Source organism: Mustelus asterias, unplaced genomic scaffold (genome assembly GCF_964213995.1).
Source record: "Mustelus asterias unplaced genomic scaffold, sMusAst1.hap1.1 HAP1_SCAFFOLD_77, whole genome shotgun sequence".
Classification (NCBI taxonomy): domain Eukaryota; kingdom Metazoa; phylum Chordata; class Chondrichthyes; order Carcharhiniformes; family Triakidae; genus Mustelus; species Mustelus asterias.
In genome coordinates this window covers 671,265-785,432 of record NW_027590136.1, presented here as the reverse complement: position 1 = coordinate 785,432, position 114,168 = coordinate 671,265, and the positions used below count along the sequence as shown (strand labels likewise).

Genomic DNA, 114,168 nt, shown 5'->3' with positions numbered 1-114,168 from the left:
CAGATTCTCTATCTCATTCCTGTACTCTGTCTTGTCATTGTTTGAGATCTATCCCACTACGGTGGTGTCATCATCAAACTTGAAAATTGAATTGGAGGGGAATTTCTCCGCACAGTCATAGGTGTATCAGGAGTATAGTAGGGGGCTGAGAACACAGCCTTGTGGGGCACCAGTGTTGAAGATGATCGTGGAGTAGGTGCTGTTGCCTATCCTTACTGATTGTGGTCTATGAGTTAGGAAGTTCAGGATCCAGTCGGAGAAGGAGGTGCCGAGGCCCAGGCCACGGAGTTTGGAGATGAGTTTCGTGGGAATAATAGTGTTGAAGGCTGAGCTGTAGTCAATAAATAGGAGTCTGACATAGGTGTCCTTGTTATCTAGGTGTCCCGGGATTGAGTGTAGGGCCAGGGAAATGGCATCTGCTGTGGACCTGTTGCGGTGGTAGGCAAACTGTAGTGGATCCAGGTAGTCCGGGAGGCTGGAATTGATTTGTGCCATGACTAACCTTTCGAAGCACTTGATAATGATGGATGTCAGAGCCACCGGCCGATAGTCATTAAGGCATGCTGCTTGATTTTTCTTAAGTACCGGGATTATGGTCATCTTCTTGAAGCAGATGGGGACCTCAGATTCTTGTAAAGAGAGGTTGAAGATGTCTGTGAATACCTCTGCCAGCTAATCCATGCAGGATCTGAGTGCATTTCCGGGTACCCCACCTGGGTCAGTTGCTTTCCGTGGGTTGACCTTCAAGAAAGCTGCTCTGACATCTGAAGTGGTGACCCCCAGATACAGGTTCATCCAGGGCTTCCAGGGTGGAGGGCATGCTCTCGCTGACCACTTTCTCAAAACGGACGTAGAATGCATTGATCTCATCAGGGAGGGGTGCGTTGGAGCCGGCAATTTTACATGCCTTCATCTTGTAGCCTGTTATGTCTTGCAGACCTTGCCATAATTGGGGTCGGTGTGGCTAGCCTGGGACTCTAACTTGGTCTGGTATTGTCTTTTCACATCTTTGATGGATCTCCTTCGATCGTATCTGGCTTTCTTGTGTAGGTCAGTGTCCACCTTCCACCTTCTTCTGTCGGGAAAAAGATATAAAATCTTGAAGTCACATACCAACCGACTCAAGAACAGCTTCTTCTCTGCTGCCATCAGATTTTTGAATGGACTTACCTCGCACTAAGTTGATCTTTCTCTACACCCTAGCTATGACTGTAACACTACATTCTGCACTATCTCCTTTCCTTCTGCATGAATGTTATGCTTTGTCTGTATAGCGCGCAAGAAACAATACTTTTCACTGTATATATTTGACAATAAATCCAATCAAATCAAAACAAATTTGGATGTGAATGTACAATGCATGGTTAGTAAGTTTGTGGATGATACTAAGTTAGGAGTATTATTGATAGCGAAGATGTACAATGTCAATGGCACCTGCTAGGTATTGTGCAATACATCTAATCCTATCAGATTCGAGCAGCAAGGATTAGGGCCAAGGGAATATTGGACTGCAGAGTTACAATAACATGAGATTTTGTTTCTCCTTGTAAACTGTCTTAGAATTTCCTTCAATAACGAGACGATCACTATTTCCTTCAACAACTAGATGATCAATATGAGAGGATGAGCATTTCTGTAATTACAAAAGGAAAATTAGTGGCTGCAATTATCCTGAGATATTCTGCATTGTCTACTATCTCCAAATGGGCCTGATAACATAGGGTGGGAACGGAATGTTCAATGTTAGTGTTTGTTGTTGTTTCTGTGCTGAATGTAAGATTCTGTTTCAGAGAAGAAGGTAGAATATTGGATGGTCAAGACTGCTCGTTGTCCTTGGAGGGTCATTTTTCCCGAAATTTCTTGAACTTTGTGGCTTTATCCCGAATATTAGACAGATGGGTGAGCGTTGTCCGCCCCAAAGGACAGTAAGTGTCCCGTGTGTATATTTGTGTGTGAGTAAGTGTATCCATGAGTGTATGTGTGTATCGTGGAGTATATCTGCATATATCCTGTGTGCATGTACCTGTTGATATACGTGGGTTCCTGTGCATTGAGAAGATGTCCGTTTGTGTGTGACTGCGGGAGAGAGTGTGTGGGCCTCTGTGTTTAGCTGTGTGCTGCTTTTCATTAACTGTACTACAAGCCTTCCTCTCCAAACAAACAATGTGGTTCCTGAGAATTCCATGGAGTGATTTGAATGATGCAATTCGGAGATTCTCCATCCAGGGTGAAACCACAGGCTGCCCGTGTGCTGTGTAAAACTTGACATAGTAAGAAGTTTAACAACACCAGGTTAAAGTCCAACAGGTTTATTTGGTAGCAAAAGCCACACAAGCTTTCGGAGCTCTAACACTTGACATTGCAGAGGTGCTATTTCTCCCAGAATAACCTGGTGTCTGCTGCTTTCCAGATCCCTTCCTTTCCGCTCATCTGTTTGAAGCCACAAACAGAAAGGTCCAGTTTTCTCCTGGAGTTTGACACAAAGCAGCTTTCACAATGATGCAGAGTTTCAGCCAATGAGAGAGATCCGGGCTCAGCCCCGCCTCTCATTCACTCTGATTGGTTGGAGGACCAGCCGCTCCCGCTCGGTCCTCCAGCCCCGCCCCTCATTCACTCCGATTGGTTGGAGGACCAGCCATTCCCGCTCGGTCCTCCAGCACCGCCCCCTCTTCCTATTGGCCCGGAACAGCCGTCAATCAGTCCCCGGGCATTGTGATCTGGAGCATGCGCATTGTCATTGCTGTCCTTGGCGCTTGTTTGTCCCGGAGAAGCGGAGTCAGCGTTAGGCGGTGGCTGGGAGGATTTGGAAACACTTTGTGGATCCGCAAACCCTTCAGAATCATTGTCAGCTCCCTGGTTTGCAGCTGCGGGGCTTCTCCCTCCCTCCCTCCCTCCCGGGAACAGGCCCAGGTTAACGGCCCCATCCTGGCTCAGCCACTGGAGGATGGTTCACATCAGAGGATGGGGAAGGGGGACAGTAAATAAGAGGTTACACTTTGGCCTCAAATCAATGAGGACTCTGATCTCTGGGAAGGAAGGAAACCCTGGGAGGTGGGCGGGGAGGATTCACAAACACCCGCTGGAGGCCCCAACACCCCCAATAAGACCCATTGGTTTTATTGTCAGTCTGCAGACAGGAGCTGGAGAACTGAACCCAGACAGAGGAGAGGGAGGGAGAAAACTGGGAGTGGAGGAAAGAAATGGTGAGATGGGTTTGGATTTCAGCCCAGGGAGGAGGGAGAGTGTGTGGGACGGGGATTTACTGATTTGGGGGAACAAGAAAGGAAAAAATGCTCCAGAGAAACTAGAATTGTCTGTTCAGAGTTTGTATCGTGTTCTGACAGTGATGACTTTTCTAAACTGTTTTTACAGGATATTGGAAGTGAAAGATTGGCAGACAGAAAACTCAAACCGGACATCACATCTGACAAAGTCATTCAGTTCCTTCGGAGCTGAATATCATTGGTCTTTGAATATAGAAAGAGAAATATTTGTCTGTTCTGCCTGTGGGCAAATAAATTAAACATCAGTATGACCAGAAAAGCATCGAGACAAACACACACCCGAGTGAGAGTGTTCCAGTGAACTGAATGTGGAAAGAGCTTTAACCAGTTACACAGCCTGAAAAAACATCACAGTTCACAGCAGGGTGAAACTACGTGTATGTTGTGTGTGTGGATGTGGCTTGAACTGATCATCCAACCTGGAGAAGCACAAGGACACCAGCACCATGGAGAAACCGTGGAAATGAGTGGATTGTGGGAAGGGATTCGGTTTCCCATCACAACTGGAAGTTCATCGGCGCAGTCACACTGGGGAGAGACCGTTCACCTGCTCTGTTTGTGGGAAGGGATTCACCCATTCATACAACCTTCTGACTCACCGACGGGTTCACACTGGGGAGAGGCTGTTCACTTGCCCTGTGTGTGGGAAGGGATTCACTCGCTCATCCCACATTGTGACACACCAACTTGTTCACACAGATGAGAGAATGTTTACATGTTCTGACTGTGAGAAGAGTTTTAAATGCAAAAAAGATCTGCTGACGCACCAACGTATTCACACTGGGGAGAGACCATTCACCTGCTCTGTGTGTGGGAAAGGATTCATTCAGTCATCCCACCTGCAGACACATCAACTTGTTCACTCTGATAACAAACTTTTTAATTGTTCCCACTGTGTGAAGAGCTTTAAAAACAAAAAGGATCTGCTGATGCACCAATATACTCACACTGGGGAGAGGCCATTCACCTGCTGTGTGTGCGGGAAGGGATTCAGCCGTCCATCTGCCCTATTGAACCACCAGAGAATTCACACTGGGGAGAGGCCTTCACCTGCTCAGACTGTGGGAAGGGATTCATTAATTCATCTAACCTTCTGATACACCAGCAGCTCCATACAGGGGATCGACCGTTCACCTGCTCTGAATGTGGGAAGGGATTCACCCGTTCATACAACCTTCTGACACACCAGCAGGTTCACAGTGAGGAGAGGCCATTCACTTGCTCCGTGTGTGGGAAGGGATTCACTCGTTCATCCAACCTATTGAATCACCAGCGAGTTCACACTGGGGAGAGGCCGTTCACCTGCTCCATGTGTGGGAAGGGATTCAGTCAGTCATCCAACCTGCTGACACACCAGAGAGTTCACAGTGGGGAGAGGCCATTTACCTGCTCTGTCGTTGGGAAGGGATTTTCTCATTTATCTTATCTTCTGCAACACCAGCGAGTTTACACTGGGGAGAGGCCGTTCACCTGTAATGTCTGTGGAAAGGGATTTATTCAGTCATCCCACCTGCTAACACACCGGCGAGTTCACAAGGGACTGCAAGGTTTGGATTCTACACTTATTGATGCTGTTAATCATATCCAGGTCTGAATCATGTTCAGTCTGACTTTTTTCTTCTGTTGAGGTTTGATATTCTGAATAAATGTGAAATAGACATTTGATTGAATCATTGTTGTAGATTTTTGTCTTTTCCATTTGAGTGTTTAACGTCACCAGGCTGGAGCTCAGAAAGGGCAATCTGAGGGAGGATCATACAGTAGGAACAGAACTTCATTCTTGACCCAGTCCTTCAGGATCTCGCTGAGAGGGACAAACAGCACTTTGGTCTTTTTCGTCACTTTTCACTGACAGCAAAGTCCCCATGTGGGTGAATCCTGAGGTGTGTAAAAAATGTGTCCCAGTCGTTCTTTTCCATGGTTCAGAGCTCCTAGACACGGAACAGAAGCTCCTTTACAACTGTGTTTAGAGTCAGGAAGAACAATGGTGAATGCTGGAAACGTGCTGTCAAAGATTGGTGTAAAACTGGGATCTATTCCTGACTGAGAGTGAAACGGCAGGTTTAGGTTTCTAAGCTAAAAATGAAAAAAAGTCTAAAACATTTTAATGCGTGTGTGTGTCAGTCCTGGTTTATTGAACAGAAACTGGCTTCAAATAAATTGGTTGAAGTCTGCATTAAAGGAGGAGCTGGAGACGTTCAAAGGAGCCTGTTAACTGCTGGGACAATGAGACAACAATTTGATTCCCAGATAGAGAAGGAGCTGCAGTGTGTGTCCAAGAATTCTCAGTTTTGTTGATGTGTGCTTCCCATACACTATCCTTTGAAATAAACCTCACTCCTATCAGCCTTTAACCATTATAAACAGAACAGAGAGAAGCTGAGCAGCATCAGAGCCCTGACTGACCATTTAAGAATGAGTGATGTGTTCAGCTGAAGTTTCCTGTTGGCAGTTTTCTGGGTGATCTCCTTATTTTGATCATTCTCAGTGACCCCTGGGTGTGAACCTGCTCTCCTCTCTTTCAGACATTCACTCACTAACATCTCTTCTCTCTCAGAAACTCAATCGCTCAACATCTCTCATCTCTCTCACACTCACTGAATTGTCTCTCTCTCTCTCCAGGCATTCACTCACACCTTACCTTCCACCTCTCTTACACTCTAACCTCACTCCTCTCTCACATTCACTTAATCTCTCTCCTCTCAGAAACTGTCTTCGTCACTTAATGTCTCTCTATCTTTCTTTCAAACACTCACTCATTTAACCTTCCTATTTCAGATAATGCTTAAACTTATTCATTGTTTTCTCTCTCTCATTACCTCTCTCTGAAAAAGCACAAACACACTTCATCTCTCTTCGCTGTCTGAGAAAACATCTAATTGATGGAGATTCAATCCTCTCTGTTTCTCTCTCCCACTTCCTCTGACAGGCCCTGACTCACTTTAAATCTCCTCTTTTCTAATAACCCTCTTTGGGAAAACTCATTTGTTCTCTAATTCCTCCTCACTTCTCCCAGTGATGACCCTCAGTCCATCTCCCAATTCAGTGAATGTGTTAAAAATCCATAATAATCTCCTTTCTTTATTGTTTAAAATAGGAACGGAGGTGAATGTAATGCTGAGACCGGCAGCAATCTGTGTGGTTGTTCTTGATGCTGTCAGAGTGAGTTCACCCTCACAGACAGGAAGACTGTTCATGGTGATAACATCAAACTGACACCGGCTGTTTCATTCTCAGGTAACACAACTTCCTGTTTCTCTGCTGCCAGTTCCAAACCTCACATCTCACTTCTGAGCAGAAAATAAATCCAGGGACAACAATCTGTTGAGAACATCTGTCAATGCGGCCTGTATCTGTCCACAGAGTCAGGGCAGAGTCACACAGATCACATTGTGGTGACATTTACAAATGAGTCAGTTATTTCTGTTCAGAGTTTCCATTTGCAGATATAACCAGCTGTGTCTGTGGATCAGTTACTGAATCATAGAAACCCTCCAGTGCAGAAAGAGGCCATTCGGCCCATCGAGTCTGTACCGACCACAATCCCACCCAGGCCCTACCCCCATATCCCTACATATATTTACCCGCTAATCCCTCTAACCTACACATCTCAGAACACTAAGCGGCAATTTTAGCATGGCCAATCAGCCTAACCCACACATCTTTGGACTGTGGGAGGAAACCGGAGCACCCGGAGGAAACCCATGCAGACATGAGGAGAATGTGCAAACTCCACACAGACAGTGACCCGAGCCGGGAATCGAACCCAAGTCCCTGGAGCTGTAAAGCAGCAGTGCTAACCACTGTGCTTCCGTGCCGCCCACTGAGTTCCCTCTGCTCTGCCGTGGAGATGCCGACTCTGCTCCCCATAGCTGGGAACTGATAGCCTGCTCCCCTAAATTCTATATCATTCTCTCTGTATTACTTGTTTCCTCTGTTTCTCAGCTTTTATCTTTGACCGCCTCATCTTTCTGCTTTTTAAAATCTTTCTCAATTTTTCTCTTAGTCTTTCTGTCTCTCCCTCTGTAAGTCTCTCAGGCTCTGTGTGTTCCTATTTGGTCAAGATGTTCAAAATCATGAAGAGTTTCTGATTGATTATAGAAGGAATGACAGGGAGAAAAGCAGAAAAACCCGGCAGGTCCGGCGGCATCTGTTCAGAGAGTTAACATTTTGAGTCCATATAATTCTTCAGGGCAGGAAAAACATGGGTTATCCATCTTAGATCAGGGAATGTGATGGGGAGATTTAATAGAGGTGTTTAAAATGACAAATGATTTATGATAGTGTCAATGGAGAGAAATTATCTCCCAGGAGCAGGAGGGTCTGTCGATGGAGAGAATCGATTTCCTCGGTGCAGGAGGGTCTGTAAGCAGAGGATACAGAGATTTAATATAATTGACAACGGAACTGGAGGGGGTGATAAGGAGAATTTTTTACACAATAACTTGATATGATCTGGAATGCACAAACTGACAGGTGCCAGAAGCAGGTTTAATAGTAACTTTCAAAGGGAATTGGATAAATACTTGCAGAAGGTAAATTGGCAGAGTTATGGTGAATGGGATTAATTGGACAGTTCACTCATCTTGGTGACATTCTGAATGTTTCTCTCCTGAGGTTTTAATATTTGATCTTTTCAGTCACAATGTATCTCAAACAGAAGATTTAAACATTGGGTTTGATGAGCTGTCCGATCTGTTTCCTGTGTGTAACTTGAGAACTGCAGATAGCCATCAGAAGGAACTGATTATTTTCAGTTCCTCGAACAGATACACCTCAGATATCAGAAATCCCTGGAGTTCCCCATGTCCTCATTATTCTCGCCTCGAGTATAACAGCTCTCAGTCCGGCCGAGTCAGTCACATGTCTCTGTCGTGATGTTTCCACTTCTATTTTATCACTCACCTCCCAATGACACACTGACATAGACACCTTAAAATATCATTGCTCCTTTACAGCTTGTCCTCCTATCATAATCAAATGTTTGTTGGGTGTCGTCTCCCTTAATGCCAGATTACCTGCAGTTAAAATGACCTCAGAGACACTGGAACCGACCTTTGTGATTGTTATTATACTAGATTCCAATCAGCCCCAGGAGCTGCAGTTGTAAAATACAGCAGAATTGGAATAACAGACAGGTTATTGTCTGATACTGACAGTGGCAGAGTAACACACACTGGAATCTAAATACATTATATCAATAGACCACGACTCACTCACACCATCAAATAAAGCCTAAACTTTGGTTATGGTGCACTAGATACTGACTGTATTACCATTACATTGGATCAAATGCTGTGTTCACTAACATACTGCAACGTGACTCTTATTATTTGAACAAACATTGTATTTGTTACACTCAGAGTAAGTCAGTGCTTTGCTGTGTTGTCTCTGTGCTCCATCCCCACTCTGATTGTATTGGAGCCTGTGTGTGTCATTGTTACACTCAGAGTAAGTCAGTGCTTTGCTGTGTTGTCTCTGTGCTCCATCCCCACTCTGATTGTATTGGAGCCTGTGTGTGTCATTGTTACACTGAGAGTAAGTCAGTGCTTTGCTGTGTTGTCTCTGTGCTCCATCCCCACTCTGATTGTATTGGAGCCTGTGTGTGTCATTGTTACACTGAGAGTAAGTCAGTGCTTTGCTGTGTTGTCTCTGTGCTCCATCCCCACTCTGATTGTATTGGAGCCTGTGTGTGTCATTGTTACACTGAGAGTAAGTCAGTGCTTTGCTGTGTTGTCTCTGTGCTCCATCCCCACTCTGATTGTATTGGAGCCTGTGTGTGTCATTGTTACACTCAGACTCTGTCACTGTGATTATTGGACAAGCAGCAAGTTACCGTCACAATGTCTGGCCGATTGACGGCAGCGCGGACCAATGGGAAGAGGGGGCGGGGCTGGAGGACCCATCTGGAGTAGTCGGTCCTCCAACCAATAGGAGCCAAAGAGGGGCGGGGCCAGCTTTGACTCGAGCACGCGCAGTGTGAGTAATGGCGATGGAAAGCGGATGTTTTCGGCTCGGAAATCTGTTCGAGGTGATTGGCGGTACGGAGAGAGCAATGGATCGCCCAGGTGGGTGGAAACGCTGCGTAAGCATGTTGTGTAAGCCGCAAACCGCGGAAGAGAGCTTCCCGGACCCAGTTTGGACCGAGCGGGGCTGCAGCTCCTCATGTTCGTCCCGGGTTAACGTTCGCCATCTTTATTAGGGGCAATATGCAGCAGTGCGCACGTGCGGCCGCCATGTTTGTCGAGGGCAATATTGTCAATGAGTGGGAGAGGCTTGTTCCCCAGTGTTCAGAATGGAGACAACTTGTCCATCAAACTGCATCAACCCTTTGAGTCCCAATGTCTTATTGATGAGGCAGAGCGGTGACAGAGAAGGAAAAAGGGAAATAAAAACAGTAAATGCTGGAAAATCTCAGCAGATCTGACAGCATCTGTGGAGAGAGAATAGAACCAACGTTTTGAGACTGGATGACCCATAGTCAGAGCTTGTACAGGTGTAAACAGAGCATGTAAACTTTGACACCTCCATGTACTCTTGTACACCTCTATCAATCTACTTTGCTCCAAGGAGAACAACCCCAAGTTATCCAGCCTAACATTGTAACTATAATTCCTCATCTCTGGAACCATTTTGATAAATCTCCTCTGCACCCTGTCAAGGAGCCTCACATCCTCCATAATGTGTGGTGATCACTGGTTTGCACAGACCCAGGTATTCTTACAATTACTTACAATTGCACAGTGACATCACCCCCACTCCCCGGGGATTTCCTCAACTGGGAGATTTTTCTCTGATGCCAATGCTTCTGATATCTTTCCAGCTGCAGGCTCCAGCAGGAGATTTTAATATTAAAATCAGTTAAATTGTTTCAGAGGTGAGTGTTTGTGACCATTCACAGGGGCGGGTTTGCGTCATAAACCAGCTGCTCGCCTCCATGCTGTGGTACCGGCTGGTCCCTTTGACCCCTCCCCCTGGCTTTGTCGCCGATATCCAGAGTACCCTCCTGCGGTTCTTCTGGGACAATCGACTGCACTGGGTCCCTGCTGCGGTTCTGCATCTCCCGCTTGAGGAGGGCGGACAAGGTCTGGTGTGCCTCCGCACTCAGATAGCGACCTTCCGCCTCCAGGCTCTGCCGAGGTACCTTTACGTTGAGCCCCCTCCACAATGGTGTGCCATGGCGACGTATTTCTTCCGCCAGTGGCACGGCCTGAATTATAACGTGCAGCTCCTGCATATCGAATTGGGGCATGCTTCGACCGCCCTGCAGGAGTTGCCCGTCTTTTACCAGGACCTCCTCACTGTCTGGAACACGGTCGCCTCATGACGCAGCTCCCCCCCGTCAGGAGTAGCGGCTCTCGTGCGAGAGCCGCTGCTCAGGAATCCGCTCCTCCAGCCGTATAACTTCAGGTGGCTGGCGGAGAGGAGGGCTGTGGACGCCAGGGTGACCAGAATCGGGGATGTGCTCGATGGCGGAGGAGCGGGCTGGATGAGTCCCCGCGTGCTGGCTGAGCGCGTGGGGACGACCATCCGGCGCGCGGCCAAAGCCATCCTAGACCTTAGGACGGTCGTGCTCGGCCCCGAAACTGCACGCAAACTTGAGACGGCGCAGGCGTGCGGTGGGATCCCGCCCGAGCCTTCCCCTGTTCGGGCGGAATTCCGCATTGGCCCAAAACCTCAGCCCCCCCCCCCCCCCCCTGGGTGAGGTGCCCCACATCCTGAGCCGCCTCGCGGAAATGTCCTCCGTGCCTTTTTCTACCGCGCGGAGGCGTTTCCTGTGCGGGCTGCTGCTGCACACCTTCCACTACTGCCTCCTCGCCTGTCGCCTTGATACACCTTGGCGGGCCTTGTTGCCGCCGGGCGGCGGAGGTCCCTGCTGGAGGTCCCTCTACGGAGGGATCTCCCCCAGTTACGACGGGGACCTGGGGTGGAGGGTGATGCATGCAGCAGTTCCGCACAACCGTAGGATTCACTGGTTCACGGGCTCCGAAGACTGCCCTTTCTGTGGCCTTGTGGAGTCCTTGGATCATGTCTATATTTTGTGTCTTAGGCTGCACTCCCTTTTTGTTTTCTTAAAGAACCTTTTATTGATGTTTTGTTTGCACTTCAGTCCCACGCTCCTGATATACGGACACCCGGTGCGGAGAGGGGATGGTCGGGATGGCGACCTCCTCGTGAACCTGCTCCTGGGGGCCTGGCAAAACGCGCCATTTACCGGTCCAGGCAGCGGGCGATCGAGGGGGCCGTCCATCCTGACTGTCTTCCCCTCTACCGCGGCTACGTTCGCGGCCGGGTGTCCCTGGAGAGGAAGCATGCGGTGTCCACGGGCGCGGTTGACGCCTTCCGTGCCCATTGGGCACCGCAAGGGTTGGGGTGCGTTATTGACCCTGATAATCACATTATGATTTGATGTTTTTAAGTTTCCTTTGTACTTTGATTTTTGTTCGGGCTGTTCCCCCCCTCCTTTTGGGGAGCTGCCCCTTTTACTTTGTCCTGATTTAACTTGAGTTTGTTTGTTTGGTTTGCCCTTAAAAGAGGCCAACATCTGTGAGTAAAACACTTTCTTTTGTCCCCCTTTCCATTTCTTTTCTCATTCTGGGATTCAATTTATAACTTCCAGTTCACCACTCGCTGCCTAAATAAAAGTTCTCCTCACATTCTTCATGAATCTGTAACCAGGTAATGCAGTGTATTACACACATCATCAGGCTGCTCATTTATATCCAAATATAAAACTTTCACGTGGCTGTGAGATGGAAGATTTTCAGCTCTCTGTGTCCAGGAAAGGATGATGTGGAGATGCCAGCGTTGGACTGGGGTAAACACAGTAAGAAGTCTCACAACACCAGGTTAAAGTCCTACAAGTTTATTTGGTAGCAAACACCACTAGCTTTCGAAGCGCTGCTCCTTCGTCAGGTGAGTGGAAGTTGTGTTCACAAACAGGGCATACAGAGACACAAACTCAATTTACAAAATAAATATTTACATGAACCCCCACGACTTGCCTGGGCTTGCAAAATCTCACTAACTGTCCTGGCTGGAGACAATACACATCTCTTTAACCTATGCTTCACCCTCTCTCCACTCACATTGTCTGCTCCTTTAAGACTTGATTACCTGTAAAGACTCGCATTCCAACCATTATCTTGTAAATTGAGTTTGTGTCTCTGTGCCCTGTTTGTGAACACAACTCCCACTCACCTTTGTGCCTCACTCACCTGATGAAGGAGCAGCGCTCCGAAAGCTCGTGGCGTTTGCTACCAAATAAACCTGTTGGATTTTAACCTGGTGTTATGAGACTTCTTACTGTCCAGGAAAAGAAGCAGTGAGCATGGATCTGTCAATCATGTCAATTATATATTTTCAGTCATTCATCTCGTGCTTATTAGAGTCATTGGTCTTTGGATTTGTCTTCCACAGGGATCAGTGGAAGCTGAGGGTTATTGAAGATATTCGAGGATGAGTTAGACAGATTTTACATTGATAAAGGAGTCAAGCATTATGGAGAACAGGTGGGAAAATGGAGTGAAAGTTAAGATGAGAAGGGATTTCCTCACTCAAGGATGTGGTGAAATGTTTGAATTCTGCACTCCAGAGGACTGTGGAGCCTCAGCCATCAAGTATTTTCAAGAGAGAGATTGATAACTTTTGAGGCATTGAGCAACCTGGGGGATAGTGCGAGAAATAGTGCTGAGGTAGATCAGCTAATTCTCAATCGATGGGCTGAATGGCCAACTGCAGCTCCTGTTTCTTATGATTTGTGTGTGGTGGACAGGAAGCAGTGAGCATGGATCTGTCAATCAGTCTCAATCAGAACCTTCAGGAGAATTGGGAGGGTGAATATTAGATACAGCAGAGTGAGAATGGAGGGAGAGTGTGTGGGATGGAGATTTATAGCTTTTGAGGAATGAGAGAGGAAAGAATGTTCCATCGAAACTAGATTTGTCTGTTCTGAATTTCTATCCTGTACTGACACTGATGACTTTTGTAAACTCGTTTTACAGGACATTGAAAGAGGAATCACAGGCTGAGATCCCAAACGTCACGTCTGGATCTGACAGAGTCGTATTCCTTGGGAGCTGAATATCATCGGCCTTTGAATCCAGAAGGAGAAATGTTTGTCCAGTCTGTCAATTTGAAAAAATTTCAAACATCAGTGTGAAAAACACCAACACACTGCCACACTCAAGTGAGTGTGTTCCAATGCACTGACTAAAGAGCTTTAACCAGTTACACAGCCTGAATAAATATCACACCATTCACAGCAGGGAGCGACCGTAGTCGTGTTCTGTGTGTGGACAAGGCTTCAACTGATTGTCCACCCAAGAGAGAGGCAAGGACACCTGCACCATGGAGAAACCATGGAAATGTGCGGACTGTGGGAAGAGATACAAAGTCCCATCTCCGCTAGAAGCTCATCGGCGCAGCCACACTGGGGAGAGGCCATTCACCTGCTCTCAGTGTGGGAAGGGATTCACTCTATTATCCATCCTGCAGAAACACCAGCGAGTTCACACTGGAGAGAGGCCATTCACCTGCTCTCAGTGTGGGGAGGGATTCACTCAGCTATCCAGCCTGCGGACACACGAGCGAGTTCACACTGGGGAGAGGCTGTTCACTTGCTCTCAGTGTGGGAAGGGATTTTCTCGGTTATTCTGCCTGCGGACACACCAGCGAGTTCACACTGGGGAGAGGCCGTTCACTTGCTCTCAGTGTGGGAAGGGATTCAGTCGATTATCCCACCTGCAGACACACCAGCGAGTTCACACTGGGGAGAGGCCGTTCACCTGCTCTCAGTGTGGGAAGCGGTTCAGTGATTCATCCAGCCAGCAGAGACACCAACGAGTTCACACTGGGGAGAAACCGTTCACTTGCTCTGTGTGTGGAAAGGGATTCTCTCGGTTATCCAGCCTGCAGACACATCAGGGAATTCACACTGGGGAGAGGCCGTTCAGCTGCTCTGTGTGTGAGAAGAGATTCAGTCTTTCATCCCAGCTGTTGAGACACCAGCGAATTCACGAGTGATTCCAGGTGTTGGATTCTGCTGTTATTGTTTCTGCTCTCAATTACATCCAGGACTGTATTTTGTTCATTCTCACAGTTGGTCAATGGGGAGGGTCGGAGGGTTTCTTTCTGCTGGACTGGCCGGTCTCATGACTTTGCCTCCAGTGGGCTGATGCTCTTTGAGCCTTGTTGCGAATACCTGGTTTCAGATTTCACAAGGATCACAGAGTGACAGGGTGTGAGGAAGTTCAGAGATATTTAGTCAGCATTTCTGTTTGAAATCTCCCAAATGCCCATCCAATTTCCTTTGTAATTGTTTATTGTCTCCACTTCCTCCACCCTCGTAGGCAGCGAGTTCCAGGTCATTACCATTCGCTGCATCAAAATATTCTTCCTCACATCCCCCCCTGCATCTCTGACCCAAAACCATAAATCCGTGACCCCCTCATCCTTGTCCCACCAGCTAATGGGAACAGCTTTTCTTTGTCCACCTTATCTAAACCTGTCAGAATCTTGTCCACCTCTATCAAATCTCCCCTCAACCTCCTTTGCTCCATGGGGAACAACCCCAGCCTGACATCGACAATAAAGAACAAACTAACAGAATATGTTAATACCTGAAATCAAATGGGAATGTTTAATTTCTGTTTTAAAGATATTGTGAATATATTGTCCTGGACAATAAAGGAATTGGAATAGCTCACCTTGGGTGCAGTTAATGAAATATATCACCTGGGAACCCACTTACATTCTAGTGAAAGTGTGGAATGTGTAGCTGGAAATCCCTCCCTCACAGCACTGTGGGTGTACTCACATCTCAGGCATTGTAGCAGTTCAGGAAGGCAGTGTTGGGGTTGACCACGGCCGAGGCAGCTACATACAGCCACATATTCTGTTATAATTGAAGGACAGCAGATTGAATGTGAGGCATTATGGGACTGGACTATCTTGACCACATTCCTGTGACTGCTCAGTTTCTGCAATCACGGACCATTAAAGCTGCTTAGCAGGGTCCTGACAGAGGATCTGGGGAGAATATTTACTCAGAATGAGTGAGAATTAAACTTATTCCAGGACCGGCTGGTGTTCAGTGTCCGAGATACCTGAATCCACAAAGAGGGGTCTGACCAATCAACAAACAGTGATAGGTCGTTGGTTAAGAAGTTAAGAAGCATTTTCAGGCATTGTTTAAATTGTTTTATCACAAATTTGTGATGAGAACTGTGAGGGACTTGTGACCTGATAGTCACTGAAGTGACGGTATACTCCAAATAGCACTGGACTGAAAACCAGACCTCTGAGAATAGATTTTAATGAATGGTTATAATCCTACCCAAGCATGGCCAGTGAAAAATCAGAGCTCGAGTGATCAAGAATAATAATGTGATAAGGTGCGAAGGAATAAGATCTCACCGTGTAAAAATCAATTTGGGATGACATTTGTATCACATAGGAGTCAATGAATGGAATACATTGGGTATTGCGTATCCCCGAACCTGGCCTGATTGAACACATGAATGGGCTATTGAAACAATAAATCAAGCTTCTGACCAGTGACCACACACTCAAAGAGTGGCACAGGCCTTATATAATTTGAATCATAGCCACAAAAAGGAGGGGTATCACCGTGACACAGTGGTTAGCACTGCTGCCTCACAGCACCAGGGACCTGGATTTGACTCCTGGCTTGTGTCACTGTTTGTGTGGAGTTTGCACATTCAAAGAACAAAGAACAGTACAGCACAGGAAACAGGCCCTTCGGCCCTCCAAGCCTGTGCCGCTCCTTGGTCCAACTAGACCAATCGTTTGTATCCCTCCATTCCCAGGCTGCTCATGTGACTATCCAGGTAAGTCTTAAACGATGTCAGCGTGCCTGCCTCCACCACCCTACTTGGCAGCGCATTCCAGGCCCCCACCACCCTCTGTGTAAAAAACGTCCCTCTGATGTCTGAGTTATACTTCGCCCCTCTCAGCTTGAGCCCGTGACCCCTCGTGATCGTCACCTCCGACCTGGGAAAAAGCTTCCCACTGTTCACCCTATCTATACCCTTCATAATCTTGTATACCTCTATTAGATCTCCCCTCATTCTCCGTCTTTCCAAGGAGAACAACCCCAGTCTACCCAATCTCTCCTCATAGCTAAGACCCTCCATACCAGGCAACATCCTGGTAAACCTTCTCTGCACTCTCTCCAATGCCTCCACGTCCTTCTGGTAGTGCGGCGACCAGAACTGGACGCAGTACTCCAAATGCGGCCTAACCAGCGTTCTATACAGCTGCATCATCAGACTCCAGCTTTTATACTCTATACCCCGTCCTATAAAGGCAAGCATACCATATGCCTTCTTCACCACCTTCTCCACCTGTGTTGCCACCTTCAAGGATTTGTGGACTTGCACACCTAGGTCCCTCTGTGTTTCTATACTCCTGATGACTCTGCCATTTATTGCATAACTCCTCCCTACATTATTTCTTCCAAAATGCATCACTTCGCATTTATCCGGATTAAATTCCATCTGCCACCTCTCCGCCCAATTTTCCAGCCTATCTATATCCTGCTGTATTGCCCGACAATGCTCTTCGCTATCCGCAATTCCAGCCATCTTTGTGTCATCCGCAAACTTGCTGATTACACCAGTTACACCTTCTTCCAAATCATTTATATATATCACAAATAGCAGAGGTCCCAGTACAGAGCCCTGCGGAACACCACTGGTCACAGACCTCCAGCCGGAAAAAGACCCTTCGACCACTACCCTCTGTCTCCTATGGCCAAGCCAGTTCTCCACCCATCGAGCCACTTCTCCTTGTATCCCATGAGCCTTAACCTTCTTAACCAACCTGCCATGTGGGACTTTGTCAAATGCCTTACTGAAATCCATATAGACGACATCCACGGCCCTTCCTTCATCAACCGTTTTTGTCACTTCCTCAAAAAACTCCACCAAATTTGTAAGGCACGACCTCCCTCTTACAAAACCATGCTGTCTGTCACTAATGAGATTGTTCCGTTCTAAATGCACATACATCCTGTCTCTAAGAATCCTCTCCAACAACTTCCCTACCACGGACGTCAAGCTCACCGGCCTATAATTTCCTGGGTTATCCCTGCTACCCTTCTTAAACAACGGGACCACATTCGCTATCCTCCAATCCTCAGGGACCTCACCCGTGTCCAAAGAAGCGACAAAGATTTCCGTCAGAGGCCCAGCAATTTCCTCTCTCGTCTCCTTGAGCAGTCGAGGATAGATGCCATCAGGCCCTGGGGCTTTGTCAGTTTTAATGTTCCCTAAAAAACCTAACACTTCCTCTCTCGTAATGGAGATTTTCTCTAACGGGTCAACACCTCCCTCCGAGACACTCCCGGTTAACACGCCCCTCTCCTTCGTGAATACCGATGCAAAGTATTCATTTAGGATCTCCCCTATTCCCTTGGGTTCTAAGCATAATTCCCCTCCTTTGTCCCCGAGAGGTCCGATTTTCTCCCTGACAACTCTTTTGTTCCTAACGTATGAATAGAATGCCTTAGGATTCTCCCCGTGCCTGCGTGGGTTTCGTCCAAGTGCTCCGGTTTCCTTCCACACTCCAAAGATGCGGGTTAGGTTGATTGGCCGTGATAAATTGCCCTTCAGTGTCAGGGTGTTATAGGTTATGGGATCCGGAGAGCAGAATTTGCATCCTTTCCTTGTTATGCTGCCACTTTGCCTGATCAATTAAACATCTGGCTCTGTGTAAACCAGGGTCAGATTACCTGGGGCAGAGGTTTGATGGACAAGTTGGCTCCATTCTGAACAATGGGGAACAAGCTCCTCCCACTCATTGACACCTTTGCCCCTTACAAAGATGGCGGACGGCATGAGCCCTGCTGCTCATTGTCCCCAATAAAGATGGCGGTCGTTAACCCGAGCCGAATACTGGACTTTGCAGCCCCTCTCGGCGCGAAACATAAAATCCTTTTTTGGGGTTGGGCCTGAACAACATGTTTACAAAAACTCTTCACCCACCCGCCAGATCCACTGTTCCCACGTTTCGCAATTTTCCTTTTACCGTTTGTGGATTCGATGAAAAACCGTCCGTCCGTCGCCATTACTGCGCTACTGCGCATGTTTAAGATCCCGCCCCTCATTCACTCCGATTGGTTGGAGGACCAGCCGCTCCCGCTCGGTCCTCTAGCCCCGCCCTCTTTCCCTATTGGTATGGAGCTGCCGTCAATCAGTCCCCGGGCATTGTGACGCTGAGCATGCGCAGTGCGGTTCATGTCCCAGGGACAGGCGCTTGTTTGTCTGATCTTCAGGCGGGAAGGAGGCGGATAAGCGGAGGCAGCGTTAGGGACAGTGGGTGGGAGGGGAGGCTCCACACACCCAGTGGAGGCTTCAACACCCTGTGGTGGACCTCAGTTGTGCCTTTGTCCTATATGGACCACCGTTGTGTGTGCTTGTCATACCTGGACACATCCCCTTCCAGTTTGGGTCCTCCCCTCAGCACCTCGTATAAAGGTGGCTGTCTCCTCCCCCTTGTTCAGTCCAGGTCGGTTATTTGTTGGGATCTGCTCCTGGTTCTGTTGTGAATAAAAGCCTACACTTATATTGGCATATCGGTAGTCTTTCGCCTTATTGATAGCGCATCACACCCCCAATAAGGAACTAGCGGCACCGCCTCAACACCCAACACAATGGCAGCTGCAGCGCTTTCTCCCGGGGCCAGGACCCAGTGGACAAATGTGGTTTCAGGAAGGAAATGCAGCAATGGGTTTGTGAATGAGAATCATCTTTAACTCACTTTACTGACCCTGGAGCAGGAGGAGAGAATGGGGGGAATTTCTATCCTGCACTCACACTGATGGATTTTGGAACTTCCTTTTACAGGGAGTTCAAAGGGGAGGATTTACACACAGAAAACTGAAATCTAACAAGACATCAAGATCTGAGAGAGTCACTTGATCAATCAGAACCTGGATATTACAGACCCTTGAGTGGAACCATTCAGCTCTGTGTCATTCCTATTCTCCATTGGGGTGCACTACACCAGTGATCCAGAGGACCAGAATAATGTTCCGGGGATAATGGTTAAAAACATACCAGGATAGCTGGTGGAATTTAAATTCAGTAAATAATCCGGAATTCAATACTAGTCTCCGTATTGGTAACTGTGAAGCCATTGTGATGAGTTGAGGGAAAGTGCGTGGAATTGGAATTTGCAGCTTTGGGAAACAAGAGAGAAATAAGTATTCCCCACGAACTAGAATTATCTGTTCTGAATTGGACTGACCTGTATGAACTGGATTTACAGAGTTACAAGTAGAGGATCGACAGACAGGAAACTCAAATCAAGCATCACTTCAAGATCTGACAATGACTCAATTCACCAGGATCTGAATACCATCGGCTTCTGAATGTGGGAGGAGAAATGTTTGTGTGTTCTGTCTGTGGGGGAAAAAATCAAACATCAGCGTAACTGGAAAAGCACCAAGCTGCCCCCGCCACACACACACACACACACACACACACACACACACACAGTGTTCCAGCGCAGGGACTGTGGGAAAGAATTCAATTACCCATTGTGTGGAAATCCATCGACGCACTCACACTGGGGAAAGACTGTTCACCTGCACCATGTGTGGGATGGGATTTTCTCATTTATCCAATCTGTAGACACCAGCGTCATCACACTGATGTGAGATCTTTAAATTTTATAACTATGAGAATAGCTTTGAAAGCAACAATATTCTGCAGGAACACCAGCGCACTCATGCTGGAGTGAAGCCATTCATTTGCCCTATGTGTGGGAAGAGATTCATTCATTAACCAGTGAGTTCTCATTGGTGAGAGACCATTCGTGTGCCCTGTACATGGGAAAGGGTGTACTCACTCATCTCATGTTTAAAGTTTATCTATTAGTCACAAGTAAGGCTTACATTAACATGCAATGGTGTTACTGTGAAATCTGAGACACCAGCTAGATCACGGGTGACTGTAGGAAAGGATTTGCAGACAGGAAATTATCTGCTGATTTTACAGTCACTTAATTCATCAGGACTTGAATTTGAATGTGGAAGGAGAGATGTTTGTTCTGTCTGTTGGAAAAGATTTCGAACATCAGTGTGACTGGAAAAGTACTGAGACACACACACACACCTGAGTGAGAATGTTCCAGTGAACTGACTGTGGAAAGAGTTTTAACCACTTACACAGCCTGAAAAAACATCACATCATTCGCAGCGAGGAGAAACCATACACGTGTTCTGTGTGTGGATGAGGCTTCAACTGATTATCCAACCTGGAGAGACACAAGGACACCTGCACCATGGAGAAACAGTTGAAATGTGGGGACTGTGGAAAGGGATTCAGTTACCCTTCTGAACTGGAAACTCATCAACGCAGTCACACTGGGGAGAGGCCGTTCACGTGTTCTGAATGTGGGAAAGGATTCACTCGACTAACCCACCTCACTGCACACCAACTTGTTCACACTGACATGAGACCTTTTAAATGTTCTGACTGTGAGAAGAGTTTTAAAACCAAATACAATCTTTTGACACACCATCGAGTTCACACTGGGGAGAGATGGTTCGCCTGTGCTGAGTGCGGGAAGGGATTCACTCAGTTATCCAGCCTGCAGGCACACCGGCGAATTCACACTGGAGAGAAACCATTCATGTGCACTGAGTGTGGGAAGAGATTCACTCAGTTATCCCACCTTCTGACTCACCGGCAAGTTCACACTGGAGAGAAACCATTCACCTGTCCTGAGTGCGGGACAGCATTCGCTCAGTTATGCAAAATGTTGGATCACCAGCGAGTTCACACTGGGGAGAGACCATTCACCTGCTCTGTGTGTGGGAAGGGATTCACTCAGTCATCCACCTTGCTAAGACACAAGCGCATTCACACTGGTGTGAGACCATTCACCTGCTCCGAGTGTGGGAAGGGATTCACCCAGTCTGCCCAACTCACTTCACACCAACGTGTTCACTCTGACACGAGACCTTTTAAATGTTCAGACTGTGAGAAGAGCTTCAAAGGCAAAATGGATCTGCTGATTCACCAGCGAGTTCACACTGGAGAGAGACCGTTTATCTGCTGTGTGTGTGGGAAGCGATTCACTCAGCATTCCCTCCGGCTGAAACACCAGCACAGTCACACCAGGGAGACATTATTCATCTGCTCAGTGTGTGGGAAAAGATTCACCCGTGCGAACACCCTGCAGAAACACCAGCGAGTTCACAAATGATTACAGGAGTTGGTTTCTGCTGTTATTGCTGCTGTTAATCACAAGACTGAACCATGCTCATTCTGACAGTTAGAGTTTGTTTCGGTTGAAGTTAATAATCCTTGTAACTGCACTGGAGTTTAAGATTCTGGATATAGATTATATCAACTTTGTGTCAATCACACATGTTTGCGTCCTTGATTTCTCGAGGGTAAGAGGAGACTGATTGATGTCCTGTTACCGACTGTTCCATTGTTGGGTCTTTTCTGATATGTTTTGGAAGATCTGGCAAACGAAAGAGTAAGGAATGAGAGAAAGGTAAGAATTTTGGAAATGATAAACAGACTGTGACAGGAAGATAATGAAAGAGCAAATTATAGATTACATCAGTAGATGTGGTTCGACGCTACAAAAATATTAAAGGGACAAAACTAAAGGCTCTGCATCTAAACACACGTAGCTTTTGAAACACAACTGATGAACTGACAGCAACACAAATATAAGGAAAGAATTATCAGTTGATAACCATTAGAGAGACATAGAGTGGGGCCTGAATTTGTTTCTATTCATTCATGGGATGTAGGTGTCACTGGCTCATCCAGCATTTATTGCCCACCACTGATTGTCCTTGAGAAGTCAGTGGTGAGCTTAATATGTGTCTGTGACATTTAGGAGGGACAGGAGTCTGGGAAAAGGTGGAAGGGTGTCTCTGTTGATTATTGGCAGTATTAGCACATTCGAGAGGGATGACCTAAGTTCAGGAAACCAGGATGTTTGGAGTGGTTTGGTTTGAGATGGGGAAATGGTAAAGGCAAAATTCACTTGTGGGAGTGATGGACAGGCTTTCAAATTGTAACGACAAGGTAGGACAGAGTACAAAGGAAAAGGTAATGGGAGCTTGTGGTAAAGATACAGCAATAATCAAGAGGGATTTTAATCTACTGATAAACTGGGAAAGGCAGATGGACAAAGGTCATGTAGATGAGGAGTTCATAGAATGTTTTGGGGATAGTTTCTGGGAAGAGTACGTTTGAAAGCAGGCTTCACTCGCACTGGTATTATACAACAAGACGGGATTAATTGATGACTTCACAGTGAAAGCATCTCTAAGTATCAGCGATCTTAATATACATTGCTGGCTATGGGCCAAGTGCTGGTAGATGTGATTAGATGGGTGTTCAGGTGTTTCTCGTGTATTGGTGCAGACTCGATGGGCCGAAGGGCCTCTTCTGCACTCTATGATTCTATGAATGTATTGGAAAAGAGGTAATGCTGCTTAAAGAGTTAAAGGTCTGTTTCAAGAACCATCTTGTGTTTACAAGTTGAGCTCTATTCGTGGAGATACTGAGTGCCCCTGGGGCAGGATTTTGGGAAGTTACTGTTAGTTCAGGAACCTCAGGAACATTCATACTTTTACCTGGGGTGATCCCCCAATTGAGGTGGTGAAACTTCCTCATGTATTTCACAGGTAAATCTTTTTCTTTTCAATAAACATTGCTTTATTTGCCATTTCAGAGTCCTGTCTTGCCTGATGGGAAACTCTCTTTTGAACTGAAGTGTTTTAGAGTCAATCTGGAACTGAGTAATTAGGCTCAAGCAACCAAGTTAAACTGAATCTAAATTTTAATTGTCTGCCCGTTTAAGATTGACAGAGAATCTCGAGATGATGCAAGAAAGATTCACAAGAATGATACCAGAACTGAGAGTGCTTTTAAGTTAATGGAGAGACGAAACAGGTTGGGAATGTTTTCGTAGAATCATAGAATCCCTACAGTGCAGAAGGAGGCCCATTGAGTCTGCGCCGACTCTCTGACAATGCATCTACCTCATGCCCTATCCCCATAACTTCATGTATTCACCCTGCTAATCCCCCTAATCTACACATTTTTGGACACTAAGGGGCAATTCACCATGGCCAATTCAACTAACCTACACATCTTTGGACTGTGGGAGGAAATTAGAGACCTGGAGGAAACCCACACAGAGAAGGGGCAAACATGCATATCCCACGCTCACCCAAGGCCTGGGGTTCCTGGTGCTGTGAGGCAGCAATGCTAGCCACTGTCCCACCATGCCACCCTATTCTCTGGAAAAGCCAAGGCTGAGTGCTGACCTGATAGAGATTATGAATGGATATGGCAGGATTGAAGTTATCAAGTAATCAAGTACAGGATACAAAATCAGAACTGAAAATTCTGGTTATCATTAGGCATGTTTGTCCCATTCAAACTCTAAATCTCTGTCCTCTCACACCCACCTTCCTCCCCATTGATTGTTCCACGAATTCATCCTTTTCTCCTCCTGCTTTCTTTTTCAATTCCCTGCTGCAATTAGACTTTTGAATGGACCTAACATATCTTAAATTAATCTTTCTCAACACCCTAGCTATGACTGTAGCACTACATTCTGCACCTTCTCCTTTCCTTCTCCCCATGTACTCTATGAACGATATGTTTTGTCTTTATAATGTGCAAGAAACAATACTTTTCATTGTATCCCAATACATGTGACAATAATAAATCAAATCAACTCTTCTCCACTTTATGTGCTAACTCTCGGTTTCAATTTCAGACTACCTCTTGCCCTCCTTAGTATCTCACCCCAATTTCAGACTACCTCTTGCCCTCCCTCGTGTCTCACCCCAAAATTTCAATCTTTATGCCTGAAGGCGAACTGTTTTGCTAATGGGGCATCAATATATAATCTAGTGACTACCCACATGTGCTTTCTTTCTGGGTGCAGTCACTCCCACCTCCACCTTTCATCCCAGTCCCAGGAGTTTGGAGACTGGGCTCCAGAGGAGTAATGGCGGCCGCATCCCCCACAATGCCTCGCGTTGGGGAAATCGCTCAATAGCCCGGGCTCGAATCTGCGCATGTCCAAGGGAAAGGGGAATCTGCGCATGTGCGGAAATGTTTGGGAACCCTGCTGAGGTGTTGACCAATGGAAATTCTTGGAAGACCGGAAGGACTCTGGTCCTCCAGCCAATCAGAGCGCGGTCTTTGTGACAATGCAGGTTGAGCTTCAGACGGACTCAAACTTCCTCCAAAGAGGCCAACATCTGTGAGTAAAACACTTTCCTTTCTCCCCTTTCCATTTCTTTTCTCATTCTGGGGGAAATTGGGGACTTGCAGCAACTGAAGGGTAAGGAAGTGAATCCAGGGAGGCTGCAGACTCTGGAAAGGTTGGCCCAGGTCTCTCGCTCTCTCTGAAAGACATTGACATCCTTTGCTCCCTCAGCTGACACATTTATTTGTCTGGCTAAAAGGATGGTCTCGTTCCTAATGTTCACAATTAAAGGGCTGGTTTCTTCAGGAGATAGTTGACATTTAAGTGGAATATAGTAAGGTTTGGCATGTTTGGATATGTTTGGTGTAATCTGGTGTAAATTTATGATTCTTTGTTGGACAGTAATTTTATATAGGTCAGTGTTATGTCTAGTTTTGTTGTTAGGTACATATTAGATATATTATTTATGGTTCTGTGATAAATTTCATTTATTGTTATTTCAAATTTGTAATATAGCACTGTGGTGACATACCTTTCCAGTCATTGATCCATTACAGCACAGAAGATGTTCATTTGAGTCCGTGCTGACTCTCTGTAGAGCAATCCAGCCAGTCCCATTCTCCCGCTGTACCCTTGTATCTCTGCAAGATTATTTCCTTCAGTTGTCCATCCAGTTGAGTTTGAAATCTTGGATCATCTCTAATTCCAGCATTCTCATAAGCAGCGAGTTTGTGTTTGTGAACACTCAGTACCTCAATGAAGTTCTTACTGACATGGTCATGAATCTCTGAGCAAGTAATACAGCAGTGTTTATTCAACACATGTTTTCCTCCAGAATCTGTACCTATGGGTTGGGTTTGTATTGAGTCTAGCAGTCTGCATCAAGGTTTTCAGGTCTCCAGGTCAGGAAGCAGTGAGTAGGGGTCGGCCACTCAGCATCAATCAGCACCTTCAGGAGAATTGTGAGGGTGAATATTAGATACAGCCCAGTGAGAGTAGAGGGAATATGTGAGATTGAGGTTTACAACTTTTGGTGAACAAAATAGGAATGAATGTTCAACTGAAACTAGAATCGTGTGTTCTGAATTTCTCTGCTGTACTGACAGTGCTGACTTTTCTAAATTCCTTTTACAGGTTTTGAGAAGGAGAAGATTTGCGATAGAAATCTGAAACCAAACGTCACACCGAGACCTGACACTTTCACTCGATTCAAAAGGACCTGAATATCATCGCTCTTTCAGTCTCGAATTGAGTTGAAGTATGTACAGATGGAGGGCGTTGATTGGATCATTATATGAGTGTGTATGAAAAAAGCGTGTATAAAGAAATGGTGTTCTGTCTGCGTCAAATGGTTTAAATATGTGACTGGAAAAGCATCGAGACACACAGATCTGAGTGAGAGTGTACCAGCAAACTGACTGTGGAAAGACCATTAACCAATTACACACGCTGAAAGAGATATCACACCATTCAGAGTGAGGAGAAACCATACTCGCTTTGTGTGTGTGGACAAGGCTTCAATTGATCATCAAACCTGGAGAGACACAAGGACACCTGCACCATGGAGAAACCGTGGAAATGTGGAGATTGTGGGAAGGGATTCAGAGCCCCATCTCAACTGGAAATTCACCGACACATCCACACTGGGAAAAGACCTTTTACCTGCTTTGAGTGTGGGAATAGATTCACTCAGTCATCACACCTGCAGACACACAAGCGAGTTCATAGTGGGGAGAGGCCATTCACCTGCACTGAGTGTGGGAAGAGATTCAAGGATTCATCTACCCTGCGGACACATCAGCGAGTTCACACCAGGGAGAGACCGTTCACCTGTGCTGAGTGTGGGAAGGGATTCACTCAGTTATCCAACTTGCTGACACACCAGCGAATCCACACTGGAGAGAGACCATTCATCTGCTCTGAGTGTGGGAAAGCATTCACTGAGTCATCCTGTCTGCTGACACATCAACGCAGTCACACCAGGAAGAGGCTGTTCACCTGCGCTGAGTGTGGGAAGGGATTCACACGGTCACCGCATCTGCTGACACACCAGCGAGTTCACACTGGGGAGAGGCCATTCACTTGCTCTGTGTGTGGGAAGAGATTCACTCAGTCATCCAACCTGCTGACACACCAGCGAGTTCACAGCAGGAAGAACCCATTCACCTGCTCCAAGAGAAGGATTCATTGAGTCATCCAGTCTGCTAAAACACCAATGTGGTCGCACTGGGGAAAGACCTTTGATGTGTTTTGTTTATGAGAAGAGATTCACTGATTCATCCAACAAAGAACAAAGAACAAAGAACAATACAGCACAGGAACAGGCCCTTCGGCCCTCCAAGCCCGCGCCGCTCCCCGGTCCAGGATTGAATCCTGAATCCAGGATCCCCGCCCAATTTTCCAGCCTATCTACATACCAATATCCTATCCACTGAGCTGTCCCTCACAGCTACGATGCTTTGTTCATTACAACCTATTAACTCACCCCCACCCCCCTATTCCAGACCATGTGATCCCCAGGGAGAGGCGAAAACCCAGAGTGAAACACCAGCAAGTCCACATTGAGGAGAGGCCATTCCCCTGCCCTGAGTTTAGGGAAGGTCATCAGTCATCCAACTTGCTGACACACCAACAAGTTCACACCGATTAGAGACCTTTTCTTTTTAATCACAGAATTCCTACAGTGCAGAAGGAGGTGACTCGGCCCATTGAGTCTGCACCGACCACAATCCCACTCAGGCCCCACTCCAGTAAACCTACACATTTACCCTGCTAATCCCCCTGACGCTACGGGGCAATTTAGCATGGACAATCAGCCTAACCCGGAAATCTTTAGAAGGTGGGAGGAAACCGGAGCACCCGGAGGAAACCCACACAGACACGAGGAGAACATGCAAACTCCACACAGTCACCCGAGGCTGGAATTGAACCCGGATTCCTGCCCTGACTATGGGTGTTAATTGAATCAATTGAGTTTCAGAATGTACAGATGGAGGGCTTTGATCAAATAATTATATGAGTGTGTTTGAAGAAAGTATGTATAAAGAGTTGGGAGTTAAATGTATTCCAAGTAAAGATTGGTTCCAGTTTCTTCCTTCACCATAAGGCTGTCAGGATTATAACATGGTAACAGAGAATGTTTGTCCAATGGTGAAGTTTGGAAACTGGAGGAAAGTATATTTCAGACAGAAGTTTACAAACCCAGTAGCTTTTGTGTGAGATGAAAGGCAGTGGGAATTGTCAGGGTCTGATTACCCGCCGATGTTCTCGGAGCCTGAACCATACGACCAGTGGAAGAATGAAGTGGAGATGTGGACATGGGTTACATCCCTAACAATGAGAAAACAAGGTCTGGCCTTGGCACTGTCACTGCCTAATGAAAGGAAAATTGGCAGCAAAACATTTTCTGAGCTGGAAATCCACTGGTCGTATACTGATCAAGGCTTGGATCTTTTACTCGGTTTCATTGATGAGATTTACAAGAAAGATGATCTGATGGGTGCCTATGAAGCATAGTCAGACTTTGTCAAGTTTTGAATGAAGGTGTAAGTATATTTAGCAGATCTAGATATCACAAAAAAGACAGGATTGGAAAAGCACTAATAGGTGAATGAATCTCAGGAATGACGGGGGAACAGTTACCATGAAATTCCCCTGGTCATCACAGTCCGGCACCTGTTCGGGTCAATGACCTAAACAGCACGTCTATCAGAACGTGGGAGGAAACCGGAGCACCCGGAGGAAACCCACGCAGACATGGGGAGAACATGCAAATTCCACAGAGACAGTGACCCAAGCCAGTAATCGAACCCGGGTCCCTGGCGCTGTGAGGCAACAGTGCTAACCAGTGTGCTCCCCTTCCGTCCCAGAGATAAAGACAGCAACCAGTCTTAAAGCTATGCAAACAATTTTCTTATCCTTGTTAAAGATTTAAAATCGCGCAAAAAGATGCAGGGGAGTTGATGAAGAGTATCTGAGGCTCATCGAACAGACTAATGCAAAGTGTGCAATGTGTGAAAAGTATTGAAGGATGCTGTCACATCCGATTGTAAAGCTGCCCTTGGCACATGACTTTAACAAGGTACTTCCGTGGATCTAAAGGTATGAGACAAAGACAGAAATATTTCCATTCTACACATGATCGACATGGTGACCCAATTTAGTCTTTCTCCAATAATACATGGCAAGGACAAAAGGGTGATTCTAGACCAAGTCATGGAGAAGTGGACAGGGACTGGACCTGGGGCACCAGCTAAGTTTCTGACTGATAATGGAGGGGAATTTGTTAATGATGAGTTTGGAGACGTGTGTGAAAACATGAACATTCTGGTCATGAACACGGCAGCTGAAAGTCCTTTCAGTGATGGACTCTGTGAAAGGAATCACACGGTGATCGATGAAATGCTGCAGAAAATCTTAGCTGATCAGCCAAACTGCAAGTTGATAACTGCATGGATGATTCATGTAAATAATTCACTTCAGATGGTTGGATGGTCATGCCAATTGGTCTATGGGAGAAATCCCAAATTATCCTCTGTGCCGGGCGATCGCCCTCCTGCTTTAGAAGGGACGACAATTAGTATAAATTTTATTCATATTATCAGATTGTTTCACTAAAGTAAGTGCCCGAGCTCAGAAATTATTGTGGATCCTAGAACAGCGGTGTCTTATAATGTAATACTTTGTACATTTTGTTTCTTTGATTCATTGTGAAATATGTTGCTGTGTATTGTTATGATCCTAATCAGGATTGTTAATGTTTAAAGAGAAACTCAAATACCCAGTGATTCACAAAGAATTGCACCACAAGATTCCACATTTTTAAACATAAGAACTAGGAGCAGGAGTCGGCCATCTGGCCCCTCAAGCCTGCTCCGCCATTCAATAAGATCATAGCTGATCTGATAGTGGGTTCACAAGAACAAAATTTATAAAACAAAATATTAAAAGCCAGCACTATGAACATAGCATAAGTCTTTCAATTATCAGATTATTTCATGAAGAGAATATTAACAACTTATTGTGGTTCTGAGGAGAGGGGTGTCTTTATATGTAATGCTTTGTACAAAAGGAGGAAAGTCACATTTTTTCTTCTTTGATTTGCTCTGAAACATTGTTTGTGTGAATGTTTTGCGATCCCGGTCAGGACAATTAACGTTTAAAGAAAATTGTGAACACCCAGTGATTAACTAAAAGAATTACATGAAAAGATTTAACATTTTTAAACAAAAACAAACTTTACTGTATGTATAAAACAAAATAAAATGTAAGAATACAGCACTACAAACTGAATACTGTAGTCAATAAAAACTTATGGTATAAACCTGTTTTTTAACCTCACCCCAAAAGTTTCTTTATACTTAATGATATCTTGAAAGTTCAATTCTGTTCCTGGGACTCTCAAAGGGATGTCAAAGCTCTGCAGAATTCACTTTAATTTTCCTCACTTTTCCAGCTATTCTCCAGGCTCCAAGATTTTATGGAGGCTCTTTCCATTAGCTTTTGGCTAAACAATTCTCCAACTTTCCTTTGAGACCTCAAAACTGTGGACTCCTCAGTCCAACCGTGGGCTTCACTGCCTTCTTTACAGAGTGATTTAAACATTGGCAGCACCCCTGGTTCCTAATGACCCAGTGGCTTCTGGTCCCACAGCTGGTTCACAGCTCCTGGTCCCATAGCTGACGGCCTCCAAGCTAACTGCAGACTGCTTGCTTTCTGTGAGAAACACCCAGAATTCCAAGCAGGGCTCACTTATCCCCGTGCTAACACATCTGTTGGGACGTCTGTTAGATATTTAGCTTCAAAGCTAAACCTTTTTTTCCTGAGGTCTGCATGAAGAATTCCAATCTGTAACAAAGACAGGGCAATAATTGTCAGACCCAAAGTCTCCAGGTCTCCGGCTAAAAGAGCCCAGCTGCCCTTTTACACTTCTTACCCTTCGAGTTTTGACATCTTAAACCAACATTGGCCACGTCTTGTGAATGTGAATCCCCTTCGGGTGTTTCTGTCAGATTCTCAGTGCGGGTTTTCCATTTACCTTAAATTTTTAAAAGAGCAATTGTTGAACTAATTCATACTTCTAAAACCTAGGAATTATGAAATTAGATCTTTGCAACACCTTCCCCATGAAGAAATGAAAATGTATCATCCTCGTATTATCCCATTTGAAAGATTACAATGTAGACTCGAAAGATTGGCTCTTCTCTCTCCCGATAGATGCTGTCAGACCTGCTGAGATTTTCCAGCATTTTGTGTTTTTGTTTCAGATTCCAGCATCCGCAGTATTTTGCTTTCGACAACATGCTGTATATTTAAATAGTTGTGATCTTATCAAATGGTGAAGCAGGCTCAAAGAGCCAAATGGCCAACTCCTGTTCCAAATTCTAATGTTTAATTACCCTATAACCTGCAATAGACATAATAATCCCTCCATTGTCCACTTCACATTCACAAGTCCAGCTTGGTAACAGCACACTGCTGGGTTCCATGTCCAGGAATCTCAGTCCACTGAAGATGGAAATTACTGCTTGCAGTGTTTTCTGAAAGTTTTCTTCTTCCAATAATTATTGTGCAAAGTTCCTCCTGCAAGAGGAGAGTCTTCATTGCTGTTCATTTGTGAATTTTCAAGTTCTATTTTGAAAACAGTCTGTTCAGAGTGCATGTTTTGAACTTGATTTTCTTCCATGTTTGCAGTTCCATCATTGTTTAAATCCAGAGACAATATTCCACTCAATTCCACATTGAAACTGTCTTCTTCTTGCTCTGTTGTAGCTGCAGCTTCATTTTTAATTTCATTTCCCAGAATCTCACATTCTGGATTCTCTTTTGGAGAGAGCAAGGTCAAAATGGCTTCTTTTTGTGTCAACAACTCTTTCCTTCATTGGACAAAATCTTCTTCAGCCAAACTGTTGTTAAAATGCATTTTATGTTCAAGCAAAAATGTTGACCATTCCCATCTGGAGACTATGTGATCTCGGGCTTCAGAAACTGAGGAATTGAGAACAAAAGCAGGTAGGTTATGCTGATAGTTTCTAAAGCTCTGGGTGAGGCCACAACAGAACACTGAGCCCAGTTCTGGTCACCACACATTTGGAAGGACGTGAGGGTCCTTGAGAGAGTGCAGAGGAGATTTACCGGGATGGTTCCAGGAATGAGGAATTTTATCCACAAGGCTAGGCTGAAGAAGCTGGGGTTGTTCTCTTTCGAGAAAAGGAGATGGAGGGGAGATTTGCTCGAGGTGTAAAAAATTAAAATAGGATTAAATAATGTGAGAAGGTAAAGTGATGTGAGTAAGGTAATGTGAGAAGGTGGGGCGGCACGATGGCACAGTGGTTAGCACTGCTGCTTCACAGCTCCAGGGACCTGGGTTCGATTCCCGGCTTGGGTGACTGTCTGTGTGGAGTTTGCACATTCTCCTCGTGTCTGCATGGGTTTCCTCCGGGTGCTCCAGTTTCCTCCCACAGTCCAAAGATGCTAAAATTGTCCCTTAGTGTCCTGAGATGTGTAGGTTAGAAGATTAGCAGGTAAATATGTAGGGATATGGGGGTACGGCCTGGGTGGGATTGTGGTCGGTGCAGACTCGATGGACCAAATGGCCTCTTTCTGCACTGTAGGGTTTCTATGATTCTATGATAAAGCTGTTCCCATTAGCTGATGGTGCAAGGATAAGGATGCGAGAGATCCAGGGGGATGTGAGAAAGGGATGTTTTATGCAATGAGTGGGAATGAGCTGGAACTCACTGCCTGTGAGGGTGGTGGAAGCAGAGACAATGAACGATTTAACAAGGAAAATGGACGGACACTTGCGGGAAATAGAACTGAAAGGATAAAGGGATAGAACCGGGCAATGGGACTGACCGGTTTACCCCATGAGAATAATCCCGGAACTGAGAGCATTTAACCCTCTGAAAATGCCGGTGTTACTTTTCTCTGGAAAACTGAAGACTGACGGAAGTCTTCAAGATTATGAAGGGGTTCAATGATCCAGTACGGATTTAACGAGAAACACCTTTACCAGCGAGTGGTGAGAATGTGGAACTCACCACCACAGCGAGTGGTTGAGGTGAACAGCATGAATACATTGAAGGGGAAGCTCGATACATACATGAGGGAGAGAGGAATAGAAGGATATGCTGATGGGGGGAGATGAAGAGGGGTGGGTGGAGGCTCATGTGGAGCATAAATACTGACACAGACCAATTGAGCCGACTGGCCTGGCCCTGTGCTGTAGACTCAATGGAACAGAGACAAACGTATTTATTTTAGATCTACTTGAAGGAGAAATAGGATTTACTATCCAGGATCAAATAAATGTCCTTCATCAGCTTGTGTGGATCATTTGTGGAAATGTGCTCTCCCAGCCCACTGGAAGCAAAGTTGTAAGAAAGACCAATCCAGCAGAGCTGGACCTTCTGATCCAGGATCTTCTGATCCTCCCACTTCACCAACTGTCAGAATGAACATGGTTCAGTCCTGGGTGTGATTAACAGCAGCAATAACAGCAGAATCCAACCCGTGTCATCACTTGTGAACTCGCTGGTGGTTGCGCAGGTAGGTTGACCGACTGAATCTCTTCCCACACTCAGAGCAGGTGAATGTCCTCTCCGCAGTGTGAAGACGCTGGTGTATCTGCAGGCTGGATGAATCAATGAATGCTTTCCCACACTCAGAGCAGGTGGGTGGCCACTCCCCAGTGTGAATCCGCTGGTGTGCCTTCAGGAAGGATGACCGACTGAATCCCTTTCCACACTCGGAGCAGGTAAACGGCCTCTCTTTGGTGTGAACTCGTTGGTGTATCCGCAGGCTTGATGAGTCAATGAATGCCTTCCCACACTCAGTACAGGTGAACGGTCTCTCCCCAGTGTGAACGCGTTGGTGTATCCGCAGGTTGGAGGAGTGAGAGAATCCCTTTCCACAATCAGAGCAGGTGAACGGCCTCTCCCCGGTGTGAACTCGCTGGTGTGCCTGCAAGTGAGATAACCGACTGAATCCCATCTCACACTCAGAGCAGGTGAACGGCCTCTCCCCAGTGTGACTGCGTCGATGAATTTCCAGCTGAGACGGGGATTTGAATCCCTTCCCACAATCCCCACATTTCCACGGTTTCTCCATGGTGCGGGTGTCCCTGTCTCCAGGTTTGCTGTTCAGCCGAGGTGGCCACACAAAGCGTCTGTACAATCTCTTCCTGGTGTAAATGGTGATGGTCTTTCAAACTATGTAACTGTCACTGGAACAGTCTCACCCAGATGTTTGTGTCTTGCTGCTTTTCCAGTCACACTGATGTTTAAAACTTTCTGAAGCAAACAGAACAGAAAGACATTTCTCCTTCTAGATTCAAAGGCTAATGATATTCAGATCCTGATAATCGAGTGACTCTGTCAATTCTTCACTTGATGTTTGATTTGAATTTTGTGTCTGCAAATCCTCCCCCTTTGAAGGTCCTGTAAAAGAGGTTATAAATTTCATCACTGTCAGTTAAGGATAGAATCTACAATTGGCAGTTGTTAATTTCTATCTTGTTCCCCGAAAGCTGTAAATAACTGTCCCACACTCTCCCTGCATTACCTGGAGTATTGTGTGGAGCTTTTGTCTCCTTACTAAAGGAAGGATACACTTGCAATAGAGGGAGTGGAGCAAGGGTTCATTCGACAAATCCCTGGAAGGGTGGAAGTTTCCTCGGAGGAGACTGGGCCTCTATTCTCTCAAAGTTTCGAAGAATGAGGGCTGATCTTCTATAACTCAACTGAGTTGAGGAGGAACTTCTTCACACAAAGGTTGTGAATCTGTGTAATTCCCTGCCCAGTGAAGCAGTTGAGGCTACCTCATTGAATGTTTTTAAGGCAAGGATAGATACATTTTTGAACAGTAAAGGAATTAAGGGTTATGGGGAGCGGGCGGGTAAGTGGAGCTGAGTCCACAAAAAAATCAGCCATGATCTTATTGAATGGCGGAGCAGGCTCGAGGGGCCTGATGGCCTACTCCTGCTCCTAGTTCTGATGTTCTTATAATAACTCTAGATGTATCAATGTTGTTATGATCCTCATGGTCACCTTATAATAAGCAAATTCCCACAAATCACAATGGAATAAACTGAAAGATAATGTTTCATTTAAAAAAAAATTTACTTTAAAAATTAATCTAAAATTAACATCACTGATCATGCATTAAGAAACAGTATTTGAATAGACAGGATAAATTACACTTTAAAAAGCTCAGACAATAAAAACAGGTTCCACAAAATCACAAACATTTTCCCCCTCAGTATATTTAGCTCTAATTCCAGTTCCAGAGAATTTCTCTGTCTCTGTATTTCCCAGAGGGAGAAAGAAAGTGTTTTCCTCACAGATGTTGTCCAGAGGATGAAGTTTGAGTCTGTGTGTGAAGTTTGAGTCTGTGGTGAAGTTTGAGTCTGTGGTGAAGTTTGAGTCTGTGTGTGAAGTTTGAGTCTGTGGTGAAGTTGGAGTCTGTGGTGAAGTTTGAGTCTGTGGTGAAGTTTGAGTCTGTGTGTGAAGTTTGAGTCTGTGTGTGAAGTTTGAGTCTGTGGTGAAGTTTGAGTCTGTGTGTGAAGTTTGAGTCTGTGTGAAGTTTGAGTCTGTGGTGAAGTTTGAGTCTGTGTGTGAAGTTTGAGACTGTGAAGTTTGAGTCTGTGGTGAAGTTTGAGTCTGTGGTGAAGTTTGAGTCTGTGTGTGAAGTTTGAGTCTGTGTGTGAAGTTTGAGTCTGTGGTGAAGTTTGAGTGTGTGTGTGAAGTTTGAGTCTGTGGTGAAGTTGGAGTCTGTGGTGAAGTTTGAGTCTGTGGTGAAGTTTGAGTCTGTGGTGAAGTTTGAGTCTGTGGTGAAGTTTGAGTCTGTGGTGAAGTTTGAGTCTGTGGTGAAGTTTGAGTCTGTGGTGAAGCTACAAACAGAAGCTGTTCTGTTTCAAATCAAACTGCGGGACTTGGAAGAAAATGATGGGAAGAGATTTTGCAAAGTCCCCTCCCCCACTCCCTCAGCTGGCAGCCCAGCACGCAGGCGCAGAGAGAGCTGCTGAGCCGAGCTGTCCGGAGCAGGCGCAGAGAGCGCTGCTGAGCCGAGCTGTCCGGAGCAGGCGCAGAGAGCGCTGCTGAGCCGAGCTGTCCGGAGCAGGCGCAGAGAGCGCTGCTGAGCCGAGCTGTCCGGAGCAGGCGCAGAGAGCGCTGCTGAGCCGAGCTGTCCGGAGCAGGCGCAGAGAGCGCTACTGAGCCGAGCTGTCCGGAGCAGGCGCAGTGCGGCTGCCGCCAGCGTTCGCTCTCGATCTCTTTTTGGAGCCGCACAGAGAGAGGGGGGAGGGGGAGATCACCGAGCGGCTTCTCGCTCTGGCCGGAACCGCCAGCCGGTTGCCTGGAAACCGTGGCTGGAGGAGGGGGAGGGGAACAATGGGTGGAGGCGGGACTCCCGGGTCCGCGAGCCGGGCCTGCGCCATGGAACCCCAACACGTCACTGCGGAGCCGAGTAATTCCTATTGGCTGATTCAGGCAGCGCTCCATTGTGACGTCTCAATGCGGAAGTTGGCCACTGAGCTTCAGATTAAAGCTTCCACTTCGATTTGAAAAGACTTCGGCCATCAGTGAGTGGAAAAGCAGCAACACACTGCCACACCCGAGTGAGTGTGTTCCAGTGCACTGACCAGCTTTAACCAGTTACACAGCCTGAATAAATATCACACCATTCACAGCAGGGAGAGACGGTACCCGTGTTGTGTGTGTGGACAAGGCTTCAACTGATTGGCCACCCAAGGGAGAGGCAAGGACACCTGCACCATGGAGAAACCATGGAAATGTGCGGACTGTGGGAAGAGATACAGAGCCCCCTCTCTGCTAGATGCTCATCGGCGCAGCCACACTGGGGAGAGGCCATTCATCTGCTCTCAGTGTGGGGAGGGATTCGCTCTGTTGCCCAGCCTGCAGTCACACAAGCGAGTTCACACCGGAGAGAGACCGTTCACCTGCTCTCAGTGTGGAAAGGGATTCACTGTGTTATCCACTTTGCAGAGACACCAGCGAATTCACACTGGGGAGAGGCCGTTCACCTGCTCTCGGTGTAGGAAGGGATTCAACCAGTTATCCAATCTATGGACACACATGCGAATTCATACTGGGGAGAGGCCATTCATCTGCTCTCGTTGTGGGAAGAGATTCACTCGGTCATCCGACCTGCGGACACATCAGCACGTTCACACCGGGGAGAGGCCATTCACCTGCTCTCAGTGTGGGAAGGGATTTACTCGTTCATCCGACCTGCAGAGACACCAGCGAGTTCACACTGGGGAGAGGCCATTCACCTGCTCTCAGTGTGGGAAGGGATTCACTCGGTCATCTGACCTGCAGACACACCAGCGAGTTCACACTGGGGAGAGGCCATTCACCTGCTCTCAGTGTGGGAAGAGATTCACTCGGTCATCCGAGCTGCGGACACACCAGCGAGTTCACACTGGGGAGAGGCCATTTACTTGCTCTCAGTGTGGGAAGGGTTTCAGTCAGTTATCCACCCAGCAGAAACACCAGCGAGTTCACACTGGAGAGAGGCCGTTCACCTGCTCTCAGTGTGGGAAGAGATTCACTCAGTCATCCCACCTGCGGAGACACCAGCGAGTTCATACTGGGGAGAGGCCATTTACTTGCTCTCAGTGTGGGAAGGGTTTCAGTCAGTTGTCCAACCTGCAGAGACACCAGCAAATTCACATGGGGAGAGACCATTCACCTGCTCTCAGTGTGGGAAGGAATTCACTCAGTTATCCCACCTGTTGAGAGACATCAGTGAAGTTATACTGGGGAGAAACTGTCCACCTTCTCAGTGTATAAAAAGTGTTCAGAATTTCATCACAGCTACTGAGGCACCAAGAAGTTCACAGGGGTTGGATTCTGCTGTTATTGTTTCTGCTCTCAATTACATCCAGGACTGCATTTTGTTCATTCTCACAGTTAGTCAATGGGGAGGGTCGGAGGGTTTCTTTCTGCTGGACTGGCCGGTCTCACAACTTTGCCTCCAGTGAGCTGATGTTCTTTGAGTCTTGTTGCGAATACCTTGTTTTAAATTTCACAAGGATCACAGAGTGACAGGGTTTGAGGAAGTTCAGAGATATTTAGTCAGCATTTCTGTTTGAAACTCCCCCAGATGCCCATCCAATTTCCTTTGTAATTGTTTATTGTCTCCACTTCCTCCATCCTCGTCGGCAGCGAGTTCCAGGTCATTACCATTCGCTGCATCAAAATATTCTTCCTCACATCCCTCCCTACATCTCTGACCTGAAACTTTAAATCTGTGTCCCCCTCGTCCATGTCCCATCAGCTAATGGGAACAGCTGTTCTTTGTCCACCTTATCTGCACCTGTCAGAATCTTGTCCACCTCTATCAAATCTCCCCTCAACCTCCTTTGCTCCAAGAGGAACAACCCCAGCCTGACATTGACAATAAAGAACAAACTAACAGAATATGTTAAGACCTGAAACCAAATGGGAATGTTTAATTCCTGTTTTAAAGATATTGTGAATATATTGTCCTGGACAATAAAGGAATTGGAATAACTCACCTTGTGAGTGGTTGAATGGAATATATCAATCTGGTATCCACCTACAGTCCAGTGAAAGTCTGGAATGTGTAGCTGGAAATCCCTCCCTAACAGCACTGTGGGTGTACTTACTCCTCAGGCACTGTAGCAGTTCAGGAAGGCACCCTTGGGGTTGACCACGGCCGAGGCAGCTACATACAGCCACATATTCTGTTATAATTGAAGGACAGCAGATTGAATGTGAGGCATTCTGGGACTGGACTATCTTGACCACATTCCTGTGACTGCTCAGTTTCTGCAATCACAGACCATTAAAGCTGCTTAGCAGGGCCCCAACAGAGGAGCTGGTGAGAATATTTACTCAGAATGACTTAGAATTAAACTGGGGCGGCATGTGGCACAGTGGTTAGCACTGCTGCCTCACAGCGCCAGGGACCCGAGTTCAATTCCCAGCTTGGGCCACTGTCTGTGTGGAGTTTGCACATTCTCCCCATGTCTGTGTAGGTTTCCTCCGGGTGCTCCGGTTTCCTTCCACACTCCAAAGAAGTGCAGGTTAGGTGGATTGGCCATGCTAAATTGCCCCTTCGTGTCAGGGGGACTAGCTGGGGTAAATGCATGGGGTAATGGGGATAGGGTCGGTGGGATTGTGGTTGGTGCATACTTGATGGGCCGAATGGCCTCCTTCTGCACTGTAGAGATTCTATGAGATTATTGCAGGACCGGCTGGTGTTCAGCAGCTGAGATCCCGGAATCTGTGAAAAAGGGGTCTGACTAATGAACAAACGGGGGTAGGAAGCTGACTAAGAGGTGAAGAAGCGTTTTCAGGCATGTTTAAATTATTTTATCATAAATTTGTGATAAGAACTGTGAGGGACTTGTGACCTGATAGTCGGTGAAGTGACGGTACACTCCAAGTAGCACTGGACTGAAAAGCAGATCTCTGAGAGTAGATTCTAATGGTTCTAATCCTACCCAAGCATGGCCAGTGAAAAATCAGAGCTCAAGTGGGGACTGGACAGGTCTCTTCCTGCCATTTGGAAACTAAGAACAAGAAACTTATCGATTAAACTGATTAGAGAATAGAGCCAATCTTTCGAGTCTGGATGACACTTCATAAGAGCTCTTATAAAGGGACATCCAGACTCGAAACATTGACTCTATTCTCTCTCCACAGATACTGTCAGACCTGCGGAGATTTTCCAGCATTTTCTGTTTTCTTTCAGATTCCAGTATCCGCAGTATTTCACTTTTATGATAAAATGATTCGTTCTGATTGGAATCCCTGCAAAACAGAGGGAGTGGTGGCAAAGGGAGAAAAAGGATAAGGATGATAAAGTCTGGGTTCTGATTCTCGAGCTGATGTAGAGTAAACAGAATGAGTGAATCAGTTTATAAAGAACAAAAGTTACCCATCCCTATCAAAAACTGATCAAATTAAGTAGGTTGAGGAATAGAACAAAAAAATTAATGGATGAAATTTAAAATGATTTGTTTTGTTTTAAACTTGTGTAAAGTGATGTAATTGTGTGCCAAGTTTTTGCTGCTCACTCCCCACCCCTTTAGGTTCTGTAGAAAAGTTAACTCTTTCAGCAGACAGTTAATTTGTTTTTAAATCACCCGGAAACTCGTGTCTATTTTAGTTTATAATTGAAGATTTATGGGAATGGGCTAAGATGGTCTTTTTAACATTTTTAAAGTATAAAAAAGTGGTCTTGAGAAGGCAATTTGGTCGAGAAAGGTGGAGGGAGAGATGTTTACAGAGAGGTGTGGAGAGCTGTTGGTTTTACAAGTTATCAATGTTTTTGGAGTGGTCACTTCATGTCCTGGTCTGAGAGGGATGGAGAGAAGTCTGTTCAATTGTTAAAGTTAAACTTTCTCTATTCACTGTTAATCGACACTCCGTTTTTTATCTTTCTGACTTGTTAAATTTTTAATGATTAATAAACTTTCTGAATTCACCATTTAAAGTATTCTTTCTTGCCATATGGTTAAGACACTGGAACCTGGTGTGATTTACGATTAGGGAGGTTATTGTAAACAAGAGAACCCTCATAAATCTTAGTTCAAATAAATCAAAGTTCTGACAAATGGAATGTTATCCTTTATTATTCCGGACAAATGTGAGGTAATGCATTTTGGAAGGTCTAATACAGATAGGAAATACACAGAAAATAGCAGAACCCTTAAGATAGGCAAAGGGATCTGGGTTTACAGCTACACAGGTCACTGAAAGTGGCAATGCAGGTGGAGAAGGTAGTCAAGAAGGCATATGGCATGCGTGCCTTCATCGGCCGGGGTATTGAGTTTTAAAGTTGGCAAGTCATGTTTCAGCTTTATAGAAGCTTAGTTAGAATAGAGTGTTCAATTCTGGTCGCCATACCACCAGAAGGATGTGGAGGCTTTGGAGAGGATACAGAAAGGATTTACCAGGATGTTGCCTGGTATGGAGGGCATTAGCTATGAGGAGTGGTTGGAGCAACTTAATTTGTTCTCACTGGCGACGGAGGTTGAGGGGAGACCTGATAGAAGTCTCCAAGATTATGAGGGCATGGACAGAGCTTATCATAGAATCCCTACAGTGCAGAAAGAGGCCATTTGGCCCATCGAGTCTGCACCAACCACAATCCCACCCAGGCCCTACCCCCTTATCCCTACATATTTACCCACTAATCCCTCTAACCTACGCATCTCAGAACTCTAAGGGGCAATTTTTAGCATGGCCAATCAACCTAACCCGCACATCTTTGGACTGTGGGAGGAAACCGGAGCACCCGGAGGAAACCCACGCAGACACGAGGAGAACGTGCAAACTCCACACAGACAGTGACCCAAACCGGGAGTCGAACCCAGATCCCTGGAGCTGTGAAGCAGCAGTGCTAACCACTGTGCTACCGTGCCACCCTAAGAGCGGATAGTCAGAAGCTTTTTCCCAGGGTGGAATAGTCAATTACCAGGGGGCATAGGTTTAAGATGCGAGGTGGAAGATTTAAAGGAGATGTACAAGGCACATTTTTTACAGAGAGAATAGTGAGTGCCTGGAACTCGTTGTCGGGGGAGGTAGTGGAAGCGGATACGGTAGTGACTTTTAAGGGGCGTCTTGACAAGGACATGATTAGGATGGGAATAGAGGGATATGGTCTCCGGAAGGGTTGGGGTTTTTAGTTAAGTCGGGCAGCATGGTCGGTGCAGGCTTGGAGGGCCGAAGGGCCTGTTCCTGTGCTGTAATTCTCTTTGTTCTTTGTTCTATTATGAGAGAAATTGAACATAGAAGTAAAGATGTTCTGCTTCAGTTATACAGGGCGTTGCTGAAACTGCATCTTGAACACTGGGTGCAGCTTTGTCTCCTATTTAAGAAATGATACAAATGCATTGAAAGTGGTTCAGAGGAGGTTTAATCGATTGCTTCCCAATTCTTGACCCTCACAGGATAAATTTTGTCCGATTTTTCTTGTCTTCATCTCTGACAAAGAGTCATCCTGACTCAAGATGTTGTCACTATTCTCTCTTTACAGATGCTGTCAGACTTGCTGAGATTTTCCAGCATTTTCTGTTTTTGTTTCAGATTCCAAAAACTGCAGAACATCAGTCATTAGGAAGTGATACCACACGTCCTTTTATTACAAAGAAGCAGACACACAAATGACCTTGTGCTGCCTTGTTTTCTCAGTGGAAAAGCTTTGAACTTACTACAGCAGCAGAGAAAAGCAATGAAGAAAAGGATGTTGCTGCAAGTGACTGAGATCCTGGATTAACTCAGTTAGGAGTTAATGGGAAGTGATGTCAGCAAGGTGACCCGGGCAGCACGGTGGCACAGTGGTTCGCACTGCTGCCACACAGTGCCAGGAACCCGGGTTCAATTCCAACCTCAGGTGACTGTGTGTGTGGAGTTTGCACATTCTCCCCGTGTCTGCGTGGGTTTTCTTCAGGTGCTCCGGTTTCCTCTCACACTCCAAAGACGTGCAGGTTAGATTGAATGGCTGTGTTAAATTGCCTCTTAGTGTCAGGGGAATTAGTTGGGTAAATACGTGGGGTTGCGGGGATAGGTCCTGGGTGGGATTGTGGTCAGTGCAGACTCGATGGGCCAAATGGCCTCCTTCTGCACTGTAGGGATTCTACGAGTTAATAGGAAGTGACATCAGCAAGATGACCAATATCCTTCAGGGACCAATCAAACATTGATCATGCACCATTTAATGAATCAGGGATTGATCATGTGCTGCTGAGGCCAATCAGAACCACAGCAGACGAGCGACAAAGCTGAATGAGCGAATACCGCACAGAGATAGTTGTGAGCGAGGGTTAATGAGCGACAATTTTCCGGAGCTCGGTGCGCAACACAACACAACATGAAGTAAGAAGATAGACTTTGGTCAACAGAACAGCCGACAGCCACAGTCAACCAGAAGCCGAGAGCTGGTGTTCCAGAGTGAGTGGACTGATCCACTGTGTTTAAATATTGTGATTTTATACTTATTACAATTCATAAATTCTGTGACAACATTCTTGTACCTGGAACAGTCTGTAACTAGTCAGGAGCTGCAGATTCCTTTCACAACTTATTCCAATGGGTAACTGACCTGACTGTTACAATTGAGATTGGAGCCAAACCCAGATCTTACAATAGGATAGAATTTCACATTCTGTTTGAAGGGGAGAAATGTGGGTCTAAGACCAGTGTTTTAAATCTAAATAAATGGTCTGAAAGCAGAGCTGGCTCAGCCATACAAAATAAGGGAAATTATATTTTTTCATCTTTGATTTGTTTTGAAATATTTTCTGTGAATATCGTTATAATTCTGGTTGGGGCCGTTAATGTTTAAAGAAAAATTCAAATAGCCAGTGATTAACTGGAAGAATAATGTCACAAGAATCTATGCATTTAAACAAAAACATACTTTATATACAAAGGAAAATTAAAAGCCAACACTACAAAAACATACTTTATATACAAAGGAAAATTAAAAACCAACACTACAAACTGAACACTGTAGGTTAAAAAGACTTATGTTAGAAACACAGTTCTACTTTTTAACTTCTACCCAAAATTTCCCTGATACTTAATATCTTGAAGGTTCATTCACTTCTGTTCCTGTGAACATATGGAAGGTACGTCAAAGCTCACCAGAATTCACTTTAATCCTCCTCAGTGTTCCAGCGATTCTCCAAGCTTTTATGAGGTCCTTCCATTAGCTTCCCACTAAACAACTCTTCAACTTTCTTCTATGATCTCAAAACTGTGGACTCCTCAATCAAAGCCTGAGCTTCACTGTCTTCTTGCTGAGGGATTTAAACATGAGGAACAGCACTGGTTCCTCATGGCCCTCCAGGCTTCCAGTCCCACAGCTGGTTCACAGCTCCTCATCCCACAGCTGGTTCACAGCTCCTGGTCCCACAGCTGACAGCTTCCAGGATAACTGCAGACTGCCTGCTTTCTGTGAAAGGTCAAAGCCTTTCTCTTTTCTCCTTCCCATTTAACTAAGGGTCTGTGGAATATTCCATTCAGGGGGAGGTGGTGGGACAGTGGGAATGTCTCTGGCCGAGTAATGCAGAGAGCCAGCAAAGGATCTGGGGACAGGCAGCTGGTGGGATTTGAATTCAGTGGATCAATCTGGAATTATATAAAGTTAGTCTCCGAAACGGTGACCATGAAACTGTCATGGATTGTTGTAAAAACCCATCCGGTTCACCCTATTAATATCCCTTATTAGGGAAGGAGATCTGCCATCCTTACCCGATCTGGCCTACATGTGAATCCAGACCCACACAGCGATGTGGGTGTCTCTTAACTGTCCCTCTGAGATGGCTGAGCAAGTCACTCCGTTCAGGGGCAATTAGGAGATGAGCAACGTGTGCTGGGGCTTTGCCAGCAGTGTCCACATCCCAGGAAAGAATAAAGAATATTCCACGGAAAGTGATGGGTGATTTGAAATGAATTGAAAGTAGGTCAGGAGGTGCTCGTATCGTCCAGAGCTGCTTTTCAATGGATCCTCCTGTTTAAAATAAAAACACATCAGTGTGTCCCTTTCCCAGACACAGTTGACCTTGGAATATCACAATGCTGTTTTTAAACATTCCTTTGATAAAGAATCAGTCAGTTAGAATTGTGAAACAGACAGAAATTAAATGTTCCCTTTTTACCTGGGATCCTCCTGTGCCTGGCACCGGTGTCCTGAACAAGGTTATTAACATTCTCTGTGTTAAAGGTTCCTCCTGGTTCTTGCTGTCTGTTGTGTCCTTTGTCACAGTCGGTACCAGGACATTTCTATTGAAAGGTTGTTAAGAAATTCCAGTGAATTCCAGCCCCTTGTGTAACGTTCCATTTGGTGTGTGTCAGATTCAGAGATGTCCACGTGTGTGTGAAAAGGGTTCTGGGTAAGGGTTTTAACCCTTCTTTCCCCGTTAGTAACAATGAGCCCTTTATTCAATTCTAAAGTATAAAGTCCTCATTAGATATCAATTCTACCTGTTATCTACATTTCACCAACCAGTCTATATTTTCATCACAGGACTGCAGTGGGAGCACCGTCAACATCTTACTGACTTGATTGATTTTATCGAGGAGGTGACGAAGGTGCTCGATGAGGGTAGAGCAGTGGATGTTGTGTACATGGATTTTAGTGAGGCTTTCAACAAGGTCCCTCATGGTCGGCTCATCCAGAAGATTAAGATGCATGGGATTCACGGTGACTTGTCCGCTTGGATTCAGAATTGACTTGCCCATAGAAGTCAGGGAGTCGTGGTGGAAGGTTGTTTTTCTGGCTGAAGGTCCGTGACGAGTGGTATTCTGCAGGGATCTGTACTGGGATCTCTGTTGTTCATGATATATATAAATGCCTGGATGAAAATGTGGATGGGTGCGTTAGTAAGTTTGCAGATGACACAAAGCGAGGTGGAGTTGTAGATAGTGTAGAAGGTTGTCAAAAGATACAGCAGGATATAGATCAGCTACAGATATGGGCAAAGAAATGGCTGATGAAGTTTAGTCTGGGCAAGTGTGAGGTGCTGCACTTTGGGATATTAAATGTTAAGGATAAGTATACAGTTAATGGCAGACCCGTGAACAGCATTGAAGTACAGACGGATCTTGGGGTTCAAGTCCATAGCTCCCTGAATTTGGACACAAGTAGACAGGGTTGTAAAGAAGGCATATGGCATGCTTGCCTTTATTGAATACAAGAGTCAGGATGATATGTTGCAGCTTTATAAAACTTCAGTTAGGCCTCACTTAGAATATTGCATTCAATTCTGGTTGCCCTCTTACAGAAAGGATGCTGAGGCTTTGAAGAAGGTACAGAAGGGGTTTTCCAGGATGTTGCCTGGATTAGAGAATATAAGCTATGACAAACGAGGGTTGTTATCTCTGGAGCAGCAGAGGGTGAGGGGAGACCTGATAGAAATCTATAAAATTATGAGAGACATTGATAGAGCTGACAGTCAGAATCTTTTTCCCAGAGTTGATATGTCTAATACCAGGGGACACGCACTGATGGTGAGAGGGGGAAAGTTCAAAGGAGATGTGAGAGGTACGCTTTTTTACACAGAGAGTGGTCGGTGTCTAGGACGCACTGCCAGGGTTGGCGCTGGAGGCAGATACGATAGGGGTGTTTAAGGGGGTTTTAGATAAGCACATGAATATGTAAGGAATAGAGGAATATGGACCAAGGGCAGGCAGAAAGGAATAGTTTAATTTGGCATCATGTTCGACACAACTACTCCCACAGTCAGAACATTTAAAGGGTTTCTCGCTGTTGTGAGTGCTTTTGTGCTTCAGCAGGTTGGTTGAAGCAGTGAATTCCTTCCCACACACAGAGCAGGTGAACAGCCTCTCCCCAGTGTGAACTCGCTGGTGTATTCGCAGGTTGGATGATGTTCTAAATCTCTTTGAGCAGTAAGAGAAGCTGAATGGTCTCTCCTCGGTGTGAATGTGCTGGTCGGTCACCAGTTCACCAGAGATTTTGAAACCACTTCCACAGTCAGATCATTTAAAGCGTCTCGCCTTGGTGTGAGTCACTTTGTGTCTGAGCAGGTTTGATGACAGAGTGAATCCCTTCCCACACTCAGAGCAGGCGAATGGTCTCTCCCCAGTGTGAACTCGCTGGTGTCTCTGCAGGTGGGATGACGTTCTAAACCTCTTTGTGCAGTGAGAGCAGCTGAACGGTCTCTCCTCAGTGTGAAAGCGCTGGTGGATCATCAGATCCTGAGATCTTTTAAATCCATTCCCGCAGTCGGAGCACTTAAAGCATCTCTCATTGGTGTGAGTGACTTTGTGTGTCAGCAGGGTGGATAAATGAGCGAATCCCTTCCCACATACAGTACAGGTAAATGGCCTCTCCCCAGTGTGAACTCGCTGGTGTCTCTGCAGTTTGGCTGACAACCTAAACCTCTTTGTGCAGTGAGAGCAGCTGAATGGTCTCTCCTCAATGTGAATGCGCTGATGGGACACCAGTTTCTGAGAGGTTTTGAATCCACTCCCACAGTCAGAGCATTTAAAGGGTCTCTCCTGGGTATGAGTGACTTTGTGTGTCAGCAGGTGGGATGATTGAGTGAATCCCTTCCCACACTGAGAGCAGGTGAATGGCCTCTCCCCAGTGTGAACCCGCTGGTGCGTCCGCAGGGTGGATAACCGAGTGAATCCCTTCCCACACACAGAGCAGATGAACGGCCTCTCCCCGGTGTGAACTCGCTGGTGCATCTGCAGGGTGGTTAACCGAGTGAATCCCTTCCCACACACAGAGCAGCTGAACGGTTTCTCCCCAGTGTGAATGCGTCGATGAATTTCCAGCTCAGATGGGGATCTGAATCCCTTTCCACAGTCCCCACATTTGCACGGTTTTTCCATGATGCGGGTGTCCTTGTGACTCTCCAGGTTAAACAATCAGTTAAATCTCACACAGAACACGGGTACAGTCTCTCCCGCTGTGAATGCTGTGATGTATTTTCAGGCAGTGTAACTGGTTAAAGCTCTTTCCACACTCACTGCACTGGAACACTCTCACTCGAGAGTGTGCTTCCGTACAAAACCCGCGCTCTGATTGGCTGGAGGACCAGAGTCCTTCCGGTCCTCCAACTTGTCCCATTGGTTAAAACCGCAACATGAAGGTCAGGGGGTCACGCCCCCACACATGCGCAGTTTCCCCTCTCCCTTAGACATGCGCAGTCCAGGGTCCTGAGAGGCGAGAACGGAGCAGCTGGCCGCTCAGTGACGGAGCCGTCAGCCGGTTGCCTGGAAACCTTGGTTCGAGGACATGCTGGGGGAGGGGGAGCAATGGGTGGGGCCTTTCGTGCCTGCGCACTGGAACCCGGAGACCGTGCGGTGTCACTTCTGCCCCGAAATGCTGCGTTACGTGGAGTATGGAGCATGCGCGTGGGATGTCATGGATGTCCCGGCGCATGCGCATGTGCACTGAAAGAGCGCCAATTTTAAACCTCTGGTCGAAGGTCTGAAAGCTGCAGGCGGGGAAGCGCTGCGCTGGAATTGCGCCAAAACGTCAAAGAGTCATAGTCATAGAGTCACAGAGTTTACAGCATGGAAACAGGCCCTTCGGCCCAACTTGTCCATGTTGCCCTTTTTTTTAAAACCCCTAAGCTAATCCCAATTGCCTGCATCCCTGTATACCCATCGTACCCATGTAACTATCTAAATGCTTTTTAAAAGATAGAATTGTACCCGCCTCTACTACTACCTCTGGCAGCTTGTTCCAGACACTCACCACCCTCTGTGTGAACAAATTGCTCCTCTGGACACTTTTGTATCTCTCCCCTCTCACCTTAAACCTATGCCCTCTAGTTTTAGACTCCCCTACCTTTGGGAAAAGATATTGACTATCTACCTTGTGTATGTCCCTCATTATTTTATAGACCTCTATCAGGTGACCCCTCAGCCTCCTACGCTCCAGAGAAAAAAGTCCCAGTCTATCCAGCCTCTCCTTATAACTCAATCCATCAAGTCCTATCAATCCATCAATAGATAGTCAATATCTTTTCCCAAAGGTGGGGGAGTCTAAAACTAGAGGGCATAGGTGAGAAGGGAGAGATACAAAAGTGTTCAGAGGGCAATTTTTTCACACAGAGGGTGGTGAGTCTCTGGAACAAGCTGCCAGAGGTAGTAGTAGAGGCGGGTACAATTTTGTCTTTTAAAAAGCATTTAGACAGTTACGTGGGTAAGATGGGTATAAAGGGATATGGGTCAAACACGGGCAATTGGGATTAGCTCACGTGTTTAAAAAAAGGGCGCCACGAACAAGTTGGGTCGAAGGGCCTGTTTCCATGCTGTAAGCCTCTATGACCTCCAGCACTCGCGCTGTTGTTCGGTGAGTTTTTGCCCTTATTTATTTGCAGTTTTATTTTTTAGTCCAGCTATAGTGCGTAGAGGCAGCAGACATCCTTTGGGTTGTTTTTTTTGTACATGTTTCAGAAAGTTGTTTAACATATAAGTAACGCACAGAAAGTGAAATAAATGATTTTTAAAATTATTTTTACAACTTTGTCATGCGAAACTATTGCATTGAAAATGTTCGTTCATATGTAACAAAGTGGATGTCAGTGTCTGGAATGAATTTGCAGCATTTGGATTTTGCAAAACATTTTAAGCAGCTTTTAACCCTATGTTAAGATTCTCCCTGATGCAATGTTGATCCTTGTGTAACCCGGCTACTTCAAAGGCTTCAAGAAATTGTATCCCTTAAATTACATATGCAAGTCTCCTGTAATGTTTATCCCAATTTCACGTTGATCCTTATGCAACTTCGTTAGTTCAAATGCTTTAGGAAAGTATCAAGTAAGATGACATATGCAAGTCTCAAAGAACAGTACAGCACAGGAACAGGCCCTTCGGCCCTCCAAGCCTGCGCCGATCACTTTTACCTATCTAAACCAACCGCTGAAATTCCCCTATTCCCCATTTGTTCATATGCCTATCAACATGAGCCTTCAATGTGGCTAACGTATCTGCCTCAACCACTTCCCTTGGCAATGCATCCCAGGCCCCCACCACCCTCTGTGTAAAAAAAACTTCGCCTGCACATCTCCATTGAACCATTCCCCCATTATCTTGAACTTGTGCCCCCCTGTAATTATCAGCTTCCAACTGTTCACCCTATCTATACTTCTCATCATTTTATAAACTTCTATTAGGTCACCCTCAGCCTCCGTCTTTCCAGGGAGAACAATCCCAGTTTATTCAATCACTCCTCATAGATAATACCCTCCATACCATACCTTCTTTTCTCATTCTGGGGGAAATTGGGGACTTGCAGCAACTGAAGGGAAAGGAAGTGAATCCAGTCTGTATATTCCACACATTGTTAGTCCAGTCAGATAGACATATATCTGTCTGGTAGCCTGCATGGAGATTTCCAGCTCTCTGTGTCCAGGACAGGCGATTCCCTTCTTTTTGAGGTCTGCCCTTTTGATCTATCCCTCATTTAATTTAATTTGGTTTACTTGTTTTGCTAAAAAGATTAACAGAATGTTTATTTGTCCCTCAGTTGATTTGATTTAGTTTAATTGTTTTACCGAAAAGATTGACAGGAAGCAGTGAACATGGATCTGTCAATCAGCCTCAATCAGCATCTTCAGGAGAATTGGGAGGGTGAATATTAGATACAGCAGAGTGAGAATGGAGGGAGAGTGTGTGGGATGGAGATTCACAGCTTTTGTGGAATGAGAGGGGAAAGAATGTTCCATAGAAACTAGAATGATCTGTTCTGAATTTCTATCTTGTACTGAGTGATGACTTTTGTAAACTTCTTTTACAGGATATCAGGAGATGAGGATTTACAGACAGAAATCTCATTCCAAATGCCCCGTCCTCACTCAATTCATCGGGATCTGATTATCATTGGCCTTTGAATCCAGAAGAAGAAATGTTTCTCTGTACCGTCTGCTTCAGAAAGTTTTAAACATCAATGTGAGTGGCAAATCACCGAGACACACACATACTCGAATGAGAGTGTTCCAGTGCACTGACTGTGGAAAGAGCTTTAACTAGTTCCACAGCCTGAAAAAAATTACAGTATTCACAGCGGGAGAGACTCTACTCGTGTTCTGTGTGTGGATGAGGTCTCAACTTTGAATCAAAACAATTCTGTGATTTCTTTTATTCATTTGTGGGACATGGGCGTCGCTGGCTGGCCAGCATTTCTTACCCATCCCTAGTTGAGTCAGAAGGTTTTTGTTTTAGTTTAGTTCGGGCACCATGATCGGTACATCATCGAGTACATATGGGAGAAGGAAAGCAGAGGGATTCAGTGTAGAAGTATTGAACAATCTGGAATCAGTGCTTATAAGAACATAAGAACTAGGAGCAGGAGTAGGCCATCTGGCCCCTCGAGCCTGCTCCACCATTCAATAAGATCATGGCTGATCTTTTTGTGGACTCAGCCCCACTTACCCGCCCGCTCACCATAACCCTTAATTCCTTTACTGTTCAAAAATGTATCTATCTTTGCCTTAAAAACATTCAATGAGGTATTTATTTTGTTTGAGACTCTCCCACTCGTGAAAATATCTCACCATCTACCCTGTCAAGCCCCCTCAGGATCTTATATGTTTCAATAACCCCTTTGTCTTCAAAACTTCAAGGAACACAGACCTTGACAATTTACTCCCTCTTGATAGGACAACCCTCCCATCCAGGAATTAGCCTGGTGAGTCTCCTTTGGACTATGTCCAATGTTACTATATCCTTGTTTAGGGAAGGGGATGAAAACTGTATGCATTATCCCGGGTGAGGCATCACCAACACACTATACAGTTGCAACAAAACCTCCCTGTTTTTAAACTCCAACCCCTTTGCAATAAAAGCCAAAATGCCATTTTCCTTCTTACCTCATGTGGGACCTGCCTGCTAGCTTTTTGTGATTCATGCACAAGAACACCAAGATCCCTCTGTACTTCACTCACCGGCAGCCTCTCTCTATTTAGATAATCTCCCTGTTGATTCCTCCTACTGAAATACATGACCTCATACTTCCCCACTTTAAACTCCATTTGCCATGTTTTGAAGACAGAGGGGTGACTTTATTGCATCTTCCCCAACTCTTGACTCATCTTTCCCAGGCCCTATCCCTGTAGCCCCACATTTTTACCCCACTAATCCACCTAATCTACATCTATAGGGACACAAAGGGGCAATTTAGCATGGCCAATCAATCTAACCCACACATCTTTGGACTGTGGGAAGAATCTGGAGCACTCAGAAATCCACACAGACATGGAGAGAATGCGCATACTCCACACAGACTGTCACCCAAGGCTGGGATTGAACCCGGGTCCCTGGCACTGTGAAGCAGCAGTGCTAACCACTGTGCTGCCGTGGCGCCCTTTTTAAATAAACTACAAGTACAGATTTCTCTCGATTTACCCTCCTTCTTACATCCTCAAACAATTCAAGCAAATTTGTCAAACATAATTTATCTTTCATAGAACCATGTTGATGAGGTTTGATTATATTCAGCTTTCCTAAATGATTAGCTATTTGCTCTTTGATTATTGACTCCAGCGTCTTGCCAATAATAGATGTTAAATTAACTGGCCTATAGTTCCCTGCCTTCTGCCTTTCTCCCTTTTTGACCAAGGTCGTCACATTGGCTGATTGCCAATCTTCTGATACTCTCCCGGAATTGAACAAGTTATGAAAAATTTCAACAAAATTCTCCACTATCTCTTCAGCAACCTCCATTAAAAGCCTAGCGTGCAGTTCATTGGGTCCTGGTGACTTGTCTGCCCTTTACCACTGAAGGGAAAGGAAGTGAGTCCAGTCTGTACATTCCACACATTGTTAGTCCAGTCAGATAGACATATATCTGTCTGGCCGCCTGCATGGAGATTTCCAGCTCTCTGTGTCCAGGACAGGAAGCAGTGAGCATGGATCTGTCAATCTGCCTCAATCAGCACCTTCAGGAGAATTGGGAGGGTGAATATTAGATACAGCAGAGTGAGAATGGAGGGAGAGTGGATATTGACAGCTTTTGGGGAATGAGAGAAAAGAATGTTCCACAGAAACTTGAATTGTCTGTTCTGAATTTCTATCCTGTACTGACACTGATGACTTTTGTAAATTCCTTTTACAGAATATCAGAAGGTGAGAATTTACAGACAGAAATCTCAAACCAAATGTCACATCAACATCTGACAGAGTCACTCAATTCATTGGGACCTCAATATCACTGACCTTTGAATCTAGAAGGAGAAATGTTTTTCTGTTCTGTCAGCCTCTGAAGATTTTAAGCATGTGTGTGACTGGAAATGCACTGAGATACACACACCCGAGTGAGAGTGTTCCAGTGCACTGAGTGTGGAAAGAGCTTTAACCAGTTACACAGCTTGAAAATACATCGCAGCATTCACAGCGGGGAGAGACTGCACCCATGGTCTGTGTGAGATTTAACTGATTGTTTAAACTACAGATTCACAAGGACCTGAACTATGGAGAAACCGTGGAAATGTGGGGGCTGTGGGAAGGGATTCATGTGCCCATCTCGGCTGGAAATTCATCGACGCAGTCACACTGGGGAGAGGCCGTTCACCTGCTGTGTGTGTGGGAAGGGATTCAGTCAGTCATCCACCCTGCAGACACACCAGCGAGTTCACACTGGGGAGAGGCCATTCACCTGCCCTCAGTGTGAGAAGGGATTCACTAACTCATCCAGCCTGCAGACACACCAGCGAGTTCACACTGGGGAGAGAGCATTCACCTGCTCTGTGTGTGGGAAGGGATTCAGAGTTTCATCCCAGCTGCTGAGACACCAGCAAATTCACGAGTGATTCCATGGGTTGGATTCTGCTGTTATTGTTTCTGCTCTCAATTACATCCAGGACTGCATTTTGTTCATTCTCACAGTTGGTCAATGCGGAGGGGTGAGGGTTTCTGCGGGACTGGCCGGTCTCACGATTTTGCCTCCAGTGGCTGGTGCGAGGAAGTTCAGAGATATTTAGTCAGCATTTCTGTTTGAAAACCCCCTAAATGCCCATCCAATTTCCTTTGTAATTGTTTATTGTCTCCACTTCCTCCACCCTTGTAGGCAGCGAGTTCCAGGTCATTACCATTCACAGCATCAAAATATTCTTCCTCACATTGCCCCCCCCCCCCCCTCCCTCCCCCCCCCCCCCCCCTCCCTCCCCCCCCCCCCCCCCCCCTCCCTCCCCCCCCCCCCCCCCCCTCCCCTCCCCCCCCCCCCATCCCCATCCCACATATCTGAACCAAAATCTGCACCCTCCTCGTCCTTGTCCCATCAGCTAATGGGAACAGCTTTTCTTTGTCCACCTTATCTAAATCTGTCAGAATCTTGCCCACCTCTATCAAATCTCCCCTCAGCCTCCTTTGCTCCAAGGGGAACAACCTCAGCCTGACATTGACAATAAAGAACAAACTAACAGAGTATGTTAATACCTGAAATTAAATGGGAATGTTTAATTTCTGTTTTAAAGATATTGTGAATATATTGTCCTGGACAATAAAGAAATTGCAATAACTCACCTTGGGTGTGGTTGAATGGAATGTATCAATCTGGTATCCACCTACAGTTAGTGAAAGTTTGGAATGTGTAGCTGGAAATCCCTCCCTAACAGCACTGTGGGTGTGCCTACACCTGAGGCATTGTAGCAGTTCAGGAAGGCAGTGTTGGGGTTGACCGTGGCCGAAGCAGCTACATACAGCCACATATTCTGTTATAATTGAAGGACTGCAGATTGAATGTGAGGCATTATGGGACTGGACTATCTTGACCACATTCCTGTGACTGCTCAGTTTCTGCAATCATGAACCATTAAAGCTGCTCAGCAGGGCCCCGACACAGGACCTGGTGAGAATATTTACTCAGAATGAGTTAGAATTAAACTTATTCCAGGACCAGCTGGTGTTCAGCGGCTGAGATACTTGAATCTGTAAAAAGGGGGTCTGACCAATCAACAAACGATGATAGGTAGTTAGTTCAAAGCGTTCTCAGGCATTATTTGAATTATTTTATCATATATTTATGACCTGATAGTCGGTGAAGTGACGGTATACTCCAAGTAGCACTGGATTGAAAAGCGGACCTCTGAGAGTAGATTCTAATAAGAACATAAGAAATAGGAGCAGGAGTAGGCCATCTAGCCCCTCGAGCCTGCCCCGCCATTCAATAAGATCATGGCTGATCTGACGTGGATCAGTACCACTTACCCGCCTGATCCCCATAACCCTTAATTCCCTTACCGATCAGGAATCCATCCATCCGCGCTTTAAACATATTCAGCGAGGTAGCCTCCACCACCTCAGTGGGCAGAGAATTCCAGAGATTCACCACCCTCTGGGAGAAGAAGTTCCTCCTCAACTCTGTCTTAAACCGACCCCCCTTTATTTTGAGGCTGTGTCCTCTAGTTTTAACTTCCTTACTAAGTGGAAAGAATCTCTCCGCCTCCACCCTATCCAGCCCCCGCATTATCTTATAAATCTCCATAAGATCTCCCCTCATCCTTCTAAACTCCAACGAGTACAAACCCAATCTCCTCAGCCTCTCCTCATAATCCAAACCCCTCATCTCCGGTATCAACCTGGTGAACCTTCTCTGCACTCCCTCCAATGCCAATATATCCTTCCTCATATAAGGGGACCAATACTGCACACAGTATTCCAGCTGCGGCCTCACCAATGCCCTGTACAGGTGCATCAAGACATCCCTGCTTTTATATTCTATCCCCTTCGCAATATAGGCCAACATCCCATTTGCCTTCTTGATCACCTGTTGTACCTGCAGACTGGGCTTTTGCGTCTCATGCACAAGGACCCCCAGGTCCCTTTGCACGGTAGCATGTTTTAATTTGTTTCCATTGAGATAGTAATCCCATTTGTTATTATTTCCTCCAAAGTGTATAACCTCGCATTTCTCAACGTTATACTCCATTTGCCATATCCTCGCCCACTCACTCAGCCTGTCCAAATCTCTCTGCAGATCTTCTCCGTCCTCCACACGATTCACTTTTCCACTTATCTTTGTGTCGTCTGCAAACTTCGTTACCCTACACTCCGTCCCCTCCTCCAGATCATCTATATAAATGGTAAACAGTTGCGGCCCGAGTACCGATCCCTGCGGCACGCCACTAGTTACCTTCCTCCAACCGGAAAAACACCCATTTATTCCGACTCTTTGCTTCCTGTCGGATAGCCAGTCCCCAATCCACTTTAACACACTACCCCCAACTCCGTGTGCCCTAATCTTCTTCAGTAGCCTTTTATGGGGCACCTTATCAAACGCCTTTTGGAAATCCAAAAACACCGCATCCACCGGTTCTCCTCCATCAACCGCCCTAGTCACATCTTCATAAAAATCCAACATGTTCGTCAAGCACGACTTTCCCCTCATGAATCCATGCTGCGTCTGATTGATCGAACCATTTCTATCCAGATGCCCTGCTATCTCCTTTTTAATAATGGATTCCAGCATTTTCCCTACTACAGACGTTAAGCTGACCGGCCTATAGTTACCCGCCTTTTGTCTCCTTCCTTTTTTAAACAGCGGCGTAACATTAGCCGTTTTCCAATCAACCGGCACTACCCCAGAATGCAACGAGTTTTGATAAATAATCACTAACGCATCCACTATTACCTCTGACATTTCTTTCAATACCCTGGGATGCATTCCATCCGGACCCGGGGACTTATCCACCTTCAGTCCCATTAGTCTACCCAGCACTGCCTCTCTGGTAACATTAATTGTATTAAGTATTTCTCCTGCTGCCAACCCTCTATCGTTAATATTTGGCAAACTATTTGTGTCCTCCACCGTGAAGACCGACACAAAAAACTTATTTAAAGACTCAGCCATATCCTCATTTCCCACTATTAACTCCCCCTTCTCGTCCTCCAAGGGTCCAACATTCACTCTAGCCACTCTATTCCTTTTTATATATTTATAAAAACTTTTACTATCATTTTTTATATTAATTGCTAGCCTAGCTTCATAGTCTATCCTTCCTTTCTTTATCGCTTGCTTAGTCTCTCTTTGTTGTTTCTTAAACTTTTCCCAATCACTTGTTTCTCCACTATTTTTGGCCACTCTGTACGCAGCTGTTTTTATTTTAATACTCTCCTTTATTTCCTTCGTTATCCACGGCTGGTTCTCCCTTTTCTTACAATCCTTGTTTTTTGCTGGAATATATTTTTGCTGAGAACTGAAAAGGATCTCCTTAAAAATCCTCCACTGTTCCTCAGCTATCCTACCTGCCAGCCTGCTCTCCCAGTCTACCTTAGCCAATTCATCCCTCATCCTATCATATTTCCCTCTGTTCAAACAGAGGACACTGGTTTGGGACCAAACTTTCTCCTCTTCCATCTGAATCAGAAATTCGACCATATTGTGGTCACTAGACCCAAGAGGGTCCTTCACAATAAGATCCTTAATTCTACCTACCTCGTTACACAATACCAGATCCAAAATAGCTAATGGTTATAATCTTACCCAAGCATGGCCAGTGAAAAACCTGAGTTCGAGTGGGGACCGGACAGGTCTCTTACCTGCCATTTGGAAACTAAATCTAAGAAACTTATCAATACAATGATAAGAGAATAGAGCCAATGTTTTGAGTCTGGATTACACTTCAGAAGTGCTCTTATGAAGGGTCATCCAGACTCGAAGCATTGGTCTATTCTCTCTCCACAGATGCTGTCAGACCTGCTGAGACTTTCCAGCATTTTCTGTTTTTGTTTCAGATTCCAGCATCCGCAGTATTTTACTTTTATGATAAAATGATTAGTTCTGATTGGAATCCCCACGACCCTCCCGCAAAACAGAGGGAGTGGTGGCAGAAGGAGAAAAAGGATAAGGATGATAAAGTCTAGGTTCTGATTCTCATGTAGAACTAACAAAACGAGTGAATCAGTTTATAAAGAACAGAAGTTACCCATCCCTAACAAAAACTGATCAAATTAAAATTATTCGGTTGAGGAAGAAAACAAAAAGAATAATAGATGAAGTTTAAAATTAAGATTGTTTTGTTGTTAGAGATTTTTTAAATTATGTAAAGTGACGTAATTGTGTGCCAAGTTTTTTCTGCTCACTCCCCACCCCTTTAGGTTCTGTAGAAAAGTTAACCCTTTCAGCAGACAGTTCATTTGTTTTTAAATTGCCCGGAAACTTATGTCTATTTTGCTTTATAATTGAGGATTTATGGGAACCAGTTAAATGTGGAAATTTTAAGCATAGCCACCAAGACCATATTTGCTTGCGGTGTGACCCCGAGTCAGGAACAGTTTCAGAGTCAACAACCTGTTACTGAGAACATGGCAGAGGATCATGCTGCTGTGGATGTTCACCAGGAAATGGTTCCTGTGTTTCCAGCTTTGCCAGTTGACTCTGCTGTGGGAGTGGAAGAGGAATGTTCATGTCCAGATTCTCAAACTACCTCTTCACCTCCCATTCCAGAAACACCATTACCAGATTCACCAGTGGTATTGTACAGGTCGCAATGAAACCACAAAGCTCCTGACAGACTTCCGTATTGTTAAAGACATTACTTTGTTGTATTTCTGTCCTGATGGGGGATTAAAATTTAAGGGGAGGAGGAGTGTTACAGAGTGTTCTTCTCAACCTTCTGAGCACGTGCGGGCTTTCAGTCTGCAAGTCCAGGCTGGTTCCAATGCTCCTGTTTCCTTTTGTTTGCCAATGATTTTTAAACTTTGTTATTTTTTTATATAAAGAACATTCTGCTTTTAACAATGCATTTGACTCCCTTGTTTGTGGAGTGAAGTTCCCACAATTGTAAAGCAGGAGATTAGTTAAATGGACAGCCTGAATTGAGAGACAATTAAAGAATAAATGATTCATTAATACAGATGTTAGGCTGGAAATGTAAATTTGAACACAACAGTTTATAACGTTTGGAATTATAAACATACTATGAATGGTTAAAATGCTGTGGAGATTATAAAATGTTCCCTTCTGAGGCCAACAGAATAGAAAAAAAACAGATAACAAGACTTGTTAGCGTGGCGCTGTGTCACAGTGGTTAGCACTGCTGCCTCACAGCGCCAGGGACCTGGGTTCGATTCCCAGCTTGGGTGACTATGTGGAGTCTGCACATTCTCCCCGTGTCTGCGTGGGTTTCCTCCGGGTGCTCCTGTTTGTTCCCACAGTCCAAAAGACGTGCAAGTTAGGTGGATTGACTATGCTAAATTCTCTGTGTACCTGAACAGATGCCGGAGTGTTGCGATGAGGGGGATTTTCCCAGTAACTTCATTGCAGTGTTAATGTCAGCCTACCTGTGACATTAATAAATAAACTTTAAAACATTGTTAACATTGACTGGAGGGAATGAATTAGCTCCTGTTCAAGATGTCTCAACATTGAATGGTTGATGTTAACCAATTATTGGTCGACACTCAGGCTACCCCAAGCTAACAGATATCGTTTGAGAGAAAGGATAGTCTTAAATTTCAGACAATGTGTGCAATTAGCTAAAAAGCAAACCAGTTTCATTATTGACAAGTTATAGACCAATTGGCTAATTACCAACAATTGGCTGAGCTGGGCTTTCTACATTCTGAAAGTATAAAAAAGGGGATTCAAGAAACCAATTTGGCAAAAGTTTTTAAAAGTTCAAAGTTTTTTAAAGTTTATTTATTAGTGTCACACATTCACACTGCAATGAAGTTACTCTGAAAATCCCCCAGTCACCACACTCTGGCGCCTGTTCGGGTAAACTGAGGGAGAATTTAGCATGCTCAATGTACCTAACCAGCAAGTCCTTCGGTCTGTGGGAGAAAACCCACACAGACAGGGGGAGAATATGCAGACTCTGCATAGACAGTGACCCAAGGCGGGACTCAAACCCGGGTCTCTGGCGCTGTGAGGCAGCAGTGCGAACCACTGTGTCCTACAGAGAGGTGTTGGGAGCTGTTGATTTTACAAGTTGTCCGTGTTCTCAGAGCCACCACTTCATGTCCTTGTCTGAGAGGGATGGAGAGAAGTTAAAGTTAAGCTTTCTCCTTTACTGTTGATTGATACTTTGCTTTTTTAAATCTTTCTGACTTGTTACATTTTTAATGGTGAATAAACTTTCTGAATTCACCATTTAAAGTGTTCTTTCTTGCCATATGGTTAAGTCACTGGAACCTGGGTGAGTTATGATTAGGGAGGTTGTTGTAAACAAGTGAACCCCATAAATCTTAGTTCAAACAAATCAAAATTCTTACATATGGAATGCAATCCTTTATTCTGAGAGAAATTGAACAGAGAAGTAAAGATGTTCTGCTTCAGTTATACAGGGCGTTGCTGAAACTGCATCTTGAATAGTGGCTGCAGTTTTTGTCTCCTATTAAACAAAGGATTGTAGAATCCCTACAGTACAGACAGAGGCCGTTCTGTCCATCGAGTCTGTACCAAACACCATCCCATCCAGGCCCTATTCCCATAACCACATGCATTTACTCCAGCCAGTCCGCCTGGCACTAAGGGTCAATTTAGCACAGCCAATCAACCTAACCCACACATCTTTGGACTGTGGGAGGAAACCGGAGCACCCGGAGGAAACCCACGCAGACACGGGGAGAATGTGCAAACTCCACACAGACAGTGACCCGGGCTGGAATTGAACCTGGGTCCCTGGCGTTGTGAGGCAGCAGTGCTAACCACTGTGCTGCCGTGCTGTCCCATTTTATAAATACCATGGAAGCAGTTCAGAGGAGATTTACCAGATTGATTCCCAATCCAGTAGTGTGAAATATTAACACTGTTTCTCTCTCCATAAATGTTGCCAGACCTAATGCATTTTTCCAGTCCTTTCTGTATTTATTTCAGATCTACCTGTGGTGGTAGGAAAACACTATTTACTATCCAGGATAAATAAATGTCCTTCATCAGCTTTTGTGGATCATTTCAGTGGAAATGTGCTCTCCCAGGCTCAAAGAGCATCAGCCCACTGGAAGCAAAGTCGTGAGACCGGCCAGTCCAGCAGAAAGAAGCCCTCTGACCCTCCCACTTCACCAACTGTCAGAATGAACATGGTTCAGTCCTGGATGTGATTAATAGCAGCATCCAACCCCTGTCATCACTTGTGAACTCGCTGGTGTCTCCGCAGGCTGGATGACTGAGTGAATCCCTTCCCACACACACAGCAGATGAACGGTCTCGCCCCAGTGTGAACTCGCTGGTGCTCCCGCAGGCTGGATGAAGTTCTAAATCTCTTTGTGCAGTGAGAGCAGCTGAACGGTCTCTCCTCAGTGTGAATGCGCTGGTGGATAACCAGATCCCGAGAGCTTTTGAAACCACTGCCACAGTCAGAGCATTTAAAGGGTCTCTCCTGGGCATGAGTGAGATTGTGACTCAGCAGGCTGGATGAATGAGTGAATCCCTTCCCACACACAGAGCAGGTGAACGGTCTCTCCCTGGTGTGAATTCGCTGGTGCTCCCGCAGGTGGGATGATGTTCTAAATCTCTTTGTGCAGTGAGAGCAGCTGAACGGTCTCTCCCCAGTGTGAATCCGCTGGTGGATCATCAGTTCCCGAGAGCTTTTGAAACCACTTCCACAGTCAGAGCATTTAAAGGGTTTCTCATTGCTGTGAGTGACTTTGTGTTTCGACAGGTTGGATAACTGCATAAATCCTTTCCCACACACCAAGCAGGTGAATGGTCTCTCTCCAGTGTGAACGCGCTGGTGTCTCTGCAGATCGGGTAAATGAGCGAATCCGTTCCCACACTCAAAGCAGATGAATGCTCTTTCTCCAGTGTGAACCAACCGATGTCGCTGCAGATGATATAACCGAGTGAATCTCTTACCACACACAGAACAGGTGTACAGCTTCTCTCCAGTGTGAATACGTCGATGAATTTGCAGCTCAGAGGGGGTTTTGCAACCCTTCCCACAGTCCCCACATTTCCACGGTTTCTCCATGTTGCAGGTGTCCTTGTGTTGCTCCAGGTTTGACCATCAGTTGAAGTCTCACACAGAACAAGATTATAGTGCCCTGCTGTTATGGTGCAATATTTTTTCAGGCTGTGTAACTGGGAGGCTCTTTCCACAGTCAATGCATGGGAAAATCTCAGTTGATTTTGTGTGTGTGTCAGTCCTGTTCCAGTCACACTGATGTTTAAAGACTGCTGAAGCCGATAGAACAGAGAAACATTTCTCCTTCTGGATTCAAAGACCGAAGATATTCAGGTCCCGATGAATTGAGTGACTCTGTCAGATGTTGATGTGATGTTTGGTTTGAGATTTCTGTCTGTAAAATCCTCAACTTCTGATGTCCTGTAAAAGGAGTTTACAAAGGTTATCACTGTCAGTACAGGATAGAAATTCAGAACAGACAATTCTAGTTTCTATGGAACATTATTTCCTCTCTCATTCCCCAAGAGCTGTGAATCTCCATCCCACACACTCTCCCTCCATTCTCACTCTGCTGTATCTAATATTCACCCTCTGATTGAGGCTGATTGATAGATCCATGCTCACTGCTTCCTGTCCTGGACAGAGAGAGCTGGAAATCTCCATGCAGGCGGCCAGACAGATATATGTCTATCTGACTGGACTAACAATGTGTGGAACATACCGACTGGATTCACTTCATTCCCTTCAGTTGCTGCATGTCCCCAATTTCCCCCAGAATGAGAAAAGAAATGTAATGGGGGAGAAAAGAAAAAGTGTTTTACTCACAGATGTTGGCCTTTTTTAAGGTCAAATCAAATAAACAAACTCAAGTTAAATCAGGACAAAGTAAAAGGGGTATCTCCCCAAAAGGAGGGGGAGCAGCCCGAACAAAAATCAAAGTACAAAGGAAACTTAAAAACATCAAATCATAATGTGATTATTAGGGTCGATAACACACCCCAACCCCTGCAGTGCCCAGCGGGGGCGGAAGGCGTCAACCGCACCCATGGACATCGCATGTTCCCTCTCCAGGGACACCTGGCCGCGAACATAGCCACAGTAGAGGGGCAGACAGTCAGGGTGGACGGCCCCCTCGATCGCCTGCTGCCTGGACCAATAAATGGCGCGCTTTGCCAGGCCCAGGAGCAGGTTCACGAGGAGGTCACCATCCCGACCCGCCCCTCTCTGCGAGGGTTTCCTCCGGGTGCTCCAGTTTCCTCCCACAGTCCAAAGATGTGCGGGTTAGGTTGATTGGCTATGCTAAAAAAATTGCCCCTTAGTGTCCTGGGATGCGTCGATTAGAGGGATTAGCGGGTAAAATATGTAGAGATATGGGGGTAGGGCCTGGGTGGGATTGTGGTCGGTGCAGACTCGATGGGCCGAATGGCCTCTTTCTGTGCTGTAGGGTTTCTATGGTTCTATTGTCCCTCTGAAGACAGAGGTTCTGAACCAGCCCCTGAAACCACGCCCATTGTGACCCGCCACCGACAGCAGCGCATGCGCTCTCCTTCCCCGCTGAAACAAGATGGCGGCCGATAACCGGGGCCTGTTCCCGGGATAAAAGCCTGGGAACTGTAAACCCAGGACCTGCAGGGTCTTATTCGGGCCGTGCGGCCTACAGCGGATGTTTGTAAAGCCATAGCTCCCTCCCTACCCCGACTCCATTTCTCCCGCAGCCCCACCAACTCACCCGCTGAAAAAAGCATCTCCCGCATTCATAGGGCTCTGGGCAAAGTGACACTGCGCATGCTCCAGATATAGAACCGCACCTGCGCAATAGGCTCCTGTGGAATGAATAGGACACTTTCACACCCGCAGGGGCACCTGGGAATTAATGGCGTCATTGTCAATCAAAGACAATAATAGAAAATTATCTTGTGCAATTAAGTTCAATTAATTTTTAAAAATGCATTCCTCGGAATTTGTGCGCTGCCATTCCCTATTTCTAAAATTGATTTAAACCAGTGCTCTCCTGTGGGAATAACCCGAGTTTTTTAAACTTTTCCCACTGGTTTCCTCCCCTCTGCTCTCCTGAAGGTGCTCATGCTGGTTGGGTAAATCCCACAGAGACTGGTTTCTTTCACTTTCTTTCTCCTGATGCTGAATATTCTGTTTCATGGAATGATACATCACAGATGGAAACCATTTGGCACATCCTGCCCAGTCGGGCTGTCTTTAAGATCTGTCCAATTAATCCCACAGCCCTGCTGGCAGAGTGAGAACAACATCTATTTATACTGCAGCAATGCAGGAGGTGAATGGAAAATGTTTTCCAGTTGCATACCTCTCAGACACACTCACCCCTCGAAAGATAAATTGGCCTGTGTACTAAGAACAAAGAAAATTACAGCACAGGAACAGGCCCTTCGGCCCTCCAAGCCTGCACCGACCATACTGCCCGACTGAACTGAAACCCCCAACTCTTCCGGGGATCATATCCCTCTATTCCCATCCTAGTCATGTACTTGTCAAATTGCCTCTTAAAAGTCACTACCGTATCCGCTTCCACTACCTCTCCCGGCAACGCGTTCCGGGCACCCACTACTCTGTGTAAAAAAACTTGCCTCGTACATCTCCTTTAAACATTGCCCTCACACCTTCAACCTATGCCCCCTAATAATTGATTCTTCCACCCTGGGAAAAAGCTTCTGACTATCCACTCTGTCCATGCCTCTCATAATCTTGTAGATTTCCATCAGGTCTCCCCTCAACCTCCATCGCTCCAGTGAGAAGAAAACAAGTTTCTCCAACCTCTCCTCATAGCTAATGCCCTCCATACCAGGCAACATCCTGGTAAATCTTTTTTCTACCCTCTCCAAAGCCTCCATATCTTTCTGGTAGTGTGGCGACCAGAATTGAACACTAGATTCCAAGTGCGGCCTACCTATGGTTCTATATAGCTGCAACATGACTTGCCAATTTTTAAACTCAATGCCCCAGCCAATGAAGGTAAGCATGCCATATGCCTCCTTGACGACCTTCTCCACCTGCATTGCCACTTTCAGTAATCTGTGTACCTGTACACCCAGATCCCTTTGCCTATCAATATTGTTAAAGGTTCTGCCATTTACTATATATTTCCTATCTGTATTCGACCTTCCAAACTGCATTACCTCACATTTGTCCGGATTAAACTCTATCTGCCATCTCTCCACCCAAGTCTCCAACTGGTCTATGTCCTGCTGTATCCGCTGATGGTCCTCATCGCTATCCGCAAATCCACCAACCTTTGTGTCATCCGCAAACTTACCTATCAATCCAGTTACATTTTCCTCCAAATCATTTATATATATTATATATATCCTGTGTGAATTCGCTGTTGTGTCCAAAGACTGGATGGCCCAGCAAAATCCTTCCCACACAAGGAGCAGGTGAACAATCTCTCCCCAGTGTGAACTCGCTGATGTGCACTGAGGTTGGATGAACATGAGAACCCCTTTCCACAGGTGGAGCAGCTGAACGGCCTCTCCTCAGTGTGAATTTGCTGGTGTAACAGCAGGTGGGATGAGATAGTGAATCCTTTCCCAAACACAGAACAGGTGAATGGCCTCTCTCCAGTGTGACTGTGTTTATGGTTTTCCAGCAAGTACAGATAATTGAATCCTTTATCACAATCATCACATTTCCATGGTTTCTCCATTTTCCCAGCCCCAATGTGACCGTGCCGCTGGGTTTCCAACCGGGATGGATAATTGAATCCTTTACCACAATCCTCACATTTCCACGGTTTGTCCATGGTGCTGGTGTCCTTCTGTCTCTCCAGGTTGGATGATTAGTTGAAGCCTCATCCACATACAGACCATGGTGTGATGTTTTTCAGGCTATGTAACTGGTTAAAGCTCTATCCACAGTCAGTTCACTGGAGCACTCTCACTTGGGTGTATGTGTGTGTCTCAGTTCTTTTTCTGTCACATTGAATTTCGAAATTTTCTTCCACTGACAAAACAGGGAACGATTTATCCCTCCACTGTCAAAAGCAATCATATTCAGGTCATGATGAATCGAATGGTTCTGTCAGACTTTGATGTGAAGTTTAGTTTGAGTTTCCTGTCTGTGAATCTTCCTCTTCTAGTTCCCTGCACAAAGAGTTTTTAAAAACTGCTTCAGAACAGACAATTTCAGTTTCCACGAAACATTTCTCTGTCTCATTTATCTTGAGCTGTGATCCCCATCCCACACACTCTCTCTTGTCCCTGAGCTGAAACCAAACTCATTGCCCCATCTCCACTCTGAGCCCAGCTCCCTCTCCCTCCAGCTGGATTCAGTCCTCCAGACCATGTACAGACTGAGAGTACAATCAAGGAGTCAATTATTTTCCTTCCAAGTCAGGGGCCGTGCAGCCCCACTGACTCTGTTGTTACCACAATGGGCACACGTGCTCTGCTCACCAATGAAACACCACAATGACCATTAACATCAGCCTGTTCCTTGGAAAAGCTCCATTTTATTTGTGCCACAACAGCAGTGGAATTACCTCCTGCACAGACACAAAGGTATCATCAGTCACAGAAAATAATTGCAGCTGGTGTCTCAAACCTCATTTTACCATTTGCTCCCAGACATTCTCAATTCAATTTTGAAATGCAAACTGAAATCTGGCATTCTGTGGTAAATTAAACACATTTTAATGGTCATTTTCAGAATGACTATTTCCGAGAATTAATTCCCAAGTCAGTAAATTAAAATTCTCATCAGCAATGTCAGCGGCACAGTGGTTAGCACTGCTGCCTCAGCTCCAGGGACCTGGGTTTGATTCCCAACTTGGGTCACTGTCTGTGTGGAGTCTGCCCGTTCTCCCCATGTCTGCGTGGGTTTACTCCAGACGCTCCGGTTTCCTCCCATCGTCCAAAGGTATGCCAGTTAGGTGCATTGGCTATGCTAAATTGCCCCTTAGTGTCCTGGGATGAGTAGGTTCGAGGGATTAGCAGGTTACATATGTGGGGTTATGGGAATAGGGCTTAGGTGGGAATGTTGTCGGTGCAGACTCAATGGGCCGAATAACCTCCTTCAGCACTGTAGGGATTCTATGAAATACTTTGGGAGAATTGCTATTTCAATGGGCATTTTCACAAATGCGATAAAATGATTTTTCAAAACAAATTAATATTTTAATGATTAATAAATAAAAAGTATTTCATAAAACAACCACCCAGTGTGGGGTTCAGGAATCTAACTCAGGGTTTCTGAGCTCCAGGAACCACGAACTGAACCAGCCGGGAATTGTCTCCACAAAACTTCCCCAACTCCCTCCCGGGAAAAAGCTGCAAACCCGGGAGCTGCAGCTTTTTACTGGGGGTGTTGGAGCCTCCAGCGGGTGTTTGTGAATCCTCCCCGCCCACCTCCCAGGGTTTCCTTCCTTCCTTCCCAGAGATCAGAGTCCTCATTGATTTGAGGCCAAAGTGTAACATCTTATTTATTGTCCCCCTCCCCCATCCTCTGATGTGAACCATCCTCCAGTGGCTGAGCCAGGATGGGGCCGTTAACCTGGGCCTGTTCCCGGGAGGGAGGGAGGGAGAAGCCCCGCAGCTGCAAACCAGGGAGCTGACAATGATTCTGAAGGGTTTGCGGATCCACAAAGTGTTTCCAAATCCTCCCAGCCACCGCCTAACGCTGACTCCGCTTCTCCGGGACAAACAAGCGCCAAGGACAGCAATGACACTGCGCATGCTCCACATCACAATGCCCGGGGACTGATTGACGGCAGCTCCGGACCAATAGGAAGAGGGGGGGGGGCTGGGAGACCGAGCGGGAGCGGCTGGTCCTCCAACCAATCGGAGTGAATGAGGGGCGGTACCTGAAGCATGCGCAGTGCGGGGAATGGCGACAGACGGTTAAGAAAATTGAACAACATCAACTATCTCCCTCTGTTCAGACCCGGGAATGAAGCCCAGCAGGACCCGAGAATGAAGCCCAGCAGGACCCGAGAATGAAGCCCAGCAGGACCCGGGAATGAAGCCCAGCAGGACCCGGGAATGAAGCCCAGCAGGACCCGAGAATGAAGCCCAGCAGGACCCGGGAATGAAGCCCAGCAGGACCCGGGAATGAAGCCCAGCAGGACCCGAGAATGGAGCCCAGCAGGACCCGAGAATGAAGCCCAGCAGGACCCGAGGACTCATCAGCCCACAGCTCCAACAGTTTGCTGAGGACCACTTCCCTGGGAATTGTGCTTTTTCAGAGTTCATCCCACACTTCTGTTTTCTGATTTCCAGCTGTTTCTGAGTTTTAACTGTATCCTCTATTGTGAACACCGAGGCAAAATACTTGTTCAATTCATCTCCCAGCTCCTTATTTTTCATCATCAATTCCTGGACTCACTTTCTATTAGACAGTTAAGAAATGAGGTGGAGCAAGTGACTGAAGTGTCAGTCAGGGAGCACTATTGGGAGCACCAATAGTTTCAAAATAGTTCTGGAAACAGATAGGACAGGTCCACAGGTCAAGGCCCTAAACTGGAGCAGGGCCACTTTTGTGGGCATGAGGCAGGATTGAGCAGATGTCGATGAGGTGAGTTTGTTTGAAGGGAAAGGAATGACTGGCAAATGGGAGGTTTTAAAAGTGTGATATCAAGAATCCAGGGGCAGTATATTCCTGTTAAGATGCAGGGAAAGAATGGTAAATTTAAGGATCTCTGGCAGACAAGGGACATTGAGGCTCTGGTCAGGTAAAAGAAGGAAGCAGACATTGGGTTTAGGCAATCGGGGACAAGTGAATCACTCTGACTATAAAAAGTGTAAGAAAATACTGAGGAGGGAAATGAGGAGGACAAAAAGAGGGTCTGATATGGATCTGGCAGGTAAGATTAAAGAAAATTCCAAGAGTTTCTATAGCTATATTAAGAGTAAAAGGGTGGCTAGAGAGAGAATAGATCCCCTTAAAAATCAGTATGGCCATCTGTGTGTGGAGCCACAGGAGATGGGTGAGATTTTTAATGAATACTTCTCCTCTGTGTTTACCAAGGAGAACACCATGGGTGCGAAAGAAATAAGGGAAACAAGTGGTGATGTCTTGGGCACACGCATGTTACTTGGGAGGAGGTATCTGCAGCCTTATAAAATCAAATTACTGCGGATGCTGGAATCTGAAACCAAGAGAGAAAATGCTGGAAAATCTCAGCAGGTCTGGCAGCATCTGTAAGGAGAGAAAAAAGCTGATGTTTCTTGTCTCGATGACCCTTTGTCAAAGCTCTGAAACATCAGTTCTTTTCTCTCCATACAGATGCTGCCAGACCTGCTGAGAATGGGGAGAGAGTGTGTGGGATGGAGATTTCCAGCTTTTGGGGAATGAGAGAGGAAAGAATGTTCCATAGAAATTGTCTGTTCTGAATTTCTATCCTGTACTGACACTGATGACTTTTGTAAACTCATTTTACAGGATATTGAAAGAGGAATCACAGGCCGAAATCTCAAACGTCACGTCTAGACGTGACAGAGTCATATTCCTTGGGACTTCAATATCATCGGACTTTGAATCCAGAAGGAGAAATGATTGTCCAGTCTGTCAATTTGAAAAGATTTGAAATGTCAGTGTGAGTGAAAAAGCATCGACACACTGCCACACTCGAGTGAGAGTGTTCCAATGCACTGACTAAAGAGCTTTAACCAGTTACACAGTCTGAACAAATATCACAACATTCACAGCGGGTAGAGACTGTAATCTTGTTCTGTGTGTGGACGAAGTTTCAACTAATTGTCCACCCAAGAGAGAGGCAAAGACACCTGCACCATGGAGAAACCATGGAAATGTGCGGACTGTGGGAAGGGATACAGAGCCCCATGTCTGCTGGAAGCTCATCGGCGCAGCCACACTGGGGAGAAGGTGTTCATCTGCTCTCGGTGTGAGAAGGGATTTAATCAGTTCTCCAGCTTACGGATTCACCAACGAGTTCACACTGGGGAGAGACCATTCACCTGCTCTCAATGTGGGAAGGGATTCACTCAGTCATCCCACCTGCAGTCACACCAGCGAGTTCACACTGGGGAGAGGCCGTTCACCTGCTCTCAGTGTGGGAAGGGATTCACTCGGTCATCCAGCCTGCAGACACACCAGCGAGTTCACACTGGAGAGAGGCCGTTCACCTGCTCTCAGTGTGGGAAGGGATTCACTCAGTTATCAAGCCTGCAGACACACCAGCGAGTTTACACTGGGGAGAGGCCATACACCTGCCCTCAGTGTGGGAAGGGATTCACTCAGTTATCCACCCTGCGGGCACACCAGCGAATTCACACTGGGGAGAGGCCGTTCACTTGCTCTCAGTGTGGGAAGGGATTCACTCAGCCATCCGAGCTGCAGGCACACCAGCGAGTTCACACTGGAGAGAGGCCATACACCTGCTCTCAGTGTGGGAAGGGTTTCAGCGTTTCATCCCGGCTGCTGAGACACCAGCAAGTTCACAAGTGATTCCAGGGGTTGGATTCTGCTGTTGTTGTTTCTGCTCTCAGTTGCATCCAGGATTGCATTTTGTTCATTCTCACAGTTGGTCAATGGGGAGGGTCAGAGGGTTTCTTTGTGCTGGACTGGCTGGTCTCAGCCTCCAGTGGGCTGATGCTCTTTGAGTCTTTTTGCAAATACCTGGTTTCAAATGTCACAAGGATCACAGAGTGACAGGGTGTTAGGAAGTTTAGAGATATTTAGTCAGAAGAAAACAGAGGTTGGCAGTGCAAAGGTACATTTCTGAATGGAGGGCTGTGACAAGTGACATTCCTCAGCGATCAGTGCTGGGACTTTTGCTGTTTGTAACATATATATAAATGATTTGGAGGAAAATGTAACTGGTTTGATTGGTAAGTTTGTGGACGACACAAAGATTGGTGGAATTGTGGATAGCGATGGGGACCGGCAGAGGATACAGCAGGATATAGATCAGTTGGAGACTTGGGCGGAGAGATGGCAGATGGAGTTTAATTCAGACAAATGTGAGGTAATGCATTTTGGAAGGTCTAATACAGATGGGAAATATACAGTTATCGGCAGAACCCTTAAGAGTATTCATAGGCAGAGGGATCTGGGTGTACAGGTACACAGGTCCATTGAAAGTGGCAATGAAGATGGAGAAGATAATCAAGAAGGCATACGGCATGCTTGCCTTCATCGGCCGGGGCATTGAGTTTAAAAATTGGCAAGTCAGGTTGCAGCTTTATGGAACCTTAGTTAGGCCGCACTTGGAATCTCGTGTTCAATTCCGGTCACCACACTACCAGAAGGATGTGGAGGCTTTGGAGAGGGTACGGAAAATATTTATCAGGATGTTGCCTGGTGTGGAGGGCATTAGCTATGAGGAGAGGTTGGAGAAACTTGGTTTGTTCTCACTGGAGTGACGGAGGTTGAGGGGGGGTGACCTGATAGAAGTCTACAAGATTATGAGGGGCATGGACAGAGTGGATAATCAGAAGCTTTTTCCCAGGGTGGAAAAGTCAATTATGAGGGGCATAGGTTTAAGGTGCGAGGGGCAAGGTTTAAAGGAGATGTACAAGGCAGGTTTTTTTACGCAGAGGGTGGTGGGTGCCTGGAACTCGTTGCCGGGGAAGGTAGTGGAAGCAGATACGATAGTGACTTTTAAGATGTGTCTTGACAAATATATGAATAGCATAGGAATAGAGGGATATGGTCCCCGGAAAGGTCGGGGTTTTAGTTCAGACGGGCAGCATGGTTGCTACAGGCTTGGAGGGCCAAAGGGCTTGTTTCTGTGCTGTAATTTTCTTTGTTCTTCGTTCTGTTTGGAACATCCCAAATGCCCATCCAATTTCCTTTTTAATTGTTTATTGTCTCCACTTCCTCCACCCTCGTAGGCAGCGAGTTTCAGGTCATTACCATTCGCTGCATCAGAATATTCTTCCTCACATCTATCCCCCCCCACCCCCTCCCACCCCCACTCCTCCCCTTGCATCTCTGACCCAAAACAAGAAATCTGTGACCCCCCTCGTCCTTGTCCCGTCAGCTAATGGGAACAGCTTTTCTTTGTCCACTTTATCTAAACCTGTCAGAATCTTGTCCACCTCTATCAAATCTTCCCTCAACTTCCTTTGCTCCAAGGAAAACAACCCCAGCCTGACATCGACAATAAAGAACAAACTAACAGAATATGTTCCCCTTTTCCATTTCTTTTCTCATTCTGGGGGAAATTGGGGACTTGCAGCAACTGAAGGGAAAGGAAGTGAATCCAGTCTGTATATTCCACACATTTTTAGTCCAGTCATATGGACATTTATCTGTCTGGCAGCCTGCATTGAGATTTTCAGCTGTGTGTGTCCAGGACAGGAAGCAGTGAGCATGGATCTGTCAATCAGCCTCAATCAGCACCTTCAGGAGAATTGGGAGGGTGAATATTAGATACAGCAGAGGGAGAATGGAGGGAGAGTGTGTGGGATGGAGATTTACAGCTTTTGGGGAATCGGAGAGGAAAGAATGCTCCATAGAAACTAGAATTGTCTGTTCTGAATTTCTATCCTGTACTGAAATGATGAATTTTGTTAACTCCTTTTACAGGATATCAGAAGGTGAGGATTTTACAGACAGAAATCTCGAATCAAACATCACGTCAACATCTGACAAACTCACTCAATTCATCGGGACCTGAATACTATCGGCCTTTGAACCCAGAAGGAGAAATGTTTCTCTGTTCTGCCTGCTTTAGCAGTCTTTAAACATCAGTGTGACTGGAACAGGACTCACACACACACGCACACACACACACACACACACACACACACACACACAATCAACTGAGATTTTCCCGTGCATTGACTGTGGAAAGAGTCTCCCAGTTACACAGCCGTAAACAATATTGCACCATAACAGCAGGGCACTATAATCTTGTTCTGTGTGAGACTTCAACTGATGGTCAAACCTGGAGCAACACAAGGACACCTGCAACATGGAGAAACCGTGGAAATGTGGGGACTGTGGGAAGGGTTGTAAAACCCCCTCTGAGCTGCAAATTCATCGACGTATTCACACTGGAGAGAAGCCGCACACCTGTGTGTGGGCAGAGATTCACTCGGTTATATCATCTGCAGCGACATCAGCTGGTTCACACTGGAGAAAGAGCATTCATCTGCTTTGAGTGTGGGAACGGATTCACTCATTTACCCGATCTGCAGAGACACCAGCGCGTTCACACTGGAGAGAGACCATTCACCTGCTTGGTGTGTGGGAAAGGATTTATGCAGTTATCCAATCTGTCAAAACACAAAGTCACTCACAGCAATGAGAAACCCTTTAAATGCTCTGACTGTGGAAGTGGTTTCAAAAGCTCTCGGGAACTGATGATCCACCAGCGGATTCACACTGGGGAGAGACCGTTCAGCTGCTCTCACTGCACAAAGACATTTAGAACGTTATCTCACCTGCGGGAGCACCAGCGAATTCACACCAGGGAGAGACCGTTCACCTGCTCTGTGTGTGGGAAGGGATTCACTCATTCATCCAGCCTGCTGAGTCACAATCTCACTCACACCCAGGAGAGACCCTTTAAATGCTCTGACTGTGGAAGTAGTTTCAAACGTTCTGGGGATCTGATGATCCACCAGCGCATTCACACTGAGGAGAGACCATTCAGCTGCTCTCACTGCACAAAGAAATTTAGAACGTCATCCAACCTGCAGGAGCACCAGCGAGTTCACACTGGGGAGAGACCGTTCACCTGCTGTGTGTGTGGGAAGGGATTCACTCAGTCATCCAGCCTGCGGAGACACCAGCGAGTTCACAAATGATGACAGGAGTTGGATTCTGCTGTTATTGCTGCTGTTGATCACATCCAGGACTGAACCAGGTTCATTCTGACAGTTGGTGAAGTGGGAGGGTCGGAGGGTTTCTTTTTGCTGGACTGGCTGGTCTCACAACTTTGCTTCCAGTGGGCTGATGCTCTTTGAGCCTGGGAGAGCACATTTCCACTGAAATGATCCACAAAAGCTGATGAAGGACATTTATTTATCCTGGATAGTAAATAGTGTTTTTCCTACCTCTACAGATAGATCTAAAATAAATACAGAAAGAGCTGGAAAAACGCAGCAGCTCTGGCAGCATCTGTGGAGAGAGAAACAGAGTTAACATTTCACACTACTGGATTGGGAATCAATCTAGTAAACCTCCTCTGAACTGCTTCCATGGTATTTATAAAATGGGGCAGCACGGTGGCACAGTGGTTAGCACTGTTGCCTCACAGCGCCAGGGACCCAGGTTCAATTCCTGGGTCCCTGGTCCGATTCACTGTCTGTGTGGAGTTTGGACATTCTCCCTGTGTCTGCGTGGGTTTCCTGCAGGTGCTCCTGTTTCCTCCCACGGTCCAAAGGTGTGCGGGTTAGGTTGATTGGCTATGCTAAATTGACCCTTGTGTGAGGGGGATTAGCAGGGTAAATGTGTGGGGTTGTGGGAATAGGGCCTGGGTGGGATGCTGTTTGATACAGACTCAATAGGCAGAACGGCCTCCGTCTGTACTGCAGGGATCCTACGATCCTTTGTTTAATTGGAGACAAAACTGCACCCAGTGTTCAAGATGCAGTTTCAGCAACGCCCTGTATAACTGAAGCAGAATATCTACTTCTATGTTCAATTTCTCTCAGAATAAAGGATAGCATTCCATTTGTGAGAACTTTGATTTATTTGAACTAAGATTTATGGGGTTCTCTTGTTTACAATAACTCCATAACTGTAAATCACACCAGGTTCCAGTGACTTAACCATGTGGCAAGAAAGAATACTTTAAACGGTGATTCAGTAAGTTTATTAACCATTAAAAATGTAACAAGTCAAAGATAAAAAAGGACAGTATCGATTAACAGTAAAAGGAGAAAGTTTAGCTTTAACAATTGAACATATGAACTTATGAAATGTTATCGGGAGAAGGCAAGAACATGGGGATGAGGAGCATATCAGCCTTGATCGAATGACGGAGCAGACTCGATGGGCCGACTGGCCTAATTCTGCTCCTATATCTTATGAACAGACTTCTCTCTATCCTTCTCAGACCAGGACATGAAGTGATGGCTCCGAAAACACGGATAACTTGTAAAATCAACAGCTCCCAACACCTCTCTGTAGGGCACAGTGGTTTGCGCTGCAGCCTCACAGCGCCGGGACCTGGGTTCGACTCCCGACTTGAATCACAGTCTGCAGAGTCTGCACATTCTCCCCGTGTCTGCGTGGGTTCCGTCCGGGTGCTCCGGTTTCCTCCCACAGCCCGAAAGACATGCTGGTTAGGTGCATTGGCCATGCTAAATTCTCCCTCCGTGTACCCGAACAGGGGCCTGAGTGTGGCGACTCGGGGATTTTCAGAGTGACTTCATTGCAATGTTAATGTAAGTCGACTTGTGACACTAATAAATGAAGTTCCGGGGAAAATCCCCGAGTCACCGCACTCTGGCATCTGTTTGGGTTACACTGAGGGAGAATTTAGCATGGTCAATGCACCTAACCAGCACATCTTTCGGACTGTGGGAGGAAACCAGAGCACCCGGAAGAAAACCAGGCAGACACGGGAACAATGTGAAAAGTCCACAGAGTCACCCAAGCCGGGAATCAAACCCAGGTCCCTGGCGCTGAGGCAGCAGTGCTATCCAGTGTGCCACCGGGCCACCCTAACAAGTCTTGTCATGTTTTGTCTATTCTGTTGGCATCAGGAGGCAATATCTTATAATTCGCACAGCATTTTAACCATTCTTATGTTTATAATTCTAACAGTTAAAAACTTTTGTGTTCAAATTTACATTTCCATCCTAACATCTGTATTAATGAATCATTTATTCTTTAATTGTCTCTCAATTCAGGCTGTCCATTTAACTAATCTCCTGCTTTACAATTGTGCGAATTTCAGTCCACAAATAAGGTAGTCGAATGCATTGTTAAAAGCAGGATGTTCTTCATATAAATAAATAACAAAGTTTACAAATCATTGGCAAACAAAAGGAAACAGGAGCATTGGAACCAGCCTGGACTTGCAGACTGAAACCCCGCCCAAAGCCCACACGTGCTCAGAAGGGAGAAAGGCTGAGAAGAACACTCTGTAACACTTCTCCCCTTAACTTTAAATCCCCCATCAGGACAGAAATACAACAAAGTAATGTCTTTAACAATACGGAAGTCTGTCAGGAGCTTTGTGGTTGCATTGCGACCTGTACAATTCCACTGGTAAATCTTGTCATGGTGTTTCTGGAATGGGAGGTGAAGAGGTAGTTTGAGAATCTGTACATGAACATTCCTCTTCCACTCCCACAGCAGAGTCAACTGGCAAAGCTGGAACCATTTCCTGGTGAACATCCACAGCAGCATGACCCTCTGCCATGTTCTCAGTAATGGTTGCTGACTCTGAAACTGTTCCTGACTCGGGGTCACACCGCAAGCGAATATGGTCTTGGTGTCTGCGAACAACTCTTCCATTTTACAGTCTCACCACCCAAGATACTGGACCACTTTGGTTTAAAATTTGATTACTCCCGAAGTTTCTGATGTAAACCTGATCACCCGGTTTGAACTGCCTCTCTTTGGTGCGGTAGTCCTGTCCCTCCTTTTGCTTCTCTTGTCTCCTGCTCACTTTTGCTCTGAGATCTGGATGAAGCAGATCCAGATGAGACTTCAACCTTCTACCTAAAAATTCCACAGGAGAGAGTCTGGTTGTGGATTGTGGTGTGATGCGAAACTGGAACAAAAATCTTGAGAGCTTGTTCTTAAAGTATCGCCTGCCATTCTTTTCAATCCCTCCTTCAGAGTTTGAACAGCTCTTTCTGTGAGACCATTTGTACAGTAAGAGTTTTAACAACACCAGGTTAAAGTCTAACAGGTTTATTTGTTAACAAATGCCACGAGCATTTAACCTGGTGTTGTTAAACTCTTACTGTGTTTACCCCAGTCCCAACGCCGGCATCTCCACATCATGAAGACCATTTGTAGCCAGATGAAATGGTGCAGTACGCACATGGCGTAGACCATTCCTTTACAGGAATTCCTGAAACACCTCACTTGTAAACAGAGTGTCGTTATCTGAAACAAGCCAATCTGGTAACCCAGGGCTTGTGAAAATTTGACAGCTTCTCTATTGCCACAGGAGCTGGAATATTACTCATGATCTGTGCTTCCAATCATTGCAAATGCGCATCTACAACAACCAAACACGTGATTCATGAAAGGTCCCCCAAAGGCCACATTTATTCTGGACCACGGCCTATCAGGCCACTCCCAAGGATGAAGTGGTAACGTACCCAGTGTGTTGTGCCTGATTCAATCGACAAACAGTTTATTGAGTTACGCCAGCGGGGAGAAGCCACAGGGGCTGACCATGTGTAACTCCACCCAACAAAGAATATCATCAATTCTTATCCAGTTACTCAGCCCATCCCAGCTGGACACAATCCAATCAGAATGGTGATAGATTACATACATTATAGGTTCAATAAAATTAGTATCTGGGCATTATGGGGTTTTGTGATCATCTCATGAACAGATAGGTGCCCCCATCATGATGTTTCCCAGACCCCCTTATCTACTATCCATGGGCTTTCTTTGGTACATAGACTCCCTTGGTTTGAAAAGGGGTGGATTAAAAGTTCTCAAATGGACATCAGCATCTTCCTTTGTTTTAATCTAACGACCACACGGGCTGGGGATCATTTCTATTTAATAATCTCACATTTTAAACTTTTTCCTTCAATCCTAGAATTTTCCTTTTCATTGTGTCAATTGCATCAGGAATAAATCTTTGGACCTGACAGGAAGTTTAACCCAAGGTCAGTCCAACACAGGATTGGTCAGAATCATTTCACATCTCCCAAATTTTAAATAACCATGACAAATTAAAACCCTCATTCTCACGTGGGTGAATTGTATCCGGATTAAAATTCCTGCATGTTTAGGAAAATATCCTGGAATCCTGTCTCTGGCCATTAAATATAATGTGAAAAAAAGCTTTATTAATTACAGTTTTAAAAAAAATCTGTTTGATTTAAATCACAGACAGAAAACCTCAAAGCTTGAAGCAATTCACAAATATCATACATACACAAGCAGAGAAACTTAGCATGTTCTTCACAACAACAATAACCAGAAGCATTAAGCATTTTTGTGGTTCTGTTTTTAAACTTCCAGAAATGCCTTTAATTAAAGACACAAGGTGAGGTTAATTCCCCAGAAAGATGAAGCTTAACAAATGTAGCCCAAAACAATGATAAAACACATCTACAAACATCCACACAAAACAAACAAAACACACAGATTCTCACAGCTCGTAAATTTCAAACAATGAATCCTCAGGATTCTCTCTCGCAGCTATAGCTTCTTAAAGGGCGGCACGGTAGCACAGTGGTTAGCACAGTGGTTAGCACTGCTGCTTCACAGCTCCAGGGACCTGGGTTCGATTCCCGGCTCAGGTCACTGTCTGTGTGGAGTTTGCACATTCTCCCCGTGTCCGCGTGGGTTTCCTCCGGGTGCTCCGGTTTCCTCCCACAGTCCAAAGATGTGCGGGTTAGGTTGATTGGCCATGCTCAAAATTGCCCTTAGTGTCCTGAGATGTGTAGGTTAGAGGGATTAGTGGGTGGATATGGGGGTAGGGCCTGGGTGGGATTGTGGTCGGTGCAGACTCGATGGGCCGAATGGCCTCTTTCTGTACTGTATGATTTCTATGATTCTAAGTGACAGAGCACTACAAACTCACAACTCCTTGATTGAAATAAGATACAAGATCCTTCAGTCAACAACCTTTTTTAAGCCAACTTCCTGGGCCTGATTTTATAGGCAACATCGAGTCTTTGTTGCTTTAAAATCCCAAACACGTTACCACCTGCAAAATCTTTGTTCTTTATCTGGGGTTGAGGTGACAACACGATAAAATTCTCACAGTTATTCCAAATTCCTCCAGGCTTAAAATTTCCACATTTAACTGGTTCCTATAAATCCTCAATTATAAAATAAAATAGACGCATAAAATCTCAGCAGTCGAGAAAACTCGAAATGTTCGCTCGATTCTCTCTCCACAGATGCTGTCAGATCTGCCGAGATTTTCCACCATTTTCTGTTTCTGTTTCAGATTCCAGCATCTTTTTGTGTTCATTTACCTGAGTTATCCCAATTCCTTTATTGTCCAGGACAATATATTCTCAATATCTTTAAAACAGAAACTAAACATTTAATTTCAGGTATTAACATATTCTGTTAGTTTGTTCTTTATTGTCAATGTCAGGCTGGAGTTGTTCCCCTTGGAGCAAAGGAGGTTGAGGGGAGATTTGATAGAGGTGGACAAGATTCTGACAGGTTTAGATAAAGTGGACAAAGAAAAGCTGTTCCCATTAGCTGACGGGACAAGGACGAGGGGGGCACAGATTTAAGGTTTTGGGTCAGAGATGCAGGAGGGGATGTGAGGGAGAATATTTTGATGCAGCGAATGGTAATGACCTGAAACTCGCTCCCTACAAGGGTGGAAGAAATGGAGACAATAAACAATTGCAAAGGAAATTGGATGGGCATCTGGGGGAGTTTCAAACAGAAATGCTGACTAAATATCTCTGAACTTCCTAACATCCTGTCACTCTGTGATCCGTGTGAAATCTGAAACCAGGTATTTGAAACAAGACTCAAAGAGAATCAGCCCACTGGAGACAAAGTTGTGAGACCGACCAGTCCAGCAGAAAGAAACCCTCCGACCCTCCCCATTGACCAACTGTGAGAATGAACAAAATGCAGTCCTGGATGTAACTGAGAGCAGAAACAATAACAGCAGAATCCAACCCCTGGAATCACTCGTGAACTTGTTGGTGTTTTAGTAGCTGGGATGAAACTCTAAATCCCCTCCCACACTGACAGCAGGTGAATGACCTCTCCCCAATGTGAATGCGCTGGTGTCTCTGGAGGCCGGATGAGTCAGTGAATCCCTTCTCACACTGAGAGCAAATGAACGGCCTCTCCCCAGTGTGAACTCGCTGGTGTGTTTGCAGGCTGGACAATTGAGTGAATCCCTTCCCACACTGAGAGCAGGTGAATGGTTTCTCCCCAGTGTGAACTCGCTGGTGTGTCTGTAGGTTGGATAACTGAGTAAATCCCTCCCCACACTCAGAGCAGATGAACGGTTTCTCCCCACTGTGAAGTCGCTGGTGTCTCTGCAGGCTGGATAATGCAATGAATCCCTTCTCACACTGAGAGCAGGTGAATGGCCTCTCCCCAGTGTGAACTCGCTGATGTGACTGCAGGTATGATAACCGAGTGAAACCCTTCCCACATGCAGAGCAGGTGAACGGCCTCTTCCCAGTGTGAACTCGCTGGTGTGTCTGCAGGGTGGATGAATGACTGAATCCTTTCCCACACTGAGAGCAGGTGAATGGCCTCTCCCCAGTGTGAACCCGCTGGTGTGTCCGCAGGTTGGATGACCATTGAAATCTCTTTGTGCAGTGAGAGCAGCTGAACGGTCTCTCCTCAGTGTGAATGCGTTGGTGGGACACCAGTTCTCCAGAGCTTTTGAATCCACTCCCACAATCAGAGCACTTAAAGGGGCTCTTCTTGGTATGAGTCACTTTGTGATTCAGCAGGTTGGATAACTGAGTGAATCCCTTCCCACACACAGAGCAGGTGAACAGCCTCTCCCCAGTGTGACTGCGCCGATGAATTTCCAAATCAGATGGAGCTTTGAATTGCTTCTCACAGTCCCCACATTTCCACGGTTTCTCCATGGTGCGGGTGTCCTTGGGATTGTCCAGGTTAAACAGTCAGTTAAATCTCACACAGAACACGGGTACAGTCTCGCCCCACTATGAATGTCACCGGTTAAAGCTCTTTCCACACTCAGTGCACTGGAACACTCTCACTCAGGTGTGTGTGTGTCGGTGCTTTTCCAGTCACACTGATGTTTAAAGTCTTCTAAAGCAGGCAGAGCAGAGAAACATTTCTCCTTCTAGATTCAAAGGTCGATGATATTGAGGTCCCGATCAATTGAGTGACTGTCAGATGTTAATGTGACGTTTGTTTCAAAATTTCATTCTGTAAATCCTCACCTTCTGATAACCTGTAAACGAGTTTGAAAAAGTCATCAGTGTCAGTACAGGATAGAAATTCAGAACAGATAATTCAAGTTCCTATGGAACATTCTTTCCTCTCTCATTCCCCAAAAGCTGTGAATCTCCATCCCACACACTCTCCCTCCATTCTCACTCTGCTGTATCTAATATTCACCCTCCCAATTCTCCTGAAGGTGCTGATTGAGGCTGATTGACAGATTCATGTTCACTGCTTCCTGTCCTGGACACAGTAAGAAGTCTCACAACACCAGGTTAAAGTCCAACAGGTTTATTTGGTAGCAAAAGCCACTCGCTTTCGGAGTGCTGCCCCTTCATCAGGTGACTGGGAGTTCTGTTCACAAACAGGGCATATAAAGACACAAACTCAATTTACAAAATAATGGTTGGAATGCGAGTCTTTACAGGTAATCAAGTCTTAAAGGTACAGACAAAGTGAGCAGAGAGAGCGTTAAGCACAGGATAAAGAGAGGTGTATTGTCTCCAGCCAGGACAGTTAGTGAGATTTTGCAAGTCCAGGTAAGTCGTGGGGGTTGCAGATAGTGTGACATGAACCCAAGATCCCGGTTGAGGCCGTCCTCATGTGTGCGGAACTTGGCTATCAGTCTCTGCTCAGCGACTCTGCGTTGTCGTGTGTCGTGAAGGCCTCCATGCAGAATGCCAGCCTAACAGAAATATCACTATATTCCTCAACTAAAAATGTTTTAAATGGATTGTTTCAGTGAGTGAAGATACAGGGGGGGTTGTGATTGATGATGATATTGAACTTGCTGCCAAGGTGGGTGATCACAGAGTTTTACAGCATGGAAAGAGGCCCTTCGGCCCATCGTGTTTGCACCGGCCATCAAGCACCATTCTATTCTCATCCCTTTCCACACTTGGTGCGTAACCTTGTACGCCATGGCATTTCAAAAGCTTATCTAAATTCATCTTAAATGTTGTGAATGTTCCCACCTCTACCATCCTTTCAGGCAGTGAGTTCCAGATTCCCACCACCCACTGGGTGAAAACATTTTCCCTCACATCTCCTATAATCCTCCTGCCCCTGAGCTTTAATCCATGCCCCTGGTTATTGACCCCTCTGCTGAAGGAAAAAGTTCCTTCCTGTCCCCCCTATCTGTGCCCCTCAGAATTTTATACACCTCAATAAGGCCCCCTTCATCATTCTCTGCTCCAAGAAAAACAATGCCAGCTTATCCAGTCTCTCTTGATAGCTGAAACACTCCAGCCCAGCCAACACCCTGGGGAATCTCCTCTGCACCCTCTCCAGTGCAATTACATCCTTCCTATAGTGTGGCGACCAGAACTGCACACAGTACTCCAGCTGTGGCCTATCCAGTGTTTTATACAGCTCCATCATAACCTCCCTCCCTTATATTCAATGCCTCGGTTAATAAAGGCAAGTATCCCATGTGCCTTCTCAACCACATTGTGTCCCTGTCCTGCTGTCTTCAGGGATCTATGATATGCGCACCAAGGTCCCTCTGAACTTCTGTACTTCCTCGGATCTGACCATTTATTGTGCATTACCTTGTTAGTCTTCCCAAAATGCATTACCTCAAACTTTTCAGGTCTGAATTCATTTTGCCACTGTTCTGCCCATCGAATTAAAGTTTTGAAGTTCATTTATTAGTGTCACAAGTAGGCTAACATTAACACTGCAATGAAGTCACTGTGAAAATCTGTTCGGATACACTGAGGGAGAATTTAGCATAGCCAATGCACCAAACCTAAAGCACGTCTTTCGGATTGTGGGAGGAAACCGGAGAATCCAGAGGAAACCAAGCAGACATGGGAAGAAAGAGAGAGAGAGAGAGTGACCCAAACCGGGAATCAAACCCAGGTCTCTGGTTGTGTGATGCAGCAGTGCCACCCCGTCGATATCATCCTCTAATCTAAGGCTTTGCCCTTTGATATTTACCACATCACCAATTTTGTGCCATCTGCAAACCTACTGATCATACCTCCTACATTCTCATCCAGATCATTAACTTACACTAAAAACAAGGGACCCAGCACTAATCCCTGTGGAACACCACTGGACACAGACAGCTCATCAGAAAAACAGCATTCGACCATCCCCCTCTGACTCGTGCCACTTTTGGATCCAGTTTGGCAAATTACACTGGATCCCGTGGGCTCTTATCTTCTTCATCAGCCTCCCATGCGGAACCTTGTCAAAAGCCTTACTGAAGTTCATGTACACTACATCAACTGCACTCCCCTCATCTACACACCTCCTCATCTCCTCGAAAGTTCAACCAAATTTGTAATACTTGATCTCCCTTTGCCAAAATCATGTTGACTATCCTTGATTAATCCTTACCTCCCCAAATGGAAAGTAATCTGTCCCTCAGAAGTTTTTCCAATAGTTTCCCTGCTGCTGAAGTTGGACTCACTGGCCTGTAATTTGCTGGTTTTTTCCCTATGTCCCTTCTTGACTAATGGTACCACATCAGCTGTCCTCCACTCCTCTGGCACCTCTCCTGTGATGTGGAGATGCCGGCATTGGACTGGGGTAAACATAGTAAGAAGTCTCACAACTCACCTTGATGAACTCCCACTCATCTGATGAAGGGGCAGTGCTCTGAAAGCGAATGGCTTGTGTTCCCAAATAAACCTGTTGGACTTTCACCTGGTGTTGTACGACCTTTCCTGTGGCCAAAGAAGATTTGAAAATTATTGTCAGAGTCGCTGCAATCTCCTCTCTTGCCTCCCACAGCAGTCTGGGATACACCTCATCTGGAGCTGGGGATTTATACAATTTTAGGCCCAGTTAAAACCATTAATACCTCCTCCCTCTCGATGTGAAGTTGTTGAAGTGAATCACAAAGCTGCTCCCTGGTATCTATACTCTATACGACTCACCTGATGAAGGTGCAGTCTCAAACAAGCAGCCAAAAGCTCGTGATTCCAAATAAACCTGTTGGACTTTAACCTGGTGTTGTGAGACTTCTTACTGTGCTTTCTATACCGACATCACTCTCCCCCACAGTGAATACAGATGCAAAGTATTAATTTAAAACCCCACCAATATCACCCAGTTCCACGTACAAATGACCACATTGCTCCCGAATGGACCCTATTCTTTTCCTGGTCACCTCCTGCCCTTCACATGATGAAAGAACACCTTTGGATTTCCTCCCAGATGTTGGACGGAGAAGGAGGTTTTGGTCTGAAGCTCATCGGCCAACTTCCGCATTCACACAATGGAGGAACCGTGATTGGCTGGAGGACCAGAGAACGTCCGGTCCTCCACTCCTTTCTATTGGTCAATACCTCAGTATGCCGGTCAGGGGATTGGTTCCCCCGCACATGCGCAGTTTCCCTCTCCCTTGAACATGCGCAGTCCCGGGCCGGGGTGGGGGAATGGGAGGGGGAGATCACCGAGCGGCTTCTCGCTCTGGCCGGAGCCGCCAGCCGGTTGCCTGGAAACCTTGGCTCGAGGAGGTTCTGGGGGAGGGGAACAATGGGTTGGGGCGGGGCTCCTGGGTCCGCGCGGCAGAGAGCCCACCCCCTGACCTTCAAGCTGAGATGTTGACCAATGGGAAGAGCTGGAGGACCGGAAGGACTCTGGTCCTCCAGCCAATCAGAGCGCGGGCTTTGTGACAATGCAGATTGAGCTTCAGACAGACTGAAACCTCCTCTTGTCTCCACCATCTGTGAGTAAAACACTTTATTTTCTCCCCCTTTCCATTTCTTTTCTCATTCTGGGGGAAACTGGGAACTTGCAGCAACTGATCACGAGAAATAGAAGCAGGAGTGGCCACCAGGCCCTTCAAGCCTGTCCCGCCATTCAGTGCAATCACAGCTAATCTATTCCGGCCTCAGCTCCTTCACAGTGCCATTTCCCATAGCCCTCTATCCCTCGATCTATTAAATATTTATCCACCTCACTTTAAATACTTCTCATCATCCAGCCTCCACCACCCTTTGGGACAGAGAATTCCAGAGATTCACCATCCTCTGCGAAAATAAATTTCTGCGCACCTCAGGTTTAAATGACCGACCCTTTATCTTGTAGCTTGTTTGTGATTCTTCCACTCGTGAAAATATCTCACCATCTACCCTGTCAGCCTGATCTTATATGTTTCAATAAACTCACCCCTTTGTCTTCTAAACTTGAAAGAATGCAGATCCAGACAATTTATTCTCTCCTGTCCTCTCATCCCAGGAATTAGCCTGGTGAATCTCCTTTGGACTATTGCGAATGTTACTATATCCTTGTTTAAGTAAGGGGATCAAAACTGTACGCAGTGTTCCAGGTGAGGCCTCACCAACACCCTGTGCAGTTACCACAAAACCTCCCTGCTTTTAAATCCAACCCCTTTGCCATAAAGGTCAAAATTCCATTTTCCATCTTACCTATTGTGGAACCTGCCTGCTAGCTTTTTGTGATTCATGCACAAGAACACCTAGATCCCTCTATACTTCAATCACTTGCAGCGCCTCTCCATTTAGATAATCTCCCTTTTGAAATACATAGGCGGCACGGTGGCACAGTGGTTAGCACTGTTGCCTCACAGCGACAGGGATCTGGATTCGTTTCCCAGCTTGGGTCACTGTCTGTGGAGTTTGCACGTTCTCCCCATATCTGCGTGGGTTTCCTCTGGGTGCTCTGATTTCCTCCCACAGTCTGAAAGACGTGCTGGTTCGGTGCATTGACCTGAACAGGTGCCAGACTGTGGTGACTTGGGGAATTTCACAGTAACTTCATTGCAGTGTTAATGTAAGTCTTACTTGTGACGAATAAATAAACTTTAACTTTATGATCTCACACTTCCCCAAGTTCAACTCCATTTGCCAGGTTTTTGTCACCCAATCTATCTAGATCCCATTGCAGAATCAAAATATCCTCATCACAACATGTCCTTCCACCTATCTTTGCATCATTTGGAAACCTTATATTCTGTTCCTTCCTCCAGGTCATTAATTAAATAATGAACAATTGCGAGCCAAGAACTGATCCCTGTGGTACTCCACTAGTTACATCTTTCCTCTCTGAAAAGGACCCATTTATTCCAACTTTCTGTTTTCTATGTGATGGCCAGTTTTCAATCCATGTGAACACACTTCCACAATTCCATGGGCCTTTACTTTATGCGCCAGCCTCTTCTGCGCCACCTTGTCGAATCCCGAGAGTGCAGAAGGAGGCTATTTGGCCCATCTAGTCTGCATCAGCTCTTGAACAGAGCATCTTTCCCAGGCCCTATCGCCATTACCACACATTTTTACCCCACTAATCCCCTAATCTATATCTCTTGGGACACAAAGGTGCAATTTAGCAGGGCAAATCTACCTAACCCACACATCTTTGGACTGTGGGCGGAAACTGGAGCACCCGGAGGAAACCCACGCAGAGAACGTGCAGACTCCACGCAGACAGTGACCCCAGGCTAGAATTGAATCTGGGTCCCTGGTGATGTGAGGCAGCAGTGCTAACCACTGTGCCGACCTTTGTGCCATTCTTACGATTGAATTACTCCTGTTCCTGATGTTCAAAGGGCATTGCACCACCAGCTTTTGAAGGGCAATTAGGAATGGGGAGCAGATAGTGGCCTAGCCAGCGATGCCCACATACCATAAAAGAATGAAAAAAAGAGAATTGTCTGTTCTGAATTTCACCCTGATACTGATTTTGTCAACTCCTTTCACAGGATATTAGAAGGTGAGGATCTACAGTCAGAAGTCTCAAACCAAACGTCACGTCAAGTTCTGGCACAGTCACTGAATTCATCAGGAGCTGATTATCATCAGCTTTGGAATCTAGAAGGAGAAATGTCCGTCTCTTCTGTTTGTCCCAAAAGGGTTGAAACATCAGTGTGATTGGAAAAGCACCGAGACACACACACACCTGAGTGAGAGTGTTCCAGTGCACTGACTGTGGAAAGAGATTTCACTTGTTGCACAGCCTGGAAAAAACTGCACAATTTGGAACAGGGAGACCGTGCACCTGTTGTGTGTGTGGACAAGTCTTCAACTAATCGTTAAACTTTGAGAGGCAAAAGGACAGCAGCCCCATGGGGAAACCGTGGCAATGTGAGGACTGTGGGAAGAAATGGCGATTCCCGTCTGAGCTGGAAATTCATCGACGCGTTCACACTGGAGAAAGGCCGTTTACCTGCTCAGACTGTGGGAAGGGATTTGCTCATTCATGCAACCTGCTGACACATCAGCGAGTTCACACCGGGGAGAGGCCATTCACCTGTTCTGACTGTGGAAAGGGATTCACTCATTTAACCCACCTCCACACACACAAGCGAGTTCACACTGGGGAGAAACCGTTCTCCTGCTCTCAGTGCGGGAACGGATTCTCTCAGTTATCCCACCTTCTGAGGCACCAGCAAGTTCATACCAAGGAGAGGCCTTTCACCTGCACGGAGTGTGGAAAAACATTCACTACTTCATGGAACCTGCTGACACACCAGCGAATTCACACTGGGGAGAAGCCATTCACCTGCTGTGCATGTGGGAAGGGGTTCAGTCGGTTATGCAGCCTGCAGACACACCAGCGAGTTCACACTGGGCAAAAACCATTCACCTGCTCTGAGTGTGAGAAGGGATTCGCTCAGTTATCCCACCTGCTGTCACACCAGCGAGTTCACACTGGGGAGAGGCCATTCGTCTGCACCATGTGTGGGAAGGGATTCAGTGAATCATTCACCCTGCTAATACACCAGCGGGTTCACAAGGACGAGAGGCCATTCACGTGCTCAGAGTGTGGGATGGGATTCACTAAGTCATCCAACCTGCTGATGCACCAACATGTTCACACAGGGGAGAAGCCGTTCACCTGCTGTGTGTGTGGGAAGGGATACACTCAGTTATCCAGCCTGCGCAGGCACCAGAAAGGTCACAAGTGATGACAGATTTTGCTGCTCCTGCTGTTGTTAATCACATCCTCGACTGAACCAGGTTCATTCTGATTGTTGGGAGGGTCGGAGGTTTCTTTCTGCTGGACTGACCCGTCTCACAACTTTACCTCCTGTCGGTTTTTGAGAATTGTTGCAAGTATCTACTTTCATGTTTTATTTGCATTACAGAATAAAATGGTGTTTGGAATGTAAAAGATATTTGTTCAAAACTGTTTGGAACTCCCAAAATCATGCCAGGTTTCCATGGAGATGGGCTGTGGTGGTTTGAATGTTCTTCTATTTAATTTCTCTGGCTGTTTCTCACAGAAGGAAATTGCGAAGCTATAGGTCTACGTTAGCTGTGGTTGAGTGGGACACTACATTAAAATACATGATCTCGACAATTAAGGGCTGTTTTTTAAGGAATGCAGTGTTGGACTGGTATTGCCACTGGAATTGTGATCCAGAGACCCAGGTTAATGCACAGAGGTCACGGGTTAAATCCCTCCACAGTACATCAATCTGTAAGAATCTGGAACTAAACCTCTAATGGTGACCATGAAGCCATTGTCGGTTGTCGGAAAAACCCATCTGGTTCACTGATGTCCTTTAGGTAAAGAAATCTGCTGTCCTGGTCTGGTCTACATGTGACTCCAGAGCCACAGCAATGTGGTTCACTCTCAAATGCCTTCTGAAATGGCCTCGCAAGTCACTCGGTTGTATCAAATCATGAGAAAGACTATAAGGAATGAAATTGAACTTTCTACGGTACCAAACATCATAAACAGCAAGTGATAGACAGAGCTGAATGATCCCACTGATCAGATCTGAGCTCTGCAGTCCTGCCAGTAATATTCGTGCTGTACAAGTGTGACACTATGAGCATCTCCATCATGAGAGAATCGAACCATCGCCCCTTGACCTTCACTGACACTGCCATTACTGAATTCCCCAACTATCAACAGGCTGGGGATTACTATTGACCAGAAACTGAACTGAACCAGCCATATAAACACAGTGGCTATAAGGGCATGTTGGAGGCTGGGAATCCTGCAGCCAGTAACTCACCTCTTGACTCCCAAGAGCCTGTCCACCGTTTACAAGTCAGGAATATGATGGAATGCTCTCCACTTGCCTGAGTGAGTGCAGCTCCAGCAACACTCAAGAAGCTCGCCATCATCCAGGACAAAGCAGCTCGCTTGATCGACACCCCACTCTCATACATTCTCTTCCTCCACCACCGACGCACAGGGGCAGCAGTGTGTACCGTCCACAAAATGTAGTGCAGGAACTCAGTGAGGCTCCTTAGACAGCACCTTCCCAGCCTGTGACCTGTACCATCTAGAGGGACAAGGGCAGCAGAAACATGGGCACACTGCCACCTGGAATTTCCCCTCTGAGTCACAGAGCAGCGTGACTTGGAAATATATCGCTGTTCATTCACTATCACTGGGACCCAGAACTCCCTCACTGACAGCACTGTGGTTGTACCTGCACCACACGGACTGCCAACGGTTGAAGGCAGCAGCTCACCAACACCTTCTTAAGGACAATCGGGGAGGCAATAAATCCCAGCTTAGCCAGCGATGCCCACATCACATGAATGAAAAGAAATTGAAAATTGGATTGGGACAATTAAGGGCTTGGGAAAAATAATACTGAGTAAGAACTGTCCACAAGGTGGATAGGGGTAAAGAGAGCTGGAGAATCTTTTACATCCATGCTTGATCTGTTGCTTGAAGCATCTATCCTTATGTACTAGTAACCTAGAACTCACAGCGCTCCTTCAGGAGAAGTAAAGATCGAGTAGATGTTACCCCAGGCGGGACCAGAACAGAACTGGAAAATAACGGAGTGAAATTGAGTGAGGGGTCAGAGAGAGAGAGTTCTCCCCCCTCAAGGTGTGGACTGTAAGAATCCTGGGGGACCCCCAACTTTGGGTTTTTTTGCTAATTAGTGAATATTATATTAGATTCTATGACTGGCTGTGCATTTATTTTGAATTTGATTGTGACATTTCTCCTGTTTTTATTCCTGTTGTGATTACGCTCTGGGTAAGGATGGTTGACAGGTGACAGGATGGGAAATTGTGGTTTGGGTCATTGACCAAATGTTTTATTGATCCGAAAGGTGTAAAAGGGGCCAAACTTCAGCAGAAATCCAGCAGAGCTGAGAACAGACGACTTGCTGTGTGGGAACAGGGAGATAAACAGCTCCTAGAAGACAGAGAAAACAGGAGTGCCAAGGCCACCATGTTTTCACTGCTTGGCATGGGAATGCTGACTCCCTGTACCAGGGACAGAGCGTGGGAAGACAATTGTTTGAGAGTTTGATGTGGCTTGTGCGGGTACAGATGGTTCAATGACAGGTTTTCTAATTGGTCCGTTTAAATGTTAGCTGGGCAATGATTGGGTTAAATCAGTCTCCATAGTCTTTGTGATGTAACAAAGTATAAGAAGGGATTCCCCGAGCACAGAGATTAGTCGAGGTTTTACATATTGCATTGACTGGCGCCATGGCATCTGGGGCAGAGCAGGGAGCACTTCCGTGGAGATGCTGCTTCTACCCAGAGTGTAATGGTAATGCTGCTGCACTTTGATACGACTGCTCAGACATTAGCCTGTGTCAGCTCTTATTGATACTGAATAAAATCTAACCACTGTCACCAATAAGGGTTATCACTGGGAATCATTTCAGAGTTTGGGAAAAGGGGAGAAAGGGTTAATTGACTCCCTGAACCCCATTTTCTAACATCGCTGAGTCAAAAATAAAATCCCATCTCCCCCTCTGACTCACTTTCTGTTAAAGAGCCTGCCAACCCCTCTCACCCACTTTCCCTAAAGTGCATCAATCTCATCAGGAAAAGTCCAGAACAATCAAATATTTTTACTGATAAAAGTTTATTAATGAAACAGAACATGGTTAAAACAAACAGAAAATGACTTGAGGATCAAAGACAATCAGAGTAAAAGGATGTTCACAATGTTCTGGACACAACTGGATTCTCTTCAGCTCCTCTGTCCCCTGTTCCTGTGACTCCCCGCTTTGGACACAGGGACACTGAACCCGGGGGTCACATCACCATCAGCCGTGGTCACCTCCTCCGGTGCCCTGATTGGTTGGAGGCCCATTTCCCAGTCAGTTCTCCAGTACCTTCCTGTCTCTGTATTAGTGCGACACCCAGGGCAGTTTCCCAACTGGGGCTCAGGCCCCATTATTCTCAGCTAAATTCAGCCCTCAGCTCCGTCGCCTGGCTGTCATTGACACGAGCAATAGAGAGACAGAAAGGTACCCCAGGCTCAAATGGGAAGTTGAAACTTGTGGCTCTAAACCAACACTTCAACATTTGTCAGTCAAATCCATGTTATTTACACTGGGGGTTTTTATGATGAGATTAATTGAAGTGTTCGGCTCGTCAGCAAACTCGAGAAGCACTGATTCCAGATTGTTCAATACTTCTGCCTTGAATCACAAAAGCTTCTCACTTTATCCCCTTCCTGAACTGAATTCCATCATCCTGAGCAGCTGTGGGTGTCACCTCTCTGTGTAAACTCCTGCCCCTTTTTATAAGGCTCTCTCATTCCTTATTGTGGGTCAATTCTTTAATGGTTGAGGATCGCTCTGTGATGTAGTGAGTGTTTATCTGGTCAATCAATGTTTCTGATGTCAGTCACAACGTCCATCGTTACTTTTCACCTGTTTCTTACTCTGTGTTTTATAAAAATAAAGTTTTAAAATTTTTACAGAATGGTCAGCTTTAAGGTTTCTGTAGTTCATGATGAGGTCATCCAAAGGTCAAAGCCTTTCTCTTTTCTCCTTCCTGTTTAACTAAGGGGTTGTGGAATATTCCATTCAGGGGGAGGTGGTGGGAATGTCGCTGGCCGAGTAATGCAGAGACCCAGCAAAGGATCTGGGGACAGGCAGCTGGTGGGATTTGAATTCAGTGAATCAATCTGGAATTATATAAAGTTCGTCTCAGAAACGGTGACCATGAAACTATCGATTGTTGTAAAAATCCATCCGGTTCACCCTATTAATGCTCCCTATTGGGGAAGGAAATCTGCCATCCTTACCCGGTCTGGCCTACATGTGAATCCAGACCCACACAGCGATGTGGGTGACTCTTAACTGTCCCTCTGAAATGGCCGAGCAGGTCAGTCTGTACAAGGGCAATCGTTCTAGACACCCACCACCCACCACCCTCTGTGAAAAAACTGCCCCTCTGGACCCCTTTGTATCTCTTCCCTCTCACCTTAAAGTTTGCACATTCTCCCCGTGTCTGTGTGGGTTTCCTCCAGGTGCTCCGGTTTCCTCCCACAATCCAAAGATGTGCAGGTTAGATGCATTGGTCATGCTAAATTCTCATTCAGTGTACCCAAACAGGCGCCGTGGTGTGGCGATTAGGGGATTTTCACAATAACTTCATTGCAGTGTTAATGTAAGCCCACTTGTGACTAATAAATAAACCTTACTTTACTTACACCTCAATAAGATCACCCCTAAGTCTCTTACGCTCCAGGGAAAAAAGACCCAGTCTATCCAGCCTCTCCTTATACCTCAAACCATCAAGGCCTGGTAGCATGCTAGTAAATCTTTTCTGCACTCTTTCCAGTTTAATAATATCCTTTCTTTAATAGGGTGACCAGAACTGGAAACAGTATTTCAAGTGTGGCCTTCCCAATGTCTTGTACAACTTCAATAAGACGTCCCAACTCCTGTATTCAATGTTCTGACCAATGAAACCAAGCAAGCTAAATGCCTTCTTCACCTCGCTGTCCACCTGTGACTCTACTTTCAAGGAACTATGAACCTGTACCTCTAGATCTCTTTGTTTTATAGCTCTCTCCAACACCCTGCCATTAACTAAGTAAGTCCTGCCCTGATTCAGTCTACCAAAATGCATCACCTCGCATTTATCTAAATTAAACTGCATTTGCCATTCATCAGCCCACTAATCAAGATCCCGTTGCAATCTGAGATAACCTTCTTCACTATCCACTGTGCCACCAATCTTAGTGTCATCTGCAAACTTACTGACCATGCCTCCTAAATTTTCATCCATATCATTATTATAAATGACAAATAAGAGTAGACTCAGCATTGATCCCTGTGGTGCACCACTGGTCACAGGCCTCCAGTTTGAAAACTCCAGTTTGAAAACGACCCTCTTCTATCATCCAGCCAATTTTGTATCCATTTAGCTACTTCACCCTGGATCCCATGAGATTTAACCTTATGCAACAGCTCCCTTGCTAAAGTCCTCATTAGATATCAATTCTACCTGTTACCTACATTTCACTGAACCAGTCTATATTTTCATCACCAGACTACACTGGCAGCAATGTCAACATCTTTCTAACTTGATCGATTCTATTGAGGAGCTGACAAGGGTGACCTTTGAGGGTAGAGCAGTGGATGTTGTGTACATGGATTTTAGTAAGGCTTTCAACAAGGTCCCTCATGGTCGGCTCATCCAGAAGATTAAGATGCATGGGATTCATGGTGACTTGGCCGCTTGGATTCAGAATTGACTTGCCCATAGAAGTCAGAGAGTAGTGATGGAGGGTGTTTTTCTGACTGGAGGTCTGTGACGAGTGGTGTTCTGCAGGGATCTGTACTGGGACCTCTGCTCTTTGGGATACATATAAATGACTTGGATTAAAATGTGGATGGGTGGGTTAGTAAGTTTGCAGACAGCACAAAGCTAGATGGAGTTGTAGGTAGTGTAGAAGGTTGTCAAAGGATACAGCGGGATGTAGATCAGCTGCAGATATGGGCGCAGAAATGGCAGATGGAGTTTAATCCGGGCAAGTGTGAGGTGCTGCACTTTGGGAGCTCAAATGTTAAGGGTAAGTATCCAGTTAATGGCAGGTCCCTGAACAGCACTGATCTTGGGGTTCAAGTCCATAGCTCCCTGAAATTGGTCACACCAGTAGATAGGTGGTAAAGAAGGCAGATGGCATGCTTGCCTTTATTGAGTCTGACATCCTTTATTAGGATGTCATGCTGCAGCTTTATAAAACCTTGGTTAGACCGCACTTAGAATAGTGCATTCAATTCTGTTCGCTACATTACAGGAAGGATGCAGAGGATTTGGAGAGGGTGCAGAAGATGTTTACCAGGATGCTGCCTGGATTGGAGGGGATGAGCAAGAATGAGAGGCTGGACAAACTAGGGTTGTTTTCTCTGAAACTGCAGAGATTGAGGGGAGAGCTGATAGAAGTCTATAAAATTATGAGGGACATAGATAGGGTTGACAGTCAGAATCTTTTTCCCCAGGGTTAAAATTTCTAATACTAGGGGGCATGCACTTCAGGTGAGAGGGGGAAAGTTCAAAGGAGATGTGAGGGGCAAGTTTTTTTTTTACACAGAGAGTGGTCGTGTCTGGAACACGCTGCAGCACAGGTGGTGGAGGCAGATACGATAGGGGCGTTTAGATAAACACATAAATATGCAAGGAATATGGACCAAGGGCAGGCAGAAAGGAATAGTTTAATTTGACATCATGTTCGACACAACATGGTGGGCTGAAGGGTCTGTTCCTGTGCTGTACTGTTCTACGTTCTATTTGTGATCTCCATTTAGAAAAAGGAAATAAAGGCACTGGAGAAGGGGCAAGAAAGATTCACAAGAATAATCCCAGAACTGTCATCACTTGTGAACTCACTGGTGTTTCACCAAGTTTGCTGACTGAGTGAATCCCTTTCCAGTCAGAGCAGGTGACCAGCCTCTGCCCAGTATGAACTCGTTGATGTACCCGTAGGTTGCATGACTGAGTGAATCCCTTCCCACAGTCAGAGCAGGTGAACGGTCTCTCCCCAGTGTGAATGCGCTGGTGGGTAATCAGTTCATGAGAGCTTTTGAAGCCACTCCCACAGTCAGAACATTTAAAGGGTCTCTCCTGGGTGTGAGTGAGATTGTGTCTGTGGAGGCTGGATAACTGAGTGAATCCTTTCGCACACACAGAGCAGCTGAATGGTCTCTCCCCGGTGTGAACTCGCTGGTGGTTCAGCAATGCTGAAGATATTCTAAATCTCTTTGTGCGGTGAGAGCAGCTGAACGGTCTGTCCTCAGTGTGAATGCGCTGGTGGACGATCAGTTTCTGAGAGCTTTTGAAGCCATTCCCACAGTCAGAGCATTTAAAGGGTCTCTCATTGGTGTGAGTGACTTGGTGCGTCTTCAGGGCGGATGACTGAGTGAATCCCTTCCTAAACACAGTGCAGGTGAACGGTCTCTCCCCGGTGTGAACTCGCTGGTGTTCCCACAGGCTGTTTGACCACTTAAATCTCTTCGTGCAGTGAGAGCAGCTGAATGGTCTCTCCCCAGTGTGAATGCGCTGGTGAGCCTTCAGATTCTCAGCATGTTTGAAGCCACTGCCACAGTCAGAGCATTTAAAGGGTTTCTCATTGGTGGGAGTGAGATTGTGTTTCATCAGGCTGTGTGACCGAGTGAATCCCTTCCCACACACAGAGCAGGTGAACGGCCTTTCCCCAGTGTGAACTCGCTGGTGTAGCTGCAGTGAGGATAACTGAGTGAATCCCTTTCCACACTGAGAGCAGCTGAACGGTCTGTCCTCAGTGTGAATGCGCTGGTGGGCCATCAGTTCCCGTGACCTTTTGAAGCCGCTCCCACAGTCAGAGCATTTAAAGGGTCTGTCCCAGGTGTGAGTGAGATTGTGTCTGCGCAGGTAGGATGAAGCAGTGAATCCCATCCCACACTCAGAGCAGGTGAACAGTGTCTCCCTGGAGTGAACTTGCCGGTGTTCTCGCAGGGTGGATGATGTTCTAAATCTCTTTGTGCAGTGAGAGCAGCTGAACGGTCTCTCCTCAGTGTGAATGCGCTGGTGGGACACCAGTTTTCCAGAGCTTTTGAATTCACTCCCACAGTCAGAGCATTTAAAGGGTCTCTCCAGGGTGTGAGTGACTTTATGCCTCAGCAGGTGGGATGAATGAATGAATCCCTTCCCACACACAGAGCAGGTGAATGGCTTCTCCCCAGTGTGATTGCGTCGATGAATCTCCAGCTCGGATGGGGACATGAATCCCTTTCCACAATCCCCACATTTCCACGGTTTCTCCATGGTGTGGGTCTCCTTGTATCTTTCCTCATGCATCAATACAACACGGGTACAATCTCCCTGCTCTGAATGCTGCAATGTTTTTTTCAGGCTGTGTAACTGTTGGTTCCACACAGTGCACTGGAACACTCTCACTCGGGTGTGTTTATGTGTGTCGGTGCTTTTCCAGCCAAACTGATGTTTAAAATCTTCTGAAGCAGACAGAACAGAGAAACATTTCTCCTTCTAGATTCAAAGGTATTCAGGTCCGGATGAATTGAGTGACTCTGTCAGATATTGATGTGAAGTTTGGTTTAAGATTTCTGTCTGTAAACTCTCATCTTCTGATATCCTGTAAAAGAAGTTTACAAAATTCACCATTGTCAGAGCAGGACAGAAATTCAGAACAGACAATTCTAGTTTCTATGGAGCATTCTTTCCTCTCTCATTCCCCAAAAGCTGTGAATCTCCATCCCACACACTCTCCCTCCATTCTCACTCTGCTGTATCTAATATTCACCCTCCCAATTCTCCTGAAGGTGCTGATTGAGGCTGATTGACAGATCCATGCTCACTGCTTCCTGCCCTGGACACAGAGAGAGCTGGAAATCTCCATGCAGGCGGCCAGACAGATCTATGTCTATCTGACTGGACTAACAATGTGTGGAATGTACAGACTGGGGAACAATGGGTGGGGGCGGGGCTCCCGGGTCCGCACGCCTGAACCCGGAGACGTCACCGCGGAGCAGAGTGATTGCTATTGGCTGATTCAGACAGGGCTCCATTGTGCCGTCACAATGACTCAGAGGGGCGTTCCCAGCACACAGTGTCCCATTGGCAGCAATATCACTGGTTCCAGAAGGAGCACACTGCGGATTGGACACACAGCTCAGCGCGGTTGGCGGGCAAAGCTCCGCCCACCCCCACGTGGGCTCGGGTTCCGCCCCCTCATTGTCCACATGCGGCGGATTGACCAATGGTAACCCGTGGAGGACCGGATGGGTGCTGGTCCTTCAGCCAATCGGAGACCGGGCCTTGTGTTAATGGCTGCGTGAAGCTTCCTTCATTGTTGTTGGTTCTGCTGCTCTCCCTCTGAGTGAAGATTAAGCTTCAGACAGACTCAAACTTCCTCCAGCAACCTCGGTTCGAATCCGAGTCACGGCAGTAACATTTGCACTGTCTCGTCTGTTTACTGATTTAACTTCAGTTTGTTTATTTGGTTTGACCTTAAAAGAGGCAACATCTGTGAGTAAAACACTTTCTTTTCTCCCCCTTTCCATTTCTTTTCTCATTCATAGAATAAAATCCCTACAGTGCAGAAGGAGGCCATTCGGCCCATCAGGTCTGCACCGACCACAATCACATCCAGGCCTTATTCCTGTAACCCCACATATTTACTTTGCTAATCCTCCTGACACTAAGGGGCAATTTAGCATGGCCAATCCACCGAACCCGCACATCTTTGGACTTGTGGGAGGAAACCGGAGCACCCGGAGGAAACCCACGCAGACATGGGGAGAACGTGCAAACTCCACACAGACAGTGATCCAAGCCGGGAATTGAACCGGGTCCCTGGTGCTGTGAGGAGTGCGAAACTCTGGGCTTCAATTTTTAACTTCCAAGTCACCACTCGCTGCCAAAATAATAATCCTCCTCACATTCTTCATATCTGTAACCAGGTAATACATACATCATCAATCTGCTCACTTATGTCCAAATGTAAAACTTTAACGTGGTTGTCAGCTTGATGATTTTCAGCTCCCTGTGTCCAGGACAGGAAGCAGTGAGCATGGATCTGTCAATCAGCCTCAATCAGCACCTTCAGGAGAATTGGGAGGGTGCATATTAGATACAGCAGAGTGAGAATGGAGGGAGAGTGTGTGGGATGGAGATTCACAGCTTTTGGGGAATGAGAGAGGAAAGAATGTTCCACAGAAATTAGAATTGGCCTCTAAATTTCTATCCTGTACTGACAATGATACCTTTTGTAAACTCGTTTTACAGGATATTGAAAGAGGAATCACAGGCTGAAATCTCATACATCATGTCCAGATCTAACAGAGTCATATTCCCTGGGACATGAATATCATTGGCTGTTGGATCCAGAAGGAGAAACTGGTCTGTTGATTTGAAAAGATTTCAAATATCAGTGTGATTCGAAAAGCACAAACACACTGCCACAGTCGAGTGAGAGTGTTCCAGTGCACTGTCTAAAGAGCTTTAACCAGTTACACAGCCTGAATAAATATCACACCATTCACAGCGGAGAGAGACTGTATACATGTTCTGTGTGAGGACGAGGCTTCAACTGATTGTCCACCCAAGCGAGAGGCAAGGACACTTGCATCATGGAGAAACCATGGAAATGTGCAGACTGTGGGAAGGGATACAGAGCCCCATCCCTGCTGGAAGCTCATCGGCGCAGCCACACTGGGGAGAGGCCGTTCACCTGCTCTCAGTGTGAGAAGGGATTCACTCAGTTATCCGGCCTGCGGACACACGAGCGAGTTCACACTGGGGAGAGGCCGTACATCTGCTCTCAGTGTGGGAAGGGATTCCCTTGGCCATCTGACCTGCGGACACACGAGCGAGTTCACACAGGGGAGAGGCCATTCACCTGCTCTCAGTGTGGGAAAGGATTCACTTGGTCATCTGACCTGCGGGTACACCAGCGAGTTCACACTGGGGAGAGGCCATTCACCTGCTCTCAGTGTGGGAAGGGATTCACTCGGTCATCTCACCTGCAGTCACACCAGCGAGTTCACACTGGGGAGAGGCCATTCACCTGCTCTCAGTGTGGGAAGGGATTTCCTCAGTCATCCGACCTGAACAGACACCAGCAGTTTCACACTGGGAAAAGACCGTTCACCTGCTCTCAGTGTGGGAAGGGATTCACTCAATCATCTGACTTGCAGAGACACCAGCGAGTTCACACTGAAGACAGGCCATTCACCTTTGGGAAGGGATTCAGAGTTTCATCCCACCTGTTGAGACACCAACAAGTTCACGAGTGATTCCAGGGGTTGGATTCTGCTGTTATTGTTTCTGCTCTCAATTACATCCAGAACTGCATTTTGTTCATTCTCACAGTTGGTCAATGGGGAGCGTCGGAGGGTTTCTTTCTGCTGGACTGGCTGGTCTCATGACTTTGCCTCCAGTGGGCTGATGCTCTTTGAGTCTTGTTGCGAATACCTGGTTTCAAATTTCACACGGATCACAGAGTGACAGGATGTTAGGAAGTTCAGAGATATTTAGTCAACATTTCTGTTTGAAACCCTCCAAATGCCCATCCAATTTCCTTTGTAATTGTTTATTGTCTCCACTTCCTCCACCCTTGTAGGCAGCGAGTTCCAGCTCATTACCATTCGCTGCATCAAAATATTCTTCTTCGCGTCCCCCCCTGCATCTCTGACCCGAAACTTTAAATCTGATTCCCCCTCGTCCTTGTCCCTTCAGCTAATGGGAACAGCTTTTCTTTGTCCACCTTATCTAAACCTGTCAGAATCTTGTCCACCTCTATCAAATCTCCCCTCAACCTCCTTTGCTCCAAGAGGAACAACCCCAACCTGACATTGACAATAAAGAACAAACTAACAGAATATGTTAATACCTGAAATCAAATGGGAATGTTTAATTTCTGTTTTAAAGATATTGTGAATATATTGTCCTCGACAATAAAGGAATTGGAATAACTCACCTTGGGTGTGGTTGAATGGAATATATCAATCTGATATCCAACTACAGTCTAGTGAAAGTCTGGAATGTGTAGCTGGAAATCGCTCCCTAACAGCACTGTGGGTGTACTTACACCTCAGGCATTGGAGCAGTTCAAGAAGGCAGCTACATACAGCCACATATCCTGTTATACCTGAAGGACTGCAGATTATAGGACTGGACTATTTTGACCACATTCCTGTGACTGCTCAGTTTCTGCAATCACGGACCATTAAAGCTGCTTAGCAGGGCCCCAACAGAGGACCTGGTGAAAATATTTACTCAGAATGAGTTCGAGTGAAATTTATTCCAGGACCGGCTGGTGTTCAGTGGCTGAGATTCCCGAATCTGTGAAAAGGAGGTCTGACCAATCAACAAACAGTGGTAGGTAGTTGGTTAAGAAATTAAAAAGCGTTCTCAGGCATTCTTTAAATTAATTTATCCTAAATTTGTGATAAGAACTATGAGGGATTTGTGACCCAATAGTCGGTGAAGTGACGGTATACTCCAAGTAACACTGGACTGAAAAGTGGGCCTCTGAGAGTAGATTCTAATGGTTATAATCTTACCCAAGCATGGCCAGTGACAAATCAGAGCTCAAGTGGGGACTGGACAGGTCTCTTACCTGCCATTTGGAAACTAAGAACAAGAAACTTATCGATACAATGATAAGAGAATAGAGCCGACGTTTTGAGTCTGGATGACACTTCATAGGAGCTCTTATGAAGGGACATCCAGACTCGAATCATTGGCTCTATTCTCTCTCCGCAGATACCGTCAGACCATGTTCCGGCATTTTCTGTTTTTGTTTCAGATTCCAGCATCCGCAGTATTTCACTTTTACGATAAAATGTTTAATCAAAACAGAGGGAGTGGTGGCAAAAGGGGAAAAAGGATAAGGATGATAAAGTCTGGGTTCTGATTCTCCGAGCCCATGTAGAATAAACAAAATGAGTGAATCAGTTTATAAAGAACAGAAGTTACCCATCCCCAACAAAAACTGATCAAATTAAAATAATTATGTTGAGAAATATGACAAAAACACTTAATAGATGAAGTTTAAAATCAAGTTTGTTTTGTTAGAGAATTTTTTTAAACTTGTGGAAAGTGATGTAATTGTGTGCCAAGTTTTTGCTGCTCACTCCCCATCCCTTTAGGTTCTGTAGAAAAGTTAACCCTTTCAGCAGACAGTTCATTTGTTTTTAAATCGCCTGAAAACTCGTGTCTATTTTAGTTTATAATTGAAGATTTATGGGAATTGGCTAAGATGGGCTTTTGACATTTTTAAAGTATAAAAAAGTGGTCTTGAGAAGGCAATTTGGTAGAGAGAGGTGGAGGGAGAGATGTTTACAGAGAGGTGTGGAGAGCTGTTGGTTTTACAAGTTATCCACGTTTTCGGAGCCGTCACTTCATGTCCTGGTCTGAGAGGGATGGAGAGAAGTCTGTTCAATTGTTAATGTTAAACTTTCTCTATTAATTGTTAATTGACATTCTGTTTTTTATCTTTCTGACTTGTTACGTTTTTAATAATTAATAAACTTTCTGAATTCACAATTTAAAGTATTCTTTCTTGCCATATGGTTAAGACACTGGAACCTGGTGTGATTTACGATTAGGGAGGTTATTGTAAACAAGAGAACCCCCATAAATCTTAGTTCAAATAAATCAAAGTTCTTAATAAAGGATTGCATTCCATTTGTATGAGAGAAAGTGAACATAGAAGTAAAGATGTTCTGCTTCAGTTATACAGAGCGTTGCTGAGACTGCATCTTGAATACTCGGTGCAGCTTTGTCTCCTATTTAAGAAATGATACAAATGTATTGAAAGTGGTTCAGAGGAGGTTTAATAGATTGCTTCCCAATTCTTGACCCTCACAGGATAAATTTTGTCCGATTTTTCTTGTCTTCACCTCTGACAAAGGGTTATCCTGACTCAAAATGTTGTCTCTATTCTCTCTTTACAGATGCTGTCAGACTTGCTGAGATTGTCCAGCATTTTCTGTTTTTGTTTCAGATTCAACAACAACAGAATTTTGCCTTTATACCAATTCTTGTTGGGTATGGGAATCAAAAATATCGGGTGTAGAACGGGAATGTGGAACTCCACACAAACAGATCAGCCATGATGTAAATAAACGGTGGAGCCGACTCAAACGGCCAAATGGCCGACTTCTGCTCCGATGTTGAACGTTGGTCACAAATTCCTGAGAATTGTGAAACAAGGCTGGAAGATTCGCCTTGCTTGTGTTAGTGGGAAAATGTCCAGGAGAACCATCACTGTGAAAGACAGTTCTGGGATTAAAGGTTGCCAGACTGGAAAAGGAAATAAACACTCGGGGAGTGAAGAATCACTTTGGGCTAGTTTTTGGAGAAAGAGTGTCAACATTCCAAGGCAGGGTAAAATATATCCATTGAGTGGATATTTGATTGTGTTAAGAGTAAAACGGCAAGGTTAATTTTACAGTTCAAGGGCTATGTTCCCTTCAAAAAGGTGTTTAGTCATTGTTGCCTCCAGTTTGTTAGAATCAACGCCATAAACTTGAAGCTTTGTCGTGTGATTCTTTACTTACTGGGTTTAGAATTCATTTTTTTAAAAATTGTTGATCGTTACAGAGATCCTAACAGTTCATTTAAAGCCACACGTTTTGATTTCCCATTTGAGCCTGGGGCATCTTTCTGTCTCTCTATTGCTCGTGTCAATGACAGCCAGGAGACGGAGCTGAGGGCTGAATTTAGCTGAGAATAATGGGGCCTGCGCCCCAGTTGAGAAACTGCCCTGGGCGTCGCACTGATAGAGAGACAGGAAGGTGCTGGAGGACTGACTGGGAAATGGGCCTCCAACCAATTGTTATATCAGTCACTCAGAGCTAAAGAGAAACCTGTCTCTTTAAATACATATACAGGGGAGAGGCTGCACTGAAATCTGTCCCTTCTAACCTGCACAAAAGCAGGAGGCTGAGATTGACAGGCTGCAGGAGTCCATTCAGCCCATCATGTCCCTGCTATCTCTTTGAAAGGACTCTCTGATTCATCCTACCACTCTGATCTGTCCCCACAGTCCTGCAAATTCTTCCCTTTCAAGTCTTTACCCTTTGGAAAGATTCTATTGAATCTGCTTTCAGGCAGATCAGAACAACTCGCTGTGTCAAAAATATAAAATAAAATCTCATCTCCCCCTCTGGCTCCTTTGCCAATTACCTTTGAGGGATGACTTTCTGTTAAAGAGCCTGCCAACCCCTCTCACCCACTTTCCCTAAAGTGCATCAATCTCATCAGGAAAAGTCCAGAAAAGTCAAATATTTTACTGATAAAAGTTTATTAATGAAACAGAACATGGTTAAAACAAACAGAAAATGACTTGAGGATCAAAGACAACCAGAGTAAAAGGATGTTCACAACGTTCTGGACACAAATGGTTTCTCTTTAATTCATCTGTAGCCTGTTCCCTGCCCTCTTTGTGGTAAAAGCAGAATTCTCTGGATAGTAAATTTAAAAAGAAGTTTATTGAATGAAAAAGTTTTACTGAACAACTTTAGGACATTGACTTTTACAACTTCATGCAGGTGATCGGTCCGTAGAAGCGTAACCCTCTCTGGCTCCTTCTTTCACAGGAATTCTTGTGGAATTCAGTCTCGGGAGTCTGGCTCCTTCTCTGACAGTAATTTCCTTGGAACTCAGCCTCGGGAGTTTTCAGTATTTGGCTCGCAAGGAAGACCTTCGGAACCTCTACTTTTATCCACAAAGTGACCATTATCTCACGTCAGAGTTGGGCCTGTTGTATCATGACAATTGGCCAATTTGATCACGAGATTAATTTACCTGGATCCTCAATTACTGACACCACCACCTCTCATTATCTTAGACAGGAAAACAATAGAACTGGTTCATACTATCCCTTTAGCTGATTCTAAACCATCCCTTATTCTCACAGTTTCAAATGTTGAGGTGAGTCAGAGCTTGAAGGTCTCTCTCGCCAGGACATTTATCCTCATTGCACATTCTTTACATACACAGCAATTAAACTTTTACATTTTTACAGCAAATAAAACTCAATCTTTTACTATGACTACTGATTCATTGATTAACTATAACTCAATTAAGGCTCATGACTTTCTCATCTGTTAATGACTGGTAGCTAATAAATAGCTACTAGATGGGGCAGATGTTTGAGGGCAAATCAACATCTGGCATGTGGGAGGCTTTCAAGTGTAAGCTGATAGGGATTCAGGACCGGCACATTCCTGTAAGGATGAAGGATAAGTATGGCAAGTTTTGGGAACCTTGGATAACGAGAGATATTGTGAGCCTCGTCAAAGAGAAAAACGAAACATTTGTCAAAGCTAGGAGACTGGGAACACATGAAGCAAGTGTCGAATACAAGGAAAGTAGAAAGAAACTTAAGCAAGGAGTAAGGAGGGCTAAAAGGGGTCACGAAAAAGCATTGGCCAGCAGGATTAAGGAAAATCCCAAGGCTTTTTATACATATATAAAGAGCAAGAGGGTAGCCAGGGAGAGGGTTGGCCCACTCAAGGACAAGGGAGGGAATTTATGCGCGGAGCCAGAGGAAATGAGTGAGGTAATAAATGAGTACTTTGCGTCAGTATTCACCAAAGAGAAGGACTTGGTGGATGATGAGTCTGGGAAAGGATGTGTAGATAGTTTGAGTCATGTTGAGATCAAAAAGGAGGCGGTATTGGGGTTCTTGAGAAACATTAAGGTAGACAAGTCCCCAGGGCCTGATGGGATATACCCCAGAATACTGAGAGAGGCAAGGGAGGAAATTGCTGGGGTCTTGAGAGAAATATTTCTATCCTTACTGGCGACAGGGGAGGTCCCAGAGGATTGGAGAATAGCCAATGTTGTTTCTTTGTTTAAGAAGGGGAGCAAGAATAATCCAGGTAATTACAGGCCGGTGAGCCTTACATCAGTGATAGGGAAATTATTGGAGAGGATGCTTCGAGACAGGATTTATTCCCACTTGGAAATAAGTGGATGTATTCGTGAAAGGCAACATGGTTTTGTGAAGGGGAGGTCGTGTCTCACGAACTTGGTCGAGTTTTTGGGGAAGTGATGAAGATGATTGATGAGGGTAGGGCAGTGGATGTTGTCTACATGGACTTCAGTCAGGCCTTTGACAAGGTCCCTCATGGTAGACTGGTGCAGAAGAAGTCGCATGGGATCAGAGTTGAGCTGGCAAGGTGGATACTAAACTGACTCGGTCAAAGAAGACAGAGGGTGGTGCGTTTCTGAATGGAGGGCTGTGACAAGTGGCATTCCTCAGGGATCAGTGCTGGGACCTTTGCTGTTTGTAATACATATAAATGATTTGGAGGAAAATGTAACTGGTTTGATTAGTAAGTTTGCAGACGACACAAAGGTTGGTGGATTTGGGGATAGCGATGAGGACCATCAGAGGATACAGCAGGATATAGATCAGTTGGAGATTTGGGCGGAGAGATGGCAGATAGAGTTTAATCCGGACAAATGTGAGGTAATACATTTTGGAAGGTCTAATACAGATAGGAAATATACAGTAAATGGCAGAATGCTTAAGAGTATTGATAGACAAAGGGATCTGGGTGCACAGGTACACAGGTCACTGAAAGTGGCAATGCAGGTGGAGAAGGTAGTCAAGAAGGCATATGGCATGCTTGCCTTCATCGGCCGGGGCATTGAGTTTAATAATTGGCAAGTCATGTTGCAGCTTTAAAGAAGCTTAGTTAGGCCACACTTGGAATCTAGTGTTCAATTCTGGTCGCCACACTATCAGAAGGATGTGGAGGCTTTGGAGAGGGTACAGAAAAGATTTACCAGGATGTTGCCTGGTATGGAGGGCATTAGCTATGAGGAGAGGTTGGAGAAACTTTGTTTGTTCTCACTGGAACAACGGAGGTTGAGCGGCGACCTGATAGAAGTCTACAATATTATGAGGGGCATGGACAGAGTGGATAGTCAGAAGCCTTTTCCCAGGGTGGAAGAGTCAATTACTTGGGGGAACAGGTTTAAGGTGCGAAGGGCAACGTTTAAAGGAGAAGTATGAGGCAGATTTTTTACAGAGAGTAGTGGGTGCCTGGGACTCGTTGCCGGGAGAGGTAGTGGAAGCGGATACAGTAGTGACTTTTAAGGGGCGTCTTGACAAATACATGAATAGGATGGGAATAGAGGCATATAGTCCCTGGAAGGGTAGGGGGTTTTAATTTCATCCGGCAGTGCGGTCGGTGCAGGCTTGGAGGGCCAAAGGGCCTGTCCCTCTGCTGTAACTTTCTTTGTTCTAAATACAGTAATATTTAATGAACACATTTGGTTCGTACAATGTGGTTGACTCTCAACTGCCCTCTGAACAAGGGCATCTAGGGATGGGCAATAAATGTTGGCCAGCCAACGACGCCCATGTCCCACAACTGAATAAGGTTAATACAAGATATACTGGTTCGAAAAGACACTTGCTGCAAGCCAATAGCTTTCCTTCTTACTTGAACTGAGCAATCAACCTTATTCTTGAGCCAGATTTGACAGAATATAATGTCCTCCAACTGATCAAATTCATAGAAGAAATTTTTAGTTTATACAATTCCTGCCAGCAATGCAGCTTCCACAAGCATGTAGGTGAATCCAACATTAATTTTTAAAATAAAGCTCCAGTCACATGTTAGAATTTAACATGGCCTCCTTGACCTTGTTGCTGAGAATGTTTGAAGAGGCAGCAGGGGCACAATGGGTCACACGGCCTCCTTTTGTGCTCTCTGCTCCTCGTTTGCATTTGAAGTGGTAAATATCTGGAACTCACTTCCTACGAGCGGCTGAAGCAGAGATAATGGAATGTTTCCAAAAGGAAATTGGACGGGCATATCAGGGAAATCAATCCGCAGGGATACGGAGAGAGATCAGGACAACGGTTTGGTCTAAAGAGAGCCGGCATGGATTCAATGGGCTGAATGGCCCCATTCCCAATCTTAATGCCTGTCTGATCTAAAGAGAGAAATTTCAGCTGTTCCAGTCCCTCTAACTCACTGAAGTCCCTCATCCCTGGAGCCATTCTCGTAAATCTCCTCTGCACCCTCTCTAAGAACTTCACATCTTTCCTAAAGTGTGAGGCCCATGTATAGGGTTCCATTCCAGAGGGATAGAATTGAACAGCAGGGAGGTTCTGTTCAACTGGTTTAGAACCAGGGTTAGACCACACTGGGAGCACTGTCAACATCTGTGATCTCCATTTAGAAAAAGGAAATAGAGGCACTGGAGAAGGAGCAACAAAGATTCACAAGAATAATCCCAGAACTGAGAGCATTTAACCCTCAGGAAAGGCTGGGGCTGCTTTTCTCTAGAAAAGCGAAGACTGAAGGGTGACCTGATGGAAGTCTTTAAGATTATGAAGGGGTTCAATAATCCAATAGTGAGTTCAGTGAGAAACCTCTTTACCCAGCGAGTGGTGAGAATGTGGAACTCACCACCACAGCGAGTGGTTGAGGTGAACAGCATGAATACATTGAAGGGGAAGCTAGATACATACATGAGGGAGAGAGGAATAGAAGGATATGCTGATGGGGGGAGATGAAGAGGGGTGGGTGGAGGCTCATGTGGAGCATAAATACTGACACAGACCAATTGAGCCGACTGGCCTGGCCCTGTGCTGTAGACTCACTGGAACAGAGACAAATGTACTTACTTTAGATCTACCTGTAGTGGTAGGAAAAACATTATTTACTGTCCAGGATAGAATAAATATCCTTCATCAGCTTTTCATAGAATCATAGAATCCTACAGTGCAGAAGGAGGCCATTCGGCCCACCGAGTCTGCAATAACCAGAATCCCACCCAGGCCCCATCTCCACAACCCCATGCATTTCCCCTAGCTAGTCCCCCTGACACTAAGGGTCAATTTAACATGGCCAATCAACCTAACCCGCACATCTTTGGACTGTGGGAGGAAACCGGAGCATCCGGAGGAAACTCATGCAGACATGGGGAGAATGTTATGCTGGGTTTGCACAGTGACCCAAGTCAGGAATTGAACCTGAGTCCCTGGCACGTGAGGCAGCAGTGCTAACCACTGTGCCACCATGCCACCCGCTTTTGTGGATCATTTCAGTGGAAATGTGCTCTCCCGGGTTCGAAGAGCATCAGCCCACTGGTGGGAAAGTCATGAGATGGCCAGTCCAGCAGAAAGAAACCCTCCTATCCTCCCACTTCACCAACTATCAGAATGAACATGATTCAGTCCTGGATGTGATTAACAGCAGCAATAACGGCAGAATCCAATCCCTGTCATCATTTGTGAATTTGTTGGTGTCTCTGTAGGTGGGATGACCGAGTGAATCCGTTTCCACACACAGAGCAGGTGAATGGCCTCTCCCCAGTGTGAAGTAGCTGGTGTGTCTGTAGATTGCGTAACTCAGTGAATCCCTTTCCACATTCCGAGCATGTAAATGGTTTTTCCCCGGTGTGAACTCGCTGGTGTCTCCGCAGTGCGGATGACCTTCTAAACCTCTTTGTGCAGTGAGAGCAGCTGAACGGTCTCTCCTCAGTGTGAATGCGCTGGTGGTCCAACAGATCCGCAGCACTTTTGAAGCCACTCCCACAGTCAGAGCATTTAAAGGGCCTCTCATTGCTGTGAGAGCCTTTGTGTCTGTGCAGATGGGATGAATGAGTGAATCCCTTCCCACACTCAGAGCAGGTGAATGGTCTCTCCCCAGTGTGAACTCGCTGGTGTGCACACAGGTTGGATGATGTTCTAAATCTCTTTGTGCAGTGAGAGCAGCTGAACGGTCTGTCCTCAGTGTGAATGCGCTGGTGGGACATCAGCTCTCCAGAGCTTTTGAAGCCACTCCCACAGTCAGAACATTTAAACGGTCTCTCATTGGTGTGAGTGACTTTGTGGCTTAGCAAGCTGGATAAGTGAATATAACTGTTCCCACACACAGAGCATGTGAATGGCCTCTCCCCGGTATGAACTCGCTGGTGTGTCAGTAGGTTGGATAACTGAGTAAATCCTTTCCCACACACACAGCAGCTGAACGGTCTCTCCCCAGTGTGAACTCGCTGGTGGGAAATCAGTTCTCGAGAGCTTTTGAATCTGCTCCCACAGTCAGAGCATTTAAAGGGTCTCTCATTGGTGTGAGTGAGATAGTGGCTCAGCAGGTGGGATAAGCGAGTGAATCCCTTCCCACAGTCAGAACAGGTGAACGGCCTCGCCCCAGTGTGAACTTGCTGGTGTCTCAGCAGGCTGGAGAACTGAGTGAATCCCTTCCCACACTGAGAGCAGGTAAACGTACTCGCCCCAGTGTGAACTCGCTGGTGTCTCTGCAGGCTGGATGACTGAGTGAATACCTTCCCACATTGAGAGCAGCTGAATGGTCGCTCCCCAGAGTGGCTGCGTCGATGAGTTTCCACTGCAGATGGGTGCCTGAATCCCTTCCCACAGTCCCCACATTTCCACGGTTTCTCCATGGTGCGGGTGTCCTTGTGACTCTCCAGGTTAAATAATCAGTTAAATCTCACACAGAACACGGGTACAGTCTCTCCCGCTGTGAATGCTGCGATGTATTTTCAAGCTGTGTAACTGGTTAAAGCTCTTTCCACACTCAGTGCACTGGAACACTCTCTCTCGGGTGTGTGTGTGTCTCAGTGCTTTTCCAGTTGCATTGATGTTGAGAATCTTCTGAAGCAGAAAGAACAGAGAAACATTTCTCCTCGAATCAAATATCAATAATATTCAGGTCCCGATAAATTGAATGACTCTGTCAGATGTTTATGAGATGTTTGTTTTGAGTTTTTATCTGTAAATCCTCACCTTCTGATATCCTGTAAAAGGAATTTACAGAAGTAATTATTGTAAAAATTGTAAAAATTCATCAGTCAGTACAGGATAGAAATTCAGAACAGACAATTCTAGTTTCTATGGAACATTCTTTCCTATTTCAGTCCCAAGAAGCTGTGAATCTCCATCCCACACACTCTCCCTCCATTCTCACTCTGCTGTATCTAATATTCACCCTCCCAATTCTCCTGAAGGTGCTGATTGAGGCTGATTAACAGATCCATGCTCACTGCTTCCTGTCCTGGAGTGGAAATGCAGGCATTGGACTGGGGTAAACACAGTGAGAAGTCTCACAACACCAGGTTAAAGTCCAACAGGTCTATTTGGTAGCAAAAGCCACTAGCTTTCGGAGAGCTGTCCCTTCATCAGGTGAGTGGGAGTTCTGTTCACAAACAGGGCATATAAAGACACAAACTCAGTTTACAGAATAATGATTGGAATGTGAGTCTTTACAGGTAATCAAGTCTTAAAGGTACTGACAATGTGAGTGGAGAGAGGGTTAAGCACAGGTTAAAGAGATGTGTATTGTCTCCAGACAGGACAGTTAGTGAAATTTTGCAAGCCCAGGCAAGTCGTGGGGGTTACAGATAGTGTGACATGAACCCAAGATCCCGGTTGAGGCCGACCTCATGTGTGTGGAACTTGGCTATCAGTCTCTGCTCAGCGACTCTGCGTTGTCATGTGTCGTGAAGGCCGCCTTGTCCTGTATCCTGTCCTGGAGTGGAGAGGCCGGCTTTGGACTGGGGTAAACACAGTCAGAGTTTTAACAACACCAGGTTAAAGTCCAACAGATTTATTTGGTAGCAAATACCGCAGCGAAAAACTGCACCGACCTCCTCAGAAGACAAACACGGGACACGGTGGACAGAGTACCCTTCGTCGTCCAGTACTTCCCCGGAGCAGAGAAGCTACGGCATCTCCTCCAGAGCCTTCAACATGTCATTGATGAAGACGAATATCTCACCAAGGCCATCCCCACACCCCCACTTCTTGCCTTCAAACAACCGCACAACCTCAAACAGACCATTGTCCGCAGCAAACTACCCAGCCTTCAGGAGAACAGTGACCACAACACTAGACAACCCTGCCACAACAACCTCTGCAAGACGTGCCGGATCATCGACACGGATGCCATCATCTCACGTGAGAACACCATCTACCGGGTACATGTATCTACTCTTGCAACTCGGCCAACGTTGTCTACCTGATACACTGCAGGAAAGGATGTCCCGAGGCATGGTACATTGGGGAAACCATGCAGACGCTACGACAATGAATGAATGAACACCGCTCGACAATCACCAGGCAAGACTGTTCTCTTCCTGTGGGGGAGCACTTCAGCAGTCACGGGCATTCAGCCTCTGATCTTTGGGTAAGCGTTCTCCAAGGCGGCCTTCACGACACACGACAGCGCAGAGTCGCTGAGCAGAAACTGATAGCCAAGTTCCGCACACATGAGGACGGGCTAAACCGGGATCTTGGGTTTATGTCACACTATCAGTAACCCCGACAGCTTGCCTCCTGGACTTGCAGAATCTCACTAGCTGTCCTGTCTGGAGACAATACACATCTCTTTAACCTGTGCTTAATGCTCCCTCCACTCACATTATCTGTATCTTTAAGACCTGGTTGGCTGTGGGGATTCGCATTCTAATCAGTATTCTGTCACTTGATTTTGTGTCTCTGTGTGCCCTGTTTGAGAGCAGATTTCCACTCCACCTGATGAAGGAGCAGCAAATGGCATTTGCTACCAAATAAACCTGTTGGACTTTTACCTGGTGTTTTTAAAACTCTTACTGTGTTTATCCTGTCCTGGACACAGAGAGCTGGAAATCTCCATGCAGGCGGCCAGACAGATATATGTCTATCTGACTGGACTAACAATGTGTGGAATGTACAGACTGGATTCACTTCCTTTCCCTTCAGTTGCTGCAAGTCCCCAATTTCCCCCCAGAATGAGAAAAGAAATGGAAAGGGGGAGAAAAGAAAGTGTTTTACTCACAGAAACTGGAGGAAGTTGGAGTCTGTATTTGAAATATTTACTCCGCTGCTTCAGGGCAGCCACTGACTCAAAGAAGGTTCAATTTTCATTCACACAACGGAGGAAGACCACTGGACCAGCGCCCATCCGGTCCTCCACGCGTTGCCATTGGTCAATCTCCCGCATGTAGACAATGAGGGGGCGGAACCCGAGCCCACGTGGGGGGTGGGCGGGGCTTTGACCGCCAGCTGTGCTGAGCTGGTGTCCAATCCGCAGTGTGCGGCTTCTGTAACCAGTGATATTGCTGCCAATGGGACACTGTGTGCTGGGAACGCCCCTCTGAGTCATTGTGACGGCACAATGGAGCCCTGCCTGAATCACCCAAGAGCAATCACTCTGCTCCACGGTGACGTCTCCGGGTTCAGGCGCGCGGACCTGGGAGCCCCGCCCCCACCCATTGCTCCCTTCCCCCTGCACCTCCTCGAGCCAAGGTTTCCAGGTAACCGGCTGACGGCTCCAGCCAGAGTTAGAAGCCGCTCGGTGATCTCCCCCTCCCCCCGGCCCGGGACTGCGCATGTCCTATGGAGAGGGGAAGTTGCGCATGTGCGGGGGAGCCCATCCCCTGACTTTCAGCTGAGGTGTTCACCAATGAGAGAAGTTGGATGACCGGAAGGACTCTGGTCCTCCAGCCAATCAGAGCGCGGGCTCTGTGTGAATGAAGATTGAGCTTCAGACAGACTCAAACTTCCTCCAGTCTCTGTGAGTAAAACACTTTCTTTTCTCACCCTTTCCATTTCTTTTCATTCTGGGGGGAAATTGGGAATTTGCAGCAACTGAAGGGCAAGGAATCCAGGGAGGGTGCAGACTCTGGAAAGGTTGGCCCAGGTCTCTCTCTCAAAGACATTGAAATCCTTTGTTCCCTCAGATTGATATTTATTTGTCTGGCTAAAAGGATGATCTCTTTCCTCTTGTTCACAATTAAAGAGCTGGTTTTCCCCAGAGATGGCAGACATTTAAGGGGACAGTAAAATAATATCGGACAGAGACATGTCTAATGTTGTTATATGGTACAGATTAGATATATTATTTATGGTTCTGTAATAAAACATATTATTTCTCCGTGTAATATAATGCTGTAACTATGTTATACATTTCCAGTCATAGAGTCATTATAGCGCACAAGTGTTCCATTCGGTAACTCAAATCCATGCTGACTCTCTGTCAAACAATCCAGTCCCATTCCCTCCTTCAGTCTCCCTTTCCCTGAAAGTTTATTTCCTTCAAGTGCCCATCCAGTTTGATTTTTAAATAGACTTGTAATGTGGTACTGGAGCAAGGTTATATTTTTCCAGTCATCACTTCCTCAGAGAATTGTTTAATCTTTGGATTTCTTCTGATCTCGGTGTCCTGGATGGGAAATCGTCAGTTAGGAAAGGTCAATCAGCCTCATTCAGCACCTTCAGGAGAATTGGGAGGGTGAATATTAGATACAGCAGAGTGAGAATGGAGGGAGAGTGTGTGGGATGGAGATTTACAGCTTTTGGGGAATGAGAGAGGAAAGAATGTTCCATAGAAACTAGAATTGTCTGTTCTGAATTTCTATCCTGTACTGACTGTGATGTCTGTTGTGAGTTTGATTTGCAGGATATTAGAAGGGGAAAAATTGCAGACAGAACTTCAGACCCAAAGAGTCACTCAAATCATCAGGACCTGAATATCATCAGCCTTTGAATCCAGAAGGAGAAATGTTTTTCAGTTCTGTCTACTCTTAAAGATTTTAAATATCTGTGTGACATACACACACCTGAGTGAGAGTGTTCCAGTGCACTGCCTGTGGACAGAGCTTTAAACAGTTAAACAGCTTGAAGAAACATTGCACAATTCCCAGTGAATGGAAACATTACACGTGTTCTCTTCTTAGACACAGCTTCAACTTTTTACCCAACATGGAGAGTCAGAAGGGCATCCGCACCATGGAAATGTGGGGACTGTGGGAAGGGATTCAAAGCCCCGTCTGAGCTGGAAACTCATCGCCACAGTCACACTGGGGAGAGACCGTTCACCTGCTATGTGTGTGGGAAGGGATTCGCTCGGTTATACCATCTGGAGACACACGAGCGAGTTCACACCGGGGAGAGACCATTCGCCTGCTCCCAGTGTGGGAAGGGATTCATCGAACCTGCACAAGCACCAGCAACTTCACACTGGGGAGAAGCCATTCACCTGCTCTGAGTGTGGGAAGGGATACAGGAACTCCTCCACTTTGCTGACACACCAGCGAGTTCATACCGGGCAGAAACCATTCACCTGCCCTGTGTGTGGGAAAGGATTCAGTCGGTTTTGCAGACTGCAGTCACACCAGCGACTTCACACTGGGGAGAGGCCATTCACCTGCCCTGAATGTGGGAAGGGATTCACTCAGTTTCCTCATCCGCAGACACACCAGCGGCTTCACACTGGGGAAAGGTTGATCTCCTGCTGTGAATGTGGGAAGGGATTCACTCAGTTATCCCATCTGCAGACACATCAACGAGTTCACACTGGGAGAGACCCTTCACCTGCTCGGTCTGTGGGAAGGGATTCACTCAGTTACCCCACCTGCAAAAGCACAAGCGAATACACACCGGAGAGAGGCCGTTCCTCTGCTCTGAGTGTGGGAAGGGATTCACTCAGTTATCAAAATTGCAAATACACCAGCAAGTGCACACAGGGGAGAGGTCATTCGCCTGCTCTGAGTGTGGGAAGGAGTTCACTACATCATCTATTCTGCTGAGTCACCAGCGAGTTCACACTGGGCAGAGACCATTCACCTGCTCTCAGTGTGGGAAGGGGTTTACTACATCATCTATCCTGCTGAGTCACCAGCGAGTTCACACTGGGCAGAGACCATTCACCTGCTCTCAGTGTGGGAAGGGGTTTACTACATCATCTATCCTGCTGAGTCACCAGCGAGTTCACACTGGGCAGAGACCATTCACCTGCTCTCAGTGTGGGAAGGGATTCACTCAGTTAGCCAACTTGCTGAGTCACCAGCGAATTCACACCGGGGAGAGGCCATTCACCTGCTCGGGATGTGGGAAAGCATTTACTGAGAAATCCAGCCTGCTGAGACACCAGCGAATTCACACCGGGGAGAGGTCGTTCACTTGCTCTCTGTGTGGGAAGGGATTCACTCAATTATCTGACCTGCAGAGACACCAACGAGTTCACAAGTAATTATAGGGGTTGGATTTTGCTGTTATTGCTCCTAACCACATCCAGGACTGAATCTTGTTCATTTGGTGAAGTGGGAAGATCAGAAAGTTTCTATTGGACTTGCCGGACTCATGACTTTGCTTCCAAAGGGCTGATGTTCTTGGAGACTTTTTGTGAATATTTAGTGTCATATTACTCAAGGATTACTGAATGGAAGTGTGTTTGTAAGTTTATAAATATTTAGTTTGCATTTCTGTTTCCAACCCTCTGAAGCATGCCACATTGCCATGGAGATGGGTTGTGGTGGTTACATGGTTCTTTTGTATAATTTATCTGGGTGTTTCACACAGAGGGAAACTATCGAGGTATAAGGGGTAAGTTGGCCGTGTTAGATTGGGAAACTACATCAAAAGGTATGGTGGGAGACAGGCAATCACGAGAATTTAAGGAATCGTTACATATTTACAATCGAGATTCCTTTAAGGAACAAAAATCCAACAGGAAAATTGATGTAACTGTGGCTAACAAGTAAAGTTAAAGATCCCATGAGATCAAAAGAAGAAATTCATAAAGTGGCCAAAACAATAGCAAGCCTGAGGATTGGGAACTTGTTTTAGAATTCAGCAAAGGAGGACCAAGAAACTGAGAAAGAGAAAATAGAATATGAGAACAAACTGGAAAGAAACATAAAAACCGAC

At 45.9% G+C, this 114,168-nt stretch overlaps 4 protein-coding genes and 1 long non-coding RNA gene across 5 annotated transcripts; 4 read left to right on the top strand and 1 right to left on the bottom strand.

The window, feature by feature from the left end:
* The first annotated feature begins 3,188 nt into the window (after positions 1 to 3,188).
* LOC144483778 (uncharacterized) lies at positions 3,189 to 4,954 on the top strand. Its single transcript, XR_013496040.1, has one exon. It is a non-coding gene; the product is annotated as an uncharacterized LOC144483778 (long non-coding RNA).
* A 4,287-nt stretch (positions 4,955 to 9,241) lies between these two features.
* Positions 9,242 to 14,990, top strand: LOC144483769 (uncharacterized). Its single transcript, XM_078202318.1, has 2 exons — positions 9,242 to 9,352; positions 13,289 to 14,990. The coding sequence occupies exon 2, from the start codon at positions 13,635 to 13,637 to the stop codon at positions 14,307 to 14,309; it is 675 nt and encodes a 224-aa protein (XP_078058444.1). The 5' UTR covers positions 9,242 to 9,352; positions 13,289 to 13,634; the 3' UTR covers positions 14,310 to 14,990.
* Positions 14,991 to 35,899: 20,909 nt separating this feature from the next.
* Positions 35,900 to 113,491, top strand: LOC144483731 (uncharacterized). Its single transcript, XM_078202270.1, has 8 exons — positions 35,900 to 35,998; positions 36,515 to 37,149; positions 68,769 to 69,225; positions 76,874 to 76,876; positions 97,244 to 97,674; positions 98,011 to 98,017; positions 112,464 to 112,741; positions 112,825 to 113,491. The coding sequence occupies exons 1-8, from the start codon at positions 35,900 to 35,902 to the stop codon at positions 113,489 to 113,491; spliced, it is 2,577 nt and encodes an 858-aa protein (XP_078058396.1).
* On the bottom strand, positions 76,678 to 83,064 carry LOC144483753 (uncharacterized). The gene is made up of 3 exons (XM_078202297.1): positions 82,908 to 83,064; positions 82,402 to 82,508; positions 76,678 to 79,843 (listed from the first exon to the last, which is right to left on the bottom strand). The coding sequence occupies exon 3, from the start codon at positions 79,509 to 79,511 to the stop codon at positions 78,585 to 78,587; it is 927 nt and encodes a 308-aa protein (XP_078058423.1). The 5' UTR covers positions 79,512 to 79,843; positions 82,402 to 82,508; positions 82,908 to 83,064; the 3' UTR covers positions 76,678 to 78,584.
* LOC144483761 (uncharacterized) lies at positions 83,449 to 87,970 on the top strand. Its single transcript, XM_078202306.1, has 2 exons — positions 83,449 to 83,515; positions 85,511 to 87,970. Exon 2 carries the CDS (start codon positions 85,874 to 85,876, stop codon positions 86,714 to 86,716), a length of 843 nt encoding a protein of 280 aa, XP_078058432.1. The 5' UTR covers positions 83,449 to 83,515; positions 85,511 to 85,873; the 3' UTR covers positions 86,717 to 87,970.
* Positions 113,492 to 114,168: the final 677 nt, after the last annotated feature.

What these genes read in the sequence shown, in the direction of transcription:
- LOC144483761 (XM_078202306.1), top strand. Translation starts at nt 85,874, where the DNA reads ATGGGGAAACCGTGGCAATGTGAGGACTGTGGGAAGAAATGGCGATTC.
- LOC144483753 (XM_078202297.1), bottom strand. Translation starts at nt 79,511, where the DNA reads ATGGAGAAACCGTGGAAATGTGGGGACTGTGAGAAGCAATTCAAAGCT.
- LOC144483769 (XM_078202318.1), top strand. Translation starts at nt 13,635, where the DNA reads ATGGAGAAACCATGGAAATGTGCGGACTGTGGGAAGAGATACAAAGTC.
- LOC144483731 (XM_078202270.1), top strand. Translation starts at nt 35,900, where the DNA reads ATGGGTGGAGGCGGGACTCCCGGGTCCGCGAGCCGGGCCTGCGCCATG. An exon ending in ATTCCTATTGGCTGATTCAG is followed by an intron (nt 35,999 to 36,514) that starts GCAGCGCTCCAT and finishes TCCACTTTGCAG; the next exon opens with AGACACCAGCGAATTCACAC. An exon ending in AGGCCATTTACTTGCTCTCA is followed by an intron (nt 37,150 to 68,768) that starts GTGTGGGAAGGG and finishes CACTGGGGAGAG; the next exon opens with ACCATTCACCTGCTCTCAAT.